Source organism: Thermobia domestica, chromosome 5 (genome assembly GCF_964235325.1).
Source record: "Thermobia domestica chromosome 5, izTheDome1.hap1.1, whole genome shotgun sequence".
Lineage (NCBI taxonomy): Eukaryota > Metazoa > Arthropoda > Insecta > Zygentoma > Lepismatidae > Thermobia > Thermobia domestica.
The window spans coordinates 52896838-53041016 of record NC_137458.1 but is presented as its reverse complement, the minus strand read 5'-3'; the positions used below and the strand labels follow the sequence as shown (position 1 = coordinate 53041016).

General features: G+C 34.7%; 1 protein-coding gene across 1 annotated transcript; it reads left to right on the top strand.

Moving 5' to 3' along the window:
- The first annotated feature begins 63785 nt into the window (after nucleotides 1–63785).
- Nucleotides 63786–137059, top strand: LOC145685079 (pickpocket protein 28-like). Its single transcript, XM_081757424.1, has 7 exons — nucleotides 63786–63842; nucleotides 72107–72398; nucleotides 73863–73916; nucleotides 75665–75770; nucleotides 80348–80454; nucleotides 93255–93313; nucleotides 136838–137059. Exons 1-7 carry the CDS (start codon nucleotides 63786–63788, stop codon nucleotides 137057–137059), a joined length of 897 nt encoding a protein of 298 aa, XP_081613550.1.
- The last annotated feature ends 7120 nt before the right edge of the window (nucleotides 137060–144179 follow it).

Here is a 144179-nt window from a genome sequence, read left to right as displayed (position 1 = left end):
CATTTCGTTTCTGACTTTAAATTCCATATTCCATATTTTCCTATTAATTTCACAGAGGAAACTTCAGCTATTCAGGACTCCATTAACCCTTGAGAAGTCGCTGCCAAAGTAACGCAAGTAGTCGCGCGCGGCCAGAAGGATTTCATGAACATAATGTGCTGGAAATATCGTTTTAAACATTTTTCTTATATTAGACACGTAATTATGCTTGTTTTTTGAACAAGAGGCAATAAAATATTTATTATTAAAACATGTTTTATAGTAATTACTAGTAGAGATATCTACAATCAAACATGTGTTTTTTTTAAAAAAATGGAATTAAATGTTTTTCTTTGTTACATATCTCTTTAGATAGAAAACTACGCACTGGTTTTATTGGAAATTAGAATTTTGATTGTTTTTTTGTTTTCGTAACGAAATACAATATTTCATTATAATAATACATTTCGAATCAACTCTTTGTTTCATCTAAAATTAGAAATGCACTATTAAATTAGTAAAATATAAACTATATAAACTTAACAATAAAACTACGGTTCATAGCGCATTTTACATTCAATTAGAGCTCACTCGTAGCTAACTGGTTAGCATACGCGACTTTGGGACTTCGTGATTCGATTCCCGGTGGGTGTTGATGTGGTTCGGATCCCACGTTAAGCAGTAGGTCCACGTCTTACATAGCCTTTATGCTAAAAGGGGTGCTAAATTGAAATCAAACCAAATTAAATTTACATCGAATTATTTTACGGTAATATTATTTTGAAACTTTACTTATACAAAACTACATTAAATTATTTTATGTTATGTTCAAATTTAAACTGTTTTACACTTCGACGTCGTTTATTTCAGCTTCCCCTGCGCTGACTACATTCGTGGAATTGCTGGCCCTTTCTGGGTTAAAATTTTCAGAATCTCTCGCAGAGTCCTCACTTCCACTTTCGTGTTCACTCACTTCTACATTGTCTTTTTGTTATTATTTTTCTCAGACAAAGCTTCCACGAGATCATCTTGGCAGACTTATCCGAATTGTCCTTTCCTTACATTTCCCTCCGTTCTTCTAAGCTGTTCATTTCTTATTTACTATTTTTTCACAGTTGGTATCATTTTATTAAATCTGCGACCTCTCTCCCGTTCATTAAAATAATATTTATGTTTATAAAGCTTAAAACATCTAAAAAGCAAAGGTCACGTGCGGAGGGAAACACTGGAAAAACATTACACGTTTAGTCGCGCGGCAGAGAGCACCACAGAGTCACTAAACATTCACTAGTAGTTAAACAAAACAACGGATAACGAAGTAATTGAGCAGGAATATTCGGAAAGGTGAGGGTGAAGATTGGCTGGAAGGTGGAGTCTATCTGGCAAACAGAGGAGATACGTTAAAAACTAATTCCCCTGTGGTGCTTTTGATCGCGGCGCGACTACTCGAAGGTTAACCTTCCAAACTCTTTATGTAACGGTTTGAAATTATTATTACCTAAATATTCAGCCCTTTTCTTGTAGAATAATCAAATATATGGGAGAGACGAATAGGTACAGCTCACACTTTGGTATCCAGACGAAAAACAACGGGATAAAACAACACTACAACACTATGGTATAATAATGTTCCCAATCACAACGAAGGAAAGCTCGCGGTAATAAATATAAATCGAATGGAAAATAGTGAAAAACTGGATCAAACCGGATATGGATTTAGCATATTTCATCGGGGCGAAGGGGTCTAAATGTCTTACAAAATATTGGATTGGTGGAAACATTCAGAAATTTCTACCTTATTGCTAACTTATGAATTGCATCAAAATAAGAATGTATTTTTTTTTATAATCAATCAGATGAAATGTCGAAACTGAAAAGTTTACGAAGGAAAAATAATATATAAATAAAAGAAATTATTTGCTGAAAATATCATTTTCTTAATTATTGTAAAACTTCTGGATAAATTTTACTTTGACAAAGCAGAACGGAGTCAGTACGTAAATTGATAATTATACAGTGAAACCTAGTAATATACAATACATTTAAAAATGTTTTCCCACCAAAAAAATATACTACCTGAACTGTAACTGAATATTACGTTGGCATTAACCTTTGAACAACTACAGAAGGTACAAGCGTACTCCATGAATATGTTTTACTGTATATTTTATGTCAGAGGCACCCGACCATGAGTAGCGTTCTTTACATCTTGGTCCGGACTGTAATTAAATTTATTTCCCCCATAATAATTTTGTTGTAAAGTGATCTGCTAATGTATGTGGCTAAAACTACACTGTGGGGCGCATTTGTACCATCTTCTTAATATATTTGCTTCAAATATTTTATTGATGTATTTTGCTGTTGTAAAGAGCAAAATATAGAACAGGTAGCCTATTCCATTATATATTCTACTGTATAAATTAGAGCCTATTGTAATATACCATTGCAATATTGAATTCACAAAGCAATATTAAAATCTTTCCTGCATATAGCAATATGAAAAAAAGAAGAACCTTACGAAATTGATACCGTTCTATAGCGGATAAACAAATTTCTTTTTTGCTAACTTAATCTACTTAAACTTGATCTAAACTAACCGATAGTAACAAAACCAACACAATCTAATAAAGCACAACCCAAAGTAAACTAACACACTAATATTGTCTATGCCACAAACAAATGTTTTTAATTGCAAAACTTTGTATTGGAAAACACCTGTACGCCTGTTGGGAATCCGAAGTTAAAAACTATTTTGTTAGTTAACTCTTTAGCGCACCATTTTTTTCGATCAAACTGATTTCTTTTAAATTTGGAATGTTTTTTTTTTGTAGGAAACACGGAAATTATTTTAAAAACTATTAATGCAAATAATATGGGTTCTATGGGATATTTTATTCTTTTCGTATATAGGGTCTGTGCAAAGTTGGGCGTCGACATTTGCAAAATACACTAAAACCAAACAGAACAAATAAAACCTATCTACCTACCTACCTACCTATCTATCTATCTATCTATAAAGTAAACATGTGAAGATAAGCAATCTCAATGCAGATAATAACGAAGGCCATCCTCGATTCACAGCAGAGCCTTCCATAACCAAACGACGGAACAGTAGGTGGTAGAAGGATGGGACCAACGTTGGACGCTGGCGCCGCTTACTTATTTCCACGTGGTAAAATAAAATTATATAGTGTAAATATACACACGTTTCAGCTAGCAATATTCATTATTATTATTATTATTATTATTATTATTATTATTATTATTATTATTATTATTTTTATTATTATAATCAACATGAACAGCGCCTTTCACTAACTGCACATGTTTAACATGTGACCAAAGAGAAGATACATCATTCGTAGAAAGATTTAAGAATAAATAGTTATTTCGACTGCAAAGAACGACGAAAGATATGGAAAAAGTGACCATCTGTAGCGAAAAGAAACAATATCTTCTCTCAAATGGATAAACTAATAAGCCGAGAGAGATTCAAACGAGGATGGTCGGCGCAGGAAGCCAGTGTTTCGTCCCCTCACCCACTGCATCATTAAGCATTATTGTGATATATATTGTGATCACAATATATCACAATATTACCGTGGGTTATATATTGTGATCAAATGTTTCTTCTTTGCAGAAAGTCGACAATGGTCTTACATATAGTAGTTAAATACACATATATGAGGTATTTATGACCTACATGGTCTCCACATAATGTAATAACAAGATTATGCTGTAATACATTATTGCATTGACAAAAACGAAACGATTGGTATCAGAAAAAAAAAATATTATCCAGAAAGCATACACAATAACATAATTCACAATATTTAATGTCATGTTCATTAAATGAGGACAGGAGTATAGAAAGAAAACATACTGTGTCAATGAAGTCGACCAGAATTGGCAGAGGCGGAAAGAGATGTGTAGTAATACTGCAATTTTGGTTAAATTGATATTTCGTTCTGTATTCTGGTATAGATCGTAATTATTCATCACAATTTGACAGGAGAGCAGAGAAAGAAAAGATGTCTTACGTATGATCATGATATATTAACTTTGTCTGTGCTCCTTTAAAAACCCTATAATGTAGAAACAAATTGATGTAACTGTGAATACCACACCTTGGATTTACCAAAGCGGTTTAGATATTCAATAGTTTGAAGGGTTGTATATTCATCACTAAAAGATAAGACACAATGCAATTCTTCATACTTCAACTTCCACTGGCCAGATAAATGCAATTTCTTGTTAGATAATAAAACAAGTGCTACCGGACATTAATGCGCAACGTATTGCAGGATACAAAATGATTTCCATTATTTGTTAATTTGTAGACAGCTATTAATTTAGTGTTTTTTTTAAATTGTGTGTAAACACTATTGTCGATTTAGATTAAGTTAAATTTCTATTACATTTATTATGTATTTCTAAATTGCTTGCTCACAATTTGGTTTAACGACCTTTTTTAAATTTGAGAAATATAAGAGTAATCACTTTGGATTTGTGGTACTTGATTAAAATTTCGAATGTTGATCTCTCTCTCAATGGTCAGCTTCTCGATAGCTAAACAGTCGGCTAATTTGCCTTCTAGTGAGAAAGCGGAGTCCAAATCCAACAAATGTTAAGGAAAAGGAACTAAGTCCTCTATTGAGAGATTTTGCGAGAATTCTAATTCTTTTCCCCTCAAATATCCAGGAAGAACAAAAAGGAATCAAATATCCCTAATTTGCATTTGTGATGTTGATACACAGTGACTGGATCTCTCAAATCACAACAGTTTTCGGGTTTTAGGGTTTTATGATTCCTAAAATGGATTCGGAGGTTGCTTCGAAATTTTAGGTCTTACTGAGCCAAAGTAAACTGCTTTTTGATCCTGTTTGCTTTGCATAAATCATTCCCAGTCTGCATTATAATCCTATTGGTCTAAGACAACCTCTTTCATAGCAACAGGTAGTCGAAAAGCTGCACGCAAATTGAAACGGACTTAACTTTATCTGAGATGTTAGGAGGAGACAGGGATAATGTGGTCACTTAAGGATTGGATGTCTATATTTCATATACATTTTGATTTTCTTGGTTATAATATTGGCCAGCCTGAAGTGTGCATACTAACGTTTTTGAGACGAGATATTGGAGGAGACGAAATTGAAGTTCTTGTCAATAGCTACGAAATGACCACTTCACTCAGGGCATCTATGCGAAGCTGTCCCATAACAAAAAGCCTCGGCATATCTGCAGTAATTTCAGTGATGCTGTAAAAGTAACGAGTACATGATGAGACGGATGATTTGGAATACACAATACGTGTCAATGTGTTGCTGTTGTATGTTTTCATACTTGAAATATGTTTGTTGTTAAAAGTTTACATGTTCAGTCATTCAATTAAGGTACCGGTATTTCATTTCAATCATGAAGAAATAAAAGCATATATAATGGCACAATCAAGCCCTTTTAAACACTTGAAAGGTCCTACTCTGAATGTTGGAAATGTCTACGGCTGTGCTGGTTTTTAGTGGACAAGAAATCCATGCAAAAGATAAGGATATTCTGCTGCTATCGACGGGCAATAGCAATTGCTTTGAAGCTTAGTTAACTATTTCATTGGCACTTCAGCTTTTTTATTCTTGCCACGGAAATATATCGTATTGATTTTCGAAGTATTCCAACTGGAAATTAAAGCTATGGAAGCCTTTGTTGTAGAAAGGCAGTTCGAATTTACATCATCTCAGACCTAAAACGGGACATTTTCACAAAACGAGTCGAGACTGGCAATCATATTCTGTCTAGCGCATCATAATAATTTATTTCATAAAGGTTTGTTTTCATCGTATTATTATGTTATCGATCGAAGTCCGGTGTTGGATTGCCTTCTTTCATAGACCGTCAAGGTCTCATTCACTAGTTTGTGTTCATAATTGTAATTTAGTAAACAATGTTCATTCTGTTAGCTGTAGTTACTGATTGTCAGTCAATAGTATTCACTCTACCAGATATGTAGTGGAATTAACATATGATGGGTTATAATGGTGTTTTGTCAACGTTTCTTATGTGTATAATTGTCTGAAAGTAGTGTATATTTAAACTATCGTTAAATGTGGGTTAATTACATTAATCTATTATTATTTAACTGCCGATGTATGGCATAACTATGAGTGTAGTGTTAAAATAGTATACATTTCTCTTCATAGAACAAAGGTGATTGAAGACTGGATTAAGTGTAATGCTGGATTGCGTAATAGTTTATGCGCGCAACTTTGATGGGATAATTGAAGTTAGAATTACAGCATGAAGTGTGAAAGAGTTTTTTTTTCTTTTTGTTTCGAAATATCTGTAATGTGTTACTTTGTTCCTTCTCCACTAGACGTTATCACTATATGTCCTCGCTGCTTCCCTCAGGCACCACTCAGCGTATCTCAGTGGCTAGTCTGTCTATAGCACATGAGTTATATATGGATGATTCACGTGTAACGCAGTGTTGCAATAATTGCGTTTTGTCGCTAACGAATATAATTATTTGCTGCTGTCTTGAATACGAATCCAACTGATTGTGTGAAGAAATAACTGAATACGAATCTGCCAGAGTGTGTTTATATGGCTCAATATTGTGGTCTCAACATGGTCCCTCTTCCCAAGACTTATGGCTGTTTTCAGAGGACATTTTAGGAGAGAGAAGGCGTTGTGCAAAACACAATATTTTAGCAAGCAGGATATTAGTGGTATGTGTTTCGGATCTTAGAACCATAGATGAAGTGATAGTTTAATATAATGCTTGCAATAAATGGTTTGATGTTCTATAGCTGTTTATATTAGGCATCATTATCATGTAAGCACATATTTGTCATCTCGTTGGTTTGTAGGGACGCATCCCACTCTGAATTCCGGGAGCATCTCTCTCCCTCCTTTTCTTTCTCTCTCTCCGTATATATATATATTCATTCGTACAGAGAAAGTGGGAGAGGGAGAAACTCTCGAACTGAGGGTTGTTTTCGTCTCAGAGGGAGATAATCGGTAAAAGTACACATAAACGCTGCGGAATTTCTGATATGATGATCTCTACAATAGTCACATTTCTGAAAAAATAAATCTATTGTAGAGACTCATACTAAGAAATTCAGGAAAAATTCTAGCTTTTCGATCACCGCCCTCTCATACATACCACTGATTAAACATACTTGCTTCCTCGTTTTCATTGTTTCACTTCTCTAATAAATGTCACTGGAACTTTTACTTCGTTTTCACTTAACATTTTAAGTGGGTAACACTATTTTTTTTTTACAACTTCTCATGTGCTGTATGAATTATTAACTAATATGTTCTCCTTGGAATGGATTCGAACTGACGTCGTTTGAGTTTGTAATTTAGCGCCATCACTACACTAAGATCATTACTTAGTAAGCGTTTAGTTGACATATTTGTTCGCATTTGTATCTTATCTTCCTACTTTGATAATTTCAATTTTTATTCCGTTTACCAGCAGTTTTTGGATTTCTCTTTCCGTGTCGCCCTTTATTTGCACAATGCACTATTTGTATTCACAGCTTGTGCCCCTCTTCAAAATCTTATTCAGATTAGGATTTTTTCCTTGCCCCTTCACTACTCATTTGACGGATTTAATTTTCATACTATCCATGGTTGGAGTGCAATAATGTCAGACTCAAAAAAATACCACGCTTACTTCCTTGACACACTGCAAAGCGTGCTAAAATACAAACATTCTAATCACATTTCTAAAGGTAAGCATTTTATATTAAAACCGACAGCAAAAGTGATTTCCTTTCTGACAAATGTATTAATGCTTTACTGATAATAATAGCTACCTCATCTAATTTTAATGCTGGTCGTTATTACTAGACGACTGACGAATATTGTTGTAAATTAAAATATCTTAGTTAATCATAACTTTTATGTTAAAGTTACTTATTTAAATTCCAGTGTCCCTTGGTGGCGTTGCAGGCCTTTTCTTTGGATGCAGCTTAATCTCCTTGATTGAATTGCTTTATTTTTTTATACTTCATCCTATTTACATTGTTTGCCTTTTGAAACCTAAGAAGAGGTCAATGAACAAAAAGTTCATACTAGAACGCAGAAGACAGTTAGTGCAGATGACGTCTAGAATATACCCACAGAACACTGAAGTAGAACAGGACCATGAGTCTATACATATAACAAGACCAAATGAACGGACACACCGAAAAGTTAGACCAAAGGTCTGGACCAGGTAAATTTTCTAATTCTCGAATCTGAAGATGTCTCTACATAGTATGACATAAAATCGTGTTAGAAACTAAGACACAGTGCTCTTACAACATTAAAGGAATGAATGGCAGTGATATTAATAATGATATTAAGTGAGGAAGAATTTTCACATTACATTAATTATCAGTAAATGTATTAAGAAAAATGCCAGGATACAAACTTATAAGTAAAAAAATATATAAAATAGTAACTCAATATAATTGTGGTGTTAATGTCCTTATGGTAACAGATTATTATGATTAGATGGTCAGAAAACACAATAATAAAACAAAAAAGCTTCCGTTCTTTTATTCTGTAAGTTAATTATTTGTCATGCAACATTCAGTACCCAAATATATAGACAGCCAATTTTGTCGAGAAGTGGAAACTTCTGAAACAGTACATAATATAAAAGCTATAAACAGGTTCTTGTTATATCTCTATTTTTTTCACATTACAAGTTTTACACCTAAATAAGTTGATTTACATTCAACAAACTTAACTTTCGTAGAATTTACCTAATCAAACAAACAAACAAACAAACACACACACACACACACACACACATATATATATATATATATATATATGTGTGTGTGTGTGTTTGTGTGTGTGTGTATTTCGTGATAAAATATATTTGATTGGTTGTCACTTCATCACATAGCAAGTAATATTTCTAATCGATAAATAATACCAGCAACTATATTCTCTACAAACTTTATATGTCGTAATTCGACGCAATAAACAATGGTTTTATGTAAAAATCAGAATGAAAGACACTACTTACTGTAAGGACTAGCTAGCTTATCGAGTACCAAAGCCTGATTTCTAACTCCCTTGATAAATATTTTCCATTTTTTTGTAATGTTCCTACTGAATCGTCCTAATCGATACTGAACAATTTCAGATAAATATGTACACTATTGGAAGTTTATGGATATCAGACAGAACAAATTATGTTCGTTCAATTTCTCTTGAGAGGATTGTCATTAAATTATCTAAGTTGTTGGTGGAAATATAAATGAAAAAAGAGAAGCATCCAGAAACGAATGACATATTGTATTCAGTCGGTTTTGATTAATCAAATTCCAAAATCGAAAATTTAAGGTTTGAAACAAATTTAGCATTATATTTACTTAAATAACTAATAATATCAATATTAATAGATATTGACTTTTGTTATGAAATGTGTTTCACGAATTTTCCCTCAACGCTTCCAAGATAACTTCTTAGTATCTCCATTGTTTCCTCTATGATTTAACAAATCGTTACTGTCAGCAAATTCGAACAATTTGTACTCTCCTCGGAGATAAGTGTGACGTTCATCTTTTCTTGTTAAATGAAAACAAATTTTATGCTTCCAGCTTCCTTACAGAATATCATGACACTTTAATTGCAATATATTCCAGCGTCTAACGTGTCTCGCAGGACAAGACTTTAGTTTCAATGACCCATAGCTATATATATATCAGTTAATATATCCTCGTGGGGATATCTTATGGCACCTTTGTTTGCTGTGATTTCTAAATATTACGTTACAGAAAGGTCACAAATCCTAGTTCCCCTGACTAGATCATAGTTCATAGTGTCAAGAAGGGAAAGCTATTCTAATACAGCAGACTGCGGCAACATATACGAATCCCAATTTTTTTGAATATGTTTTTTAATCTTCTTCTTACTTCCTATGTTCCATAATTTGCAAAGCACTTACCGATTTACCTGCAGTGTCTTATTCTGAACATCACGCGAAATTATAGAAACTTCTTGTTGAAATTAAGTGTATGTATAATTACTAAACTTCAAGCTATTTGAAAAATTGGGTTTCCATTCTAAATTTATGATCCCACGATTATGCTGTAAGAATTAGGCAGACAGAATGAATGAAAGGGTAGTATGGGGAAAGTGAAAAGAAACGGGCAAACCCGCAAGAGCACTCACACAAATGATGTCGAACGCAACTCCCACTTGACAATAGTTTGCAGAAACCAGGACTTTAGGTACCATACGTAACATATCTCCCACTGGGGCAGAACTATTAAGATTTGTTACATCAAAAATACACTTACACGTGCCTCAAAGTAGCCAATTTGATTGTTTTGGGTAAATAAACGTTTACATAACACTATATATGCAAACAATACTTCGGTAATAAAATATCCATTAAGTATGTGTGATTCAAAGTATTACAAATATGTTATGTAAATGATAGTTTGGCCTCCTTGTGTATATTATTGTGTCCAATACGTAACTGAAAGCTCAAAAAATGAAATATATACTGTATATATACAAGTGAACATATGCAAAATTTGGTTCTTTTGAGGATTAACTGAGGCTTTATTGTTTAACTTAGCTCTCTCTCTCCCTCTCTCCCTCTCTCTCTCTCTCTCTCTGTATATATATATATAAGTTATTGAGATGCGGCATGTGGCATATGTATTTAGATTAATTAAGCTTTCATTATTGTAGAGTATTTACTGCAGTCGCACATTTTGTGAAGAAATTCTACAGAATCATCTGCTCCTCAACAAGAGAGTATGTATCCGTCTCTTCTTTGCATGGTGTGTTATTTATTGGCAACAATGCTCTCCATTCGTCCCTCAGGTAAATATGGTTATAACTTTTGAAAATTCTTCTTGTAATAGATTTATAATGTTACCCTATGAGATGTCCGTCAACAAGGCGTAGATATTCTTTCATTGTCAGAGCTTTTTATAAACACAAATATAGGTTCATGGTCTATATGTAATAAGCATTCACTGAAATATAACTGGAAATACTCTATTTATAGGCATCGACGAAAGAAAATAATATTTGAGTTATCATAACTATGTGAGCGATAAGTTATTTTTCTTTTGTCTGAGGTTCGTACGTGTACAGCTCGTAATTATCTTCCTTTTTATAAGTAAAATATATCGTATAATACTCAAAATTGATTTGTTTCCGTGTCCTTTATAAACTTCCACGCCATTCCATCGGCATACGTCTAAATAGATATGTGAAGACTATTTAAAATTTTTCCAGGTATTTTGTGCGGATTAAAAATACGTGTGATAGTGGACAATTGTTACATATATCTTGCCTTTTCGATAAAAATTGACTCTTGATACTTTCAAACATTGAATGTTGTGAAGAAAATGTCATTACTCAGCGCATGTTTATTTTAGGAGTTAAGGGTATTGTTCCGTTTTTTTTTTTTTTTTTGGCGATCAGGGCCTAATACCTGACGGAAATACGGAAAAAGTGCAGTAACACAAAATCATTAATTACATGCTGTGTTTACGACCAAATAAACTATTAGTATTCTGTGTATAAGTAACGTTTCAGCTTTACTTCTGGAAAGCATACTTATATAGTTATACATAGAGAGTATCCTGGGCAAATTTTGAGAAACCGTATGTTATTTACAGTTCTCTTGAGAAAAGTTTGATGCTTTTACTGCTAGCTAAATTATATTATATGAAATATTTAACTGAAATACAAAGTAGTTAGAATAAATGAATTAATGGGCTTCGCTTTATAGCATTTCTTCTGAATGATGAAAATACAATATTCTATGTACATATTCTACACTTTTTATCTACAAAAGTCAGAGAAATTTAAATATGTTCTTATTTGCAAATAAGGTTTGATTTTTCTGGGGGCAATTATTCATATTTTGCTTGGAGAAGTATTAGCTTGAATTTGAGTTTGCTTGAATAGCAACAGCTCAATTCCAGTACATGAATTTTAATATCGTATATTCATTAATTAACAACTAGGTGATCAATCGATTACAAATTTTATTCATCTTTGAATATTTTGTAACATTTTGTGATGCTAGAAATAATCACACATATTCCACGGTTGATTGATTAAAGCATTACTTACATGTTAAGAGAAATGTTAGCAACGAAACTGTTTGCCTCTGTGACGAGAAACAAATATCAGACAAACTGTTTATTAAAACTCGCTACATATTTTCTTAAAAATGTAAGTCATACGGAAGGTCTACAAAGTAAGATAATTTAATTGTGAAAAGAGATAATAGAAATTATTTTTGCTGTTGCGAAAAGGATAACGGGATAAGTAACAAAATATAAAGTACATAACATAAACATCACCAAAATAACAATAACAAGATATGTTTAAATTCAAAGCACCTAAAGGCATGTTAGTGGTTCAAAATACGCTTATAAAGGAGAGAAGGCTGCCATTATCTAACAAAAAAGCGTTCAGGTTTTCACATAAGTATAAAAAAGATGAAATGAAATCTTTGAGTTTTACGTCCAACGGTTATGCCGGTTAGGCTAAAAGAGACAGAGATTATGAGAAATGAATGAAGTGGTTGAATGAAGAAAGTGGGAGGAAACGGGAGTACCCCGAGAAAACCCACGCACGCGGTGTTTGTCCACCACAAAATTCACTTAGCGGGGGCTGGGATCGAACCCGTAACCCCAATCACCAAAGGTGAACGCTCTACCACTGAGCCACCGCGTCCCCATAAGTATAAACATTCTCTGAACGTACAGTATTCTTGGCATTTTAAAGGAATGTTCCGAGTAGTTAGAGGCACTATATATTCCTCGCAATTAATAGGTCAAAGTAATACATTTTCTGGAATGTGTAAGAAGTGTGTCGGAACGCGAATGGCTCAGGATGGTACTGTCTCTGCGGGCATTCTGCGGTGTCGTCTGGCAATTGCCTATAGTATATTTGCTAAAGTATGTGTAGTTTTATTTTCGTGATCTCAATTTGCTTGCCAATGAATGTGCATACATTGAATGAAATAACTTAGAAGTCAGTACAATATCTTCCAATAATATGTTCGTTGTTGTGACGCAAGATTATTTTCTTCTGATTTGTCTTAAAGCTACCTTCTTCAAGTTTTCAACGCATAGCCTAACTTTGCACATTTCTGTAATCGGTTGATAATTTCTGCCGTCCCGGATATGCATAATTGTTTATGTTCCCATTATCGCTTGAAAAACAAGAAGCCCATCATGACTCTATACTGTCTTGCACTGAAAAAACATCACGAACTGCACGTGAATCAATGTTTCATTTCTTTTGAATTTGGCACGTTTAGTTTCAAGCCCATTGTGCACATCTACGCGTCAACAAGCACAGTATCCGAAGTATTACTAACCTCCATTCCCAACATGTCATAGCCAAAATGTGTGCAGTATAGCGTTCCCAAATACATGTCCTGCTAAATGAAGATTTTTCCTGGCGGTATTTAAAATTAACCATAGAAGGAGGAGATCTCTGTCATAATAAAAATATTTCCCAGTCAAAATAATTGATCGTATTTTTTAAAGGCTATGTTAAGGAAAATCTAACTGTATATACAGAAGCATATGTTGGTCTATTGAAAAGCAAAATAAATGTCATACTCTGCTTGTTAGCAGAATATGCATGATGAAGCACCTCAAATTATCGTAAGCAAGTTATTATTAATACCTGACGATGAAAAGTATTTAGACTTTAAATTTGTTAACACAAATTATCGGATATTTAACTTTGTTTCAGGTTATTTTGGTTATTCATCTGCTTGTCTGCAATTGGTTCTGCAGTTTTCGTGTCTCTAGAATTAGGAAAGGATTACTATTATGGCTCAGTAGCGTATCAGGTAGAATCAAATGCCCTGGGAGAAGTAGACGCTAGTTCTGGAGCAGCTTCTGTATGTTCGTGGGATACAGAAGCATGGAAGGCAACGTAAGTACACAATAAAAAAACAGTTTATCATTTCTTCAGTAAAATTTCCCATGGGATAGAATGAAAACAACAATATACTCTCTGCTTCGCTTAAGAAATTATTTCTTGAATAAACTATATATCACTTTACTATTACCTAACTTCATATTCCTCTTATCATTCACTCATAATTGAAGTGCTAAAAGGCATAGTGATTTCGATTCATTGCGAACGTCAACAACAACGTTATTTATCACATACACCTAAAGGCAATGATAGAAATATGCTGTACTTTAGAAAGTCAGAATAAATCTCCTAAAAAGTGTAGCTCAAACACGGATTTGAAGAAAAGAAGTCACTAATGTATACACATACAATTGAAACATATCGTTAAAAGTTCAAAGAATATTCAAGGGAATAAAAATATATATGAAGAACATAACGCAAACTTAGAAATAAATTGATACTAACAGGAAAATTTTAAGAATGATCTTAAGAGAGCATTTACTAAACTAATTACAGTTGCAACAGTTTAAACTGCAGGATAAAGAGTTGCAACAGTTTACGCATTGCGAAGGGGTTGACCAAGATATCGTAAGGTATTTGATCACTTTCTGGCGCAATATTTCACGATCCATGCTAGGTATATGGGTATTCAGAGTAATGATATCAACGACATAATCTTGCATAATTCCGCTGCTAAAACTTAGAGGATTTCTCGGCATACATATGGAAGAGTTTAATCTTGTCAGAATAATATACATAAATTGAATTGACATTATTGTAATCTATCTATGTGATTTTAGTACCTACACCAAAGTTATTGATAAAAAGCGTCAAATCTTATCTTATATATTTTCTAATATATTTATAGATTTCTGCTACCGAGATAGGCTACATTAGATAATTTTCCATTTTAGAACTTCTTATAATAAATTAGGTACCTGGCACGAATATGAATAATTGAAATTGGTTCAATATATTCTATGGAGTTCTACACCACTTAGAAACTCCAACACAGTGATGATGAACAAGAATAGCTTTACTTATTTACGCAGATTAGCATGGCCCACGTCGGCGTAAAGTATTTTCACGCAGACCTACTTCAAACGTCGTTAACGGTCTGCTCGAAGAAACATACATCACCACACAGAGGCTTTCCAATACAAAGGTGATTAAAGTAATATACATACCGAATAATTAGGCTCAGTAATTACAATAATATTTCACTAACACGGAGGTGTAGTTCGACTCTGTATGTCAAAGAAGCCTCAAAGGTATATATGCTGATGCTAGTACATGAATTCATATCGACTGTGGTAGAACAGTCGCTAGGATACCATCATTATCAAGAGGATTCTTTTCCCGTCAATAAATTGTGTTGCCTAGTGACCACGGTAGTACGTTACAGAGTTATAATGCTACGCATTCAGCTCTAAGATACTCATGAGCGGTGACTCAAGTTAATTGTACACTCAATCATATCGGGTCCAAAAACGCTTTAGTACTAGGAATTCACAGCGTATTCTTTGTGAATTCCTAATACTACCGTAACTGTTCAAAACTAGAAATTCAGTTTAAAGCTTTAAGAAATAGAGATACAAGATCTTTAAAAAACGCCTCTTCTGCAAAGAGAAAAATAGAGAAATGTTTATCTTAATGTCTATTTTCTTCAAAATTTGTTTCTTTGTTTTTTAGAAGATTTTACTTTAATGAAAAATTAATAGTATGCCCCACATTTCTTTTCCCATTATAATAAAGACTGAATTACTGTATTCTTAAAAAATAACCAGAAAATCAAGGATAATAAAGGATAATCGATCATTCGGTTGATAGAAAAAAGTCAAATCTGCGGATGCAATGGGTTTTCTAGTTAGAACATTTCTTAATAGATAGTATAGTAACGTTCAGAAACAAAACTGTATTATTGAAAATTATTTAATATTAGCAATATTAATAATAGAAAAATCTACCCATATGTGTTCAGCAAATGTAGTAGTTAGTGTCAGTGAAACTAAATTATTATTTAATGTGTAGGTATGCATGAACTAAAACTTCTATCAGTAATTTTGGAACTAAAATGAATATCATTTATGAGGATAATAGAAAGAGTATATCAATATAACATTTGTTGAGGTCGTGCTGAAGATTTCTAATAAGTTGCAACTATATAACTTTTTATTAAAATAACCACTCCACCGGACTGGTGATGCTTTCGACTATTACCTATCCTGAGTTACACTTTTCATTTTCATGTCATTTTACTTTATTCCATCTTTACTGTTTGGCCCAAAGAATTTTTACTATCTTTACTATCTTTAAAATGGCATCATACGCAAAATAGATACTCATGATTTTCAATTTGTAATGTGTACTTTTACTAGGTTCCAATATAATATATGAAGTCCGTAATAAAATATTTTGTTAAAGGCAAACAATATGTAAGTGAAATTCTGTATCTAACAAGGACGAATTTGAATCTGTTTATCGCTTATGAAACATTTCTACCAGCTTCAATGAAAGTTCCTTAATAAGAAGCCTCAAACTAAAGACAGAATTCATAAACAGTGAACATTGTAAAGCATTATTTTTAAAATTTAGAATGAATTACAGAAAAATGAACGCTAGGCTTGAATAAGAAGATCTAGAAAAATCACGAAAGGGAACATTACCAATTTTATAGGAAAAAAGACACATTATCGAGAATCTTCTCAAATCGGGAATGAGAGACCACGGTCGGAATAGTTATCAGACACGTAAAGTGAGGTATGAAATAAGTACAGGGCTGTGTTGATTACAAATAAAAGGCTGAAAGCGTATAATAGCTGGTAAATACTCAGCAATAGCTAATGTTACTTATGATTTTGAAAGAACTAGTGGACTATCAAATGGTTTTATCAGTCTTAGAAAAATCCGGAATCGTCGGTACGCTGAAAGTAAGAATCAGGACTGAAATGGAAGTCGATTAACTGATTACTTTCTTTCAATTGAAACTACTTTGTCGTGTTGGTCTGGTAAATGCATTCCTCAATAGAGGTTAAAAGGTCCCAATAGACATAACTCCCGAATTGAGGTTCAAAACGCAACTATATTTTTACTCAAAAGCGGTAAAATATTATCCAATTTAAGCAGCTTCTCCGTTTGTTTCTGATCTAATGTTTTCCTCAATAATCAAACTTTCCGCATTTTCTTTAGATCTTTAATATGCCTGGTATCGTAATTGAATAAACTAAAATACCCTTAATCCCATTGAGGTTGTAGCGTCTGAATTACCAGTACTTTCGTTATGTTTTAAAAGCAATGGATCAGACCACAGGGATGGAAATAGTTGTCTTCTACGACGTTTATTTACTTCAGCTTCGGACGCATTGACGATTGATTTATTCACTTTGTTAGGATAACGACATTCAGAGGTAGTGTTTTCATATAAATAAGTTTATCTAACATGTGTTTAAGTTTAAAATGTCACAACACATCACAAAGTTCATGAGTCGTTCTAACGATTATAAATATAAATATTATAAAATTAATAGAAAATATACGTAAAATGTCATAATATTGTACATCAATCATAAAATTAAATTTAAAAAAAAACTAACATGTATCTCTTCTGTAATTTAAAACATAACATTGATTTTTAATACAAGTTTTTAAATATAAGATTATCAGTACTTAGCCTAATCAAAGAAAATTACGGTTGATGAGTCTCTTTCGTAGAATATTGCGAGTAACAAAGTAATTCACGCTGAAAGCTTGTGATAATCTGATCTAGAATATCACATACTCATTATTTTTCCATATTCAAAGGACACATAATTATAAAAGACTTTTCTCTTCTTTTCAGAACTTGCGAAACATTGGTGGTAAATTGTTCATTGAATGGCATACGTTTTGACTGTTGTAGTATGTTTTATGAAACAACATTCGGCTCTTTCAGTTGCATGACATTTAATTCTCATCAATTTCGGTAAGTGAATGTATACTACAAATTATTGACATGATGACCTATCGATATAACAATAATCGGAAGAGGTGACTTCCATATCATCACAAGTCCAGTTGAAGAGATAATGAGAAATTCAATGAAAATTGAATATTTGTTAGAAATGTTAACTTGGAAATCACACCTTTCTCATACGTACATTTTGCTGAATAACAAATGTTACTAAACACAGTGAACATTGTGGTTGACAAACACCGTATGCGTGGGTTTCCTCGGGGTTCTCCCGTTTCCTTCCACTTTCTTCATTCCATCATTCCATTCATTATTAATCACCACCTTTAGCCTAACCGGCATAAGCGTAGGACGTAAAACTCAAAGATTTCATTTCATTTTTCAAATATTACTAAGTGTGAGGAAAGTCTCATTTTCAAGTTCACATTTATACCAAATATTCAGTTTTTATTAAGATTCTCAATATATTTTCAACTGGATTTGTGAGCTTATGGAAGTCCTGGCTTCAATTTTGTTTCCTGTAATTAAAGATATAGTTTGTAAGTAAGTGACTGTTTACCGAATCAACTAATATACATTGTTCTAATAACATGAATATCTAATACATTATAAATTGTACTAACAGAAACTATTACCCATCCATAGGAGAGAAGTGTAATTTACAAAAACAGTATGCAGTATGAACACTTTTTGTTTTATCAGAAATCGATAAATGCAGAAAGATTAAAGATATCTCGTGTTTAAAAGAAAAACCAGTGACATGCATTGGCGGAATTCCAACACTTTGTAAGTGCACGAACAATTCTTGAGAATAGCGCCTTTTTGTCGCAAATCTAGCCAGTCGTGCAGTACGATCTTTCTTCAGATATTCTTTCATTCCATTTCGTTTCTGACTAGTCCAAAAATGAGAAATATACTGTTGAATAAACTTTAAAATAAGGTTGGTATATAGCACAATCAAGTTTTATATTCTGATTTGTACACACCGCAAAGGCATACAGTATGTGATCGGACGACCCTGAAGCAACAGACCATTTGATGTTAAATCTGTTCTTCGTTTACTTGTAGTTATATACAAAAAAATGCAGAGAAGTTAATGCAGAGAAAACTAAATACATCAAAGTGCGTCGGGAGTGTAAAATTATAAAAGCGTTAAAATATTATATAATACTTTTGATAAAATGGATAGTTTCAAATAGCTAGGATCAACACTAACAGAGGAAAATCATATTCACGAATAAATTAAATTTCGACTAAAATCAGGGAATTCGTGTTACTATTCAGTTCAAAATCTCTTGTCGCCGCGAATTCTTTCGAGGAATTTGAAGCTTAAAATATACAAAAGGATTACCATGCCTGTTGTTCTGTATGGTTGCGAAACATATTCACATACTCTGAGCGAAGAACATAGACTGAAAGTATTTGAGAAGAAGATCCAAAGACGAATATTCGGACCCAAGAGGAACGAGAATGGTTAATGGCGGAAACTTCATAACGAGGAACGACATAATTTATATGGTTTACCAAACATTGTTAGGGTCGCCAAGTCTAGGAGACGTAGGTGGGCCCGTTATGTAGCTAGAATAGAAGAACGTACAAACGCTTCCAAAGTCTTGACTGGAAGACCTATCGGAAAACGACTATTATTAAGACCTAGGCGCAGATGGGAGGACAATATTAAAATGGATCTCGCAGAGATTGGAGTACAAAGTATAAACTGGATGTAGTTACCTAAGGGTAGAAGTCCGTGGAGCGCTTTTGTGAACGCGGCATTAAACCCCCGGATTCCATTGGCCATAGAGTTAGTTAGTTAATTAGTTATATACAAAACATTGGTCACTATTGCTTCCTTGTAAATGCCCTGTTCGAATATTGTCTCACTATATCACAGAAGAGATTTAGTATATTGATGCTTATCGGGTGATGTGATGTTTATAACCAGAGTGACTTGGCTTTAAACTACTCTTATTGTTCGCTGTTCTTGCTTTGGGATGAACTGGAATATCAAATTTTCTTTTATTGTCACACCTTCAATAACAATTACGACGTTCTTGTAATTCTTAAATATTTATTTAATAAAAAACCCTAGACTATTACATATAGGAAATAATCCAGAAATCATAAGAAATAAGTGGGTGTAATTTTTGATCAAATTAACACAAAGGATCGCATACAATTCTTATGAAAATTCGATTTTGGCGAAATTGCTTGAAACCGTAACATGTTGTTGATATTGTGTTCTTGAAAAAGTCTAAACGGGCATAACCGTCTATCACTGACCATTTGACAATACAGGGCCACTTTAAAAAAAAAATCAGCCCGAAACACCTATATTCTCGATTTCGGTGAAATGACTTAAACATTGCTGTGCGTATTGTGATCGTGAGAAAATGGCTTAATGGGAATAACCACCGTTTGGTCACTACAGAGCTACTTATTTGAAAACAACCGTGTTTAAAATTGTTCTAGATTTCGGTGAAAGTGAAACAGAGTGTGATATTTTGTAGACCTTCTCATCACGAGGAAAAGTCTTAATGGGCACAACTATCAATTACTGAAGGTTTGGCGATTATAGGTCCAGATTTATAGAAACAGTCTAGTATAACGTTATTTCCTAATACGGAGAAAATGGAGGAAACTATTGATGTGTCTGTAAATATCGTGATCTTGAGAATTTTTTTTTTTTTAATTTATGGCTACCCAGCAACGGTAAGTCAGTTGGTAGAGACTTTTGTTCGCAGTTAGGAAGTTCGACCTGGGCCGTTCATCCTACCTAGGATTTTCCAGGACTTTTGTTTTTCCCACAAAATGAACATTGAGTTGTAATACATCCCTTAATGGTGTTGGCCAATACTATTCCCAAACTTTACAGGATTGTAGGATAGGATAAGATCTAAACCTTTTCAGAGTTTCGTATTTCACTAAAACGTCCAGAATATATTTTTCCTTTTTTTAAAAAAAATGTGCCACGTAGCGGTAAAATGGTCCGTCATTGATGGTTGTTCCCGTTGAGACTTTTTCTCAGAATCACAATATCTACAACATACCACGGTTTCAAGCAATTCCACTCAAACCTTGAATACGGTTAGCTTCTTCTTTTTTCAAAAAATTGGCCCTATAGTGCAAAATAGTCAGTGATGGGTGTTTGTACAACTAAGACTTTTTCTCAGAATCATAATTAGCAGCTACAACATATCACTGTTTCATACAATTAAACCGAAGTCCAGAATGCCATTGCTTTCTGCTGCTTTCAAAAAAGTGGCAATGTAGTAGCCAAACGTTCTCTGGGTGGCATCTGTTCCTGCTGAAGCTTCTTCTCATGATTAAATATCAACAACATATCACTGTTTCAAGCAAACGTACCGAGATCCAGAATACCGTTACCTTTTGCTGTTTTCAAAAAAAAATATTCCTCTGGTAGCAAAATGGTCAGTGATATGTGGTTCTCTCTGTTGAGATATTTTTCCTCATTATCACAATATTAAAACATATCACGGTATCATACAATTCCTTCGAAATGCAGAATACCGTTACCTTCTGTTGTTTTCAAAAGAAGTGACCCTGTAGTAGAAAAAAGGTTAGTGATTGCTGGTTGTGCTTGTTGAGGCCTCTTTTCTCAGGATCACAATATCTACAACATGTCATGGTTTCAAGCATTTCAACTAAAATATCGAATATAAGTATCTCCTCCTGACCCCGACGTATAAAACAAGCAAAAATTTGTCGCTTCTTTTGATTTTCTTATTGTTTGTGACCTACTGAATGGAAAATTAAAAGATTGGCTCTGATTAGTCAACACTCATGTGCATGATAGTATGTAGATTATTTTCTACTTTGGGCATTGATGATATAAAATGCATTAGTAATTTTGAAGACCTTAATAATATTTAGATATACATATTTTTCATATGAATTTGTCTACATTTGTGTTTGCCGTAACAATGTTGCTACAAATAATGTCATTAAACTTGTTTGCGTTAGTGAAATGAATATAACTACATTGGCTTCATCAAAGAAAAATTTACTAAATATTAACTGGCTATGATTAATAATACTCGCAGAAATTATATTCAGAGAAAAACATTCTTCTTTGCTTTCTACATCTTAAGGTGGGAACGATTTTGTGTGAAACATTAAGAAGCAATATCAATCAGTTTGCAAGCACTAAAACAGCATGCATTTTAAAAACCTGACTCTGAAAAAATGTCTACAACCTGGCTTTCTACATCGGGCATGTTCTTTATTTTGATTGTTCCTGGAAGTTGATCTGCATCCTCGAACCGTTCATCTGAACATGGAAGTGATTCTTTTTTTTTTGGGCTTTTTCGCTTGATTTCCAGTTTCTTGGAGATAATTGACATTCACTTCTTCTACATGTGTGCTCCTTCCACAATAAATCAGACTCTCTGCAATAGATAGTTTGAAATCCAAGAACTTTTGCACTTTCTTTTTAGAAATGCCAGCATTCTTACACTCTCTTACGACCAAGAAAACCATGCGCTCACGACTGTCAAGTCCAAGAAAATAAATATTTCTCCAATTGTCCACTTTTTCTTTCGCCATTAATCCTATAAAATGATATAATGTGATCGCAGACAGTGACTGCGCCCATCTTTCTATTGTACAATGCGACAATTGGTGGTCTAAAAAAATCAATATGTTTGTAATATCTTTTGCTCCGTCTAACACATTTCTCTTTCTGTTCTTTGCCTGTTTCAGTAGATACCATAATAGCATCTTCTTTCCATCCATTTTACTACAACAGTTTTGACATCTGATCTGACTATTGGGTCGCTGCTTCTTCTATCTCTCTTCATCATTTCCTTATCAGTCATAACATTAGATTTTACAGCTGCTAGCAGCTTAACATTCCTCCCTGTACCGAGAATTCTCATATCACAAAATGTTTCCAAAAGTGGCACCGTAGTGAACGATCACTCAAAATACACCTTTGTTCCTGGACATAGATGTGAACACAGAGACTCAACAGTTGCTCATCCTATACCTAGATCCTTTTCTGGTCCTGAAAAATATCATTTTCCTTGGTACGCTAAGCAATCTAGAACATCTCCTTCGGAATTCGCAAGTATAAAATTTAAGTCCCACAGGATCGGTTTCGCTTTCACATATCGGCTAAACGAAACATGACCACTAAATGGAAACATTTTTTTCATCAACACTTACTGATGCTGTACGAGGTCAGTAAACAACCCTCACGAACACGATCCAAGAGAGGTTTTAATTTCCAATACTTCACTTTCGACTTCTCTTCCTCTGAAACTTCATTGTCGTAAACTATCTTCAATTTTGTTCTTAGACTTAAATATTGATTATGAGAAAATATTAATGATGTAATTTGTACTCTTATTGCGCGTGCTCAATATATATGCATCTGTGGATAATTCAAACATGACATATCCATTGAGGTGCCAAAAAATATTCATTTCCTCCTTGCATGTACCCAGTTCTTTTCGTTCTTTTAGCATATGGGTACGTTCAGTACTTTCAGATATCTTTTGGAACACTTTATCGTCAACGAACTTCGTGAAATACAATATTGACTCACTTATATTAGGATCCTCTTCCCAAACGTGTAGCATATTAACATTATCAGGACGAAAATTGCAACAAAGGATAGATTCAACCCCACGAAAATAATTTGCTTAATTCTCCTGCAAACAGAATGATAAATTTCATTAATTCAAAATTAAATAACTGGCTGCATTCGACAGGCCTTACCGAATATCTTTGGCATCAGATATTGTTTTAAACTATTGCATTACTTGAGATTGGGACATTCTTACGTTAGCTAGAAAATTGAAAAATTGACTAATGGCATCCGTTATTACACAATTTCTATTATGTGCTCTACAACAAACATCATTGCAGTCTAAACTAGTTGGTTTCACACATATTAATAAGCATTATGGAACTGACTCTCCAAAATTCCAGTAGTGCTAGTCATTTGTACGATGAATGAGCCAAATGATATTACACAAAATAATCAAAACAAAATGAGATATACGACAAAAGTTTCCTTAACTGTCCTTTAGAGGCAGTTGCAGTGTTCTCACGAGTGAAATTGAGGTCATGTTACATTAGGTTAGTTATAATGTCATTAGTCACTTTTAATTCCATCGAACATCTCTAATCCTTTGAAATGATATTTGTACACAAAATATTTTTGTGGAGAGTCTCCATTTACTCTCTTTATTAATATTAGAATTACCGAAGGGCTATTCCAAGATACTAGATTACATTAAAAATAATTTTTAGTACTTTACAAAAAAATGTCCATGACATCTGCATTGCAATATGGAATATTAAAATAAAAATCAAATTGGACATTCTTTTACCTCTTTTCTCTCCAAAACAGTTGACGATCAGAAAACGGGTGGAGATATTGTCGTATGGTATAGTGTATTCCACTAGGATCATCGTTATCAACATTGTCGTCTTCAGTATTGTCGTATTCATCGAACGTATGGTCGGAGGGACCGAAGGAATCGTCACTAACATCGGATAGTTCCAAATCCGATTCTTCCAAAAAGATCCACAATCCTATCCTCCGTTAGCAGCTTTCGGCTTCGACCTAAAAGCAGAACCTAAAACAATTATTACATAGAAAGCTAGAAGTAGATCAATATATAAAAAGAACATTACATAATTTGCATGATAATATTCTAAACTGCGACTTAGAATAGAAAAATTCTTAGCATTCCCGAGTGACTCCACTTTTCAGAAGGTTTTAATGGAAATTTTTCTACTAAAATTAAAAAAAATAGTTAAATACACGTTAAAATTCAGCAAGAAATGTAGAAAGTTTAGAGACTGAAGCATAAGTAGGATGGGGACACTTGGCACTGCTTCTTTTCCTACTGCGCATGCGCAAACCCTGCACGCTGATTGGCTGGCGCAGGTCACGTGACCCCACCCCTTGCACACGCCACTTGACGCTGATTGGCTGGCCCCCCACCCGGCCACGCCCTTTGACGCTAATTGGCTGGCAACGGCCACGAACCTTCACGCTGACTGGCCGGCCACAATCCCGGTTACGCTGATTCGCTGGCCCCGCCTCCGGTTACGCTCAGGGTCTTTTACGACCTCCATTTTAGGAGTATCTACTGTGCCGATTGGTTCGCGCGGGACCCGTCCCCTTCACGCCGATTGGCTGGCGCAGGACCCGGCCACGCCCCGTCACGTTGATTGGCTGGTACCGGACCTCGCCCCGTTGACGCTGATTGGCTGACCACCCCCACGGCCCCGCCCACCGTCCAACCACGCTCTTTTAGGAGTGCCGCGCTGATTGGCTGGCGCCGGACCCGGTCAGGCCCCATACAATAGCAGATAATACATAAGATTCGTTCCCATTTATGAGCACTTTACGAACACATAGCAGATCGATAACACATTCTCCATTCACCTATACAACATTGCACAAATAACATAGCAGAGCTAATAAAAGAGTGTGGCTCATTTTTCAACCCCTGTTTGCGCATAGCAAAAATATAAGGGTATGTACTCGTAACATAGCATTCGTCAATTACTGCATGACCCAAAAGTACCGATCATCGTGGTAAAAGGTCAAACATGTAAACTAAGCAACATATTGAGGTGCTGGTGCCACATCCAGTAATCGGTCATAAACAGCTACACGACCCAAAGGTACAGACCATCGAGGTCAAAAAGCCACGTATTGAGGTACTGTTTCCACCCTCGGAGCAGACGACGTGCAACGAGTAAGTCGTAAAAGACTATTTCCTATTTTTCATCCCCTAAATAACATACTATACACAGTTGTTACGCCCACTTCCTGCTCTGATTAAACACACACACTTGGGTGCGTATGCCAAATCCGATTTAGTAGAAATAACAGGCATGTGCAGAAACATTAACATTTCCGATTTAATATGCCCTTTGAACCGATTTGGATGAAACTCGGTATATGGGGGTTTTCGACCATGCTGATTACGAATATCATATTTATTTTTACCTGGGTCTTATAGTTTATGTGGAATACGCCCTTGGTATGACACTTAAAACAAAAGCACTCCTAAACGAAGCAACATATCGAGATGGTGTTTCCACGTTTAGTAACTGGTCATCAACCTCTGCAAGTTTCAAAATAATGATCATCGAGATCAAAGGTCAAAATACTTAAAACCTAAGAACTCGAAAATGGATGAACATATTGAGGTGCTGTTTCCAAATTTAGTAATAGGTCATCAACTAGCACATGTTCCAAAATAATGACCATCGAGGTCAAACGTCAAAATATTTAAACTCGAATAATTCGGAAACGGATCCACATGACGTTTCCACATTTAGTAACTGGTCATCAACCACTGCAAGTTCCAAAATAACGACCATCCTGAGGTCAAAGGTCAAAATACCTAAAACCTAATAACTGGAAAACGAAGCCACATATTGAAATGATCTTTCCACATTTAGTAATTCGTCATCAACTACTACAAGTTCCAAAATAATGACCATCGAGGTCAAAGGTCAAAATACTTTAAAAACCTAATAACTCGAAAACGGAGCCACATATTGAAATGGTCTTTCCACATTTAGTATTTGGTCATCAACTGCTACAAGTTCCAAAATAATGACGATCGAGGTCAAAGGTCAAAATATTTAAAACCTAAGAACTCGAAATTGGATCCACATATTGAGGTGCTGTTTCCAAATCTAGTAATAGGTCATCAACTAGTACATGTTCCAAAATAATGACCATCGAGATCAAATGTCAAAATATTTAAACTCGAATAGCTCGGAAACGGATCAACATATAGAGATGGTGTTTCCTCATTTAGTAACTGGTCATCAACCGCTGCAATTTTCAAAATAATGACCAAAGAGTTCAAAGGACAAAATACTTAAAACCTAAAAACTCGAAAACGGAGCCACATATTGAAATGGTCTTTCCACATTTAGTATTTGGTCATCAACTGCTACAAGTTCCAAAATAATGACCATCGAGGTCAAAGGTCAAAATATTTAAAACCTAAGAACTCGAAATTGGATCCACATATTGAGGTGCTGTTTCCAAATCTAGTAATAGGTCATCAACTAGTACATGTTCCAAAATAATGACCATCGAGATCAAATGTCAAAATATTTAAACTCGAATAGCTCGGAAACGGATCAACATATAGAGATGGTGTTTCCACGTTTAGTAACTGGTCATCAACCTCTGCAAGTTTCAAAATAATGACCATCGAGGTCAAAGGTCAAAATATTTAAAACCTAAGAACTCGAAATTGGATCCACATATTGAGGTGCTGTTTCCAAATCTAGTAATAGGTCATCAACTAGTACATTTTCTAAAATAATGACCATCGAGGTCAAAGGTCAAAATATTTAAGCTCGAATAACTCGGAAACTGATCCACATATAGAGATGGTGTTTCCACATTTAGTAACTGGTCATCAACTACTACATGTTCTAAAATAATGAACATCGAGGTCAAAGGTCAAAATATTTAAACTCGAATAACTCGGAAACGGATCAACGTATAGTGATGGTGTTAACACATGTAGTAACTGGTCACCAACAACTACAAGTTCCAAAATAAAGACTATTGAGGTCAAAGGTCAAAATACTTAAAACCTATGAACTCGAAAACGGAGCCAAATATTTGGATGATGTTTCCACATTTAGTAATAGTTCATCAACTACTACAAGTTCCAAAAAAATGACTATGGAGGTCAGAGGTCAAAATACTTAGAACCTAGTAACTCGAAAATGGATCCACATATTTAGGTCCGGTTTCTAAATCTAGTAATAGGTCTTCAACTAGTACACGATAAAAAAGTACTGACTTTCGTGTCAAAGGTCAAATATTTAAGCCTTAATAACTTGTAAACAGCGCGTCTGATAAATTTGTGTGACCTTTTTCGTTTTGTACCGAGCAGAAAAAGTGAAGAATGAATAAATTTTAGTGACTTATTTGCTATTGTACTAAGAAGAAAAGATCAAATTAACGCCATTTTTAACTAGCTCAGAATATCTGTAAATTTTGGGTTATTCAAATTAAACGAAATAAAATTAATTTGGATGGACTAACGAAAAAGGAAGCCAAGATATGACTTTTTAACTAGCTGAGAATTTAAAGAAACAAAGGGAAACTATTCAATTTTCTATCAACGAGAAATGCCATTTCAACTAGCACAGAATTTATGTGCTTATTTAAACAAACGAAGGGGTGAATTTGAGTGACCTATTCAAATTTGCACCAACGAGAAATAGCGGCGTATTTTAAATCATTTTGTACTATATAAATAAACAAGCACTCGGATAAATTTAACCGGCTATGAAGTTCAATACTATTTTGTACTCTTGAGTGAGGTTTCCAATTTTGTAGCAGGAAGGACTTTTTTCTAACTAACTCAAAATTTCATTTCATTTTGTAATACTCAAATTTGGATGGAGTGTTTAGTTTTGTTCGAATCAGAAAAATTTGATTGGTTTATTTCCTTATGTACCAACTGGAAAAAGTGAAGAGCCATTAATCAAATAAATGAAGGAATAATTTTGGGTACAATTTTTAGTTTTGTACCTAGCAAAATAAGAAAAAGAAGTGAAGAACGAATAAAATTTGGATGAACTATTTTCTTATGTACCAACAAAAAATGGAACACCAACGACAAAAAAGAAACCGAAGGAGGAATGAATTTGGGTGACCTATTCAGTTTTGTACTTAGCAGAAAAAATGCACTAAAAAGCGAAGAAGCTAAAATTTAAATAGCTCAGTATTTATGTACATTTTTGTACTACTAAATTAACGAAGGAATAAATTTGGGTGTTCTACAGAAGAAAACGGAGAAGGGCTATTTTATTTAATGTTGTAGTACTCAAAATATACAAAGACATACATTTGTGTGACCCATTCAGTTTTGTACTAACCAGAAAATTTGTTGGCTTTTTTAGAAAGACCATTTTATCTTTTGTAATCAGATTTTCCGGCTACTTTTTGTGCTCTACAAGTAAACGGAGGAAAAGCAAAGAGAGACCATTTTTAACTAGCTTAGAATTTATGCGCCTTTTGTAACGAAGGAACAAATTTGAAGGACGTTCATTTTAACCATTCCTGCTGCGAGTAGATCAATTAGTACATAGATTAAAAAATAAAACAATATGGCATTATTGCGACTTTCATTTTCGAATACATACGGATTAAACCACTATGGAAAAAAATACTACTCTCTCCTTATGGTTATTTATAGCAGACTTAAGAGGACCAAGCATTAGAAACCCGTTATGCTTTAGAAAACAAAATCCATATTGGAGTATTCCTTTTATACAACAAACAAGCTGCTTAGCCCCACTCCAGAAATTAGAAAACAAATTCTTTCTTCTACGGTCTTCGGCATGCAATTTAGACCAAGAGCAGCAAGATCAATATTAAATAACACTTCTGCTGGATAGAAATTCGACTCTCTCGATCTTCTGTTTTACCGGCAACTTTACTTGGAAATTATCCACATCTTAGAATTTATCAGGTTACATCTAGTAAAAGAAAACGAATAGATAATTTTGAGACAGTTCCATATGGGTAAATACAGTATTAGTAGAAACGATAGTTTTTAATTAAGTAGAGATACAGAGTGTGAAAAAATGGAAAATTAAATTTATATCATTATTATTATTATTTTAGAGGTCAAAAGGAAGAATAAATGAATTTGAGTGGAATTTAGTTTTGTACCGGGCAAGAAAAGGAGTGAAGAATAAATAAAATTTGAATGGAATATTTTCTTTCGTACCAGCTGGGAATTTAGTGTTGTACCATTGTATCAAACTAAGTATTTTGTACTATTTAGTACCACCGAGAAGGTATAGAATATTTAGTTTTGTACCAAGCAGAAATTTGTTGGCTTCTTTATTTTGTATTAACGACTAAAAATTTTAACACATACTTGGTTGTGTGCATTACAATAGCCGAAGTTTTTCATTTCCCTATGGTACAACGTAATAGTCGCCCCGTTTATTCTAGGTCTACAGTTTGTAACGTTGCATGCTCACACATACAACCGTGGTCCCGTGATTAACTTGTCCACAGGTAGAAGTCAAACCTTGCCCAATTCCTTCCTCCACCTGCATATAAATCAATCACAAGCACACTAGTCGAGTTAGATTTCCCCGATTCTTGTTTTGGCAATTGCAGAGTAAAAAAAACACTGAAAAAATTTTTTTTTCTGGTAGCAATCAAGCTTATTTAGACTAGGAGATATAGGTAAACTCTCAAGTTTCAACTGGAACAATTTATTACAAACAATATATATATATAACAATAACAATAAATGCCCAAACCCCGAAGAAAATCCTTTAAATACTTCAACTTCTTCAAAAACTTTCCAACAAATAATAACACAAAAGATTAACATTAAATTTCCAAAGTTATACGAAAATATCCAATTTCCTTGTACATTAATCAACCCGAATGGTATACTTAATTCCATAAGATACAATAATTCCCGTATACACTTTTACTGTTCCCATTTACTGAAGTTAAATTTCTTTTCGGTACTCAGTGACAATCCGGATCCAAGTGTTAAATGTTTTGATTTCTTTCCCCAAAACTTACAATAATTCTCCGTTAGGTTAGGAATTAGCAGTAATACGTCCACTCCGGTCTTAACTCGTTTATTCATTTATAAATAATTCCACTTAAAAATTCTCCCAGTAATAGTTTTAGAGTTGGCATAATATATGATTATTGGGATCCGAACCCAGCGTGCGCGATCCGAACCAAATATAATGGGATCCAAACCCAAGAATTGGGAGTCCCATGCACTGCTCTGAAAAATAATGAGAGGACGAATAAATTTCGAATCTCCTTCCACAGCCAAAAGAGGTTAAATAATTCGTCCTCCCTTCATTCCCCAGGACAGTACTAAGTTCTAGCCCAATTCTTCAATTACGTAGAAAATAGCACTCTACTTACCAAAAACAATAAGAAATCTATATACATACGCTATTTTCAAGATATTCTTTCAACACACTATTCAAGCAATATTATTCATGAAGTATTAAGCCAACCATAACGTAATTCCAAACCTGGTTATCCGAAAGGGAATTTTAATGTTATGTCATCCCAAATTGAATTTAATTTAATTCCACTAAACTTTTAAACCTAACCCTCACCTTTCCAAACTTCAAGTGATCGAGTTGCTGTGCGTTCCCACACAGCAGCTGTAGCCTACCAGTGCTGCCATCTCTTGAGATTCGAGGGAACTCCTCGTAACTAGCACTTACAACTGAAGTGGAAGGGCATCTTGTGAGTAGAAGCCGTATTACTTAACTCCTACCTTTACATTCAATATACAATATTTTTATTCCATCAAAATTACTTTTTTTTTCTTTTTTCTTCGACGAAAACGCTAATATACGTTACATATAGATCCGTCTGCCCAAAATTTTAATTACATCCTCCAAAAGTATATGCGTTTAAGGAGAAGAATCATGATCTTAATTATATTTACAAATTCCATGCATTGCATGCTTATACAAAAATTTTACAACTTACAGTCTCCATCCCTCTATACCTTGAGGAAGTGCTTTATTACAATGGTGAGATAGATCCGCGTACATATGTGTATCCAAATTCGGGTAAATGTTGGAAGATCGTCTTCCCTCATTCATTCGGACATAACCACAAAATACATTAGGACCAAGACCACGGACAGCTCCTGCAGGATACAAAAATTAAGCGACACAAACAATTCACACAAACATGTCACATATTTATATAAACAAAATAATCTTCCTTACAAAATTTTATTTTATTTTATTTTTTTTTGTTACCTTACATCTTAACCTTTTAATCTCTAACCTGGTTCACGGTTTGCGCATTTCTTGGCAGAATATATCGTTTACAATGCTGAACATGTCTTTTTATTTTGACCTGGGGGTTGTCAACCTTCTCCAACCACAAGGTATTCATAGTCGGTTGACCAACTACAAAATAAGGACCCTCCCAAATTTCAGCAAGTTTAGGGTTAAAGTGTTTCTCCAATGACGCTTTCATGAATCTTTTGGTCAAAACTTGATCACCAACTTTAAAGTTAACTGGCAAATGCCTCTTAGAGTAGGTTTTTTCACATCTTTTCCAGGCGTTCTCTAAATTTCTTTTTATGATTTCATATTTCGTATTCTTGTCTGCTTCGTCGTCTAATATACCCAGATCTACTAGCCACTTGACATCAAGCGGGCTATACATGGTTCTTCCATAGTAGATATCACATGGAGAGAGACCCGTAGTTTCATTAAGACTCACATTGATAGAGAAAGCAATTTTAGATAATAATTGGGCCCAATTTCTTTGATTCTTATCAATGTACGCCTTCAGAATCCCTTTCAAACTACGTATAGTTCTCTCACAAATGTTCGGTGATGGCTTATACAGCGAGGTTTTTATGTCCTGTATCCCTAGGCTATACAGGAAATGTGTAAACTACCCTGATACGAAGTATGTTGCGCAATCATGAACCACCTTAGAGACAAACCCAGTTCTTAAAAATATATCCATCAATTTCTTACATATAGCTTGACTCGAGAGTTTCCATAAAGGTTCTAGAAATACAAATTTACTACAGGCATCGACTACAACTAATACATATTCATATCCCTGACTGCTAGGCCATTTCCCGGCAATATCAATAAAAAACGTGTTATTTGGAGCTTTTACTTGTCTTGTATAATAATTTCCCTGAGGCAAAGTGTTCCTATCGCGAATCCTTTGACATTTAGGACACGATCTCACAAATTCATTGATATCCTTAAACATATTCGGCCATGTCATACGTCTAGCTATGGCGGCAGTTGTCTTTCTTACCCCTCTATGAGCACCACTTATCAATTGAGAATGGAAATAGTCTAGTATAGTTGGTACTAAACTTTGTGGAACTACTACTCTATAACCATCCCCAATCTGGCTCTTCGTTTTCTTTAACAAGATACCATCTCTTAAAATATATGAGTCTACACTTTCTTTCTTTTTTAATTTACCTATGATTTCTTGAAGATCTTTATCTGATTGTTCATGTGTTTTTAAGGGTTCGTTTAACAACGACAATTTCCAAAAAATTACAAAACTTAAGTTAACATTTTTACCATTATCTTTTATAACCTCAGCTGTATTAGGTTCATTAGTATAAAATTCTACATGATTTCCTATTCGTGAAAGAAAATCTGCAGCTATGTTAGAACTCGTCCTAATATGGGGAATTTTGAATTTAAACTGGGAAATGTTTTCCATTAAAGTACCATACTTCCTTTGCCGTTTGTGATTATGTAGTAACCAAGATAAAGCCTTCGAATCAGTGTAAACTACAAAGAAATTATGCAAATAATATTCAAAACGTTCTAACGCCAAAGATAAAGCCTTCGCCTCCAACTCGTATACATTCTTGCTCCAATCTGATGGTGGTATGGCCTTTGAAAACATGTGTACCGGCATTAATTCGCCGTCTTTATTATACTGAGATAATATAGCACTGTAGTTTTTCAAAGAAGAATCACAATGAATAACAAAACTTGAATTCATATCCGGGACCTTAAGGATTACCTCGTCACAAAACGCATCTTTAAGTTTTTGAAAAGCATCATCGTGTTCTTTAGTCCATTTAAATGGAACCTTTGCGGAACGCATCTCCTGTAAAGGTGCAATGAGTTCAGCAAAGTTATGTACAAATTTAGAAAAAAATTGAAAAAATGCACACACCCTATTCAAGCCCTTCCTATTCTTAGGCTTTGGTAGATTTTTAATAGTTTCAAGTCGGTCCTCATCTATGGTCATCGTTCCACGTTCAAATTGAAACCCTAGATATTTTATTCTAGTTTGAAACAAAAGAGTTTTGGAAGGTGATACAGTTAATCCAGCTTCCCTGAACCTACTTAGAACTTCCTCAACCAGTTTTTTATGTGATTCCAAATCAGGTGTAAATATTAACACGTCTTTCCCCAATTAAGCCGTCTAATATTTTTGACATCAAATAACTCAAAACATGCGGTGAAGTTGATAACCTCATTGGCAGACGTCGAAATTGATACATCTTATTTTTAGTTACAAAAGCGGTTACCTGTTTACTATCGTCAGTGAGCAAGAACTGGTAAAAACTTTTCTTGAGGTCAATTTTTGAAAATATATGGTTATTTGATGTGCTAGAGATAACATTTTCAAGATTGGGTGACGGAAAATTTCGTGTAATTATTTTCTTATTCACAGAGCCATAAGCCACGACTAACCTCTTACTGTGGTCTCTATTCTCAACCAAAAAGCACGGACTGGAAAATGGAGAAGCATTAATCTCTTCTACCACCCCCTCTTTTAACAAATCTTGTATAAAATTATCTAATTCTTTTTGTTTATGGTTTGGTACAGTATATGGTTGTAACTTAACTGGAGTTTTATCAATTAATTCAATTTGATAATAGAAATCCTTCACACATCCTCAACGATTGGTAATAACATCTGAAAAAGAAGTTACTAGATTATTTACATAATTTTGTAATTCAGGATCTTTAACTAAAAGTTCCGAAGAAACCTTATAATTACCTTCTGAAGGTGCTGCATTCTGTCCAGAATCAGTAACCTGAAGCACCTCATGATCCACATAGGTTTCCAATTCAGCAGCCAATTGATGTTCTCCAAGCGCCTGCTGTTCTGATCTGCATGTCTGATTTTGTAAAGTTCTAGGGAATCGAGCAGCCTCCTCAGCCCCATTCGAGCATGCTGGAGTGGGATGTACTACGCTATCCCTAGAAGATAAAAAGTTTGTCCGAGGAGTAGACTGTTGCAGGTTAGATGGGGGATTAATAGGAATTATTAACTTCCTAGCTTGAATTTTATAAAGTCTATTTGACACATCTATCACTGCTTGATATTTTCGATGGAAACTATTTCCCAATAAGAGATCAAACTCTGAAGATGGAACTATATAAAAGTTTTCAGAAAACTGTTGAAAACCCATCCGAAAATATAAGCGAAATCGTGATTTAACTGTCACTTGTTGATCTCCAAGACCTACAACTTGTAAACTAACATCTACTTCTCTGATTTTACACTGTTTTTGCAGATTTCTAAAGAATGTTTCACTCACAAAACAGGACTCACTCCCCGTATCTAGGATAGTATTGACCAATTTCCCTTTTATATAAGCAGGCACGACCAGAAGATCTCTACTCTTTTTATTATATTGTGAAGAATTTATAGTTTGGAAACCAGATTCATCCACCAATGCCCTATGTTCAGAGTTTCTACTAACAGCACTGTTCCTTTTCCGAAAATGTTTGTTTGAACCCGAAGAACTAGTCACAATATTTTTCCTAATAGCACCTGTTTTACCTTGAAATTGTTCATTACTCGATGAGGTATGAGTTTTGTTACTAGAAACTATTACATTTTGATTTTGTTCAGGAATTTCGTCTAAACATCTACCATCTACCAAATTTACCGGTTTACTATTTATACCAGGTTGACTAATTACATTCCAAATAGCTGTTTTATTCGTTATTCCCTTATGGGGATTTTTATTTACACTACCCATTACCGGTCCGACAGCATTTCTCAGTTTGTAATAATCACTACTGTATCTATACATATTATCAAAATGTAAAGCTGCGTCCTCAAATTGTTCAAAAGTCATCGGTACCCCCCTACAGTTGAAAAATTTATGAACCATTCGACTAACCATATTACAAATTAAGTTACAAATAACTGGTTCTTCGAAATTCATATCCAAAACATGTATCAAATATAATTCCTCTTCCACAACTTCATACAAGGTTTGATTTTCCCTCATAACTCGGTAAAACTCTAAGCGCATAAACTGTGTTCTAGCCAAAGGTGAGATGAATTTAATGACAAGTTGTCTACAAATGTCTCCCCAAACTGAACCTGTACCAATCATTGACTGTAAAAGGTAATTAAATTCCCCTTTTGTACGTGCTAAACTAGCTATTAAAATTACATCACACGGTAAATCTTTACTACGCATAATTTTGTCAAGTTTCAAAATGAATTGGAATGGTAATTCTGTATTTGTACCATCTACCAAAGGTAATTGATTAGTCTCGGCTAATAACAATTTATACACCCCTTTGGTTGCTAATTTATTAAAACCAAAATTTAAATGCTCAGTACGCATATTATGTCTGTATACATTTCGTCTATCTAAGCCTGGAACATTGGAAGAACGTATCCGTGGCCTCCCACGATTGGGTTCAACAAAGTTACTATCAAAATTTGTCTCAACATTTCGAAAACAAGGATTTTCAAAAGCTACATAACCTACAAATCCTTCTTCAAACTTGAACTGCTACGTTCAAAATTATCAATATTTTCATAATTCTGCCTATTATCCATCTTTCCTGTAGCCAGAATTCAAATTTATCCGTAAATTCTTCTCCTTTTACAAACAATAAGCAAATGCGCAACAACTCGTGCCAACTTGTGCTAGGTGCACTCTCAAAATTTCTCCTCACACAAATTTCTTTTCTTCCCATATATCTCCTGTTTATTACTCTGCGCTTTTTAATTATCATTACATTCTAATTTAAACAAGTATATGGCGAAAACAAGTAGCACTTGAAGTTTGGAAAGTTGTAACGTTGCATGCTCACACATACAACCGTGGTCCCGTGATTAACTTGTCCACAGGTAGAAGTCAAACCTTGCCCAATAACCAGACACAATTCATTCCTCCACCTGCATACAAATCAATCACAAGCACACTAGTCGAGTTAGATTTGCTCGATTCTTGTTTTGGCAATTGCAGAGTGAAAAAAACACTGAAAAAATATTTTTTTTCTGGTAGCAATCAAGCTTATTTAGACTAGGAGATATAGGTAAACTCTCAAGTTTCAACTGGAACAATTTATTACAAACAAAATATATATATATAACAATAACAATAAATGCCCAAACCCCGAAGAAAATCCTTTAAATACTTCAACTTCTTCAAAAACTTTCCAACAAATAATAACACAAAAGATTAACATTAAATTTCCAAAGTTATACGAAAATATCCAATTTCCTTGTACATTAATCAACCCGAATGGTATACTTAATTCCATAAGATACAATAATTCCCGTATACACTTTTACTGTTCCCATTTACTGAAGTTAAATTTCTTTTCGGTACTCAGTGACAATCCGGATCCAAGTGTTAAATGTTTTGATTTCTTTCCCCAAAACTTACAATAATTCTCCGTTAGGTTAGGAATTGCCAGTAATACGTCCACTCCGGTCTTAACTCGTTTATTCATTTATAAATAATTCCACTTAAAAATTCTCCCAGTAATAGTTTTAGAGTTGGCATAATATATGATTATTGGGATCCGAACCCAGCGTGCGCGATCCGAACCAAATATAATGGGATCCAAACCCAAGAATTGGGAGTCCCATGCACTGCTCTGAAAAATAATGAGAGGACGAATAAATTTCGAATCTCCTTCTACAGCCAAAAGAGGTTAAATAATTCGTCCTCCCTTCATTCCCCAGGACAGTACTAAGTTCTAGCCCAATTCTTCAATTACGTAGAAAATAGCACTCTACTTACCAAAAACAACAAGAAATCTCTATACATACGATATTTTCAAGATATTCTTTCAACACACTATTCAAGCAATATTATTCATGAAGTATTAAGCCAACCATAACGTAATTCCAAACCTGGTTATCCGAAAGGGAATTTTAATGTTATGTCATCCCAAATTGAATTTAATTTAATTCCACTAAACTTTTAAACCTAACCCTCACCTTTCCAAACTTCAAGTGATCGAGTTGCTGTGCGTTCCCACACAGCAGCTGCAGCCTACCAGTGCTGCCATCTCTTGAGATTCGAGGGAACTCCTCGTAACTAGCACTTACAACTGAAGTGGAAGGGCATCTTGTGAGTAGAAGCCGTATTACTTAACTCCTACCTTTACATTCAATATACAATATTTTTATTCCATCAAAATTACTTTTTTTTCTTTTTTCTTCGACGGAAACGCAAATATACGTTACAAGTTAGATATTTTCGGTTGGATAATGGTATATAGCCATGTTTTGTTCAGCACAATGCCCACGATAAAGATGTGGCACACAATTATTTGATGGATAGATATTTGTTTAATAGTCACTATAACAAATGGTATATGGTAGAATTTGTTAAGCATTTATCTCAGGTAGATATTAAGATATACTTTTCGTCGTTGGTTACTCGTTTAACAGCACACAGTTCTCTTTTCCAATCAGCTACCTTTTTTGCCATGAAAACTGAGGTTAATAGTTATACTGTGATAGCTTTCTTTCGCTATGGGGGAACACAGGACACTTTGGATGAGTTATTGCAGTTTTGGAATCATGGGTGCGAGTTCAGGCCAAGTATCCAGATAGCGGATTTACTTGGTTGCTTTACACGATGTGGTAAAACTGGCCTTCTTGCGGTATCTCCTGATACTTAACTGTTGCATCTCGCGGTATTTGGAAACTTGTTGAAAAAGAATAACAAATGTTTTTTCTCACAATAAAGCTATACATACAGAATAATCCATTATGCTTAGTTGGAGTAGACTTCGATAACAAGAAGGATAAATTGTGTAAGAATTTCCAGTTTAGAGCGGTATTGCACTCTACTTATAATAGTCTGTAATAGTGCAGTTTATTTTTCGAATGAGAGTAGGTTTTAAAGGTTTATTGCTGTCGACCAGCAATAATGATCTCTGAGAGAGTTATTAGGTAAAGATAACAATTTGCTAGTGGCGAACAAATTACACCGCCATTCTGCTAACACATATATACGATCCATTTTCTCAGATTTAAGGCTATATTAAATGGGCAAGAGGTGTACAGTATTTGGCAGATATAACTAAGAAGTACTATTATGTGCCAATAGAAATATTTCAAAACTTCTATTTTAACTTTTGGATGGAAGGACAAACCTATTAACACTATTTGTAACAACGATCATTCCGTGGGTGTAGATTGTCTAAGATAGAATACAGGTAATTCATCCATTAAAATTTACAACTATCTAATTTATTTTGTTCATTGTTTATACAAGCATATACAGGGTATTACGAAATGGGAAGCAATTATCTTTAAGTACTATCCTGATGAGTGGATCCAACACAAGACTGTTTAGAACTAATTTTACACATCAAAGAATCTTTTACAGATGCTTTTGGGGTTGCCAGATAAAACAGAAGATCGAGAGAATCGAATTTCTGTCCAGCAGAAGTGCTATTTAATATTAATCTTGCTGCTCTTGGTCTAAAATGCATGCCGAAGACCGTAGGAGAAAGAATTTGTTTTCTAATTTCTGGAGTGGGGCTAAGAAGCTTGTTTGTTGTATAAAAGGAATACTCCAATATGGATTTTGTTTTCTAAAGCATAACGGGTTTTTAATGCTTGGTCCTCTTAAGTCTGCTCCAAATAAGCATAAGGAGAGAGTACTATTTTTTGCCATAGTGGTTTAAAAGGTATGTATTCGAAAATGAAGTCGCAATAATGCCATATTGTTTTATTTTTTAATCTTTGTACTAATTGATCTACTCGCAGCAGGATTAGTTAAAATGAACGTCCTTCAAATTTGTTCCTTCGTTACAAAAGGCGCATAAATTCTAAGCTAGTTAAAAATGGTCTCTCTTTGCTTTTCTTCCGTTTACTTGTAGAGCACAAAAAGTAGCCGGAAAATCTGATTACAAAAGATAAAATGGTCTTTCTAAAAAAGCCAACAAATTTTCTGGTTAGTACAAAACTGAATGGGTCACACAAATTTATATTTTTGTATATTTTGAGTACTACAACATTAAATAAAATAGCCCTTCTCCGTTTAGTTCTGTAGAACACCCAAATTTATTTCTTCGTTTATTTTAGTAGTACAAAAATGTACATAAATACTGAGCTATTTAAATTTTATCTTCTTCGCTTTTTAGTGAATTTTTTTCTGCTAAGTACAAAACTGAATAGGTCACACAAATTTATTCCTCCTTCGGTTTCTTTTTTGTCGCTGGTGCTTCATTTTCTGTTGGTACATAAGAAAATAGCCCATCCAAATTTTATTCGTTCTTCACTTCTCTTTCTTATTTGGTAGGTACAAAACTAAATATTCTACCCAAATTTATTCGTTCATTTATTTGGTTAATGGCCCTTCACTTTTTCCAGTTGGTACATAAGGAAATAATCCAATCATTTTTTTCTGATTCGAACAAAACTAAACACTCCATCCAAATTTGATTATTACAAAATGAAATGAAATTCTGAGTCAGCTAGAAAATAGTCCTTCTTGCTAGAAAATTGGAAACCTCACTCAAGAGTACAAAATAGTATTGAATTTCTGAGCCGATTATATTTATCCGAGTGTCTGTTTATTTAAATAGTAAAAATGATTTAAAATACGCCTCTATTTCTCGTTGGTGCAAATTTGAATAGGTCACTCAAATTCACCCCTTCGTTTGTTTAAATATTTGAACATGGTCTAGAAGAAATGGCATTTCTCATTGCTACAATATTTCTTCGTTCATTTAATTAGTACAAGAAGAGTTAAAACAGACATTAGCACAAAAAGGCACATAAATTCTGTGCTAGTTGAAATGGCATTTCCCGTTGATAGAAAATTGAATAGGTTCCCTTTGTTTCTTTAAATTCCCAGCTAGTTAAAATGGCATATCTTTGATTTCTTATTCGTTAACCCATTCAAATTAATTTTTCGTTTATTTTGAATAACCCAAAATTTACAGAAATTCTGAGCTAGTTAAAAATGACGTTGTTTTGATTTTATGTCGTTAGTACAATAGCAAATAAGTCACTAAAATTTATTCATTCTCCACTTTCTCTCCTTGGTACGAAACTGAATAGGTAACACAAATTTATCAGACGCGCTGTTTACAAGTTATTAAGGCTTAAATATTTAACCTTTGATATCGAAAGTCAGTACTTTTTTATCGTGTACTAGTTGATGACCTATTACTAGAATTGGAAACCGCACTTAAATATGTGAATCCATTTTCGAGTCATTAGGTTTTAGGTATTTTAACCTTTGACCTCGATGGTCATTATTTTGGAACTTGTAGTAGTTGATGACCAATTACTAAATATGTAATCACCATCTCTATATGTGGATCCGTTTTCGAGTTCATAGGTTTTAAGTATTTTTACCTTTGACCTCGATGGTCATTATTTTGGAAAATGTACTAGTTAATGACCTATTACTAGATTTAAAAACAGTACCTCAATATGTGGATCCATTTTCGAGTTATTAGGTTTTAAGTAGTATACCTTTGACCTGGATGGTCATTTTTTTGAATTTGTAGCAGTTGATGAACTCTTACTAAATGTGGAAATACCGTCTAAATATATGGCTCCGTTTACGAGTTCTTATGTTTTAAGTATTTTGACCTTTGACCTCGATGGTCATTATTTTGGAACTTGTGGTAGTTGATTACCTATTACTAAATGTGGAAACACCATCTCAATATGTGGCTCCGTTTTGAGTCATTAGGTTTTAAGTATTTTGACCTTTGACCTCGATGTCATTATTTTGGAACTTGTAGTAGTTGATGACCAGTTACTAAATGTGGAAACACCATCTCTATATGTGGATCAGTTTCCGAGTTATTCGAGTTTAAATATTTTGACCTTTGACCTCGATGGTCATTATTTTAGAAAATGTACTAGTTGATGACCTATTACGAGATTTGGAAACAGCACTTCAATATGTGGCTCCGTTTTCGAGTTATTATGTTTTAAATATTTTGACCTTTGACTCGATGGTCATTATTTTAGAACTTGTAGTAGTTGATAACCTATTAGTAGATTTGGAAAAACCATCCAAATATTTTTTTCTGTTTTCGAGTCATTACGCTTTAAGTATTTTGACTTTTGACGTCGATCGTCATTATTTTGGAACTTGTAGTAGTTGATGACCAGTTACTAAATGTGGATACACCATCTCTATATGTGGATCCGTTTCCGAGTTATTCGAGTTTAAATATTTTGATCTTGGACTTCGATGGTCGTTATTTTAGAACATATACTAGTTGATGACCTATTACTAGATTTGGAAACAGCACCTCAATTTGTGGATCCATTTTCGAGTTATTAAGTTTTAAGTATTTTGACCTTTGACCTCGATGGTCATTATATTTGAACTTGTAGTAGTTGATGACCAATTAATAAATGTGGAAAGACCATCTCAATATGTGGCTCCGTTTTCGAGTTATTAGGTTTTAAGTATTTTGACCTTTGACCCCGATGGTGATTATTTTGGAACTTGCTGTGGATGATGACCAATTACTAAATGTGGAAACACCATCTCGATATGTTGCTTCGTTTACGAGTTCTTGGGTTTTAAGTGTCATACCAAGGGCGTATTCCACATAAAATATAAGACCCAGGTAAAAATAAATACGATATTCGTAATCAGCATGGTCGAAAACCCCCATATACCGAGTTTTATCCAAATCGGTTCAAAGGGGATATCGAATCGGAAATGTAAATGTTTTTGCGCATGCGTGTTATTTCTTCTAAATCGGATTTGGCGTACACAACCAAGTGTGTGTGTTTAATGAGAACCGGAAGTGGGCGTAACAACTGTGTATACTATGCTATTTAGGGTTGAAAAATAGGTAATAGTCTTTTACGACCTACTCGTTGCACGTCGTCTGCTCTGAGGGTGGAAACAGTACCTCAATACGTGGTTTTTTGACCTCGATGGTCTGTACCTTTGGGTCGTGTAGCTGTTTATGACCGATTACTGGATGTGGCACCGGCACCTTAATATGTTGCTTAGTTTACATGTTTGACCTTTTACCACGATGATCGGTACTTTTGGGTCATGCAGTAATTCACGAATGCTATGTTACAAGTACAGGCTGTTATATTTTGCTACGCACAAACAGGGGTTTAAAAATAAGCCATAGTCTTTTATTAGCTCTGCTATGTTATTTGTGCTATGTGTTATCGATCTGCTATGTGTTCGTAAAGTGCTCATAAAGGGAACGAATCTTATGTATTATCTGCTATGGTACGTGTTCGTAGTCTCCACTTGATAATAAGCTATGCTCTTTTATTAGCTCTGCTATGTGCTATGTTATATAGGTGAATGTAGAACGTGCTATCGATCTGCTATGTGTTCGTAAAGAACTCATAAAAGATAACAAATACACCCCTGCTATGTTATATGTGCTATGTTACATAGGTGGATGGAAAATGTATTTTCGATCTGCTATGTTCAAAGTGCTCATAAAAGGGAACGAATCTTATGTATTATCATCTATCGTATGTGTACGTAGTCTCCACGGCAAAGTTGATAATAAGCCATGCTCTTTTATTAGCTCTGCTATGTGCTATGTTATATAGGTGATTAGAGAATGTGTTATCGATCTCCTATGTGTTCGTAAAGTGCTCATAAAAGGGAACGGATCTTATGTATTATCTGTTATGGTATGGGGCGTGACCGGGTGCGGCGCCAGCCAATCAGCGCGGCACTCCTAAAAGAGCGTGGTTGGACGGTGGCGGGGCCGTGGGGGTGGTCAGCCAATCAGCGTCAAGGGGGCGAGGTCCGATGCCAGCCAATCAGCGTGAAGGGGCGTGGCCTGGTCCTGCGCCAACCAATCGGCGTGAAGGGGACGGGTCCCGCGTCAGCCAATCGGCACAGTAGATACTCCTAAAATGGAGGTCGTAAAAGACCGTGAGCGTAACCGTTGGCGGGGCAGCCAATCAGGTAACCGGGATATGGCCGATCAATCACCGTGAAGGGGCGTGGCCGGTGCCAGCCGATCAGCGTCAAGGGGCATGGCCAAGTTACGGGGTCATGTGACCTGCGCCAGCCAATCGGCGTGCAGTGTTTCCGCACGCGCAGTAGGAAAAAAACAGCGGCAAGTGTCCCCATCATACTAGGATAATTACCTGCAACAGCTGAAGCATGACCGCCTCCGCTTTCAGACGTCATCTTGTTACGCTAGCAACAAAACATAACTAAGTGCAGAAACTTCCCAATAGGGTTGAATAGGAAATTAATAGTGTAACGTATGTACTACAGAGGGCATTTGAACATTCGCAATCTGGAACTCCATTAAAATCAATCGAAAGTTGTGTAAAGCGCTCACTAATGGAGCGTCAGGCAGATCTTCGTCTGCTTTGAAAACAAAACGGCCCTGTGGTGACCAAATAGTCACTGATTGATCATTGTGCCCATTGACACTTATTTTCAGGATTGCAATATCTATTACATGTCAGGGTCTCAAGTAATTCTACTAAAATTTAATTTTTATAAAGATTTTTGCGGGCTCATTTTTCCAGTGATATAATTTACATATATTGTACGGATAAGTATTCCATGAACATTCGAAATAATTATAATATGTTTCAGTATATATGAGAAAACATGATACACGGATGTAGGTGTCTTTGTTCTTGCAATATTCTACAAAGTGCAAAATAAATTTAAATAAATCCTATGTTTATAATCTTCCCATAACATACTTTTCATTTTTGTGTGGGTGTTCACGTGTCTCTGTACATATGTATATGTGCATGTTGTACAATTTATCTATGTGTATCCTTTTAACGCTTATAGTAAGTGTAATGTACTGTAATTACCTACGATGTAAATTTAGGGAGGGAAAATTTCCTGCCCTTTTTCACGCTATCATCAAGTTAATCGTGTTGTCAACATAACGGAAAAGGTTATTTTATGTAATCACATACAAGAACTTATTATTACTTCAAATCTGCTTCTAAATATTTCGTCCGAGGTGTATAACAATGATAAGGCAAATGAGGCGACAGTGTATCAGAAATATCTTAACTTCTAACATTATGACCATAACATGAGCATTTGAAATCAATAGATAATATAACTTTCATTTCGCCAAGAATAACAAACAGTATTAAACTCACTGGCAGGGAACACCGAGTTTCCCCACTCACTCCATTCAAACACATATCCTAGCTATCACAAGCAATCGAAGCGGAGATCGCGGCAACGAAACAAACCACCTACCAAAAAAACTAGTCAGCGCAACCTGGCTGGTAAGAATCGAAGAGCTAGGCCCCGCACCCACAACTTCGAGGGGCATAGCGCTTTTTCTCCAGTTGTCAATAGTTACAGTATTTACAGTCAATTTCTCGACACGTTTTTCTTTCAATCTTTCTTTTTCTCATTTTTATAACAAGAATATTTAACAAGAATAAACTTTTAGTTACTAAAAAAAATTATACACATTAATACTCATTATATATGTATATATATATATATATATATATATATATATATATATATATATATATATATATATATATTTCTTACGCATATATTCTTCGTTATTCGTAGTACCTCGAACTGATGGTATGCTACATAACCAAAGTACACAAATATTCTAAAAATTGCGAAATTATGATCAGAAATACATGGTTCACACAAAAACAAACTAAATATGTTAAAGGTAAATGAATCATTTATTCCATTAAAGGGTTAAAGAAAAACAGTATATTCTAAAAATGGAAGAAAATATGCCAGCTGGGAGTTTGCTATACTGTAAAAAAATATGTATTTTTATACATTATGAGATGTTTTATTTCCAACTTTGGGACATTTCATTTTAAAATTTGACTCAGTGAAGAGCTTCATCATCTGTTTAATGTTGAGTCATATTTCAATTCTTTTTCTCTAAGTTCATTTACTTTAATAACAAGGAAGCCTTCTTCCTGTTTGTCATTTCTTTCTTAGAAGTGTAATGTATAGTAGGGAAGGGAAACGTTGGTTTTTTTTCCTACAGCGCATGCGCAAACAAGCCAAGTCCCCTTCACGCTGATTACCTGGCGCCGGTCACGTGACCACGCTCCTGGTCCCGCCCACGTTTGGCCACGCCCAATGGCCACGCCCAATGGACTCACGTACCCGTTCCCTTTTATGACCCACAGCGCAACGAAAATCTACATCTAGGCCCTTCCTATGTCAAACTCGGGATATGGGGGGATACGCCCTTTGTATGACACTTAAGGCGATGGATCACAGATAGGATTTCAGCACACTCTCTTGTGAGACATCTATCGACAAAAAGAAAAGTTAAACTGCACATGGGACGCACCGCTACTGATGAAATTGCAAAAATGCGCAAGAAAAAAATAGTTCCTCCTACCGCGGTTTCTCCCATGTCAGTGGCCTTCAGTTCATTATTGAAAGCACATCGGGAAGCAAAGAAAGGAAAGGGGAGGAGAAGGAAAAGGGAAGGAGAACACATAAGGCACAGCGGTGGAAAGGGACTTATTGCCTCGCCTTTGGGGGTTGTTTTTCTTTTTTTTTTCTTCTTTTTACGTTTTTAGAAAGACACATCAGAAATCCTCTCTTCTGTTTCCCGTGGATATCGATTGAATTTGAAGTGTATTGTCTTGTAGCTATGTTTCTTTTTGTGTGTGCGTATATGTGTATTTTGCGTAATTATTTGGATGTAGATTAGTGCTTTGGGTTCAGGGCAGTCCTGGACTGGCCACGTTTACTACTTAGCGATTACCAAGGGCCCAAGGAGCCCCACAGGGATCACGAGGGGCTTGCCCTGTAGGTCTTGGAAGAATTTTCGCGTTCGCAAATGCTTTCTTTGAGTCAAAACTGTCAAAGTAACTGAAGTAACTTCACGATTACGTTTGATTGTTTCAGTATTATTGTAACATATTTTGCGATCTGTTTTGTACTATATATTTATTCAATACAGAAAATATGATTTTCGTCACTTACCATGCTTTGCGACTGACCTGTTAAGTTTACACACACACATAATATATATATATATATATATATATATATATATATATATATATATATATATATATATATATATATATATGGGACTTTTAAGGACCCGCGCCAAGGGCTCTTAACTTGGAAGTCCGATACTGGTTCAGGGTTCAAGCTTGCAGTCGGATAAGAATATAATATACTGCTAATAAATTTTAATAGCTAATTTCTTTCTGTACATCAATAATTCTCTCTCTACTTTATTCAATAACTCGCAGATACAGGAAAAGGAATACATGGATCAGAAAAATTACAGGAGTGATAGATATAATACAATCGTGTCAATACACCTCGTCAGATCGCGTCAATAAGCATAGGGATACATAGATCTTATCTTCGGAACAGACCACTTCTTTTGTGTGTCTGTATTACGGTACTATTATTCGCTCAAAAACAACCGAGATGTAAGAAAGTCAATCAAGTTCATCAACTCTAATAAGTGATAAGATTGAGAATGAATGATCAAAGTTCCTTGGCGACAGTATGTGAGAACATTAGAAGCTGGCGAGGTGTTTAACGCCATTATTAACTTTGTGAGATTCCATATGCAATATATAAAAATCCCATTTTCTCAAGGAGACTGAAATTCTAATTAGATGAGGTATGCTTGAATATTGAATTTGGTGCGATAACTCGAATTAGATTCCCAGTGTTAGTAAATGTCAGCCTTACTCAAAAACACCCCTGGCTTTTAAAAGACGGGATTTCGCGAAATTCAACCTCTAAGGGAAAAATAAAACTTTTTTGTTCTCCCATATTATGTCAGGCATGGAACTTAAAATTTTGTACATGTTGTGAGTGACCTCCCTAGGTTTAGAAGAAGACAAAGTTATAGAAATGCTCTGTGGGGGGAAAACGCCATAGCACTTCTTTCGGCGTCAGATCTCCGAAACAGTTCGGTTTAGTACAGATAATTGATACAAATGTTGTCCTCAGATTCTAGACTATTCTTTGGGTAACACCGAATTTTCTGAATTTCAATACTTTAGAACAGACCAGTAACCAGCCACTAAAGTTTGGGGGGACATAAATATGCTAGGGGGGCAATGGTAACAATTCTAGATCTCTTTGCATCAACATCAGACGGATGCATTGTAGTTTGGGGGAGCCAAAAAAAATTAGGGGGCTGGGCCCCTAATTGCAGGGCTGCCTTAGAAAGATTAAATTTTGTACAATGTTCTCTATGCAGACTAAGATGGAGTTTTGAGTAATCCCACTTCAAGGGATACGTAGGTTGATTCAATGTTTTTCCATTGTTATTACCAACGTATTTATAATCATTCAGGATACAGCCACGAAATTTGTATAATACACACTTAAGCGCACACAAATGGATATACAAAAGATTGTTCGCCTTACATCCGACATTTTTGATTCGGTGATGTCACCTGGCATATCATGCTAGAACTGTGGGTTTGCTGGCGGGAGCAGTGTTGTCTGACCTGGTAGATGCAAAGAAAGGCGTTCTCCTAGCATATTTATAATTCTAAGAAAAGGACATATTTTTGAAAGGAGTTACACGAAGACATTTCCAGTTTCTACAGATGTTTTGTTATTTACATATAGAATATCCTTTTTATATAAAGTTTGTTTGGGGAAGGAGAACGTGAGGGACATAACAAAGTATAGTAAATGGTAACTATTAGGTCCCTGATTCCGCTCTCACCCAAAAAGCGTACACATAAAATTGAATAAAACAAATATCTAACATTTGTTTGTTAGCGGTAAAAATTGTGTACAAAGTTGAAAAAATATTTAGTCTTTAATAAGAAAACAAAAGAGTATTATAGAATATATTTGCCTTTTTTGCTTCTGTTCTTTATGCCAGTTTATTAAATTTTCTCTTCTTCGTTTTTTTCTTTTTCTTTTGGCAGACAAAAACAATCTCGCTTTCTTCCTTTCTGGTGGCATGGTTTACGCTTTACTCTTCCCAATTCCCGCTCTCAGCTCTCCACTCTTAAGTCGAGTTTGGCGCCGACCGCCACTTTACACCACCCGCATAAAGCCAAAGCAGAAAACCTGCGCGAGATGATATATCCTTCCGCGAGAAATATGTCTTTCCCGATTTCGCCAACAGATGGCAGTATCGTATGCCGTTACATAAAAAGCCTGCAATTAGCTTCGAATTACTCTAATTACAGGCACAAATTCACAGTAACAATATAAATGGACTCATGTGTGTTATTGTTAAAGTGTATTCTTGACTTCTATCTTGGCACTTTATCATATTTACCTTCTGAACATTACGAAATCTCCTAAGAATATTAATATTTAATTTTAATAACTTTTTGTTTATTACAAAGTAAATACAAATACTATTTTAAAAGTAGTAAACAAGAAAGCAAGACTGCATGATAAGTTATCAATTACCGTTGAGTTCATTTTCCTACTCGCTGTCTTAACCTAGATTTTTGGGTAATTCATATTCTGGCTACACTGTAATTTCTATGGATAGCAACACTGAAAATTCTTCTAATTCGTATTTTCGGGTGTAGAATAACATTATCTATTATTGTGGTAAGTTGCATTTCATTATCTCTTTTTACTTACGAAAAACGAGCAAAAGAAAAATGGTTAGCTTTTGTATCATTTTTAGTAGTCTAGCCCCTTAAAACCCAATCACTCGTCAACGAAGCGGCACATTGAAGTGGTATTTCCACTCACCAGCAACTTCATGTTACAAAGGCCAAAGGTCAAAATACTTAAAACCCAATAACTCGAAAAGGGAGCCACGAATTGAGGCGGTGTTTCCACGGTGCTGTATCCACATTTAGTAAAGAGTATGGGCTATTTAACATAGCACAGCTTACATAAGGGTCGTTCTCTTTTAAAACTCCTATTTTAACATAGCATAGAATACACACACACACACACACACATACACACACACACAATAGAGATTATTTTCTTTTACAGTAGTAGCTACACCAACACTCTTGGGTTCGGAAATGGCGGAGTTAAATATTAGCCTTTTTAGCAGAGTTTAAAAAAATAACAATACCATTTAGAAAGTCTGGTTATTCATACCCACCGAGATAGATGTTTTACGGATATCTTAATCTCGCTCCAGTGACCATCATCATCATCATACTCTCATAAATGAATAATACATAATAACATTAGCATCTATAGTGGTGAGTGAGAATTTGTTTAGGAAATAGCGTATTGAATAACCAGACGCAGGACAAGCTAGATATAAGAAACAATCACCTTGAAAAGGCCTATTATTCCATGTTTCGTTTTAAAAACCTTATAATATAGGGAGGTATACCATAGCTATCAAAATATTCCCTACACGCATATTAGATATAAAACAGCAACAGAATGTTCACCAGACTTATCACTAGAATGTGTTTTTACAATTATGGCTGCTAAAAATGTATGAATAAACGGAGGTAACTCATCTGCCCCCATATACACCAATAAAATGATTTTTAGGCAGATTTTGTTGTAGTGCCTCATAAAGTTCAATTGTATTTAATATTTAAAAAAAATAATATATACTTTTCTCTGGAAATCAATTTCTAATTCTGAGGAGTATTCACCATAAATAATTGTTGCTACAGGAGATAGCATTGCTTCTTTAAAATGAACCTCTAAACGTACAGTTCTTGCCGTTGTGGACTAGTATAAAATGCAGCACTAGCACTAGAATTGGTGGTTAAATCAAACGCCAGTAGAGTATAACCATTAGGATATTCTGCAAGTAAAATATCATTAACTTGATTAAAATAATAAATACCTGAACCTGTAAATAACGTGGAAAATGCCAGAATATATAGCTTATTATCAAAATCAGGTTATAGTGCTTTGGAAGGTACAGGAGTTCCATCAACATACAATGAATATAACCCAATAATTCAAATGACTGACTTAAAGTAGTGAGAAGAAAAGGATGTTTAAATACTACATTACCATTGGTCACACTGTCCATATGCCCTACAGTATTTTTAAACCACATTAATGTTTGAAGATGCGTTGATTTAGTATTAGCATTATAATTTACTAGTATTTCAATATACGATCGATATGGATATGTATGTGAAGAGTAGGAAATAAGTTGACTATTAGAATATAATTGCAGTTCACTGAACATTGCATTGAGAAAATCATTTGCAGTACCAATTATCATATCGGCAGAAGTTAAATTAGAACCATCTGAATTAGTAACTTTAACTTTAATATAAAACATTGTGTACGGTAAGTCCATATAGTCATCCTCATGACCGGAGACAACAATCTCTATTGGTGCATTATCAGATATTGAAGCCACAGGCTTATATGGAACTATTTGTTACCTATAATACTAGTTTGAGTGGGTAAACCAGCAAATAAATCTAATTCTGATTTCATACACTCTTACTGCATTTTTATTTTTTCTCTTTTTCTTACTATTAATATCCATACAAATTAAAATTTACAATACCGTATTACGTTTGCGAAAATGTAATTTTACACATACAGTGACATATTGGAAAGGAAGTCGATTACCTGTACTATCTCATAAATCAATAAAAAATTGATCAAATTGTTTAGTTTGCACGGGGACATAATGAGGATTGTCAAAAATATGTACATTAATAATACCATACTCTGTAATATTTGTATTTATAACACGTAACAATGAAGCTATAGTATCGCCTACCATTTGTGGTTCTACAATATCACTGTATATATGCATAAGTGTAGGTAGCGATTTTTGTGTATCAGGTAAATAACGAGCTTGATGCACAACTGCAATATCTTGTTGTATATTATCAAACCCTAGTATTCTTTCTAGTTGAGGAGATAGACGTACTTCTATAAGCTTCTTCTGATCTTTTCTTACTCTACTGACTTCAAGTTGTTCTACTGATACTTTAGCTTTTAATTGTAAATTTAATATATCACTTTTATGATTAATTTGAGATAGAATATCACCAAAATTATAATAGTGACCTGGTAAGATTTTAGTTATGAATTATGTTCTAGCATTTTGTATTCATGAGACAGTAATAAATATTACTGGTATATTTGGAAATATTCTGAAATGAATTTGTATAATGTACTTCAACAACCTCTGTCTCCCATTTACATTTCTCCAGCAGAAGTGAATGATATAGTTTGGTAGTATAACATGACAAAGTATTTTGTAGAAAATACTCCATAGAACTGTTACTTGGTAATATAAGATAAAAGCTAGTACTCTGTACCATATTAATCAAAATTATCACTCTCCTTCTTCCTTGTCTTCCTCTTATTATTGTTAACACCAGTGTGTTCAAAATTACCTTTTCTTTGTTTCTTCTCCTGCCTGATCCTTCCAATACTTGATTTATTTTATTTTGAGCTTTAGTTTTAAAATTGTTTTCTTCTTCTTACCAAAGTGATTTTAAAGCTTCGTCAATAGGTCTATTATCACCTAATACATCTCCAGCTACATTAAATTCTGGACGTAACAATTCTTTACCAACAGTTTTTGCATCTTGTTTAAATAATGGCAATACACTTTGAAATACACCACATAACTTCCAATACCATAGTCTTTTCGATATGGTGCACCTCTATACACGTTATAACCACCTCCTGCTTGATGTGTATAGTATTTAGAGTATGGATCATTCATGGTTTTTCCTATATACACAAATATATCATTAATTTATAATATTGTATTATGGCTAAATGTATTTAAATTTGACACAGAAATCCATGAATTAAAGAAGGGGCGATCCCCGCCAAAGCACATGTACACCTTTACCTTTAACTTCTAAATTTTTGTCTATTTCATAAACTTCAGGTAGAGGCACTAATTGTAATTCCTCTTCGTAAAATGTACCATCAATTACTTCACTATTTAAATCCTCCAACACATAAATTACTTTCTTTTCCTTATATATCTCCGGTTTCGTTTTAAATATTTCTACAGTCCACTTTTCTTTGTAGCCTTTTTCAAAATCCTTTTTGCTTTAGTAATGCGTACAGTTACACCTTTTTATATTTTGCAATGTTAGTATGAGGCATCGGTTTTATTAATTTATTCCAAACTTGTTGAAAATTGTCTTGGTTCACAGTTTCAGGCTGTAATTGATGAGGTCTATGTGGTCTAGAATTATATGCCTGAACAAGGTTCGATAGCACATTTATGTATCGGTAAGCCTCTAAAATATTTCCACATTCTTTCTTTAAGAGTTCGATTAAAACGTTCCACTACACTTGCCGTAATATCGGAGTTTTGTGTTGTGAAGAATTTAATATTTTGCTTTTTTCAGTATAACTGAAATGGTTTATTAACAAACTCTATACCTTTATATGTTTGTAGACGTAAGGGTCTACGACGGATAGATGCAAATATTTGCGTAAATGCTTTTATAATGTTTTCACCAGTTTTTGTACGTACAGGCACAGCCCATGCATAAGGACTAAACAAATCAATCACTGTTAAAATTATATACACTCATTCACCTTGTGAACCACAGTTAAAAATAGGAGTGTATTTATGTGAATGGAAGAATGAGTTAGCATAATATGGTACGGATGCATATATCGAAGAAGTTTGTGCTAGTGGTCCCAAATGTTACGGCTATACCGTTGTTAACACTCTTAATGGTAAAACAAGAACAATATGTAAAATCAAGAGAATCACACTGGATAATAAAACATTAAAATAGCCTATGTTAACTTTGAACAAATGAAATATATGATTTAAAAATAATTCACCTTCTATTAGCGTTCTTCTCGGTCGACAAATTGTACGTACTAAAGATTATAAATTGATTGCTAAGCAGAAGGCGCATAAAATCTATCAGGTTACTGCTACAAAGAAAATGAATAGAAATTTTAACACACTTCCATACGGATATAACTGAAGACGAGTAGGGTAAATACAGTATTAGTAGAAACGAAAGATTTTAATTAAGTATAGAGAGATAGAGTCGTGAGTTAAAAAATGGATAATCAAATTTTAAATCATTATTATTATTTTAATGAAATCGAGGTATGTGTTGGTCTAGCATACGATGATGGGGGATAATTTTCTGTTATTATCACTTTACATAATTACTATGATCGTATTCGTCTTTCACCTGATGAGTGGTATACTTTTCTATCATATTATTTATATATTGAAAACTACTTTAATGCTGTTACCAATTCTTCATTGCCCACACAATTTTCCGTCACTGAAAATTACGAAATATCGTTGTCAGAAACTCTTATAGGTATTCGTCAATGTTTTATTCTTTCGTCAGATGACCATAGCAATGGTCAGGTAAATTTTTGTGTTTATACATGGTTAAAACTCCAGCTTTATTTGCCTGCATTCAGCAGGCCATAATTACTTGTTCTCAATTATGTAAAGATGTAACAAAGTATGCTCAAGCATGTCTGAAAGAGGGTACTAGTACTACTAGTACTACTACTACTATCATTCCAGAATTTACTACTATTACTACTGCTACTACCAATCTACCGTCTGAACGTATTGCACAGAAGTATTCATATTTTTGAATCTTAATAATAATAATATGTTATAATATTCCCAATTATTTTGTGGTGTATTAGAATATGGAGTTTCAACATCCATTTACTTGTAGCCGGTATCACTGGGTGTGGTAAATCATATTTTGTAAAAGAGTTTTTAAAACATTATGCCGAAAAATGGAAAAATATAGTATGGTGTTATGATGAGTGGCAACCTCTGTATGAAACTTTATCCTCAGGTTGTACATTTAAAGAAGGGGTCCCCAAAATAGATGATTTTTCAGCACAAGCTGGCCCACATCTTGTAATTATTGATGATTTAATGCGAGAATGTGATACACGAATTGTTGACTTTTTTACTAAAAGTAGCCACCACCGAGATTTAAGTATTATTTTTTTATAACGCTAGATATTTTTCAGCAAGCTAAAGTTATGCGAGACATATCATTAAATTGCCATTATATAATATGTTTTAAAAATATTATATTCTTACAATATTCCTCCCTCATATTCTTACAATTATGTTTATGTACCAGTGAAAAATAATCTCAATAACTTTTATATTTTAATATACAATTTTAGTATAATAGGTACAAATATATAAAAAATGATTAGCAAAGAAAGTGCGCATTTACTAAATCTTTTAGCAAAGGCAAAATCTAAAGTAACCAAAGCAATTTTACAAAATGCTGATCCCGAAATAATACGCTCTATTTGTGAATGTTCCTATAACGTATTACAAGGAAATGATCCGTTAAATAAAAAAAGAGAAAAATAAATTAAAATGATATAAAAAGGAATTGAGGTATTTACTGAAAAAATGTCCGTCATTAAAACAAAAGAAAAAAGGAATAATTGTACAAAAAGATGGGTTTCTTACTGCATTGCTTGCACCTATTATTGGAAGTAAACTATCTAGTTTAATTAAATAATTACACAGAAACGTATTTTTAATTTCGCCGGAAAAATGCACCAATATCAAACTATATCTAATATAGATGATGAGATAAAAATATTTTAAATAATAAAAATACGAGTGTTGAAGAAAAATGAATACGATATAAAGAGGTGTTACAAAAATATTTACACATTGTGCAAAAACCTAATGCAACAACATCAACTAGTGTTAGTACTAAGGAGGAGGACGACGAGGAGGAACAGGACGATGAAATACTATCTACTATACCGGAAATCTGTCTTCGTAAAGAAAGACCTTTATTACGTAAATTAAAACGAAATTCTAACATTCATTGGGATGAGAATGGTAATGTTAATATTTATAATAAATTAATTCCTCGTGCTAATATAGTAGATCTAATATCAGATTTTGTTATGTGTCGCAAGAAAAAAAATTCCCCCTAAAGGTTCGGAACTCTTTGCTGTACTGTTAGCAAAATCCAATATACCTTTAGAGTATATAAGTAACCCACAGCGTGTAGAATATATTCGTAAGCTGACATCATCTGCTGCTGCTGCTGTTGCTGATCTAAAACAGGAAGAAGAAGAAGAATAGAAGGAGCCACCACGTAAACATAAAGTTGTCAACAGATGACGTGATTATAAAATATGAAGAAGCTGGCCGATATTTATTATAACCCTTCACACACTGCCTCGTTTTCAACTGATACGACATTATAGAGAGCTGTGAAAAAATCAATCCTTTTACACAAGATGCAACAGTGGGTAAAAGAACAGCCGACTTATAAGCCAGTACGTAACAAGTTTCCACGTAATCCCTTTTTAGTTTTCAATATTGACGATCAGTGGCAAGCTGATTTAAACGACATGCAAAGTCTGCAGAAGATAATAATGGTTACAGGTATATTTTAACAGAGATTGATTTGTTTAGTCGTTATGTATGGGCTGTGCCTATACGCACAAAAACTGGTGAAAACATTATAAAAGCATTTACGCAAATATTTGCATCGACCCGTCGTAGACCCTTACGTCTACAAACACACAAAGGTACAGAGTTTGTTAATAAACCATTTCAGTTATACTTAAAAAGAAAATATTAAATACTTCACAACATAAAACTCCGATATTAAGGCAAGTGTAGTGGAACGTTTAAATCGAACTCTTAAAGAACGAACGTGGAAGTATTTTACAGACTCACCGATAGATAGATGTGGTATTGGAAGTTTTTTAGGTGGTTTATTTCGAAGTGCATTCCCATTAATTAAACAAGGTGCAAAAACTGTTGGTAAAGAATTGTTAGAGAACGGAAATTAATGTAGCTGGAAATGTATTAGGTGATAATAGACCTATTGACGAAGTTTTAAAATCACGTTGGCTAAAAGCTAAAAATAATTTTAAAACTAAAGCTCAAAATAAAATAAATCAAGTATTGGAAGGGTCAGACAGGAGAAGAAAACGAAGGAGAGTTAATTTTGAGCAGACTGGTGGTAAAAAGAATAAGAGGAAGACAAGGAAGAAGGAGAGTGATATTTTTTTATTATTATGGTACAGAGTACTAGCTTCTATCTTACATGACCAAGTAACAGCTCTATGGAGTACTTTCTACAAAATCCTTTGTCATGTTATACTAACAAACTATATCTTCCACTTGTGCTAGAGAAAGGTGAGTGCGAAACAGCGGTTGTTGAAGTACATTACACAAATTCATTTCAGAATATTTCCAAATATACTAATAATATATATTACCGTTTCATGAATACAAAGAGCTGGAAGATAACTAAAATCTTACCAGGACAGTATTATAATGTTGATGATATTCTATCTCTTCACCTCTATACTATAGCTCCCATTTTACGTATTCTAAATAAAAATATTACAGAGCATGGTATTAATAATATACATATTTTTGACAATCCTTATTGTGTCCCCGTGCAACGTAAACAATTTGATCAAATTATTATTGATTTAAGAGATAGTACAGGTAATCGACTTCCTTTCCAATATGTCACTGTATATGTAAAATTACATTTTCGCAAACGTAATACGGTATTGTAAATTTTAATTTGTATGAATATTAATAGTAAGAAAAAGAGAAAAATATGAACAATGCAGTGAGTTTATGAAATCAGAATTAGATTTATTTGCTGGCTTACCCACTCAAACTAGTAATATAGGTAATAAAATAGTTCCATATAAGCCTGTGGCTTCAATATCTGATAATGCACCAATAGAATTTGTTGTCCCCGGTAATGGGGATGACTATATGGACTTAGCGCACACAATGTTATAAATTAAAGGTAAAATTACTAATTCACATGGTTTTATTTAACTTCTGCCTATATGAAAATTGGTCCTGTAAATGATTTTCTCAAGGCAATGTTCAGTGAACTGCAATTATATTCGAATAATCAACTTATTTCCAACTCTTCACATACATATCCATATCGATCATATGCTGAGAAACTACTAAATTATAATGCTAATGCTAAATCAACGCATCTTCAAACATCAATGTGATTTAAAAATACTACAGGGCATATGGACAGTGTGTCCGATGGTAATGTAGGATTTAAAAAACGTTTTCTTCTCACTACTTTAAGTCAGTCATTTAAATTATTGGGTTATATTCGTGCTGATATATTTAATCAGGAGAAATTTTTACTGAATATTGTACAACTGCGTATTAAATTAATTCCAGCTAAACGTGCATTTTGTCTAATGAGTGACACAGATGCTGATGGAAAAGTTGTAATTATAGATGCAACATTGCTTGTGAAAAAGGTTGATGCATCACCTGCAGTTAAAATAGCACAAAATAAAGTATTACAAAAGCCTAAATTTAGAATAAAATATCCTATAACATAAGACATAACCAGACTTTAAATGGTGTTGTTATTTTTTCAAACTCTGCTATAAAGGCTAATATTTAACTCCGCCATTGCCGAACCCAAGAGTGTTGGGGTAGTTACTACCGTAAAAGTAAATAATCTCTATTGTGTGTGTGTGTTTATTCTATGCTATGTTAAAATAGGAATTTTAAAAGAGAACGACTCTTATGTAATCTGTTCTATGTAAAATAGTCCTACTCTTTACTAAATGTGGAAACAGCACCGTGGAAACCACATCTCAATACGTGGCTCCGTTTTCGAGTTTTTAGGTTTTAAGTTTTTAGACCTTTGACCTTTGGAACATGTAGTTGTTGGTGAGTGGAAACACAACCTCAATATGCGGCTTCGTTGACGAGTGATTGGGTTTTAAGTGTCATACAAAGGGCGTATCCCCACTTAAACTATAAGACCCGTGGATGTTCGAAACCCCCCCATATCCCGAGTTTGAGTTAGGAAGGGCTTAGATGTAGATTTTCTTTGCGCAGTAGGTTATAAAAGGGAACGAGTACGTGAGTCCAGTGGGCGTGGTCAGTTGGTGTGGCCAAAGGTGGGCGGAGCCAAGGGGGTGATATCATGGGGCACGGCCAAACTTGGGCGGGGCCAAGTAGGCGTGGCCAGGGGCAGGGGTCATGAGACCGGCCCCAGCCAATCAGCGTGAAGGGGACGTGGGTTGTTTGCGCATGCGCAATAGAAAAAAAACACCCCAAGGTGTCCCCTTACTACTTGTATCAATTAATAAAGCAACAGATTTTTTCCGCGTCCGCATTCCTATCACCACGTCACCTTTGGTTAATCTATATAGTATGAACTTTTCAACGAGAGAGAAGAAAGAGCCAATTTTCTAGGATATTAATCCGGAAGGAGCGTTTATCAAAACTGTTGGGAGGGATTTGGAAGAGGTAGTTAGTATTGGATTATAGACAAAGCAACATGTAAGAGTGCGGACTATAATTTCAAACTTACCAAAAAGTATTACCTTGCTCTAGCTTTTAACGGATTGATCATCTTCGTAACGTTGGTTTTCCTATTTGGTCCTCGCTGCCCCTTAACTCCCGGCTACTTGAACGCTAAACAGACCAAAGAGATTAATGGACGAACATTGAGCCATTGAAGGATTCATCGAGGAAAAAACACCGACGTCAATAAGTGCTAGTAGATTAATCGATCCCGATCGCTATTCCTTTCCCATCTACTTCAACCCCATTTGACATCACAATCTCTCTCTTTTGCATACCATGGTTTCATTTATATGCAACGCAGGTCAGATCCCGTATTTTATGCTCTACCGAATTCAGTTGCGCGCAACTTGTCAGTTCTGATATCCCCAAATATACAGATTGTTAACACGTTATCTGAGCTATTGAACTGACAAGGGACGAAGGCGTAGATACAGATTGTCTGAGGTATTGAAGTGACAAGGGGCAATTGCATAATACTGTGATTATATCAGTCCCGACTTAAGATTAATATTGTGAAGTTGTAGACTGGTACTAGAAGAGTGCTTAAATGTTATTACTTGTAAAATGACTTAAGAGGTGTCCGTTCCGTTGGCGACCATTCTACTGTACAAATGCAGAAATTGTAGCAATGTCTATTCCACTGTGCATGATAGTGTTCTTCTTTTGTAAAGGAACTCTATAAATATTTCTTGAATGATTTATTTCAGGTGTGGAGATCATCTGCAAGCTAAATAATATGCTAGAAATGTATTGTAAACTATGTGTTACAAACCGAGAATGTTGAAAAGAGTTAAAAGGCAGTAATTCTATTTACTATACCCACGATATGATGTAACTCATAGGATTATTGCATTGACTTCTCATAATGTCCTAGCAAAAGTCAAGGAGATATCTCAAATATCCAGAACATTTCCATTGCCTAGTTTTGCACTCTTATCTGTTACAAAACTTCTAAAAACATGTTAATACCAATAACATATAACAGTAGCAATAATCCAAAATACATCCCTTCATATATGAGAGCCTGCAAAGAGTTAATCCCAATATTTTGAACATTTTAGGTGGTGTGATTAGGGACATTCAGCTTCGTATATTAGAATAAAAATTCATTGCCGTCTACTTATAAAGTTTGAATACCTTTTAGAAAACAAACCATCTTTTAGAGATGCTTCAATATTTTGAAGAATGTAATTTATTTTACAGATATAGGTACCAAACTTCACAATATTAAATCCCCACGTTAAGCGGGTTTGCATATCCAGCCTCGTAGCTATGAAAACATTTACGCTCACTCCAACCTCAATCATTTCACGAATTCAACCTGTTTTACGTATGTTATTAGGACATAATATCGATTGTGATTTATCTTAAAAACACTTTTATACATTGCAAGAGCTGTAACGTCCAAATATTTACTGAGAACTCATAGTCGTATCGGAATAAACAAAAGCGAGTATGGCACAGTAAACTGCTTTCACAAAAGGCAAAAGAAGATGTGCAAAGACATCCAAAACTGAGGAGTGGTTTGGGTCGATACATTATCAATCACACTTTTGTGTGTTCAAACCCGGTAGCAAGTCGTTTCTTTTTAAAGTGTCTTCTTATTTTCATCCGGAGGCTGAAAATATTTCTTTGAGTAACTCATTGAAAACTTCTTTTGTTTTAAATTCGATTAGAACGGAACATTATATGAATTGCAAATCTAAAATTCATAGCTGAAAAAAGATGAAGTATACTCACTACTCCATTATTGTCCTCTGATTTGTAAAGGAAAACTATTTATAAATAGTGGTGATTTCAGAAAATCATCCTCTGGGGAAATTTCAATATGCGAGTGGAGGGCAAACATTGGTAGTCTACATTGAGCACGATCAAATATGTGGTCCTGAAGGCTGAAATTTCTTAGCTCGAGAAGGGTCTCAAATTCTCCCTCAGATCACGTCCTGAAAGCATCATTGCTTAAAAGCTTTTCGTAACAAATATAATATTACACCTGTTTCTCGTTCTACATTCAGAATTGGTAAAATCATAACTTATAGAGGATTATAATAAAAGCATAAAAATTGTAATACCAATCATGTATTAATTATGCTGTAAGTTACCAACTTGGGGTCAAATTAAAACTGAAATATTTGTTTTCGGGTTGCACTTAGAGGTAAGTCCTCTCTATATAATCCTGATTGGAAAGCCATGTTTAACACTAATTAATTAATCAATATTTATACGGAATTTTTTTTATTTTACTATTTTTAATACTTTTACGATTCAATATTGTATACACTTCATTTGCAAAATCAAAATCTGAATAGAACCAGGGACCCCAAGCATCTGAGGTGAACGCTCTACCACTGAGCCACCGCGCCCTGTTGTTTTCTGTAATGTCATATACGAATGTGAATGCTCATATTCACAATATATAAGATAATATGATTTACTAGTTTCCTTACTTAGAAAATTTATCTCTATTGAAATCTAATAACATTTCTACTTAACGTCGTAGAACTCACCATTTATTTCCATGATTTTACATTATGAATTTTTAACTACATTTTATGTATGGTTCGTGTAGTCTGTTAACAGTATTATTATAACAATGCCAATGATTAATTTGATTATTGCCTACTTAATGATTGATTTGATAAATTTAAATTCATTCAAAACAAAGGGATCTTTCAACGTATCTAGCAATATATAATTAAAAATAAGATACTAAAAGCCTTATTTTCACGTCGTTCTTTAGTTTTTAATTGATTTCTCAGCTTAGGTGTATTTCATGAATACAAAATCCAAGAAGTTCTATTAAGTTACTAGTTTGTTTCAGGAACTTATCACATATTGAGAATCATATAGGTAGCGATATAAAAGATACCTTCAATGTGGATCAGACTGTATTGTTTGAGTGTAAAATCATGTGGATTCAAATACCAACGCTGGTAAGTAAATTGAATTACTCAGTTTTTATTTCAGTCATTAAATATTATATAAGAACAATTTTAAACAGGTAAGTTTTGAACGTATACAAATACACCAATAAATTGGATTAATATGATTAAATAGTATTATTTTAATAAATTTATTTTGGGTTAATAGAAAAAAATATATTTTTATTTATTTAATATTTGCAGGCGTTCAAGAATATTTTCTGACTATATCTGTACAAAGTACTAGTAGAAATGTCAATTCTTCGCGCTAGAACAATATGGTATAATAAATATAGAGAGCAATAAAGAGTAATAATGAATCAGTGTCCTCATTTCTCCCTTAGCAACCTGCCATACTAAAAATAACACAAAATTTATCATTTATCTTTTGCATGTTTCTCGTAAGTAGAAATAGATAACGAAATGAAATTTGCTCCACTATGCATAATGTTATTCTACAACATAAAGTATTAACCCTGAAGAATTTTCATTTTTGCCATCCAGAGAAACTACAGTATTGCCAGAATGACATTTCTTCTAAAAATCAAGTTAAGGCAACAACTAGAGGAACGAACTAAATTGCACTTAATTTCGCATCATGTTGTCTTGGAATCCTGTGAACTACGATTTAAATAACAGTTGTATTTAGTTCGTAATAACCAAAATCGTTTTAACATACACTTATAAAAATTAAATAATATTTTTTATTGATTTTCACACCTCCAACATAAACGTTTCTCCCATTCTGCACATTTTCAATAAACGAAAGGAACTGTGAATATTATATTTCTCAAAAATGTCCCTCCTTAAGAACAGTTTTCTCAGATGAAGTCGAAACATGTATTTCTTTACTCATAATAAGGTATTTCCAAGCTTCATATTTTCATTTTAAGCAAATCTTGCACTCGTCACTTTCTAGATAAAGAAAGAGACATTTCAGTATCCCCTCTTTGCTATAAGGCTTCTTGGCTTTTCTCTAGGTTGATTCTCACTTTTTCTACTTTTAAGGAATAGTTTAGAGCTAAAGAAAAATATAAAAAATATAGAAATTAAGTTAGATTGTATCTACAAAATAATACCATATGAACTAATGATTATTAGACCCTTCGTATAATATACAAATTGTGAAGCTTAACAATTACAATGTTTTGTGGAGAACAGGAATGTATGAGTGGGTTTGTCGGGCTTCTCCCACTTCCTCCCACATTATTCATTGTATCATTTCCTTCATTTTTCAATATCAAAGTCTCCTTTAGCCTAGCCGGGATAAAAGGTGGACGTAAAACTTAATTCCGCTTCAATTACAATGGTCTCGAACAAAAAACTGCACATTGTGTAATTTCTTCTCTATCAGATAACGTTTAGGTTTATGCAATAAATTGATCATTTTCTAAATGTTTGATATTTTTCAATGTGTTTAATTTACTTGCTGAATTGCAAAATACCTACCCAAAAATTAACAAACACCTTTAAATAGCAGTATTATCGAATGTGCTTAAACACGTATTCCGTTACTTTCAATTAAGAGCAGATAGATTGATTTCCACATCTCCAACTTAACCAAGTTTTAATTTCGATAATTTGCAAATACAGAAAACGTACTTGTAATTTTATACACATTGAATAAACTGTTATCTTATTTTCAATTAAGAGAAACTACATACCACGTTTCACACTTTCAACTTAAGTTAATCTTTAATTTCTTCATTTCAGATCTAAAGAAACGGGTAGCTTAGCGTTAGATAATTGCCTAACCCCCTTTCTCACATTAAGCACAAATTTTTGAAAAAAATGAAATAGGCACCCCTTTATTTTTAATAAAAGTTTGTAATCTTAGTTTCATTTTTCAGGAATTGTGTAGAAAATTTTAAGACACGGCTTACTATTACTACCTTAATATATACGTTAAAAATAACAATATCTTATTTGTTGCCTCTATGGTAAAACAAGTCATATATTCAAATTTAATTTCTACCAAAAGTAATGCGGGCCGGTATCACGGTGAAAACATGCATCGTGAAAAATATATCGGGGGGAAGGAAATCACCGGAGATATCTTACCCCAGGTAAGAAATCACCGGGAAATTTCTACCCCCTGCTGCTTTAAAATATGTAAATAGAAAGTGCACTTTAATGGTATCAATCGACTGGACATTGACAAAGGACTCGAATAAGATAGTTCCGACACTATTGTTATAACATCTTTTTGATCTAGCCGAGGGGTGTAAGATTTCTTCGGGGAATTTCTACCCTCCTTGCTGTTTTAAAATATATAAATGGAAAGTGAAATTCAATGGTATCAATCGCCTGGACCTTGCCAAAGGATAGGGTTAAGATAGTCCCGACACTATTGTTATAACATCGCTTTGATCTAGTCGAGGGGGTTAAGATTTCATCGGAGAATTTGTACCCCCTGCTGTTTTAAAATCTATAAGTGGAAGTGAACTTCGATGGTGTCAATGAACTGGATATTGCCAAAGGACTCAATTAAGATAGCCCCGACACTACTGTTATAACTTTCCTTTGATCTTGCCAAGTGGGATAAGTTTTCACCGGTGAATTTGTAACCTTCTGCTGTTTTAAAATCTATAAGCGGAAAGTGAGATTAAAATGCATCAATTGACTGGACATTTCTAAAGGACTTGATTAAGATAGTTACGACACTATTGTTATAACATCGCTTTGATCTAGGCGAGGGTATAAGACTTACCCGGAGAATTTGTACCCACCGGCTGTTTTAAAATCTGTAAGTGGAAAGTGAGTTTCAATGGTATTAATCGACTGAACATTGCCAAAGTACTCGATTCAGATAGTTCTGACACTATTGTTATAACATACCTTTCATCTAAGCGAGGGGGATTAGATTTCACCATGAAATGTGTAAACCCCTCTGCTGTTTTAAATTCTATAAGAGGAAAGTGAGTTTCAAAGGTATCAATCGACAGGTTATTGCCAAAGAACTCAATTAACATAGTTCCGACACTATTGTTATAACATACCTTTCATCTAGGTGAGGAGGGTTAGATTTCACCGGAGAATGTGTACCCCCTGCTGTTTCAAAATCTATAAATAAAAAGTGAACTTCAATAGTACCAATCGATTGGAAATTACCAAAGTTCTCGACTAAGTTAGTTCCGACACTATTATAACATCCCTTTTATCTATCTGAGTTGAGATAAGATTTCACCGGGGACTTTCTATTTCCCCTGCTGTTTTAAAATCTATAAGTGGAAAGTGATCTTCAATGGTATGAATCGACAAGACATTGCCGATGGACTCCATTAAGATAGTTCTGAAGCTATTGTTATAACTTCCATTTGATCCATTTGAATACAGGAGTAGATCAGAAAGAATACGTAAGCCGCCGGATGGATGGGGATATGAACAATAGTTGAAGGGGGAGGATTTTGAGGGCGGAAATGGTTAGATTTCCGTGTACATGCCTTAAAAGAGAAAAACGGAGAATCCTAGATGGTTTATCATGATTATCAAGTTAAGTTTGTAAATTGTTTATTAATGGGAAATCTTCATGTCTTGAGGTAGAAATTAAATACATGTTGTAATAGAGCAAACGGCTTAATTAGTTTAATAATTAATACATAGAGTAATATAAAGTGAAAGAATAACACCTATCCTATGGTTCTTTTATTTCCATAATTGCTTGTTCTACTTTGAATATTACCTCTTTTAGTACTTCTGTCTTCTCTTCTTTCACTTTAAACTTGTACCCTAATTACAAACATTTCTTTTCTTGGACTGTTAATTTTATATTTCCTATTATTACTACCCTATTTGCATTTACTTTTTTGCTCAGTTCATCCAAGATTTTTCCGTTTTCAAAATATATATACTGGTTTGGTCATTTGGAGTTTTATTAGTAATCAGGGACAAACTGGTAGGATTCAGCCTCTTGATGTGTTCTTCTTTAGACCGTGGAAAATCTTCTTGATACGTTGTCCTGATTTTTCTGACTCGTTCTTCTCTACAACTATAATATAAATTTACATCTCCGTAATAATATACTGAGATCCGAACACTTATTCATAACCAGTTTTCTTCTCCCAGATTTCCAAATTTGTTACGTATGCGTGATACAAAAGCGGCGATTTGGAAGAAAAATCACGTGCGCTTGAAAATCTCGTAATATTTTGTTTCAAAGATTGTGCAGCATTTTGCAATTATGCACTGTTATTTCCGTAATAAGATTGCGTGCTGTAAACAAAGTTTATGCATTACACACTTTTTTTTACAGAATATCTGTAAAACATTACCTCAATAGATTCGTAAATAGAAGAAATGAAAATATATGAAGTTCTGACATAGTGAGAGGCGATAGGACTCACTATAAACAAGCACACTGAAATGGCTTGGGGAATCACTATGAATAAACACCCTGACAAGTTAGAAATGCAGATACTCACTTTGATCATGTATCCGTTAAAATAAATAGGGAAGGGGGTTTCAAATCGGCCTGCAATCTTCTCGCAGTAAACCCTGCCAACTATAATTGTTCTTGGTTAACTGAACAGCATTTCAAACCAGAAGACTTTTGGTAATTGTAATCACCAAATTGGATCCACCATTTTAAATTTTGTAATTTTGACACATTCTTATTTAGCTGTCCTTATCCACCCTTCTGGCAATATGTTTTCTTCTACATTAAATGGTTGTTTTCTGTCCATGCTTGGAAGGCACCCTACCGTTCAGAGTGATTTCTACCCATAAGCCCGCAGAATTGCCGAAATAAAAAAAACACATATTGATTATTTTTAAATCTTCTACAAGTACGCAAAATTTCATTGAAATCGGAGAGTGATACTTCCGTAAATTTTCTTGTGAGTGTCAATATCAGTGCAATAAAACAATATGTAAACTATTTAATTATATAAATTAATCTCATTTCCGTATGTAAATTATGTAAATCTAATAGGGAAGGATAGGAGCACAATAGAAAAAATACAGTGGTCTTACTAAACGCTTGCAGGAACATAAGTTGAGATGTAAATGCAGAGAACACTAACAAGGAACCTCTTAAGTGCGAGGCCGGAAGTGCAAACTCTATTAAGGCTCATTTGAACATGTAGTGTGAACAACGATGACAGAAAAATACTAGCTGCTAATTGCTCACCGTGTGCATCAGGAGGGCGACAGAAAATACGTGTCCGGGAGGTGCAACGATCAACCTTCTATGGGATATATGTATCACACTTCACAAAATGGACATCGTCGACATTCTCGGAATGTTTAAAACAAACCATTAACTTGCACCAGGAACAACGAATGAAAAATGATGCGGCAGAGTGATCACATATGTTTGCCCCATCAAGATCGAAGGCAAACCTTTGGGACTTACATACCATTAAGGACGTTCAGCTAGGTATCTACTTTTAAAGAGTGCATATAGAATCATATTGAACTAACGGGGAGATGAGAACTGATGGAATGTGATGGCACCCGTTACACCAATATGATTCCATATGCATTATTTAAGAGCTGATACCTAGTTGAAGACACTGAACGGTTTGTAACTCAAAAAGAGTTCGCCTTCTATATTGATGGTGCGAACATATGTTATCACTGTGGCCCGTCATTTTTCACTCATTGTTCCTGGTGCAAGTTAATGGTTTGTTTTGAACATTCCGTGAATGTCGATCATGTCCATTTTGTGAAGTGTGTTACATATATCCAGTGGCGGCACATGCTACTTATACTTAGGACGGCTGGATAAAATAAAACACCTTATGTAGAAATTAATTCCTACGATGGTCCTTCCTTGTAGTACATTTTTCGATAACTCTATCATTGAAGTTAGGGATCTTTTCAACCAGTTCCTTTTCTATTGATAACATTGCAAGTATCGTTAACCATTCTTCTCCCATTGTATTTCTTAGAAAAGGTTCCACTCTTTGAAGGGTAGAAGAGCATCATTCAGATTCACTTGTAGTTAGCGACAACGTTAGGAATATTTTCGAATGTTTTAACATTTCAGAAAAAGTGGAAGCAAGACTATTGATTATAACATCTGAAGGAATTTCACAGCAGCACTAAGTTTGCTGATCTCTTCTCTTGCACAAACTACACTAAGTTCAGTGTGAAGTTCATCTTTATCAAAAACAGCAGAGCTCTGTACATTTACTGAAGATTTATTCGGGAAAGGAAGCACTAAATTGATCAAAATTAGAGTTCTGCAGAAGTAAAGATATAGATAAGAGGTCTGTAAAGTGGAAGCGCAGGACTACTTGGTTTAAAATAACATCACAATTCTTTGTCTGCCTATGCTCTTGACTGTGTATTTGAAAGAATTGTCTTTTTGGTTTGATTTTACGTTTCGGTATCAACTAGTTCTATTAATTCCCTGATTTTAATGATTTCAATGGTAAAGGCAGGTAAATACGACTGAATTTTTGCTGCATTTATATGATGGTTATGCAAGTTTGTTATAAAGAATATTTAGATGTGGCGTAACTAAGTGAAAAAATAGACAGAAAAAGAATTTTCATTCAATAAGCATTAGGGTGTATGTATCTTTCTCACTACAAGGCAGACGCTTCATTCATTATTGTAGTACTTGAGGTCTCGGATTCTGAAAAAAAAATGGAAGCATTCTTTTATTTCTTCCTGCTTTCCATACACCACATCAAGTCTTAGATTTAAAATTTCATCTGGTTCGTCCACCACTGGGTATCCGCTTTGCAAAACAGGAATCTAAAACTGCTGTTCTGTTATTAGAGCGAGAGAAAAGCGGGATAGCAGAAAGATTAGAAAACAATATTCTGGCAGCTTTTTCCATTACAAAATTTAATTGATGAGCAAAACAGTGCACAAAATAAGCATTAGGATACATCTCTCTCACTTTGGCCTCGACTCCATTTATGGCCTCACTCACCACAGGTGCGCCATCATAGTTTTGGCCAATAAGAAGGCCAGTCATAAGAAAGAAACAGACCACGCTAAAAGAACTGCAAAAAACTAATTGTATACTTTCATATTTCATAGAGTTTCCGCTTGTCTTCTTTTGGAAACACTGAAACAGAAGATACAAATCACAAGTAACACCACATCACTTGCCAGACTTCACGAAAATACTGAAAGAATTAAATAATTAAATATAATCGCATTTTGATAGAATTAAATATAATCGAATATTATACAGAATAAATCAGTTGACTACGAGAAATACCCCTTCAGAAGACAAACAAACCTAAAACAACTTAAGTATATTCAACGTTGTTAACCAAAAAAAGGGGGATATGCCACTCGAAGCTAAAATCCGAAACTAAAGTTTTGTATTGGATTGGCCAGGGGATATTTTCTTAGAGTTGGCCAGTCTGAATATACGTACTCATCGCTGATCAAAGCAGACGAACACAAAATGGGAAGAGTGCTCTTGCGCAAACTGTCAACCATCCGACAGGACTGCATGTAAAGCAGTCCACATGTTACCAGTAAAGGCATGCTAAAAAGAGGAGGAAGCGGAATCACAATATCGTAAGAAAGGCTGTACTGGCAGTCCCAGGGGGTGAAGTTGAACAATACATTTCCATCAAGGAAGTGAAAAGTTGAAAAACAAAACGCGCGTAAAAAAGGCATAAATATAAAGATTGGTTATTAGGTCTCAGATTGGAAATATAGAATTACGTTGGGGAGGGGCTGCAGTCCTGCAGCCTTCCCCCACCGGCTGCCGCTGCATATATCCCATAGAAGGTTGATTTCTGCATTCCTCTATTTTCTGGCGCCCTACTGATGCACGTGGTGAGCCATTAGCAGCTAATATTTATCATGTCATCATTGTTCACACTACACTTTCAAATTAGCCTTACTACAGATTGCACTTCCGACCTCGCACTAAAGGGGTTCCTTTCATGTACATGGAAGTGCGTCGGTACCGTAATGCAAAAAATTATGGATGAGTTAAAATATTAAATTTTACTTTTGATAAAATCGATAGCTTCAAATATCTAGGATCAATATTAACAGACGAAAACCATATTCACGAAGAAATTAAATGTCGACTAAAAGTAGGGAATTTCTGTTATTATTCGGTTCAAAATCTCATGTCGTCACGAATTTTGTGGAGGAATTTGAACCTTAAAATATGTAAAACGATAATCATGCCTGTTGTTCTGTATGGTTGCGAAACATGGTCACTTACTCTACGGGAAGAACATACAATGAACGGATTTGAAAACAAAATCCAAAGATGAATATCCGAACGCAAGAGGAACGGGAATGGAGAACGGCGGAAACTTTATAACGAGGCACCACATACTTTATACGCTTTACCAAACATTGTAAGGGTCATCAAGTAGGAGGCTTATTTGTGCAAGTCATGTAGCTAGGATGAAAGAAAGTAGAAACGCTTTAAAAGTCTTGACTGGAAGACGACAATTAGGAAGATCTAGGCGCAGATGTAAGGACAATATTAAGATGGATCTTGCAGATATAAGAACACACAGTAGAAACTGGATCCAGTTGGCTAAGGATAGAAATCAATGGAGAGCTTTTGTGAACGCAGCATTGAACCTCTGGGATCCATAGGCCATAGAATTATTTAATTTTTTTAAAATTAATTTTTCAATTTAACACAGAGTTGTTCACTAGATTTGTTCAAGACCACAGGGTCATGTGAATTAGGAGAGGTTATCGGAAACCCTACAGTAAAATCTATTATTCTAATATGTATAATTAAACCAACTACCAATGTAGAGCCTCAACTGGAAATAGTGTAGTTGTAAATGACATCAAAGATGGAATGATGGATTCATTCTTGGCCACCTGAATTACATGCAAAAACGCCTGTATTTATCTGCGACCTGTTTTTTTCTCATGGATAATTTCGCACCATTACGAGTTTTGTGACAATATCAACAGCAAGCCAATATAAGATGTGGACCTACAGCTTATTGTGAAATGCACCTCACAGGAACTCCCAAATCACAGAAATCGTAATTATTATTTTTCTGGTCGAAGAATGTTCTACGAATTTCAGCTTTGGGCATTAATATATATTTCTCTCTTGATGTATTATATATATTCTATTAATTTACCATACATTTATTGGAATTATATTTCTTCCTCCAATGTTGCGCCACGGTGATTGACACATAAGATGCTCTTTGCTGGTATAAAAGATCACAAATCCGACCCCAGACAAGGTAAAATTGTGAAGGAAAACATCATTCCGTCATTTGTCTCATGGGCTTTCTCTCCTACATTCTCAATTCACGAATTATTTCTCAATAATTAACTTTCATCTCTCATGGGGCTTTATTAGGCTAAAGGATATAACTGTGAAAGAAGTTAAATGCTTCCTTTCATCTTAATTCTGAATCTGAAAGTTTATTATGTGCAGATACAAAGTGGATCAATCTAACATATGCATCTCTGACTCCTACGGAATCTAACAGTATTTTTATAAGTTGTAGGATGTATGATGACCTTTTGACCGTTCAAATATTGAATTTGATTGTTATTTGAATCGTTAAACAACTAACAACATACCAGCCAGATTATTTTTGTTTTGAGTCCGACCTTATTACAAGTAATCCAGCAACGTGTTGAATATTGAATTAATGGAATCTACGGTTAAAAATAGTGGACATTGACTTTTATCCGACTTCGATCGGACATTTTGTTTTGTGTTATGACTGTTTTTTGACAAATTTCTGGTTGGTCATAGGACGGAAAGGATGGAGATATACACCGAGATTGATTTATACTTTTCGTTTCTTTCAATATTAGGAATCGCTTCCTAATCATTTTCCGTGTTGTTTTGTAACACCCTATATATATGCTAATATTTTATATTATCAATAATGTACATAATATTTATAAGAATATTTTATTTTATTTTCTTGTGATACACAGAATATGAACAACAAAACACTATTAATTTGAAATCCCAACTGTTAGACAAGTCTTTATGTGGAACGTTCCATTTCTAACACTTGTAATGGAAACACTACAAGTTCAGAATTCTGTGTTGGTCTATAATTTCTCATAACCTCAATGTCATATAAACATTGGAGGAGAATTTCATTACATCGTAGGAATATACTATACTTAAATCACTTTCAAAACATAAATTTTAAGAACTTTACATGTGAAGGTTTGCAACTCAATTAAACTTAAGGATCACACTCGCAATTTAGCATCAACAACATAAACCAACATCTTAGTTTACTTTATTTTTTAAACAATGTGTTCAACTGTTGTAATTAAGTAATACTACCCAATAACGTATGATTTTCATTCAGCGTGCTGCTAGTAACATAATAGTAAGATATTAGTCTTATATTATCTACTAATTTCTAAATTATTTTCATTTTAGATTTTTTTCCATGGAATCTACGAAATTCCAATGGCAACTAAAGAACAAATTGGGATGGAAATGATCGAAATAGTTGACCACATGAAACTAGAGGTACTTGTAACAAATGAAACTGCAGATCCGGATGTTCGCCATATTCCAGTGGAATCCAGACAATGTAAATTTCCTGACGAGAATGATGGCTTATGGGCCTTCGATTACTATAGCCACTCCGCCTGTCTAATGCAGTGTAAGGTGGACAAGAGTATGGAACTCTGTAACTGTACTGGTTTTGTTCTTGGAACAAGAAAAGGTAAGAAACCAAATTAAGACTGCAAAACACATTGTTTAATAGTATTATTGAGTTACGGTATTAGTGTCTTTACAGTATTTTTTACAGTAATTTACACTATGGTCGTGTAACGCATATTATCGGATTGGTTAGTGTCTATACATTTATAATCCAATGAACACCGTGGTTTCTGATTGTCCATAGTTACAACTAAATATGTTGGAAATTTGCAGCAAGGAATTCGGCAGAACATAAAGCTTACAGTATCTAAACTCGCACGTCCGGTTCCAGAGATCACTCATACGCTGCTGTATTGTCTTAATTTGCAATTGTCATATAGCTACATTGACTACTTTCGACACTTGTATCTATGATGAATCTCACAAACATGCACTGTTCTGTTTAATCTTCTGCTGCGTTACCAATGGAATTCTAATCAATTCGTACAACGCGTTGTCAACGAGAATAAATCATTCACTGACGGCATTACGGTTCGTCCGGCAAAGCTAAGTTTTTTTTAAAAAAAGAATGTAATATATCTAAGTATTGTGTACAGTCTTTCCCTACGAACATGGTGTCTTGTCATTACTTCTTACTCTAAGAGAATGTCATCACTATAGAACGATATGATAATAATTTGGTGCAACTGTCTTGGACAATCCATAGTAATAGACTTGGAATGACAGGTAGGGATATAGCAATTGTTCGACAATGTATATTCCCAAAAATGAGAACCAGATGGCATGAATCAAAGATGTTGGAATGTCTTTGAACTTCCCCTATAGCCTGGACATAGCATCCAGCTTCACTAATGGTTTCTCTATCAGAAACGATTTCTGAACAGACAACGTTTTGATAGCTCATTTGTGCTTCAGAAGGTTATATCATTAAAATTCTAATCCATCGTAATGGAAGTCTTTCACACAAGTACATAAAATATGGCTTTGGTTTAAAACAAATGTCTCAACAACAAGTAACTTATATATCACTAACTCCACAGTAAAAGATGTTTTTTGTTCTTATGTTTGTCTTTCATTTCAGAGTCCATTGGAAATTATTTTCAACCGCACCTCCTACATTTGTAGGTTCTAAACTTTCAGTCGCATTCTGATAAGTGTATTGACAAAGCTAATTAAACAGTTTCCAATATGATTTCAAATCGTAATTAATTTATGATAAAGCCTTATAATATTCATTTTCCTTTCGAGTTAATAGCGGCAAGCAAACATAGTTTCTTCGTTATTATATTCATTATTACTTCATTCTGAAAAAGTAATAATATTTCTATTTGTTGGTAATTAACATATCAACAAAATATAAAACTCCGGGAAACTACGTATTAATTAGCTGTAACGTATGAAAAAATAATAAATATAAAAACATTAATTGTATTTTATCTTATTAAAATATTCATAGGATATATTAGAAAAGGCAAAATAAATGATTTAAAATATTTATGCATAACGTATTTTATTCATTTTACAGACAAACAGAAACTTTGTGATGAAAAAGGTCATGAATGTCTCAAGAAATTTGAAGGTAATTGGTTCTTATTTCCGTGAATTCTTTTGCAGTTTCTTGTCTTTTAGGAGACCACTGCATAGTTTTAATCAAATCACTAAGTCATCCTTTGTCTGTTAATTAAGATGCTAACACATACATTTCAATTAGTCGGAAGTAGTATGTAAATTACTCACAATGGTGACATACCAGAACATATACATCTGTGTACTTACAAAAGTTGCCCTTAGTGTTTAATCATTCTCCACTTCGTCAAAGATACGTATAAATCAATACATCAATTTTGTCAGGGACAAGAAATCGATTTTCTTAATTTGATGATAATTCTATTACAACTTTCATAATCATATTTTCGGCCGAGAATGAAGTACTTTGATTTAAGAATACTAAAAGCATATAGATGTAAATTTGATAGAAAACCGAAAAATCTTGAGATGTTTCATCAATTAAAATTTACAAATCAAATGACATTATGTGATTCCGTCATAACATTATCTTGGAAGATAACATAATACAATTTCAGTAATGAATGAATAATGCTTTCATTTCACAAATTACATTTTACTTCTATAAACACATAGTAAAACTTTATGTATATTATTGAATATAAGTTTGTAAATTTGTGTCAAACTAACCTCAATTGTAAAAATAATCAATCAGTATTTATGAAAATCGAGCGAAGCAATTGGTTTTATTGCATTGAAAGTGTTATTTAAAATATATTACTTTTTAATGAAAGGTTAAAATTTATATGTCTTAAACATTAATTTATACTAATTTTTATAATTCTACGGTATAAATATATGTACCATAGTACCAAATTTCCTATGGCAGCATGTTAGAACTAAGGTCACAGTACAACGTCCACTTACGTTTGTGTAACCAAGATAGTCCACACGCAACGTTTTTCAAATACAAATAAAGGCCTGACAGATAAATATAAGAAAACCAGTTGTATTCTATGATTAAATAATTAAAATATCTTTTCAAATTCGTATCATGAGTGTTTAAAAATAATCATAAAACATTATATTACAATTTCTATATTATTCACATGTTTATCATTATCTGTGACAAAATGGTTCTCAAATTGGACTTTATATACAGTTTCATCCCTTTGTGCCAGCGATTCCTATGCTGCTTATTATACATTCATAAAGAAATATTAATTGGACATTTTCGGTAAACAATGCAGTTTTTTACTAAATATTTGTAACTGGAATAGATACATCACATAAATTAATTTTCATTCATACTTTATTAATTTGTCTATGTAGAAAAGCAAGTTGCAAGAAATAACATATAACGTATTACCCATCATACAGGTTAATTCACCTTCAGGTTCTGCTGTTTTAATTATTTTACATTTTGTTTCATTTTTTTCAGGTTACCATCGTTTAATTCATTTTACTTCAGTTGAGTTCTATTTATGTAATTTCTAGAATGACAATTTTTTGGGGGGAGTTATTGCGCCAATATTATATATTTCCATGTCGTCAAATATGGTAATTGACATACATTTACAAACGGAAAATTCTCAGTCAAATTCACGTAGTCAAATTTGATCATGGAGTGATCCATAGGTAGAAAAATGTTAACCATTTATAAATTTACTTTCGGTGTAAATAAATGCATAAACTATTTCAGTTTGCTATTGTTATCAAAACTCTTATGGAAATATAGAGCTGCATATACCGGTGGTAAGAAGGTATATCACTTACATAATTACTACAGTCAAAAAAAATTCTATTTATTTATAATTTCAGATCATTTACATCCAATTAACTCAGTTGTCCACAAAGATAAGGGTCTGAGATGCGATTGTCCTCGTGCTTGTATCCAACAAACAATGGATATTACTTATTCTGTGTCGTAAGTTATAGGATGTTGTTTATATGTAAAATTCATTATATGAAAACCAGTATTAATTCTCATCTATAAAGATGAGAACTTCACACACTTTATATTAACATAGAAATCAGCATAATCAGCATTCTTTTCACCATTAATATAAATGCTTTGAACTTGTTTTCTTTAAATGTCCAATATCTGCCTACTCGGAAAATTGACGACATACATAGTTCTAAATGTTACAGATTATATGTACAAAGCAGCTAATACATAGATACAACTATATACAACGAGACAATTATGCTGGAAAAGATTTGCAAAGATAATATATGTTAGTTCAAAATTATATCGGAAATGATATATGGATATCATAGATAGATGAACAGATAAATATGACTGGCCCAGGAGGTAGAATGTAAATAATGAGATAAGAAGATATGATATCAGGAAAGATTGTATAGTAGTTGCTCAAGGTACATAGTTGTTGAAAGAAATTAGAGCAACCTTCATATAACATAAATTGCCAATAGTTGACTGCTATGGACATATAAACTAGTAAAAACGATAGTTGTAACATTTAATAGCCAACATTTAAAACATCTTCTAACTCTTTTATTATAATTCTTTAAAAAGAATGACTTAAGTTATAATTGGGTACTGTTAAGTCAGAATACTTCTGAGTCCAAATGCACTTATAGAACTTAAACAATATGTATCTTGAAATTTTTTATTCGAAACAAAACAAAATGAAAATAACACTTTGAATTCTAAGTTCGGGAAAGAACTTGTAGTACATACTTTACGCAACCGTACCTAGATTTCATGTAGTTCGGGTATTATGTATGATTGAGACAGATAAATTATACTTATAGTAATCATCTCATGGTTGTGTTGAAAAATTCGAAATATCATTAAACGTAAATATTTAGTTAACATGTATGCAACGTAATAAAGTAAATCTTAGAATATTAAATGAGAAAAGCTATTGATAGTTTCTTTTTGCTGTTGTTGTTGTTTTGCGGTACATTGCTGACTGATTTTCTCCTCGTAGTAAGAAGTAAATGAATAAAATCGGACGAAAAACAAATAGCGTACTTTGCAATAGACAGACTCTATGATTAAAATGATGAACATGTTTTGCATATTTTACCGCATAATGTTTCTGATGTATTTTTCCACTTAAGTGAAAGAATTTCAAGGAATATTATTGCTATTCCTCCGAACGATACATAATACTAGTGCATGCATTATTAGAAATCGAAGTACCGCAGATTTGATCGTTCGTAACGCTATCGGCCTCTTGTCGAGGAATTAGGTATTCACTGATATCCATGTTTATACTCTGTCTACTTTGAATCCATCTTCTATTCAGAGTATTTATGAAGATCATGTTAGGAGCCTGGATGGAAATCATGTCCTTTAAGCGCACAATGGTGAAAAATACATTTGGAGATAGCGTGTGTTTGACTTCATTTACGCTGATATGGACCATCGTCCACGGTTACTCGTGATCAACGGGTTCGATTCCGGATGGAGGCACTTGGTTGAAAAATTGTCAAACGCTTTTTCTGACAGCCAGCCTGAATGAGGTTTTCCTTATTCGTACCAGGCAAATGCCGGTGTAGTACCTAACTTATAGTTCCGAGGCCGCTCCTTCCTTCCCCAATTCTATCTTCTTTCCCTCTTCCCGGAGTGTGTGATCGTTGAGGGTCGTCATCTCGCAAAACGTAAAGGGCTAAATGGCCGTAGATGCCAAAAGTCAGAACTCTAACCCCCATGTTCGAAATATCGCGTTTTGTAATGTAGTCTCGCCACACTTTGATATCCCTAGTTACCAGCAGTGCCACACAAATATTTTACTTCATACTTTGTAGTCTGAAGTCACATGTCGCACTTTGCTGAAGTAATTCATTAACAGCCTTTATACAACAAATGTTTTACGCTGAGAGTAATCTGAAATTTGCATAAATGAGGAAACTCATAATGAAAGAAGAACAATGATTCACGCGTGCTATGGTACGCATTCCTATGATTCACCTACCTCCCCAAAGTTAGTATACGATAAGATTACTTTTCATTTCATGTACTATGGATGTTCCGCTTGCATACCACGTTAATGCACTGTCCTAGACCACAGATTTATGATCATTTAAAGCTGAGGTACTATACAATTTCTGATACTTTACAAAAATTCCGATCATATGCTTCACAAATCATGTAAATTAAAATGCTGAGCATAAACTAAAGACATAATTCAATACAAATATAAATCAAATAGTGTATTTAAGACCGGCTGATAGTGCAAAACTGTTGTTGTAGTTTCTAATAATACTGTGGAGACAAGTATTCTAAGCAAAATAATATACTAATGTTAACTTATGAGCGTAGTGAAGTTAGTATATGTCACACGTTGCACATCATGTAATAATTTAGTAAGATACAAGTTGTAGTACTCACCACTAACGTTTCAACAGAGAGTCAGATCACAGTTCAATGATAGCTACACTTGATTAAATCTAATAAAATCTTCATGATCTGTTTCAAATTCAACACTATCTGTTTCTAAACCTTTCTATGTTTTTACGTGTTATCAGAAGTTCATTTCTTTGAGCTTAATATAGAAATAGCTTAAATACACATTAAACACACGGAAATAATATATATATATATATATATATATATATATATATATATATATATATATATATATAATTTGAGTTGTGATTACCATTGCTTGAGTAAAAATCAAGTTTTAAAAGTATCGAAGTGGAAATGTTAATTTTCAAACGTTCATTTTAGTAAATTCATTCAAACGCTCATTTCCTCACTTTAACCAGTTCCCAAAAAAGAAAAAGCAGAATGGGAAAATTTACATTTTTTTTTAATTTTCCCTCCCTTCATTTACAAACATAATTTTCGGAAACGTGAAAATGTGCTTAAGGCTAGAGGCTTCGATTAAGTATTATTCTATTTTTTTGAGATAAAATATGAACCTCACTAAACATGCAAAATGCATTTTTATGTAAACGACAGGATATAAACCCAGCATGAGCCAAGTACTATATTCTGAAATTAGCTTCAAACAAACCAGCCATTTACCCATGATGCTGAAAGGACATATAGGCTATCATTTAAATATAAGAGAAAAGTACCGTAATTTGCTCTTCCCTCTTATAACGGATTTTTTTTAAAACTTTGAGATGCATCTGCAGTTATTGACAGTAAGCGTTTGTATACCGAGTTACAACTGGTTAACAGGAGACTCTTTAGTAATACTATTCTTTCGGTATATTGCTTCAATCACGTTCGCCACCCACCCAATAGGACATGCAATGCAACATAAATAACGGGATATAGAACCAGGTCGACCAGCGAAGTAAAGTAGACATATATTGTTTAATCGTTTTTTCTATGTTGCTTTGTATAACGCAAACCATGGAAATAAATAAACATTATGTTTAACATACAATATTTTTGAGACAGCGATTTCCGATTACTGTTTGGAATATATCCTAAATGCATTAATCCATTGAAAATAAATGTTTCTTCCAGTTTTTGGTTAGTGATTTCTAATGGCAATTTACCGGCAGCAACTGACGAAACCAATAATTTACTTTTAATGAAAAAGTTAATTTTGTACAATTATAATGGTATAATAGGTGCACTCTAATGAGTATACTTAGGAACTTCACATACAACATCTTAGTGAAAAAAGTGAAAATGCGTAAAAATATGTTAACAAAAGTTGCAATATAACCAACTTTTAAATACAAATATTCATATAAACATTACTAATCCCATCAACAGTAAACAAATCACATTACATTTGAAGAACCAAAATGCATTTACGTATTATAAAATCATCTGACTGAAAACAGGGAAATCATCAAATTTTGAATGCACTGTAGTTGCAGTCACGTGCATAAAAAACCTATAAAATCGGCAATATTCTACATTTAGATGTAATACACAATTATTGAAAACTGTTGAAGCAGGTATCATTTAGCATTTCAATGAAATTTATTAGAACGGAAAACTATTAAAACTTATACCATTTAACTTTTTTTCCAATGAGACTACCGGTGTTGAAACTAACTAAATATTAATATGTAGCATAAGACTAAATAAAATGGATTTTGATTGGTCAGCTTGATATTGCCAACTGCCATCCCTTCTCAATAACCGTTTATGGGGACGGGCTGAAGGGAAAGTACTATGATAAAAAGTTCCTGTGTCAAGTTTGTTTATGTATTATAAGCATAAATTACAATAACAGAAAATAAATGTCTTAAAAATCAAAAAATGAGATATAATTTGGAAGAAGTTTAAAAGGTTGGTAGCATTGAGAAAAATTACAAAATGACAGATCCAAAATATAATTAGGAGTGCACATTTAACGTATAATTTCGAAGATAAACTATTTTCGTCATCAATACTAATGATTACCAACAATGAAATTCTTAAGTCTGTTACTAAGTCTCTTCTTCCATGTAACAATATTATGTCTTACTTATTTTATTTATTCTTCTGTTTAATATGAACAACTATTGAGGACGCACTAATTCTTATTTTCCATATATTTTTCATTTTAATTTTAGTGTTGGTAAGAGCGAAGTTGGACAATACGGTAAACTGACTACAAATGTAAAATGTGCTAAGACTTTTCGTCGTCTGAAAGTTGTTCGTGGAATGCTTGATATTGCAGGTAATAGACAATATGTAATAGATGAAATTATTTAGTTAATGGAAATATAGTAACAACATATAGGATAGGGTAAATAAGAAATCTGTAACTTTTTAAGTGACCTCAGATCAGACCATTAGTGCAACACTGAAACAAGTTTTACCTCGATCTATTTGTAAGAGACAAAGCTTTCAGCTTCCGTAATGAACGGGACATTTCTGTCTACAAAGGAAAACTAATTGGGGGTTATTTAAGGAAATTCCATTTAAAACGTTCCATCTCCGCTTCTTTTAGTTATTACGTAGCAACACTGCAAACAAGGTGAACAATAAAATGAATTTATGTGTTCTATTTTAGGATCAATTTAAACTGAAACTTTGGTGTTGATCAACCAAATAGCAGCAGAGGAAATATGTATTTTTTTAGTCTTCAGAGGGTTCATAATAATTGACTTTCATGGAAGTACGAGTATGACTTTGTGTCAATACACAGTTATTACGTGACAACACTGCAAACTACGTGAAAAATAAAATGTATTTACGTGTCCTATTTTATATTCAACTTTACTTTAAACTTTCCTCTTAATCCATCAAATAGCAGCAGAGGATATGTGTATCTTATAATCTTAACAGTATTGATAATAATTGATCTTTATTTGCACGAATATTACTGGGTGTCAGTGTTCCTTTCTCTTTTTGTATAGAAAACATATGATAAAAAATATTTTAGTTCATTTTCTCATTCGTGATATTATGACATAATCCTAGTACCGAGAAATCCCCGAGAAAGGTTTTGTGGTTTGTTGCTCTATGGTATAATAGAAAATATTTCATAGTCATAATTTTACTGTTGTGCGGTTACCTTATGGCCTCCTGAAAATACCTGTTATTCTGGTATTTTGCCATGAATACAACTTCCAAACTTATGCTAGTATGTGAGGATATCCAAAAAATACTTTCGAAGTTGTTTCGTAGGGCATGTATTCTTATTGCATGTGTACGTAGATAATCGCACTTAATCTAGTATGTTCTACATAGTTTTCTAATATCTGTAACATTTTTAATAGCTGAACAATTTGATATATTCCTTGTGATCTTGTCTGTCTTTCAGTTGATAATAGCAGGACGTTCGCTCTGAAATCAGCGTGTTTTCAGTTTTTTTCTTAAGAATAATGGCAAATACAAAGATGCCAGTCAGACAGACGACAATTGCAATAAGAACAAGGATTCTGAAAATGCTGTGTAATACACTATGCATAAAACGAAACTGACATGAGGACGCCAAATGTCATCGAAAAAAAGCTTCTCTATAATATTTCAAATCAAAGAACCCCGGCACTTGAGTGACACTGCAATACTGCACTGATTAACATGAATTTGCATCTAAATTCCTACAAATTCCTACAAAATACGACAGAAACACGGTCTGTTGCTGGGACTACCAAAGTTTCACAGAAGTATCACGATTGTTAAGTAATTCTGTTGAATCTTGTGTGGGGGAAAATTGAAGACCTGAATTGGAGAACATAAGTCCACCGGAGTAATTTTGTCATTTTATAACAAAGATAATATTATACTTGGAATGCTATTCCCTTTAATGATTTTGTTGTATTTTTCTAAAAAAAAATGATTTTTATTTACGTATTATGCAAGTGAATAGCCCTTAAAACATAGGTACTAACATAAAAACAGAAAACGCAAAATGCGAAAAAACAGAGTGGACTTGGAATTTTATACAATTTAGGTCATCAATTTTACACTCATAGTGGGTATTTCAATATATTTGGAGCGTACTGCTATACGACAGAATATAGCAGTCATCTGTTTTAACGAGGAGCTGTGCGTATTTTGAAAGAAATAGAGCTAAAATGGGCATCTCACGATAAAAGGGAAGGGGCGTTTCATGGGAAACTCTAGTGACATGTGCCACTAGAACAGCTCAACGTGCCATTAAAGGAACACGTATACGATAAGAAAAGAATTGGATCTCATAGAATCAAAAATGTTTTACCACAACTTGTACCAAATCGTTAATCTGAAATTGTTCATGGAAGAAACATACCTAAAGATAAATTCGTTGAAAGCGCACTCTATGCAGGTATGTCAGTAAGTGTTTTGCTTACGAAAGCAGTTTTATTGGCACTGCTGGCTTTTATTAATCACCACCGACAACATCAGATCTTTCGTGGTTGCCAACGGTAAAATTGTTACATTCCAAGAGGTTTGACATAGCTCATCTCCATGTTTAGTTTATATATATTCTTCTAGCTGCAAGTAATAGAGGAACAAGTCTTCGGAAAATACGTGTCCCCAAATTTTTAACACAAGACGTTTGTTCAGCTGATTTAGGTGTACCGTGGTTAATTTCAAAACAGATGCTCCTAGGTACAGTCAGATAGCATATCACCGACCTAAAGCTAATTTTTTGGATGTAAAAAGAACATTGGAAAAATAGACTTATTTTGAATTTTATTAACCAAGCCTCGTATATCTCCAACATTCTAGAAGCTCTTCCCTCATTGCTTTGGTATGTCTTTTCGTTTGTATTGGTGAGCCACAGTCAGATTTTGTGGCTAAATATGGACATACGATGCAGAGACAACGACTCCCATTGTGAACGCTTTCTCGAGTCCGGAAAAACGGGAAACTTGCAATAACACCTCCGTCTTGTCATTGTCTATTGCTGGTTGGTTAATTCGAAGCATCCGCATCTCTTCAGCCAAGGAGCTTGAATTCAGTATTATACATCCTAACCGGAGGCCTCCAGCCCCGAAGAACTCATACACAATAGCACACTGGACAAAGCGGCAGTGCTTCTGCACCCTCGGGACGACTACCCTCGTGTCGTCTTTTGTTTGCGTATCGCGCTCCTTCTTGCTGTCTAAAAGTATAAAGTGCGTGTGTATCTGATTATTTTTCTCTAACGTACAATACGTCCCTAGGTGGGATTAACTTAAATGTTTTATTAGTTAATTTATGTTGACAGTTTGATTTTGGAATACTCTCAGTTTGAAGATTCGATTCAGACAGTTCGTCTTCACTATTACCAACGTCACAAAGTGTGGATTACTGGAGTGATATTTCGTCTGTTGCTATGTACGTCAAGGATTGTATTTTCGGAACCAACTCAGGACATTAATTCCAGGAGCAGGATCTGCGATTGAACCCAGGACATCGATGGAACTACTTTATGGGCTAGCCGATGAATGACGTGAGTTGTTTTATCTATATGCCAGGCCACCTTAACGTCAATAATTAGTAAAAGGTTGTTAAACACAGTTATATTTTTAAATCAACATGCATGTAATGTTTATGTTTGTCAAGTAACATTATACGTTTACTATCTAAGTTCGAGTTCGTTATTTGTTGAAAAGTTAATGTTTCATTTCATCATACTCATAGCTTAGTAAATATATCTACGTTGTCTGCATCTACGCCTGCTGTGCTCCCAGCCCCCGTATGGCGAAGCTGTAGGCATGGGCATTGACCATAGTCTTTGTGAGATAGCTGGGAAATAAAAAGAAGAAAAGGCAAGGTATGAGACTAAAAGATTGACCCGAACCACGACGTGCACAATGGTCACAAGCAGTACAAAATTAATAACTGCAAAACGGTACGGACCACTCATCTTCATATTCACAAATATTTTAATTTGAAACAGGAATGTATGATTGTGTTGTCGAAAGCGATTATGATCTCTAGTGATTAGTCTTAAAATATTTATCTGTGCATTCTTCTTTTGATATAATAATTAACGAGGATTTGTGTATCAGCTCATTTCCAGTTAAAAGGGTAAATATAAACTGCATGAAAAATGTACATCTAGCTCCTGGAATGTAACATTCCCGCCCCAAGAAGTCAAATCCGTTTGTGGCAATCACGGAGGAACTCGCACCCGCTGGTGGCGATTAAGAACAGATCGCAGTAACAGTAAATAGGTTTCAATAATGAAAAACACTTACTGACATACCTGCAAAGGTTGCGCCTTCAATGAGTTCATCTTTAAGTTTGTTTCTTCCATGATCAATTTCAGCTCAACGATGTGGTACAAATTATAGTACTTCATTTCGGCTGAAACGAAATCCACCTCTTGAGTCTGTAACAGTAGTGATTCATCTTCCTATCGAATAGGGAGTACCTTTAACCCCAGATTACAAAGCCGTCGCACAGTGGTCCGAATAGCGAAAAAGATGGACAAAAAAGGAAGGAGTTTTTGAAATGTCTTGAAATTGTGTGTATAGAGGTTTGTAACGTTGGCGATTACGAATTTTATATCAAAAATGAAAAATTCAAAATGGCGGATCGAATATGGCGGAACAAAAGTATGGTTCTCACATTGGGCAGAGAGGGTTTCACACTGTCACAGATTACGAAGTTTGATAATAACATTGTAAACTTCAAAATGGCGAATCCAATATGGTGGAAAATGTAAGAAAATGCATGTTACGGAGCTGAAATTGGTATTAGGCAAATACGAATTTCAGATTAGGAGTAAAATTAAATATAGAGTATCTAATGTAGCGAAGCAAAAGGAGAAGTAGTTGATTATGCTAGTGAGGACTCACCTGGTTACAAGCCTAACTCGTTTTCAGACGAAGTATTTGCAGATTCGTCATCTTGTGTGGTTATTTTCAGTAGCTCAATCACATCCTGAGGCAGTTTATGGCTTTTCTTCTTTGGAGTGCTACCAAGTTGGAAATTACTAGATTCGAACTCAACAACAGCCTTTGAAAGGGATCCAAATTACTGGCTACTCTTGATGTTTTTCGAATGTTGTGTTCCCTGTATTTCGTATGTTGTGTTGTTGCCGACTACGGAGTGGAAGGAACATCTGTGATTGTAATATGTACTTCTTGCTTCAACCAGCCCGAATATTTACATATAAAATAACTTTCGTTATTCCGACATTTATTCCAGCGCCAATAATACGGAATAAAGAAATTCAACCTCATTGCACGATACAGCGATTTTGTGGCTTCGCTATCTATATCTAATCTAAACTTGTTTTTCACATATTGCATAACACTTTCTTCTTGTTGCACACGAGTCTTCCTTCTGTTTCCTTGTACTTTATCATGCAACTCCAGACGCGATATATGTATATCCCTTGTTTGGTTTCCCACACAACACAATGCTGAAACACACACTGCAAACACTCGATAGCTTTGTGATAACTACCGTACACACGGCTCCGTCGTTTTCATCTAACTCCGCGTGCTTGCACTGTGCAACAAATCCTATAATTTACGTGCTTATCTTCTGTTCGTCTCGCCACCTCAAGCGGACACCTTCAATATCATAATTCCAAGGTCATATTTCCTGCAGTAGACGGAAGTAGACAATGAAAATTATACAGTTTATTGACAACTATCGACTGTTATCCATGTTTAAATTTCGTGGTATACATGTGTATGCATTTTTAAAAACTACAAGAAGTCTGTAGTACCCCCATACATACGAGTACTAATATAGGTACTTATTATAATTACTACGATGCAATACATATTGCTCACTCTAACTGTATCATATACATAATACTATACCAAGTACATAATAATTACAATATGGCCCCTCATTCTCATGACTGCTCGGAAAACAATTTCCCAAACTCAAGTCACAAATTTGCTAATTTCCGGCAACGAAGCTTCTGCCATTATGGGACGTCTATATTTACCGGTACTAAGAGATAATTCAGTCAATATCATGTTATTCTCATGAACTGACTCTCGATGATGACTGTTACGCCTCTTTTGCGTCTGTAACTTCAACTTCATAAAATGACTTTTGTCCACCTTTTTCGCTATTCCGACCACTGTGCGTCGTCTGGCAGACTACGCGACTAATTCCGAACTCACCTCGACCCTTTTCACTGATTCCTCGCTTCTCATGCTCCACATTGCATCATATGTGGTTAGACAGCGTAGAACACCGACTGTTGAGCTCGTGGGTGCTTCCGTTTTGCATAATTTTAATTCGCGTGTTGTGACAGGTGTTTACGTAGGTAAAACTTGTATTGCTGATTAACGTTACATTGGCTAACATTCTATGGAATGTAAGCATTATATATAAAAATCTTTGTATTTTAGTGTGTGAAGTTTTTTTCGCAACAGTTATCAAACAAAAGGGACTTGAGAAGGATGAAAGTCTGAAATATTTTGAAGATAGAACAAGTAAAACGTCCCCCGGGCAGAAGAAAAAAAACGGACATTCATAAAGACACTGACGATACTAATGCCGACCCTGATTTTAATCCTGATTGAGAAAATGCGACTACTCTCAAATTTTCTATTCTTGGAGTCAGTTTAGAGATTCGGAAGGGGAAGAAGATTCTTTAGAAAATCCAGTTCCAGGGCTACCCCAACGGCAAGAAAGGAAGATTTCTGATTTTAGCTCTCCAAAACTCAGGTGTATCAGAATACATTTCTGTGGTCTCTGCTTAAAGGTCATGTGTAAAGAATATCAAGCTAGTTTCTGCTTTGAATGTCAGGTCATTTGATTTATCTTGGAATATATTGTGCTAAATGCTGCAGCTATATCTACATAATGTTAATAAAATGACAGGATTGACTATGTTAATAATGTACTATATTAGAACACCTGCCATACCTATTACGCAAGTCATGTTCCCCTAGACCTTTCTAATTCTTTATTGAATGTACTTATTTCTACAAGTATAAGTTTTCACTGCAAATATGTCCTTTTTTCTTTTACACCCAAAGTATTCAGTCAGACTATGCCTTTGTAATAACTTTCGGTACAAACCACATTTGTAATCTAGGTTTAATGGCACGTTCAGCTATTCTAGTGACTCATGTTACTAGAGTTTCCCATTAAAAAATCCTTTACCTTTTTCCGTGATTCCCATTAGCTATATTTTAGGGGAATTGCGCACTGCTCCTCGTTAAACAGAATATCTGCTACATGCTGACATATTGCAGTAGGATTCAAATATGGTGAACTATAAATTAATAGTGTAAAATTTTAGGTTACACATTATTTAGCAGACTGACTTAACAATGGTGGTAATTTTGTAAAACTTTGGTAGTCCTAGAGATAAACAATCTTTGTTTGTTTCGTATTATGTACGAATTTCGATGTAGGTTGATGTAATCGGTGCAATTTAGCAGTATCTCTGTTTCTCCGCAGTTCTTTGACCTGAAAATTTTTATACGAGCCTTTTAGATGAAACTTGTCGTCCTCATGTCAGTTGCACTTTGTCCGTAGTCTCTTACATAGAATTTTTGATTTTTTACAACAGCAATCCCTTTTCTTGTAGCAATTGTCGTCTGTCTGATTGGCTTCTTTTTGTTTCCCATCCTTCATCAGAATACCTGAAAACACGTGGATTTCAGGGCGAATGTGCTACTATTATCAACTTAAAGACCGACAATATCACAAAGAATATATCAAATAGTTTAATATTGCCACAATTAAACAACTACATACATGAGGTGCGATAACTGAAATAACATTGAGAGTTTTTTCGATAACTTCACATACCAGCAGATATGTTTGAAAGGTGAATTCGTTGTAGAATACCAGAACAAGTATTTTCAAAAGAACATAAGGTAAGCACACAACAGTAAAATTATTACTGTGTAATATTTCCTATTATACCATAGACATAAAACCATAAAACCTTCCTGGGGGATTTCTAGGTACTGGGAATCTGTCATAGTATAACGAAAGAGAAAATCAACTAAAATAATTTGTATTACTTTTGTTCTATAGAAAAATAAAACGGAACACAGACACAAAGTCATAATCGTACAAATGAAAATCAATTATTATGAAAGTTGAACATAAAATAGGACACGTAAATGCATTTTATTATTTACGTAGTTTGCAGTGTTGCCTCCTAATAACTGTACATTGACACAAAATCAGTCTCGTACTTCCATGAAAATCAATTATTATGAACTCGGTGAAGACTAAAAATATACATTTCCTCTGCTGCTATTTGGTGGATCAAGACCAAAGTTTTAATTTGTCTTGATCCTAAAACAGAACACACAAATCAATTTTCTTATTCACCTACTTTACATTGTTGTCAGGTCAGGAACTAAAAGAATCGGAAGGATGGACTCTTTTTGTTTGCTTGTAATATTGTAATTGTGAATGAAGTTATGGAGGTCATCACCTTTCTCTAAACTTTTACTTAGAGTTCAGCTAGAATTAGCAATTTCCAATAAATTAAAATCAGCTATAAGGAGTATGCGTGACGCCACTAGACAAACTGTGCGGAAGGTATGAAATGAACCTTCACACTTTTCTAAGTTCAACGAATGGGGAAGTATGATATACAGTAAATAATAAAAATGATAAAAGTCCATTAACTTCAGTTTTAGTAGAATATATTGTATTGACAAGTCCAATAAGTAAACAGGAATTAAAGATCTTTTATTTTGCATTCCAATAAACAGGTCAAGGCCTGTGATGTGCCACGATCCTTTTATTCCTGTGGAACACATCAAATAATACTTCTTGGTCTTTAGCATCTGGGTTTAAGCAGCTTTCAATTACATCTATGACACTACAGATATTGGATAAAACTTTTTTTTATATAATAGCCTAAAAGTTTAGTACTCCGATATTTTACATTATAAAATGCAATTGCAAATATGTTTGTACTCATATGATTTGCATTGTAATGCCTGTCTGTAACGCGTTGACACTTCCTGGTTGTCCCTCTGTTGCCACAGGTAGTGCCTTTGAATGCTCTCTGTTTGTGGTGTATGGGATTTCGCTTAGATTTCTGGGTAAAAGGAAGGTACGTTGTTCGTTTTACTTCCCTTGGTTGATGAGCGCCCACTACAAAAGGGGCAGGGAGGGCAAGTTTTCGACCTTCAAGGAAAGATATTTCTATTATTTGAGAGGTTGTCGAATTTCCATTTCGAGGAGAGTGCTGATTCTGGGAATTCGAAGGAATTACAACCTCACTTACAACACCTGAATTACCATTTTCAAGGTCCCAAAAGATGCATTTCTTTCCATCAATGTTTAAATATTTATTTCCTGCGTCCTTGCTGTCTCACTATCATGAGATATTTTTGAAGTCGGTAGCGGTTAGCTACATGTGGGCACCTGATTTCCTACTGGATTGAATTTGTGGTATAATTTGTCAGTTTAAGGAAGACAAAAACAATGAAAATAAAACAAATGCGGAATATGTATCATTAAATTGGTGATAATGTTGAAAAATTAGGAAAAAAATGTATATAATGTGTATTAAGAATGAGTCGTAAAGTGCCTTTTTTTTTAAAAAAAAAAAGAAAGAACTTTAAAAGGAAGGAAGGTAAAATTGAAACATAGGCAATGAAACGGGATACGTATAGCTCTTGGCAAAATCGTTTCCGAGTCTTGATCTTGTGGCTTCTCCCGCGATATCACGATTTGGTGCTAAACAGGGGAGATGTTTGGAGCTCCTGCATTTCTTGGTTACTACAGCGCGTGTGTTAGCCTTCTCTCAGATGTCTGTTGTGTCTAATTGTGATGCAATTAGATGAAGGAAGAAAGTGAAAGAAGAAAAGTGAGTTTGTTGAAACATAACCAAAATAAAAAAAAACGTATATCGGCTTGCAATAGTGCTATTGTATTCTTTGTTTGCATTTCAGTGAATTTTTAAGATTTTTTGAAGTTCCGGAAAAAAGTAAAGTATGGTGGGCAATAGCGTGAATTTTGTGTGCACGTGAGGGGGTCGGTGATATTCTTGTTACTGTTTTTTTTTAGGGTTTTTAATTCTCGTACATTTCATCATTATTAAAATCATTTACCAATTCGAAATGTCATTTGGTGAAATAGAAACAACTCCCTTCACCTTGTAGTGGAGTGAATATTTAGTCAGTGAAGACTGAAAGTTAGAAGCAGCAGCGACAAGGGGGATGGATAACTAGTCGTATGCAAAGTAACAGGGTGGAAATTGATTTATGTTCGAATTTGGTAAGCGTCCCTGCTTGACTAGTAGTTGTTGTGTGTGCATTAAACCAATCGTTAAAGAAGTAGCCCTGTGTCACCAAAGAGTGGTTATGAACAGGATCGTAAAATATTTCGATTCAGTGATAATCTATTTCGTTGCTGTTGAAAAATTGAGAAAAATAAGAAATTAAAATTTTGCCTCCTCTCAACAAAAATTCCGATGTGACCGTTTGATGCAAATACATGAGTTGTTTAAATAATCCAAGCTTAAGAAACAATGTTTCTTTCAGGTGTTTATGTTAATTTAGTTGTTTGAGTACTCTATTTTTGGCAATTTTTTTTTATTTTCGAATATCATTGCCTTACCTTCGATGGAGCTAAAATATTTCTTGAAGGATTGCCAATTACTGATTTAGATAGTGTTATATTGCAATGTTCCGACAAGTAAAAGAGTTTTAAATAACTATGATAGCTGAATTTAGTATCAGTGTGAGAAAGGATGATTTATCCGATTAAGCTAAACATTGTGATCGTCCGTTGTTACATGATAATGTAGTTAGCAATAAAATTTGAAATTCTCATGTCAATATTAGAGATTGTATAAATAATTTGTCGGATTAATAATTATATTGAAGTAAATTGAGAATATTTCATCACTTGCATATTCAATGGTAAGTTTTAGCCCTATGTAAATTAAACTTGTCAATCTTTAGGTTTCTTGTCAGCATCTTGGATATTTAAATTTATCTAGAATATTCGAGTTTACAACTTCGATTGTCTACGATTTCATATTAGGGTTAGGATTTTGAATCCTTTTTCTAAAAAATTAATTCACTTTAAATTTGGATATTAGAACTTATATTAGTACTTGAATTTTTGATTATTCTGATAAATCGGGTTGATTTGTTACTATTCCGTACACTTGTTAAAAATCTGGTACATTTATACACTGACGTGTAAGTATATATGCAGGGTTTGCTTAATTATGTCATATGTTTTAATTTGTGATGTTTGATTGACTGATTTATCTAACGTATAAGTATATAATTATTCAGAGCAAGATTGTCTATAATAAAGATTGTTAATAGTTGAAACTTTTTTTGTTTATTCAATTTATTTATTTATTTATTTAATTATTGGATTTATATACTGTACCTTTCCTTAAGTCTTGATAATGGGATTATTCTCATTTCTGTTAAGCTTGCATCTAGTTGCTCTGGATGCCCGTAGTCCCGCCTGCCGTGAGTTTCCTATTAGGTTCAATACAAGTTGACCAGTGATTTTTTTTCTTTGACTGCTTGTTCTGTGATCTTTTCGACTCCTAGCAGAAGGAGACGCTACATAATTCAGCACCAAGTCCTATTGAATTTCTGGTCGTCACCATATTTAATTTCATATTTTTCTTTCTAAGTAAATAGTTGAGAATTTATTAGGTATTTCTTTAATATTTAAAAGGGTTTTTCCGGTAAGATTAAAATAATAAAAATTATAAATTTCCTATTCGAGATAAATTAACAATTTGTATCCTACTGCCTATTTAATAGTTGATGCCTAGTGTTAATTATTTGATTTATTTAATTGAATTGCTAATTAAATGCAGAAATTTGAATTTGATTGCTGGAATAATTTCCGAGAAAGAGTTGTAATATTGGTTGTGGTAGAATATTGGATCAGTATTTGCAGTTTGGTCTCTATAGTGGTTGTATTAGTAGTTAACTTGTATCGTTAATATTAATATTATAAGCAATTACTATTTATGATTTTAATTTCCCTTGATTCTTCATTTACGATGAATGCTGAGCGAGATTCTATTAGCATTAACAAGTCGGATAATGATCCTGGTTTTTTACATTGGATGCAACAGGTCGGGTTGATATTGATCAGCATTCTAATTTCGGGAACGCTAGGCATGTCTTTAACTCCTCCTGCGGATGAGAGCTTTTAAATTAGACATATGCTAAGTCTAATCCAAGTTTTGTTCAACACTGTCTATAATAAGAATACTTCCAAATGCAAAATAGCAAAATTGCCACCGGAGGGTGACGCAGAATCTACCTACCGTCAGTAGCCATTGTTCCAGTGAGTTACTCATCCCGTTCCGGTTTTCAGCACACCCAAGAGTATCACAAACACGTCTTAGCGCCTTAAGTGTGTCAGAATTTTGCATCAAGTCTCAAAATAATGAATGTTCCTGAGAGTATACTTCAATATGGGTAGTATCCTAATAGACAACGTGGTTGAAATCATTTTATAAGTTGACAAGGAAATTTTTCTGGATTGTTTCAAAAGTTCGGCTGTTATTTTAGGCTCCTCGTGTAATTTTGTTGAAATCAATGCGATCTATCAATTATGATATTGACCTTTTACGGCAACTTTTAATAATATAGTACAATTAATACAACAGAGCTGGTTACAAACTAGACATAACGTTGTAAATAAATCAATTTTAAGATATAAAATCAATCTAAATGGCTGAAATTTGGTTCATACAAGTATTTGTAATATTTGTTTTATATTTTTTTTCTTTTGATTATGTGCTTCTTCCAATTCTCAATGTTCATGGCTTTCGTTAATCTTTTAATTTCTCCGTGCTGATTCGACGTATTTCTTTCGGCTTCCTAACCTTATGCTAGAATGTTAGGATTACATACTATCTTGCTATTTATTTGCTGTTATATGAATAGATGTATCTCCAGCACTATGATATTCTGATATTGAATATATTATTACGCATTGAAAAACTGTCTCCTATCCTTAAGCCTTCTGATAGTAACTTGAACAGACTATGAACCTTGTTAATATCAGAAATAACTAATTTCCAAATATTTATGAGTTTTTATTGGGATATATTTTCTTTTGTTTTCCTTTCATCCAAATTTATTCATAATATTATTCTTATAATTTCAGTTTCCGTTGGAGGTGTTTTTGGGCTATTTATTGGAGCAAGCTTCATGAGCTTAGCTGAAGTGATTTATTTCTTAATTTTAAAGCCTATACTCCTGGTCTGCAAATAAACCTCAGATGAAAAGGAGATATTTATTGGAGCGGGTTTCATGAGCTTAATTGAAGTGATTTATTTCCTAATTTTAAAGCATATACTCCTGGTCTGCAAATAAACTTCATATGAAAAGGAAGATATCTGTATCTATTAGATGAAGTTTCATGAGTTTAGTTGAAGTTATTTATTTCTCATTTCTAAAGCCTATACTTCTGATCTGCAAATAAACCTCAGATGAGAAGATATTTTATTTGTGTTAATGTAAGATTATTCTAATTGAGTTTTATTACCTACGAATAGTAGCGAAGTAAATCATATTTCACAAATTAGGTAAATATTTCATAAGGTATAGAGACACGATATTTTGGTGACACGGGAAAACACGAAATGTATCAGTTTTGTATGAAAATGTCCTGTACCTAAAATATATATTTCCCCACTATTTGTTAGGACATAGTGCGCAAAATTCTATCGAATTAGCTAAATTTGCAACAACTCATGATGTTCTGCGAAATGTATTCAAAAGTGATAAGTTTTCAACCCTTTTACGATTTATTCATTACCAGAAGTTCAAGAAAGTTTCGTGGCATGCAGTGAGAAATCGCTGACATGCTTAAAAAGTATCCAGCTGGTGAGATATTTGACATTGACATCATTATGTCATATTCCCTAGTTCAAACTTGCAAAACCTGATGGTAAGTTTCCTAGCAATGTGATGAGACTTCCATTTTTTTTAGAAAATAGATCACCATGAATTTCTTAAATTTTATATGCAGTTACAAAATGAGCTCCAGACGATATCTACTGGTGAAGTGGATAGTGCGGGGTATGCTAGATAAGCATTCAAAAATCCCTGGAAAGATTCTCCGACTAAAGTACATATCGGTTTCGAATGTTGATGTGGAGAGGGATGTCTATTCTTACAATGATATCCCGAAGAAAGGAACAAATTTAACACGACAAAACTTTAAAACAGTGCTTACGTTTTATTTCTATAAGTAAACTGTGAATACTAAAGTTATTTTTCTCTATTAATTGTATTTTTATTTCATTCAGATGCTTAGTGTAACTCTTTTAAAAACTCAAATATTGTTTAATATTGTCATGCATGGGCTCCTGTCATGATGTTTGGAGAGTGGAAATAAAAGGTGAAATAAAAGTAAACTAATTGTAATTGCCAAAGAAAGTAGTGTTCATACATTCCATTTTTAATCGCCGATTTTATCCCGCTCTATGCATATCTTTATAACGAAATTAAGAATTGTTGTTTACCATAAAATCGTGTCTGTATTAATGAAATATGAAAGATAAGACCCTAAAATTATGACTCAATGACGTGACTGAATTTAAAGATTAACACTGTGCAGAAGTGAAATAAAGGAAAACTACGCATGCGAAGCAAACACGAAATATAAATTCTACAAACAAACGTTTATTCTTGTAATACACCGTGTGAATTCATTAGTGAAAAGAAGAAATCTACTTTTCTGATTGGGTATCATCTATGAGTGTTCATGAGTGTTGATTATTTCTTACACCATTGCACGTGCACTTTAAGCATCGTCCTGCACTTGAAGAATTGATTAATTTTAATAGCATTGTTTAATCATGCAACTGTTAGTAGGTAGCGAATATGCTTAAGTTACATATAGATGTACTCTGTGTTGGACAAGTATGCTGTTAAATATCTTTCAGCGAAATCGCAAATCACTAGCTAGTGTGCATAAAAGAGCTGAGTATATTTTTACTAGTGAAATAAACTAATATGCCTCTTTAAAAATACATTATACATGATTTAACTAACGAAAACTTTATAATAATATGTGGTAGTGTTTGACTCAATTATAGATAGCATCTGTAATGTAGCGCCTATCTGTCTGTCTTTGTATGTATGAGTAGGTGTCATCAGTATTTTCTCATATAAACAGAGTGAACTGCAGCTATGAAATTTAGTTTGATCTTTACCAAATCTTATTCTTTACAGATCTGCTCTTTTAATTTCTGCTCAAGCGGATCAGATTTGAGGGTTAAAATGAATGTACGATACTTTTGACTTTAAAGAAGATTTTATTTATGTGTATCCCAATTACAACATTATTGTGCGACCTTACATAATAATGTAGAATGAAACTTGAAGATTAAGTGGGACATTTCTAATCTCTATTTTAATCAATATCCCGAATTAAGGGTCGACAAGAACAGAAGTCTACTAATTTCATACACGTTGTGAAATCAGATCTGACAACAACGCGTATTTACAGCTAGTACTACCGTCAAAAACAACAAAGATTTTCTATATCTGTACAGGTTGTGAAGTTTTTCAAAGTTGATTTATTTTTTATCTAGGCCACAATCAAAAAGAACTTATGTGTTACCATCCCGAATGTATTTTGTGCACATCATATAGGGTATCATGTACTTCTAATATGTCACAATTCGTGTAATTGTCGATCGTGTAGCAGATATCTTGTCAAACTCGCCTCTTCATTGACGTTAAATTTCAAGGACACTTTCAAACATAAATTTCCACTCTATAAATAATTTCAAAATCAAGAGTCAATCAAATATTATCTACACCGTATGACTCACGAGAGTATCGATAACATATTACATTTTGTAATGATAATCCAATTCATGTGTACATTTATGATAATTAAAACTGTATACATCATATCTACTAATTTATGTAATCATTTCTGACGGATTCTGTGTCTCCAATGATCCGTCGAGTTCACCAGATCATAAGTGATTTTTTCTGAATTTTATCAACAATACTTATATTGACTTACTGTGTTATATATGTGGTATATATTTCGTATATTTGTTCACTTACTGCCGGCACTTACACGAAAAGGTTTCTATGCATTTGTTTAAAGATTAAAATCATTAAACCCATAACGTGTTGTTTAAGTGAATATATACACTGCTTAAAATATATTTTAGCAAATGATTACCATTAGTAGTTCTCTGTACGACTAAACTTCGAGTAGTGTTTAGATGATTTAATATACCTTACAAACGTTTAATGTATCAGATACGTAACTAGAAGTACATCTACCAGAATGTTATTTAAAGGTGATTATGCCTTAAGAACATTATCTACCAGCAAATCCTTAAATTAAAATCGAGCGATTGGTGAATATTACTCATTAGACTTTAATGTTTTTAAATGTATTCATTCTTTGACCGTAAATGGAAAACTAAATCCAAATTAACCAGCAAACCTGGGTATATAAAATCATTTCAAGTCATAAATAATTTTTGAACATCAATTAAAATTGTTGAGCGAAGTATTTATTAAATTCCAATATGATTATATAGAAACCCTGAGAAAAAAGGAAAGAAAATATATAAATACCAATAGCTTTTCTTGATTGCGCAGTTAGATTGCGTAGGTATTAGAACATGCCAAATTTAAAGAAAATTAAAAAATTCACAGATAAGTTCAGGTTTTTGATCATCTTGGCTCAATAATTCACTAAATACTCATAAAATTTAAATTACCTACTCCTTTATCGCATTTACTTATTTTTATATTGGGTTGTATCATTTAATGAGTTTCCTACTGACCGATTTAGAATTTACCTTTTCCTTTCAGAATTATTCTCTATTCTCACTATCGCTAATCCACACCCCAGATGTTATATAATCCTTTTCTGTCACTGTTATTTTTTTTACGTTTGCTGATCATACTATCAATAATGTGATAAAATCATCTACGTAGTACAGTATTCTTAACGTCAGGTTTCGTAATTTTACTGAACTACCTTATGGTAGATGTTATAATTTATCTTCATTATTTAACCCTTAATTTACAATTTAGCACTCACAATTTGGTATTCTTTATTCCATTCCGGTTTCTTGTATCTAGGGCTATATTTCATTATGTACTCTCGATGTAATCTTACTATAGTAATATGGCTCTTTGCCTTCAGTTTAACTGGCTTTTATTTTATGTAGAACAAATTATTATTATTTATATCTATTTTTCATTCTGCTACTATTCAATTGTTTAGAGTTTATTATATAATTTCTTGTATATCTTCCGTTCACACTAAATACTTTCTTGGTCTACTCTTTTAAAGCTCTGTACATTTAAAATTAATTGACATATATTGTCAATTTTTACAAAAAAGTATACTTTTGGTACGTACTTTTCCTATAAGATATGTAATATTATGCATGGTTGCTTATAATTGTTTGCTTGTAGTTATAAAGCATACACCATGCAACATTATCTGCTATCTCTTTCGCTACTTTTTTCATCTTATTCGAAGTAGACAAATATATTAACGCTTCCGAAAAAATCAAATGTTTAATCTTTACTGATAATGAAGTGTTTATTTATTTTTACACATTTGTTTGCATTTGCGTCATCTATGGTCTTAAGATCCTGATATATGAAGGATAAGAACACTAACGGAGTAAGTGTGAAGGAAGAAAGGAATGCAGACGAATGTAAGGAATAAGGAAGTAAGCAAGCACATTGGGACTTGTATTCTAGATATCATAAAGACAATTGCATTGCGTGAATTTTGAAACCACAACATAGATTTACTCAGCGTGAGAAAGTTGTAACTTATTCTGCAGCAAGTCTCCAAACCAGAAGTCGATTCTTGGACCGTTCACACCAAAGGTTGAGTGTTAGGGACTACGCTAGGCGGGACCACGAAAAGTAAATACAAACACATGATTTGTTTTTTTTCTTACAGCGATTTTTTTAAAAAAGAGAAAATAACCGAAACAAATACTAATCAAAATGACTATGCACATAACTTAAATGTCTGTAACCTTAAGATAATCAACTAATTCCAATTTAATTCTTCTTGCCACATATGGGTCATACTTTTTTAAATGCTGGAAACATTTTCTTAATTGATCAGTTGTTTGGAAAAATAATTTTGATTAAATTGCTAGATTCCATTTTAGCGTCCCTTTTATCACCGTGGCATAAAGCAGGTAGAACAGAAGATTCAAACAGGATCCGAATCACAAAAGCATCTCCAGCAATCTATCTTGGCTCTCCGAAGTTGAAGAAGTTTATGCTACCCATATAGACACAACGGAGATTGAAAGATATTGTAAATGAAACTCAAAATCCTATAGTAAGATTACTAATATATAAACATTTTGAAAGTTGACAACGGAAAATTCAAGAACAACTGAACCGAAGTGCATGCGAATGAATTGTGCACAGATATTGCAGACGTAAAATGAGGACACGGGTTTCGTATTTTCCTAAAAAAAGGTTGCACGGGGCACGAAACCCTCCAAACCTTTGATCACGAAATATGAAACGTGCTAATAACACTATGTCAAATGTGTGTAAAGGTCATGAAGAATTGCAACGAAACTTTGTGTATGAACAATACGCGAAAAATAAACGAATACTTTTTTTTATGTTCTGTGGAAAAACAATTCTAGGGGGCAAAAGTCCCCACGCAAATTTTTCAAAGTTGACGCCCGAAAGGCAAATAGAAGTTAACCGAAGTGAATGAAATTATGAACAGATATTTTACACACAAAATAAGGGAATACGAATTTCGTATTTTCCTGGAAAAGAATATGGTTGGGTGGGGCACGGAGCCCTCCAAATACGAAAACATTGTAAGCGTTAAAAGTGCCTCCCGAAATATTATAAAATACTATATACACTGTTTGTGCTTACTGTTGATCTTCCAAATTTGAAAAATCAGATGGATACACTTGTGAAACACGAATGGTCTTATTTTACATATCCAATCTCTACACACAATTTCTTTCGCTTCTGTCCACTCCTTCCGACATCTGACGCCTCGGTCCACCCAAAAGTTGTTTCTTTGCAGGAAAATACGAAACACGTATTCCTCCATCTTACCTCTACAATATTTGAGCACAGTTTCATTCACTTCGGTCCACTGGTTTTTGCCTTTTGGGCGTCAATTTTGTGTTGGGGCCTTTTCTCCTTTATCGTTTTTCCACAGAAAATTAAAAAAAACGAATTAGTTATATTGTCACTACACAAAATTTCGTTGCAATTCTTCATGTTCTGTAGGCATTTTGGCATACTGCTATTAGCACTTTTGATATTTCGTGATCAAAGATTTGGAGGGGTCTGTGGCCCACCTAACCGTTTTTTCCAGGAAAATACGAAACCCGTATTCCCTCATTTTATGCCTACAATATCTGTGCACAATTTCATTAACTTCTGTCCACTGGTTATTACCTTTCGCGCGTCAACTCTCAAAATTTTGGGTCTGGTTTATTGCCCCCTGAAACAACTTTACCGCAGAAAATAAAAATACACGTATTAGTTTATTTTATGTGTAGTATCTACCTACCAAAATTTATCAAAATCGGAGTGTTACACTTGGGAAGTGTTACTTGTCAGTCATTGTAGAACTATTTTCCTTGTTTTTCCATCAACAAGAAATTGCCTGACAAGTAAAGGGTACAAATGGATGAATCGAGTTGCGGGATGAGACTTAGTGTGACTCATAGAGGATATGGAAATAAGTATATGTGCAAAGTTGTAAGGGCTGAACGCCATAAGAAACGGAGGTGGGTCAAAATTGATGGGAGGAGGGCTATGCTATGTTATTGAAATACATCAAATAAACTATTGAATCATGAAAATAGTGAAAGATAGACAATGCAAACAGTGATAGTTTCTCATATTGACAGAAGAAGAATAGGCAGAGTAGATCGCGAACCTCTGGCGGCACCTTCAAATCCGCCATTTTGAAATCTGTGATAATTTTAGAAATGGAAAGTTAGTGATGTGATATATCAGTTAGGGCAGCATGTTCTCAAAAGTCAATTATGAACTTTAGTCATCGGTATCTGTACTTAGTTGTTAGATTTAGGATAATCTTGGATAATCTCCATAGTTATTTAGGAAAATCTAGGAGACTGATACTCGTATGTTGAAAGTTTGGACTATCACGAAAACACATGTAAGTTGAACATGTCCAAAGCAAAAAAAACAACCTCGAAATTTGATATCCAAGTTGTATATTATTATATTTCACTGTCGAATATCAAATTTCACTGTTAGTTTTCTTGGTTTATAGATATGAGCTATTTTTTGTCCATAATACGACTAATAATGCTAAAAGACTCACTAATCAAATTTAGTTCGTACCTTTAGCATTTCTTACAATCAACGTTCAATTGTAGTTTTTAGCCTTTCAAAATTATGAGCCTCATAGACTCCTTCTTTCTTACAAATATTAGTATCAATAATATAACCTATTGAAAAATTATCTTAACCTAACCCACCGACAAACTGTAAGCAACCCCTGTAAAATGAAATGAAGTCTTTCATTTTAAAGAACCACGATTCTGCTCTTTAGGTTAAGGGAGACAATGATTAAGGCAAGTGAATGTTGATGGAAGATATGATGGAATGAGGATGTGGAAGGAAATTGAAGTATCCCGAGAAAACCCACACACGATACGATGGTGTCCACCACAAAATTTCTTGGCTGAGGATCGAACCAGACGCACCACGTACCGGAAACAAGTGTTTACCACTGAGTCAGCGTGTCCTCCCCTTATCCCTAAGAGACGCGGGCATCCAGTTAAGAATAACTGACATAAAGAAACGTACTTACCATTTTCTCACAAAGGAAACTCCAGGAATCCCATATTCTGACCGTTTGTACTTCTTGTATGTTGGTTTTCACAAACATTATTTAGTATATCGATACATCTGTCAGAATAATAGTGTTTCCTCCAAAGTAGGGGCAGGTGACTTAGTGATAGAGCGCTTACTTCTGGTGCGGGATGACCCTCTTTCGATTCCAGATTTAAAGTCTGTAGCGGATACCATCGTACCCGTGAGATTTCTCGGAATTATCCTGTTTTCTCCTACATTCTCATTTCACGAATTATTTCCCAAAAAATTAGCTTCCATCTATTACCTCTCTTTATTATTAGATTGCATTTCACTTTAGCATCAATTGGTTAGCAAAATTCCATGAGATATGGAGCTACGGATTAACATGAGATCCGAAATGCTTGCGCTCCCGCCGCGAATCGGAGCCGGGTCTCCTATGCGAAAGTCGCAGACGCTACCCAATATCCATGCGTGATCTCTCTGTCTTCATTAGCGTAGAAGGCATAACATTTAAACTTTATGGACTTCATATAATTTCAGTTCTTCCTCGATAGCCAATTCTATACTGAGACAAAGTAGGTCAATCAAATGTGTCCATCTTAGCTTTTTTATAATCTTAATGATATTCTTGTATCTTTGACCGCGTTCTACGATTCCTGTTAGCTGAAATATTATATTTAATTGTAGTTAACTTGCCTCGGTCAACGTTTCATAAAATATCCCCATAATTCTTCATTTTCTTTGAGGTGACCTTTGTGCTGGCCATGTACCATAGCGAGTTGTGCATTAATGGAAGCCATGGCTAAAAATAATATACATTTCCTTTCCCCCCACTTCGATCCGACATTTTGTTCTCGAGTTATTGCTGTTTTGGGCATTTTCCGAATGGTTTTTGGCTGGTCATAGCGCTAAAAAGAAGCATTTTTGCACCCAGGTTGTCTGAACATAGTGTCAGGAATCAGCTCCCAAACGTTGTCAGTGTTGTTTTGAAACACGCTCTATATTTCTATCCTGTTTCTGATTAGCTTCTCTTTGCCAATCAATTTCCAGTATTCCCAAAATAAACCAAAAGTGAACTAAATTCACTAAAAAGCCTACCCCCTATGCTTCCATTTTGTATAGTACTTATTATATATTTATATTGTAGTTGACAGAGATTGCCAATATTGATTGAAATATCTGGTTAAAATTCTAGTAGAGGAATTCCCTCTTCAGTACAGAAATTCCCTCCTTGAATCCTACCGCAATTTTAGGCGAGATGGGATTAAGTAAGATGGGAATTCTCATCTCGCCTAAAATGATAGGCATTCTTATCTTGGAGATATAAGTGGCTGATAAATCGTTAGGTTAAGTGGGATTAGGCTAGATAGGATGGAATCATCAGAAAAGGTAGAGGGACGGTAGGTAGCGGCATGACGTCACGCCGTACCCCATGCCTAACTTTGTCCATTGTAAATGCTTAGGAAGTGGGGGCGCGGTACCCAGTTTTTTGGAGGTGGGGATAGGGTCCCCCGCGTTCCCACGCACTTCTACCAATGGTGCTAGGAATTAATTGCTGTGAGGACTAACGAAAAATATTATGTGATAATAATAATAATAATAATAATAATAATAATAATAAAGGATCTGAAAGATAAATATATTTTTTCAACTTTTATTACAATTGCTGTCTCTTCCCGTGAATCTGGTTATATTGGTTTTGTAAGGGATAAAGAGACTTCAAACAACAATATGATTTGTATAAAAGAAAAAAATCTTATCAGTTGTATTACAAACTGACAACTGACCTTCTGTCTGTTTTTTTTTAAAACACAATGTTACGAGGCACAGAAACTACCCTGCCTGCGGTGTGCTTACTTTTTTGCCTCAGGCAGCTTCAATACTAAAATTAAGACTTTCATTCTGTCAATTTATCTGTAGCTATCAGTCAGTCACACAGGTTCTTTGCAATGCTAAATTTTACAAGAACGGTTTTGTTCATCGGATAGGAAGCGAAGCTCATCGTACGTTGTAATCCCTTTCCCTCTTTTGCACAGTGTGTGAAATTGCACAGTGTGTATACTGTAGTAAGTTACAGAAAAGAGAATGCTATTTTTTTAAAAAAAATGACATTATCGAATAAGATTGACCGTTATTACAATATATTCAACATGAAAAATATTCATTTAACAGTCGTCGTACTTAGTTGTCTGCACTGAAATTCCCATAATGTGCTTTCTTCTTTTCTAATATGAGCTCCGAGCTTCTTCGTGGCTAAGTGGTTAGCGTACGCGCCTTTGGCGTGAGAGTCATGTAGAATTACGATGAGAGCTCATGTAGTTCGGTTTTCACGATTAATCAGTAGGTCCCATCTCATATAGCCTCGCTGCTGAAAGGGACGACAAAATCAACTCAACTCATATTCAGCACCATAGGAGACAGTGCTGGCGTGGGTCAAATCAAACTTGACCCACTACCCACTGACCCACCACCCACCATCCGCCGTGACCCACTTGACCCTCCATGACCCACCACCCACCGTAATATTCTGTGACCCACCATGACCCATCACCCACGATGACCCACTCTGACCCACCGTGACCAACCTCCCACAATGAACCACTCTCATCCACTTTGACCTACTTTGACTCACCAAATCAATCGTCATCAAGTCTGAACACGATCCGCGGCCTCTTCTGAACTGACTCTTCTGAAAGAGTTTACACTTGTAATAAGACAAGACTGTGAAATTGTCACTAATCGGAGTTTGAATTTCTAGTCAATCGCTCAAGCACCATTCTGTTACAATAAGGGTGGAACTGACCTTTACGATATAAAATGGTAAAGTGTTTGTCAGTGAGAAAATTGATACAGTTCGAGGTGGGGGAAATTAGCGTGTGCCTAAAATATACTTGTACTAAGAGAGTATTCTTGCAAGTGTTAATTTCTGAACGCATTCCACAAGAAACTTCTATTCGCAGTAAAATACCCCTGTACAATATTGGAAAAGGTTATGGTTTCTCAGTTCACAGTAGTTTTCTCACAAAAGACTTGAAAAATCAGTTGTTCATAGGGTATAAAGGTGCTCGGGTACCCTATGTGAGAGTATTTCCATAAAGTATGCTCATAATTCTAATTTGTGTAATCACTAAAACACCACGTTAAATTTAAGTTACAAACATGGATAATAGCAATTATTATGAATATTTATTCAAAGTAGTTTACCTAAAACAAAGAAGAGACTTACTAAAAATTAGGTACAAAGTTGAATAACACAAATAAGCCATTAATAATACAAGTACGCAATTTCCGTAACTCGTAATATTCCACCTTAAAACAAATCTGAAATCGGATTTATTTCCTGTTGGTAACTTTTTGGCGGTAAATCATCGACAGTGGAATGATGTCCATCCTTCAGCCAAGAAATATCTAGCTCGTCTACTTTGAGCATCTCTAGCGGTGGGCCATTAACAATGATGAACAACAAGTTAGACAATGTTTGAGCATTTGGCTATTTCCAATATCAGCCATCTGTAAATTCATAAGGGGAAATCCCCATTCCCACTCTGTCGTGGAAATTGATAATACTTCTACCCGATTTCTGCAACTTCTCATCGACAATCTACTTGTTAGACTTAAGTCTGATAACGATTTTTCTTGGTCAGGTTTGAAATACTCAGAAAGAAGTATCATCTCTCTATCACCATACAACATCTTTTCCATATCGACCATGTCAGTTGGCAATGTCGACCCACGTAGAACAGAAACTTCATCTACCATGCCTTTGATAGGGAATCTTGTGAATAAATTATCAATTAAAGCCTGATAAACTGATTATTTCTTATTTGTTTATAAATTTAATTTTTGTAATTACACATGAAGGTTTGATGCCATTACCAAGTTTCCTCCCCCGTCTAGAAAGCGAAAGGGAACGAGGTTCCTGGAAAGTGTTCAGAGGTGAATGAGAATTTCTTTCCCTCCTTCTTCAACTTCAATTACCACACTGCTGTTTGCCATGTGCCAAATTACGAGTAATTTCAATTAAATTATCATAGTATAAGTATCTCCTTGTTGAATTATCAATACTTTTCAGTGGAAAAAAGGATGTAATTTCAAAGTTCCAAATCAAAGTAAATAGACCAACGTTAAAAGAAAAAAATAAAATTTTCCATACAATTATGCGTACAATCCAAACTTATAATTTCCGTGTAATTAAGCTTAGAGTACAAATTGTATGCCTATTTTTCTAACAACTTTATGAGTTGATTGCCCTGTACTGTAAGCGCTCCATATAATAAACATAAGCTTCAGCAATTATTATAGCAGAAAGCAATGGATATATGAAGCCAAGCACTATATTTTTTGTTTCTGATTTTTTTCTTAAATAACATCGATCGTTTTCGATATTTTTACAAAACAACTCACTACCAATTTTCCATATATAGAAAGTGCCCTCCCCACACATAAACGAAAATTTAAAAAATGCTAGTACACATTCTGTTTATTTTCAATAAAGAGTTAATACACTGAATTTCATCTCCGTAAGTTGAACGGCTTGCGAGATACTCATTTTTTTCGCAACAATTCGGATACTCACTACCTCCGTAGGATATTATTATTGCATTATAATAAAAGCAATATAACATCCCAGTTTGGATTAAGGCCTAACTATATACCAAAAGTAATTTCATTTGACTTTGCAATTTGACCGTGATGATCAGGCACACATAGTTACATTCATTTTTTTATAAATAATTTATATATTACAGTGATTCAAAAATGAATTTTTTCCAGTAGTTAGCTCTAAAATCTCAAAGGTCTCGAACAGGGACGTACGCAAGGGGGTGGGTGCTGGGGGTCTCAAACGCTACTGGTCTCGAAATCCAAGTTGTAGTGTAAGTCTTTTTGCTATTATTACTATTAAAAATATCAATATCCAAAAGTGCCTGAAGTTCTTTTTCACTTGGTTAGATATACTCACCTCAGGTAAGTAGACAGAAACAAGTGGAAAAGGAAGGGAAATGAAGGTCTTGAAAGTAAAACGGAGACAAATTTACCAGTCTTCAGAAGATACTGTCTACAATGCAGTGAGCAGAGAGGGTCGGTACATCATACTGAGTCGGTAGGTCGCAGTGGGTCACGGTGCGTGGTGGGTCGCAGTGGGTCATGGTAGTGGTGGGTCACAGTGGATCACGGTGGGTGGTGGGTCACAGTAGGTCATGGTGGCTGGTGGGTCACAGTGGGTCACATGCTGTTGACCCACGACCCACTGACCCACTCTGAAAACTTGACCCACTTAACCAACTAACCAATTCCATCTCTGATAGGAGATATAACTCCGAGGGGAATTTTGTCCCTGGAAAACCTCCCAAAATCATCAACGGTACGAAATATGTCTCCAATACAAGATGTCAATCATTTCCAACTCTATGCTCTGTGACCTTGTTTGCATTTCATGTTTTCAGTAAACTAGACAGACAAAAGGACGAATAGTGGCTTTCTTCCAGAAAATCGTGTTCGAGTGTGGGGGGTCACACAGGCCCGTATCCATGGGGAGTCCAGGGGGAAGGGCTCACCCTAAACTTTTACATGATAATGATTTATTAGCATTAAAGTAGTCAGCCATTAGGAATTTTTTTTTTTTTTAGGATGATACTAGATTCAACTCCTGGTGTAAGTTCAACTTTCAGTCCTGTGTCATTTGCAGGTCTCGTTTCATACAGATTCGTTGAAAAACCTCTAAACATGTGCTATGACTAGTATGCGAACTAAAGTTTTTTTTTTAGCAAAAAAGATAAATTTCTTGCTTTGGACTCTGCCCTGTAATCCAGTTTCTCTGGAGGCGAGAGAGTATGGGTGGGAACGGCCAATCAGATTCAAGTTCCGAGCCCACATTAAAAATACCTTCTTTATAACCTTGGTGTTGTATAAGGACAAAAAACTAAAATATACTGATAGCTCCAGTAATAGATATTATGGGAAAGAGATTTAAAAAATAGGTGGTTTTGAAATAAAGAAAGGACAATACCTGAGCTTTATTACTATTACTAGCATATATTACCCGCTTTACCAAGTTGAAATGAAAATTTAAAAGCACAACTCCGTATTTCATGTGTTTAGTACCCGTGAAATATGCTGTTTTCGTTTTTAATGGCATCGATTTAAACAACATCGGAAAGATCATTGATCATCTCGGCGACCCCAAAAAACATGGATTCGACACCAATAATGGTCATTTCCGGTCATTTATATGTATATTTCCTCCTCCCCCATGTTGCGGGCCATGGCACACGTTGCCCCCATAGGAAAATATCTAGTTTCGACACTACTTATATATATATAATTGAGAAACAATATGTTTGTGACTCTAAATCTCCCGAACCGCCCCAAAGTTCTTAATCAAATTTGTAACATTGAACAGTTTTACGGCTGGGTTGGTTAAAGGCTATTCACTTTGATGGTAGAACTTAGGGGGAGGGGGTGTAAAAATAAATAAAACTTAATAACTTCTGAACCACTCGACCGATCTTGATCAAATGTTCAACATACATGAGGTTCAGGCTCAAGTTTCAATCGTTTTTGTAATTTTAATTTAACGGAGCAACGTGGGGACGGAGAACGAGGGGAGTTATATAAAAATCAATTTATATAAAACTGAAAGTGACTATTTTTGTAACTTAATAACTCTTGAATTATATCTTGAATATCCGACCGGTCGCAATCAAATTTTCAAGATATGTGAGGTTTGGATCTGGAAACATTTTTGTAATTTCACTTTAACGGTACATCCTAGGGGGTGGGGAGGGGGACATATAAATAGAAATTAATAAAACATAATAACTTGCAACTGATTTGGTGTCAACTTATTAATTTTATACTAGAGTAACAGACCGGTAAGGAAAATATGTTTAAAAATGATTATCTGTTAATGAAGTAATATACTTAAAGAGATATTTGTATATTTGTATGAAAACATAGCATTTCCACATGCGATATTTGATTACGTGCTCCGCGAAAGATTTGTCGCCACAAAAAATTTGGAGATCCATAATGTATAATTGACATAAAAATTAATGATAGGTCTACATCATATTAATATGTGAGAGGCCCTTATCCATGAGGTCTAGGGGGGGGTCTAAATTTTTACCGTACTGGTCCCCTAAAATTTTTACAGTACGCTTGCAAATGAACTATAACAGGGTGCAAAATTTCGAAGTCAGACGCACTCGCCAATCCAAAAATAATGGTCGCCAGTATCTCTCACGTACAAATAGAGATGTCCCCAACGAAACGCACTTTGCTTTGACAAAGAAAGACTTCACATTCCGTGTTTTCTCTCACTCGGTGACAATTATTTTCTTACGAAACAGAAAATGCGCTGCCCTGTGAGTTCAGGCAGAAACCATTCCTACTGAACACTGGTTGCCAGCTCTAAATTTCTAGTCGCCAATTTCTAGTCGAAAATTTGTACACTGAGCTATAATATGATGATTAACTATAATACGTTTGGATCGGGACTCCCTCCCAAACTTCTACCGGGCTTCCCCTAGATTTTTTGGCTGGTTACCAGCCAAGTATGTGATAAGTGACAGGGCCGTAACTTGAGGAGGAAGAGGGCAAATGCTTCCCCAAGGAAGCTCCCCGCCGTTCGAGGGACCCATTTTAAGACAACATTTTCTTACTCCGTATACGATACGAACATGAAATTATAAATGAAGCATCGAATATGTCCACTATATTACATAAAGAAAACAACACGTAAAAAGTAAATAAAACAAAAATGATTCGTGAGACCATTTCAATAAAATATGTTTCTATTAGGAGCCCTAGAAATAATTTTTATTCTTATGGTTTTGATATTTGTTAATATCGCCGCCTTAATTCATTTTTGTCATGTATGGAATGGAATCAAATGTGTAACTAACGACCCGGGCCCATAAAGAGTAAGAGAAAGATGGAAAGGGGGAGCCCAAGATTAGAAAAACAACTTTTTTCTAGGAGCACCAAATACGGGTATTAATGTTTACCCCCTCCCAAGAAAACAATCTAAGTTACGGCGCTGGATAAATGGATGCAGGTGTAGAATACATAAACATAAAAACAGTAATTTATGATTAAAATGAATGACTGCGTGTGAATTACTGTACTACTAATTTTTAAAAATTATATAACATTTACTGTATGTAGAAAACGATGGCGCTGTCCTATTTTATGAGTTTGAATTTGCAAAATTTACGAAAGAAGTATGTAATATATTTCTCGGGTCCTGTAGGATTACGGGGGCCCAAAACTACGTAAAAACATAATGTTTATAGGTGGAATGAGTTCATGTTGCGGAAAGATAATTGATATTGATATGTGAGTAATTTGTGAACTGAGTAGACTGGAAATGTCGTGTGCTGAATTGAAAATTTTGCAATTACTATTTGCTATTAATTAGAATGGACAAATATAACGTGCATTGCGGCGTTCTAACCCGACTTCGATTGCTAGCGCTCACTCGTCAATATTTATTTATTTATTTATTGATACAAGTCATGGCCATTACCGCCATCTATGGCCTTAAGCACGTCAGGTTGGAAGGATGACATTATCGGCGAGCACACAATCACGGTACGGGGAAGGGATATAAGGAACGGATAAGGAAAGAAGCGGCCTGAGGCCTGTAAATTAAATATCATCCCGGCATTCACCTGGTGTGAATAAGGAAATCCCAGGAAAAACCTCATTTAGGATAGCTAGCCTAAAAAAACTGTTACACCTTTTCGACCGACTGACCCTGCCGGATATCGAGCCCAGGACAAAAGGCGAGAGCATTAGCGACTACTCATGCTCAGCAATACTGTCTGAAACTCTTTAGTTAGTGGTATGTTTGGCTTTAGATAGATTAACCTCAAAAACATTTCAGAAAACAGCAATGATTTTCAACAAAAAAAAATGCTTTCTCTCAGTAATCCGACATATGACTAGTTTTCAAAGCACATACTGAGAAAAAAATGTAGGTAGCGTACTCAAAACGATAGGCTACATGCGTAATTCCTGTAGTTTTTGGACTTAACGTACAGCAAACGTATAACTGAAAACGCATGTTTTATAATATTTTCCGTATACGTACTTTCCGTATGAAACAATATAGGCGGTCAGGATCTCACATACAAATCGACGCAGAATGTCCATAGTAGAATAAAATATAGCTGCAGAATGTAACATAGGTGATATACGGAAAACTGTTAAATGTCAGACATCCTGCAATGGCATGATGTAACATCTAAGGGCAGTGCGTATGTAGCATATGCTCCATACTGATTTCTGTAGTAAGCAAGAGGATTTCGTATATTTCTACAAAATACTGCTGTCCGGAGAACGGATTTTTCTTAGTGTGCAGTTCATAAGCAAGGACGCCCATGTTGTGGTTTCCAAGGGGGCCAAGTAGAAGCGACGTTTCAAATATATTCCGCGCCTTCATAAATAAATTCCCTAAACATTTGTCTTTTGTTCTGAAATAACACCTTTTACCTGTAAATTTTAATATTAAAAATGTCCACGTATTCCTAATCCCGTTTCTGCCACTCCAAAACACTTTCTAAACCTACAAGAGTTCATTCGGTGCTAAAATGAATTGATATATCATGAATGTAAGTACACTTAAAAAATAGAACATAACTGAGGAAACCTGACATTTCAATCTTGATACACGTATCAGTGCGCAGCACGAAATGAGATTTTAAAAACAAATCCCGGCGTTCTTCCCGCCTTTGATGGGACAAGCCGCAATTATTTAGGCCTACGCATTATTCAGTGCATTGTTAGTGTATAATCTTGTTCGTTTGTTGAATGTAAAACGCAACTCACACAACCGCTGTAACAACATAATGTGTTTTTTATTGTCCACCAGTACACGAACAAATTCCTAGGCATCTCTTAAATTATAATCCACCTTGGCACAGTATCTCGGCAGTAATACTATCAACAGAGTTGCCTTGTTTATGGATACACTGCGCATTAAGTGCTGCAGGGTAGTGACGACATTAATTGACGTCATATCCTGTTGCTGTGATTATGTCAGCTTAAGAACTCCCTATAAACATTTAAAAATGATCGAAACTGAGTTATATTAGTGTCGAGTCAATAGTTTTAGGAGTAGCTGAGATTAACAGTGACAATTCTGATTCCGTGTGCCGCAGCACGGGGGAGGGGGAGCTATATATAATCATAATCAAAAATGACCAATATTAGTGCCTAATCCATAATTTTCGGGATCATTCTGATGAACTGTGACATTTTCGATCCGGTTTAATGCAAAATCAGCTCCTCCACTTGCGGGAAGGGGAGAAAGTGACATATAAAATGACCGATAATGGCCACCATCAGTGTCAAATTTATAGCTTTCTGGGTCGCTTAGATGAACAGTGGTACTTTCGACCCGTTTAAATTCAAATTCAACCCCACAACTTGGGGGAGAGGAGGAAGAGATATTTAATAATAATAGAAAATGACCAATAATTAGTGCTGAATCCACATTTGTGGGGGTCGCTGAGATGAACAGTGACATTTCGATGCCATGGCCAGCAACATGGGGGAGGAGGAATTTATACATATAAATGACCGAAAATGACCATTATTGGTGTCGAATCCATGATTTTTGGGGTCGCCGAGATGATCAATGATCTTTCCGATGCTGTTTAAATCGATGGCATTAAAAACGAAAGCAGCATATTTCACTGGTACTAAACACATGAAATACGTAGTTGTGCTTTTAAATTTTCATTTCAACTTAGCAAAGCGGGTAATATATGCTAGTAATACTAATAAAGCTCAGGTATTGTCCTTTCTCTATTTCAAAACCACCTATTTTTTAAATCTCTTTCCCATAATATCTATTACTGGAGCTATCAGTATATTTTAGTTTTTCGTTCTTATACAACATCAAAATTATAAAGGAAGGTCTTTTCAATGTGGGTTCGGAACTTGAATCTGATTGGCCGTTCCCAACCATACTCTCTCGCCTCCAGAAAAACTGGATTACAGGGCAGAGTCCAAAGCAAGAAATTTATCTTTTTTGCTAAAAAAAACTTTAGTTCGCAAACTGGTCATAGCACATGTTTAGAGGTTTTTCAACGAATCTGTATGAAACGAGACCTGGAAATGACACAGGACTGAAAGTTGAGCTTACACCAGGAGTAGAATCTAGTATCATCCTAAAACAAAAAAAACGTAATGGCTGACTACTTTAATGCTAATAAATCATTCTTATGTAAAAATTTAGGGTGAGCCCTTCCCCCTGGACTCCCTATGGATACGGGCCTGTGTGACCCCCCACCCTCGAACACGATTTTCTGGAAGAAAGCCTCTATTCTTCCTTTTGTCTGTCTAGTTTACTGTAAACATGAACACCAAACAAGGTCACAGAGCATAGACTTGGAAATGATTGACATCTTGTATTGGAGGCATATTTCGTACCGTTGATGATTTTGGGAGGTTTTCCACGGACAAATTCCCCTCGGAGTTAGATCTCCTATGGTGCTGAATATGAGTTGAGTTGATTTTGTCGTCCCTTTCAGCAGCGAGGCTATATGAGATGGGACCTACTGATTGATCGTGGAATCCGTACTACATGAGCTCTCACCGGAATCGAACCCGGGTCTCTCACGCCAAAGGCGCGAACGCTAACCACTTAGCCACGAAGAAGCTCGGAGCTCATATTAGAAAAGAAGAAAGAACATTATGGGAATTTAAGTGCAGACAACTAAGTACGACGACTGTTAAATGAATACTTTTCATCTTGAATATAATGTAATAATGGTCAATCTTATTCGATAATGTCATTTTTTTTAAAAAAAATAGCATTCTCTTTTCTGAAACTTACTACAGTATACAATTTCAATTTCACAAACTGTGCAAAGGAGAGGAAGGGATTACAACGTACGATGGGCTTCAATTCCTATCCGATGAACAAAACCTTTCTTGTAAAATTCAGCGTTGCAAAGATCCTGTGTTCTTGACTGATAGCTACACATAAATTGACAGAATCAGTGTTAATTTTTGTATTGAAGCTGCCTGAGGCAAAAAGTAAGCACAACGCAGGCGTGGTGGCTTCTGTGCCTCGTGACATTGTGTTTAAAAAAAAAGACAGAAGGTCAGTTGTGAATTTGTAATGCAACTGATAAGATTTTTTTCTTTTATACAAATCATATTGTTGTTTGAAGCCTCTTTATTCCTTACATAACCAATATAACCAGATTCACGGGAAGAGACAGCAATTGTAATAAAAGTTGAAAAAATATATATATCATTCAGATCCTTTATTATTATTATTATTATTATTATTATTATTATTATTATTATTATTATTATTATTATTATTATTATTATTATTATTAATAATATTATTATTATTATCACATAATATTTTTCGTTAGTCCTCACAGCAATTAATACCTAGCACCATTGGTAAAAGTGCGTGGGAACGCGGGGGACCCAATCCCCACCTCCAAAAAACTGGGTACCGCGCCCCCACTTCCTAAGCATTTACAATGGACAAAGTTAGGCATGGGGTACGGCGTGACGTCATGCCGCTACCTACCGTCCCCCTACCTTTTCTGATGATTCCATCCCATCTAGCGTAATCCCACTTAGCCTAACGATTTATCAGCCACTTATATCTCCAAGATTAGAATGCCTATCATTTTAGGCGAGATGGGAATTACCATCTTAATCCCATCTCGCCTAAAATTGCGGTAAGATGCAAGGAGGGAATTTCTTTACTGATGAGGGAATTCCTCTACTAGCATTTTTACCAGATATTTCAAAAATATTGGCAAACTCTGTCAACTACAATATAAATATATAATAAGTACTATCCAAGAAGAAAGCATAGGGGGTAGGCTTTTTAGTGAAGTTAGTTTACTTTTGGTTTATTTTGGGAATGCTGGAAATTGATTGGCAAAGAGAAGCTAATCAGAAACAGGATAGAAATATAGAGCGTGTTTCAAAACAACACTGACAACGTATGGGAGCTGATTCCTGACACCATGATAAGACTACCTGGGTGCACAAATGCTTCCTTTGGCGCTATGATGAGTCAAAAACCAGTCGGAAAATGTCCAAAACAGCAATAACTCGAGAACAGAATTTCGGATCGAAGTCGGGGGAAAGGAAATGTATATTATTTTTAGCCATGGCTTCCATTAATGCACAATTCGATATGGTACAGATGCAGCACAAAGGTCACCTCAAAGAAATTGAAGAATTTTGGGGATATTTTATGAAACATTGACCGAGGCAAGTTTACTACAATTAAATACAATATTTCAACTAACACTAATCTTAGAACACGGTCAAAGTTACAAGAATATCTTTAAGATTATAAAAAAGCTAAGATGGACACATTTGATTGACCTACTTTGTCTCAGTATAGAATTGGCTATCGAGGAAGAACTGAAATTATATGAAGTCCATAAAGTTTAAATGTTATGCCTTCTAGGCTAATGAAGACGGAGAGATCTAGCATGGATATTGTGTAGCGTCTGCGACTTTCGTATAGGAGACCCGGCTCCGATTCGCGGCGGGAGCGCAAGCATTTCGTATCTCACGTTAATCCGTAGCTCCATATCTCATGTAATTTTGCTGCCGAAGGGATGCTAAAATGAATTCCAATCCAATAATAAAGAGAGGTAATAGATGAAATCAAATTTTTGGGAAATAATTTGTGAAATGAGAATGTAGGAGAAAACAGGATAATTCCGTGAAATCTCACGGGTACGATGGTATCCGCTACAAATTTTCTAGTCTGTGATCGAACGAGGTCCGTCCCACACCAGAAGTAAGCGCTGTATCACTAAGTCACCTACCCCTACTTTGGAGGAAACACTATGATTCTGACAGATGTATCGATATACTAAATAATGTGTGTGATAAACCAACATACAAGAAGTACAAACGGTCAGAATGTGGGATTCGTGGAGTTTCCTTTGTGTGAAAATGGTAAGTACGTTTTTCTATGTCAGTTATTCTTAACTAGATGCCCGCGTCTCTTAGGGATTGTGGAAAGACAAGGTAACTCAGTGGTAAAGTCTTGCCTCTGGTACATGGAGCTTCTGGTTCGATCCTCAGCCAAGAAATTTTGTGGTGGACACCATCGTATCGTGTGTGGGTTTTCTTCGGATACTTCAATTTCCTTCCACATTCTCATTCCATCATATCTTCCATCAACATTCACTTGCCTTAATCATTGTCTCCCTTAACCTAAAGAGCAGAATCGTGGTTCGTTAAAATGAAAGACTTCATTTCATTTTACAGGGATTGCTTACAGTTTGTCGGTGGGTTACCGTTCAGATAATTTTTAATAGGTTGTATTATTGATACAAATATTTGTAAGAAAGAAGGAGTATATAAGGCTCATAATTTTCGAAAGGCTAAGAACTACAATTGTACCTTGATTGTAAGAAATGCTAAAGGTACGAACTAAATTTGATTTGTGAGTCTTTTAGCATTATTAGTCGTATTGTGGACAAGAAATAACTCACACATCTACAAACCAAGAAAACTAGCAGTGAAATTTGATATTCGACAGTGAAATATAATAATATACAACTTGGATATCAAATTTCGAGGGCAGTTTTCTTGGCTTTGGACATGTTCAACTTACATGTGTTTTCGTGATAGTCCAAACTTTCAACATACGAGTATCAGTCTCCTAGATTTTCGTAAATAACTATGAAGATTATCCTAAATCTAACAAATAAGTACAGATAACGATCACTAAAGTTCATAATTGACTTTTGAGAGCATGCTAGCCCTAATTGATATATCACGTCACTACCTTTCCATTTCCAAAATTATCACATATTTCAAAATGGCGGATTTCAAGGTGCCACCAGAGGTTCGTATCTACTCTGACCATTCTTCTTCTGTCAATATGTGAAACTATCACCGTTTGCATTGTCTACCTCTCACTATTTTCATGATTTAACAGCTTATTTGATGGATTTCAATAACATAGCATAGCTTTCCTACCGATCAATTTTGACCCCCCTCCGTTTCTTATGACGTTCAGCCCTTATAATTATGCAAATATACATATTTTCATATCCTATATCAGTCGCACTACGTCTCATCCCGCAACTCGATTCAACTATTTGGACCCTTTACTTGTCAGACAATTTTTATTGATGGAGAAACAAGGAAAATAGTTTTACGACTCACAAGTAACACTCCCCAAGTGTAACACTCCGATTTTCATCAAATTTGGTAGGTCGATACTACACATAAAATAAACGAATACGTGTACTTTTATTTTTTGCCGTAAAGCTGTTTTAGGGAGCGAAAACTCAGACCCAAAAGTTTGAAAGTTGACGCCCGAAAGGTAGTAACAAGTGGACCGAAGTGAAAATGTGCACAGATATTGTAGACATAAAATGACATCTTTGATCACGAAATATCAAAAGTGCTAATAACAGTATACCAGAAATGCCTAAAGAACATGAAGAATTGCAACGAAATTTTGTGTAGTGAAAATATGCAAAAAAAATCTAACGCGTTTTCTATTTTCTGTGAAAAAACGGTAAAGGGGAAAAGGCCCCCACCCAAAATTTTGAAAATTAACGCAAAAAACGCAAAAACAAGTTTACCGAAGTGAATGAATCTGTGCTCAAATATTGTAGAGGTAAGACGAACGAATACGTGTTTGGTATTTTCCTGCAAAGTAAAAACTTTTGGGTGGACCGAGGCGTCTGGTGACGGAAGAAGTGGACAGAAGCGAAAGAAATTGAGTGTAGATATTGGATATGTAAAATAAGACCTTCCGTGTTTCACAATTGTATCCATCCGACTTTTCAAATTTGGAAGATCAACATTAAGCACAAACAGTATATGTACTATTTTATAATATTTCAGGAGGCAGCCTTAAGGTTTACAATGTTTTCTTGATCAAATGTTTGGAGGGCTCCGTGCCCCACCCAACCGGATTTTCTCAGGAAAATACGAAATCCATATTCCCTTATTTTGTGTGTAAAATATCTGTGCACAATTTGATTCTCTTCGGTTCACTTTTTGTCTTTCGGGCGTAATCTTTCAAAATTTTGGATGATAGCTTTTGCCCTCTAAAACCGTTTTCCACAGAAAATAAAAACCCGCATTCATTTCTTTTTTGCGTATTGTCAGCACGTATAGTTTCGCAGCAATTCTCCATGTCCTTTACACACATTTGATCTAGTGTTACTAACACTTTTCATACGAAACCCGTACCCTCATTTTACGTCTGCGATATCTGTTCACAATTCCATTCAGTTCGGTTAACTTCTATTTCCCTTTCGGGCGTCAACTTTCAAAATTTTCGGTGCGAGATTTTGCCCCCTAAAACCGTTTTTCCGCAGAAAATTAAAAACTCGTATTCGTCTATTTTTCGCGTACTGTCCATACACAAACTTTCGCTGCAACTCGTCATGTCCTTTACACACATCTCACATACTGATACTAGCACTTTCGATATTTCTTGTTCAGATGTTTGGAAGGTTCTGTTCCGCACTCAACCGTTTCTTCCAGGAAAATACGAAACCCGTATTCTTTAATTAGATGTCAGCAATATCTTTTCGCAATTTCATTCACTTCAAGCTAATTCTTCTTGCCTTTCGGGCGTAAAATTTCAACATTTGGGGGGGGGGAGCTTTTGCCCCATAAAATCTTTTTTTTCACTGAATATAAAAACCCGTATTCATTTATTTTTGCGTGTTGCCCATACAAAAAGGTTCGTTGTAATTCTTCATGTCCTTTACACACACCTGACATACTGTTACTAGAACTTTTGATATTTCGTGATCAAATGTTTGGGGGTCCGTGCCCCACCTAATCGTCTTTTCCAGGTAAATACGAAGCCCGTATACGCATATTTTATGCCTACAATATCTGTGCAAAATTTCATTCATTTTGATTCACTTCTTCTTATCTTTCGGGCATCAACTTTCAAAAGCTTGGGGTGGGGTCTGTTGCCCCTGAAAGAATTTTTACGCAGAAAATAGAAAAAAAACATTCCTTTTTTTTCGTGTATTGTCCATACGTAAAGTTTCGTTGAAATTGTTCGTTCTTTACTCACATTTGACATAGTGTTACTAGCACTTCTCATATTTCGTGATCAAAAGTTTGGAAGGGTCCGTGCCCCACCCAACATTTTTTTTAAGAAAATACGAAACCCGTATCCTCATTTTACGTCTGCAATCTCTGTTCACAATTTAATTCACTTCGGTTCACATCTTCTTGATTTTCGTGCGTCACCTTTAAAAATTTTGCGTGGGGACTTTCGCCCCCTAAAATCGTTTTTCCACAGAACATAAAAACCCGTATTCGTTTTTTTTGCGTATTGTCCATACAGAAAGCTACGTTGCAATTCTTCATGTCGTTTCACACATCTGACATACTTTTACCAGAACTTTTGATATTTCGTGATCAAATGATTGGAGGGGTCCGTGCCCCACCTAACCGTCTTTTTCATGTAAATACGAAACCTATATACCAATATTTTATGTCTGCAATATGTGTGCATAATCTCTTTCAGTTCGGTTCACTTCTCTTTATCTTTCATGCGTCAACTTTCAAAAGTTTGGGGTGGGTTCTTCTGCCTTCTGAAACCGCTTTCTCGTAGAAAGTAAAAAAAACAATATCCCTTTGTTTTTGCGTATAATCCATACACGAAGTTATGTTCCAATTCTTGATGTCGTTACACACATCTGACATACTGTTAGTAGAACTTTTGATATTTCGTGATCAAAAGTTTGGAGGGGTCCGTACCACACATAACCTTTTTTTTCTTCAGGAAAATACGAAGCCAGTATCCTCATTTTACGTCTGCAATCTGTTCAGAATTTCATTCACTTAGGTTCACTTCTTCTTTCCTTTCGTGCGTCAGCTTTCAAAATGTTGCGTGGGGATGTTTGACCTCTAAAATCATTTTTACACAGAAAATAAAAAAAACAATATTCCTTTGTTTTTGTTGCGTATGGTCCATACACGAAGTTATGTTGCAATTCTTGATGTCATTACACACATGTGACATACTGTTACTAGAACTGTTGATATTTCGTGATCAAATGTTTGGAGGGTCCGTGGCCCACCTAACCATCTTTTCCAGGTAAATACGAAGCCCGTATACTCACATTTTATGCCCACAATATCTATGCACAATTTCATTAATTTTGATTCATTTCTTCTTATCTTTCGAGCCTAAGGTTTCAAAAGTTTGGGGTGGGTTCTTTTCCCCTGAAACCGTTTTTCCGCAGAAAATAAAAAACGTATTCTTTGCTTTTGCGTACTGAAGTTTCGTAACAATTCTTCATGTCTTTTACAAACATTTGACATAGGGTTACTAGCACTTTTCATATTCCGCGATCAACTGTTTGGAGGGGTCCATGCCCCACCCAACATTTTTTTTCAAGAAAATTCGAAACCCAATCCTTATTTTACGTCTGCAATCTCTGTTTACAATTTCTTTCACTTCGATTTACTTCTCCTTACCTTTCGGGCGTAAGCTTTAAACATTTTGCATGGGGACTTTTGACCCTAAAATCGTTTTTCCACACAACATAAAAACCTGTATTCGTTTATTTGTTGCGTATTGTACACACACAAAGTTTCGTTGGAATTCTTTATGCCCTTTACACACATTTGACATACAGTTACTAGAACTTTTGATATTTCATGATCAAATCATTGGAGGGGTCGTATCCCACCTAACCGTCTTTTCCAGGTAAATACGAAACCCGTATATCCACATTTTATGTCTACAATATGTGTTAAAAATTTCATTCACTTAGGTTCACTTCTTATCTTTCGGGCGTTAACTTTCAAAATTTGGGGTGGGTTCTTTTGCCTTCTGAAACCGCTTTCTCGTAGAAAGTAAAAAAAAAAACAATATCCCTTTGTTTTTGCTTATAATCCATACACGAAGTTATGTTGCAAATCTTGATGTCGTTACACACATCTGACATACTGTTACTAGAACTTTTGATATTTCGTGATCAAAAGTTTGGAGAGGTCCGTAACCCACACAACCTTTTTTTCTTCAGGAAAATACGAAGCCAGTATCCTCATTTTACGTCTGCAATCTGTTCAGAATTTCATTCACTTGTTCACTTCTTCTTTCCTTTCGTGCGTCAGCTTTCAAAATGTTGCGTGGGGATGTTTGACCCCTAAAATCATTTTTCCACAGAAAATAAAAAAACAATATTCCTTTGTTTTTTCGCGTATGGTCCATACACGAAGTTATGTTGCAATTCTTGATGTCGTTACACACATCTGACATACTGTCACTAGAACTTTTGACATTTCGTGATCAAATATTTGGGGGGTCCGTGCCCCACCTAACCGTCTTTTCCAGGTAAATACGCAGCCCGTATACTCACATTTTGTGCCTACAATATCTGTGCAAAATTTCATTAATTTTGATTCATTTCTTCTTATCTTTCGAGCCTAAGATTTCAAAAGTTTGGGGTGGGTTCTTTTGCCCCTGAAACCGTTTTTCCGCAGAAAATCAAAAACCGTATTCGTTTGTTTTTTGCGTATTGTCTATACCTAAAGTTTCGTTGCAATTCTTCATGTCCTTTACACACACATTTGGCATAGTATTACTAGCAGTTTTCATATTTCGTGATCAAAGTTTTGGAGGGGTACGTGCCCCACCCAACTTTTCTATTAGAAAAATACGAAACCCGTATCCTCATTTTATGTCTGCAATATCTGTGCACAATTCATTCACATCCACTTCGGTTCCGTTGCTGTTGCCTTTCCGTTGTTAACTTTAAAATATTTGGTGAGGCTTTTACATTAAACCTTCACATTATGTAACTATTTTCTTTTTTAAGAGATTATATGAGTGTTTCTAGTTTCTAGTTTAATTGATATGTCTTTCTAGTTTCGTGAAGTTGGCCCAACCACATCGTCGAAATACAAAAACTTTTATGTCAAGATTTAGTGCTTAAAGTGCTTATTAGTGCTCAAGACTTCAGAATTAGTGCTCAAGTCGAGAATTTGTTTTCGAGATATATTGAATACTAAGATGGTTGGGCCAACTTCACGCTTTCTAAAAGTTGTTTCAAAATTCAATTTAAACGGTATAGTTAATTAGAGCTTAATTACTGCTCTTCATCCCACATGATCCCAGAATTAGTGCTCAATAAATAAGGGCATACGGGACATATGTATTTTTGGGGTAAATGTGAGTTGGCCCAACCACTTCGAAAGAAATCAAAAATTTTCATGTCACGAATTAGTGCTTAATTAGTGCTTTCAATTCCGCATGGTCCCACAATTAGTGCTCAATCTATTCTCAAGATATATTGATTATTAAGATGGTTGGGCCAACTTCGTGCTTTCTGAAATTGATCCAAAATTCAATTTAAACGGTATAGGTAATTAGTACTTAATTAGTGCTCTTCATCCCACATGTTCCAAGAATTAGTGCTCAATAAATAAGGACATACGGGACATATGTTTTTTTGGGGGTAAATGTGAGTTGGCCCAACCACTTCGAAAGAAATCAAAAATTTTCATGTCACGAATTAGTGCTTAATTAATGCTTTCAATCCCGCATGGTCCCAGAATTAGTGCTCAATTTATTCTTGAGATATATTGATTATTAAGATGGTTGAGCCAACTTCAAGCTTTCTAAAAGTTGTTTCAAAATTCAATTTAAACGGTATAGGTAATTAGTGCTTAATTAGTGCTCTTTATCCCACATGTTCCCAGAATTAGTAATCAATAAATAAGGGCATCCGGGGCGTATGTATTTTTGGGGAAAATGTGAGTTGGCCCAACCACTTCAAAAGAAATCAAAAATCTTTATGTGACGAATTAGTGCTTGATTATTGCTTTCAATCCCGCATGGTCCCAGAATTAATGCTCAATTTATTCTCGAGATATATTGATTATTAAGATGGTTGGGCCAACTTCACGCTTTCTAAAAGTTGTTTCGAAATTCAATTTAAACGGTATAGGTAATTAGTTCTTAATTAGTGCTCTTCATCCCACATTCTCCCAGAATTAGTGCTCAATAAATAAGGGCATACTGGGCATATGTATTTTTGGGGTAAATGTGAGTTGGCTCAACCACTTCGAAAGAAATCAAAAAATTTTATGTCACGAATTAGTGCTTAATTAGTGCTTTCAATCCCGCATGGTCCCAGAATTAGTGCTCAATTTATTCTCGAGATATATTGATTATTAAGATGATTGGGCCAACTTCAGGCTTTCTATAGTTTGTTTCAAAATTCACGGAAAAGGTAATTGGCTTAATTTGTGCTTCTCATCACACACACACATGGTCCAGTATTAGTGCTCAATAAATAAAGGCTATGTTTAGAATTGGGTTATAATTGAAGTTTCTTCATTAAGCTTTACTTAAGCTATACTTAAGTTAAACGTATAGAAAATATTTTTTAACGTAAAGATTTTTTCACACATTTCATTTGTAGGATCTCTTTTCTTATAAAAAACATGTATCCATAGATGATGTACTACGACCTTTTTCCGTCCTCGCAGTGCAGTGGAGCCTTTCCCTCGTGAGGAAATTTATTCATTGCCCACACTCTCTTTGTGGTGGAAACTTGTCCTCGTGCATGCGTATACTCCTCGCAGTGGCCCTCATACTTTCTCATCCTCCCCCTCGCGAAGGTAGTTGTCTGGGGCCCTTCCTCGCCTATGTCCTGGTGTTGGGAATTTGTCTCCTCCCTCGTGCAATCTTGCCCTCGCTCTCGAAGTTTGTTCTCGCCCTCGTGCACCCCCGCACTCGAGTCATTGTGAGCAAAGAAATTTAAGGGTTTGGATGGTCTGAAGAAGGTCACACTTGCGAGAATGAACACCTCTGCATAAACTTCCATGTCTTTTTATATATGAATTTGGGTACCAACACTTAAAATTCCTTATTGTCTTTAGGATTTTATAATAACACCGACTCAATGCAAGATATAGTGTCATGTATTAGACCCGAAAACTTTGGATCCATCCCAACAAAATTTCTGGGAGTGTGCCTGGATTTAGAGCTATGGGTTTGAGGCCTTTACGAAAATGTGTCACTTCCAATAGAAGTGTCTACAATAAGAATCGGATAGTTCAGCTTAATACGTGAGGATAGTTAATAACAATGAGCAACGGCCTTTGGCGCGGGATGCTCGTGTTCCATTCCCAACGGGAACTTATGTGGTTCGGATTCAACGTTAAGCTACATAGCCTCATATAGCCTCATATAGCCTCATATAGTCCACGTCTCATATAGCCTTGCTGCTGAAGGTGACGCTAAACTCAAATCAAACTAGAATCAATTATCAGCATCGGCACCTTTGCTATCTTAGGTAGCGTTTTTCAGCTCAAGAATGTACTATTGAATCGAAAGCAGTTTAACGACATTTTATCTTCATTTAATTGTTCCTCCCCCTCCCCTGCAAAAACTATTATGTCTGCCAATAGTGCACTTACAATTGCATTAGAAACAGTATTTTATTCTGATTATAGTTGCAGTCCGTTGAACATTTGCAGCATAAGAGTCATCACCATTTGACATCTTCTAAACGCTAATTAGTTTTTAAGTATGAGGTAATTGGAAAGGAAAAGAAGGACTCCATGACTTACATTAACTAAAACGCCTTCCATTGCCCCAACAATTGGATTTGGTTTTGCTGCGTTTCTTTATTTGAAACGCTTGAAACGCTATCAGTATTCAAAAATGAATGCAACATTATCTAAAGTTTGCTTAATTTTCAGCTTACAGTAAAAAGGATTAAAAAAAATTACTATAATATGATGTCTGAAAGTGGAAGAAAATGTAAAGAAACATAGACACTAGAGAGTAGAAGAAGAAAATAGATTTTTCTAACATAATAGAATATATGAAGAACCATAACTTATACAGTAAGTGAAATATTAGCAGTGCAATAGCACTAGAAAAAAACTTCCTAATATTGGTTATATTTTATATTACCAGACATACTTCAAAATGCAAATGTTCCAATTCTTATAATACAATAAATTTTCATAAAGCGAAGTAGGTCATTTTCATTATTCTACATAAAAAGTATACCCAAATTCATGTAATAATTCAGTATCTAATAACGAAAATTAATCATAAAAGTAATAAAAAAAGATATTTTTTTTATTACACAGTGTTCTCTTCTTTCTTGCCTCGACCATAGATTGGTGGGCAACATGGAAATTTTGAAACTTTTCTCTCCCTTGCGAGAGCTGTTTTATATATTGATAAGGTCGTAACTGCATCTAGATTCTTTGGTCTTCCACTTAATCGTTTTCCTTTTTCCTTTCGCACTATCAACACGATGATGCAATCGGATTGCCGAATAAGATGGCCAAGCATATTGTTTCTTCTTTTTCCTATTATCTTCATGATCTGTCGTAATTCATTACTTTCTTTAGTACGTCTTCACACACACAGTAATACAGTACCACACGTAAAATAGTCTCAATCATACTTACATTTTGTTTGTTTACAGATGATTAAACAAAAAATTACATAAAAAATTTTGCCACAGAATTAACCCTCTGTTATAAAGGTAAAGTCGCGCAACGCCAATGAAAGGTGGGGTGTATTGCACCCCATCACCTCAAATAGCTTTGACTATATTGTTAGCACATTTTTAATGAGTTGGGATATAATATTGCTATTATATGATTTTACTATTATATTATTGATTGTTTTGCTTTTTGCTTTCTAACCCGTGGAGTAATCTAGTAGTTACAACTATAAGTCATACACCCTATCTTTACGACGGAGAGTTAGGAAAATGTCAAATTATCATATTGCATTCACCAAAGTCACCAATTTAAAACATGTAACTTTAGAAAGGCAGACAATACACTGCAGGAGCGCACTTACGGAGGGTCTACCGGATCCAGACCTCCCCCAAACTTCGTAACTCAATATACACAATATGAAGGAAAAGTATCGGGATTTTTTCTTTAGAGATAACCAGTAACTCCATCTATTGAAGCACCTTATCTGCTCAACAAAACGAGACTGCAATCATGAGAACCGAATAACAGTGTCAAGTTATAGCAAAGCAAGAAAATTGAGTGTATCTGGTGTCACCTTGTTACAAAAACACGATGGAGCAAAGAGGCAATATTAAATTTTATTTCAAGCAACGTAAAACATTTACACAAATATTGGAAATGATTAAACAAGTATATGGTGATGAGTGATTATCTCGTACACGTGTGTTCAAGTGGTATACGCGATTTCGGGACGGTCGTGTGTCCTTGGAAGACAACCCAAAGCCAGGCAGACCGAAAAACAAAAATCGCCAGGAACTGCTGGAACAAGTGAGAGAAATGATCGTGTACGATGTGAATTCGACTGTGAGATGGATGGCGGAGGAATTAAATACAACAAAAGACATGGTTCACGAAAGCTCACCAAAGGCACACCTTAATTGACGACAAAAAAACTTTCTCGCGTTGAACATTGCAAGGACCTGATTAAAACAGCCAGACGGAACAGATCATTCCTGAAATCGATTGTAACTGGTGATGAGACTTCATGCTTCAAGTACGACTCGCAAATAAAACTCCAAAGCGCTACTTGGAAGTCCCCAAGTTTTCCGAATGTGAAAAAATTGCGTTTTCAAAAGTCACGTGAGAAGACAATGTTGATTTATTTTTTGGGGCCGCGATGGCTCAGTGGTAGAACGTTCACCTCTGATGCATGGGGTCCCCGGTTCAAAGCCTGCTCTCGCCAAGTGAACTTTGTGGTGCACAAAAACCGTGTTCGTGGGTTTCCTTGGGGTTCTCTTATTTCCTCCCACTTTCTTCATTCCACCATTTCATACATTTCTCATCATCACCGTCTCCTTTCAACAAAAAAAATTGTAGCATTCAAGTTAACAAAGGAGGCTCTTTACAAAATTTGGGCTATTTCGATCACCTATAGTGTGGTCTCTTCAAATTTGAATTTTAACTAGCTCAGAAGTTCATCCAATCTTTGTACCTTTTCGTACAACTAAGAAGGAAATGTACCAATCAAATAAACGAAGGAGGACTATTTCAAAATATTGGCCACTTCGATCACCTTCGGTGCAACGTCTTCAAATTCGAAATTTTTCCTAGCCCAAAATTTTGCACTATTTTTGTACTTCGTTCCACGAAAAACAAAATGATACCATTCAAGTAAACGAGGAAGGGCCATTTCAAAATTTGTTTGTGAATTTAGTTGTAGTGCGACATTTTCAAATTCTAATGTTAACTAGCTTAGAATTTTGTACTATTCTTGTAGCTTCTTTTACCACCAAGAAAAAAACTGTTCCATTTACATAAACGAAGGAAGGCCAATCCAAAACTTTTTGAGTCAATTTAGTTGTAGTACGACATCTGAAACATGAATTTTGACTTACTCAGAACTTTTTACTATTATTTTTTCTACGGAGTTCCTACAGGAAATGTTAGAAAATTTGATTCTTATCAAGGAAAGTAGGATTAATTATTGAAAAGTACCTTAATATCAGGAAATAATTTATATGTTTTAATAGGAAAAAGTAGGCGTTCCCGAAAATTTAAGAAATTAATTCATCATTAAAAATTCAAAATTTAGGCCACTTCGATCATCTTTAGTGCAACGGCTTCAAAATCGAAATTTTGCTAGACCAGAATTTTGTACTATTTTTGTAACTTTTCGTTCCAAGAAGAAAGAAATTCGAGTTTGAAGATGTCGTACTAGAACTAAATGCAGTCCAAATTTTGAAATGGTTCTCCCACCTTTATTTGAATGGTACAATTGTTATGCTTGTTACAAAAAGGTACAAAATTAGTGCAAAGATATGAGCTAGTTAAAATTCAAATTTGAAGATGTCGCACTACAACTAAACCGGCTCTAAAAATTTTGAAATGGCTGTCCCTCGTTTATTTCCATGATATCATTTTGTTTCTTCGTGGAACGAAAAGGCACAAAAATAAAATAGTACAAAATTCTAACCAAGTAAAATTTCGAAGTTGAAGACGTTGCACTAAAAGTGATCGAAGTGACTAATATTTAGAAATATTCCTCCCTCGTTTATTTGAATGGTACAAAATCTTTTCTTTTTGGTACAAAAAGGTACAAAAACTGGACAAAATTCTGAACTACTTAAAATTCAAATTTGAAGATGTCGCACTACTACTAAATGGACACCGATATTTATGCCCCAGACGATGAGCTACTTGCCCTACTGGTATTCTGGTATAATGTGGGATTAAAAACACTAATTAAACAAAAACTCTTAAGGTAAAAATTTCCACTTTCTCACTATGCAGGATAGAAAGCACTAATTAAGCACTAATTCGTGACATAAACATTTTTGATTTCTTTCGAAGTGGTTGGGCCAACACACATTTACCCAAAAAACACATATGCCCCGTATGCCTTTAATTGTTGAGCACTAATTCTGCGAACATGTGGGATAAAGAGCACTAATTAAGCACTAATTACCTATACCGTATAAATTGAATTTTGAAACAACTTTTAGAAAGCGTGAAGTTGGCCCAATCATCTTAATAATCAATATATCTCGAGAATAAATTGAGCACTAATTCTGGGACCATGCGGGATTATAGCATTAATCAAGCACTAATTCGTGACATGAAATTTATTATTTCTTTCGAAGTGGTTGGATCATCTTCAGATTTACCTCAAACATATATATGCCCCGTGTGCCCTTATTTATTGAGCACTAATTCGGGGACCATGCGGGATTGAAAGCACTAATTCTTGACATGAAAATTTTTGATTTCTTTTGAAGTGTTGGGCCAACTCACATTTACCCCAAAAATACATATGCCCCGTATGCCCTTATTTATTGAGTACTAATTCTGGGAGAATGTGGGATGAAGAGCGCTAATTAAGCACTAATTAGCTATACCGTATAATTGAATTTTGAAACAACTTTTAGAAAGCGTCAAGTTGGTCCAACCATCTTAATAATCAATATATCTCGAGAATAAACTGAGCACTAATTCTGAGACCATGCGGGATGGAAAGCACTAATTAAGCACTAATTTGTGACGTGAATTTTTTTTATTTCTTTCGTAGTGGTTGGGACAACTCACCTTTATTCCAAAAACACATATGCCCCGTATGCCCTTATTTATTGAGCACTAATTCTGGGACCATGTGGGATGGAAAGCACTAATTAAGCACTAATTCGTGACGTGAAAATTTTTTATTTCTTCCGAAGTTGTTAGGCCAACTCATATTTACTAGAAAAATACGTATGCCCCGTATGCCCTTATTTATTGGCTACTAATTCGGGGACCATGCGGGATTCAAAGCACTAATTAAGCACTAATTCGTAACGTTAAAATTTTTTATTTCTTTCGTAGTGGTTGTGCCAACTCACCTTTACCCAAAAATACATATGCCTCCTATGCCCTTATTTATTGAGCACTAATTCTGGGAACATGTGAAATGAAGAGCACTAACTAAGCACTAATTACCTATACCGTTTAAATTGAATTTTGAAACAACTTTTGAAAGCCTCAAATTGGTCCAACCATCTTAATAATCGATATATCTCGAGAAAAAATTGAGCACTAATTCTGGTACCATGCGGGATAGAAAGCGCTAAATAAGCACTAATTCGTGACATGAAAATTTTTGACTTCTTTCGAAGTGGATGGGTCAACTCACATTTACCCCAAAAATACATATGCCCCGTATGCCCTTATTTATTGAGGACTAATTCTCGGAACATGTGGGATAAAGAGCACTAACTAAGCACTAATTACCTATACCGTTTAAATTGAATTTTGAAACAACTTTTAGAAAGCGTGAAGTTGGCCCAACCATCTTAATAATCAAAATATCTCGAGAATAAATTGAGCACTAATTCTGGGACCATGAGGGATTGAAAGCACTAATTAAGCACTAATTCGTGACATGAATGTTTTTGATTTCTTTCGAAGTGGTTGGGCCAACTCACATTTACCCCAAAACTGCATATGCCCCGTATGCCCTTATTTATTGAGCAATAATTCTAGCAACATGTGGGATGAGGAGCACTAATTAAGTACTAATTACCTATACCGTTTAAATTGAATTTTGAAACAACTCTTTGAAAGCGTGAAGTTGGCCCAACCATCTTAATAATCAATATATCTCGAGAATAAATTGAGCACTAATTCTGAGACCATGCGGGATTGAAAGCACTAATTAACCACTAATTCGTGACACGAAAATTTTTGATTTCTTTCAAAGTGGTTGGGCCAACTCACATTTACCCCAAAAATACATATGCCCTGTATGCCCTTATTAATTGAGCACTAATTCTGAGAACATGTGGGATGAAGAGCACTAATGAAGCACTAATTACCTATACTGTTTAATTTGAATTTTGAAACAACTTTTAGAAAGCGTGAAATTGGCCCAACCATTTAATATTGAATATAGCTCGAAAACTAATTGAGCACTAATTCTGCAGTTTTGAGCATTAATAAGCACTAATTAAGCACTAAATCTTGACATAAAGGTTTTTGTATTTCTACGATGTGGTTGGGCCAATTTCACGCGACTTGTGTTTCTTGCCATTCATCTTGTTAGAACTGCTTAAGTAAGATCATGTTGTAACTTTTGATGTCATCAAATTCCGCCACGATAATAAAATTGTCATTTTTAATAATTCGTTTTATTCTGTTATTTGCAGTTTGTCACATTGATATATTTGTTACAAAATTGAGGTTTGGTCCAACGCCTTTCGAATTCGCAACCTACTCAATCGCCGCGCTTTTTGGGTTGCCTGCTATTGCAGGAAAAGGAGAATCGCAGGTGGTAATGCACTTCTGGAGTCGTGGATACATTTCGACCAGTGGGGTTCGAACCAGTTGCACTGTCTCAGGAGTCAAATATAGGTCTCGATTTCTGTTCCTCATTTCTATATTAATTGAAACTAAAGTATTTTACTTTCGGTATAAACAAAGTCCCTTGCTTATTGCGAATTATGTCAACTGTACGCTAAATTGGCGTACTGTCTTCCGTAATTGGGTTAATTCACCTAACTAGCAATTCATCTAATTCGATAGCAATGCTCGGAACGGCAATCGACCAGCGAGACTGCTGCGTTTTTCTATTATCATCATTGTCATCATTATCATTAATGTCATTATTACCATTATCACCATTATTATTATTAATAATAATAATAACAACGACAATAAGAATATCAATACCAATATTGTTCACGGAACCTTTTAATGCAAGAATTAGGTAACATACACTCCAAGTTAGCCGCCTTACGGCACTCGGATCCAATCATAGGTTAGAAGAAATACAAACTAATTTTTACAGCTATTAATCCTCTTGATAATGTTATTCCTATATCGTTTGTTCTACACTCTTCTATGCGTGTTTTGCTGACAGGCTGATCGATAACAGCTTGTCTGCGGCTAGAAGTATTTCCGGTTTGGTGGGCTGTTTCCGCTCTCACGTAATCAATGTTGTGAACTTCAACTATGTTGTGTAATGCGTCACAAGGGAAAGGATTTTACCAAGCGGTATCCTTTAGTGGATGAAGCACAGTGAAAATCAGCTACAGTGGCGTCTCTCGAATTTTCCGTTCGGGTGAAACAATTGCTTGTGTTTCAAAACGGCAAAAAGAATGACTATGAAGTGTATTTAGCTTCGCTCGGTTAGAAAAACACAAAAGGTCACGTGTCCTTGGGTACCGGACATCAAAGTATATATATATATATATATATATATATATATATATATATATATATATATATATATATATATTTCTTTGAATATACGAACGTTATTATGTAGACAATGATTAAATTGGTAGAAGAGGAGTCTATCACCTGTAAATCAAATTATTGTTGTTTGTATCGAAGCTGTGTTTTATGCTTCTATCCGGTTAACACATACAAAAAAGTGGTCCTAAGGTACTTAACTTACCCAAGTGTTCTTTTCTATTTATAATAGAAGGGAACACTAGGAAAGTGTGTCAGCACAATTTATTGAATTTGGATCCTCTCTTGAGTTTATCTCCTGCGTGTTTTACTATGACACTGGCTGATTTTACCACATTCACAAGGGTGGTTATTCACCTGGGCTATACACTAATGAACGAGTTGAATTTGGATTCCCTGTTGAGTTTCTCACCTGTATGTATCACTAAGGCACTTGTTGATTTATCACCTTCACAAGGGTGGTTGTTCACCTGGGCTACACATTAATAAACGAAATGTTGCACTCGGAATCGCTGGCACATATTTACTAATTTGAACTATGGTGCTCGTTTGGCGTTGAAGGGCATCTTCCCATGGAGGGGCACATGGTTCCGCAAGCAATATGATGTTGTCCTGAGGCGGTTATTCCTTCTATTGGATCCCATACCAAGGTTAATAGTTTTGGGTAAAGTGCAGTAGAGATGTAAATTCATGCTAATTTCTTCCCCACTATCGGGTAAATTCGGACGTCGGTCTGGTTTCATGAGAGTTCAGATTTCACTGGAGTCGTCTCTTCTTACACCATCCGGTAATAGTATCTCTGGACTGAGCTCTATCAGGTGAAGTCGGGGGTGTGCGTGGCTTACCTCTAAACCTTGTCTAGTGAGTGACTAGGTAGAAGTACTCAATTGTCCTAAAATATAGAAAATATTTGAAATTTTGTGTTTAATACATTCGGACTTACATGGGAGAGATCACGTTGATAATTTCTTGAGCTATAAAAAAATACTATGAGGGATTCTATCCATCCAACTTTCATCTAATTTCGCATGAGTGGGTTTGGTTTTCTCCTTTATAAAGTAATGTATGCTGACCACACATCGGAGGATTGATTGTAAAGTAGAAGATGTAGGAATATGTAGAAGAATTTCGCCTATGCTGTTTTACTCTCAATATCTGATTGAACACAACAACAACTTGTGGGACTCTATTATTTGGCGAATGTTGTAGAATGAACATGTGGAAGGAGACCTCGGGATTAAAGTTTAAATTGCCTGCGTTCAACCAACCGTAGTTTTCCTCCATAATTGTAGAGAATTCTATTTTCTGGATCTGACTTCATTCGGAATGAAGAGGAAAAAACTAAAAGAGAGTATGTTATTCACTACCCCCTTACTGTGTATGATGGACTTAACTTCCGTTAGATTTTCATTAACCCTATGTTTGGTGGGAACAGTGAGCCTAAACGAAGACATTTGAAGGCCCGTCTTACAGATACTGGGATATGCGTGCCGATCGTTTTATTCACACGTAATTTTGAACTGACCATTTCGATAATCCTTTCCAAACTACTTTTTTCGGAAGTTGTTACGGGAGATTCAATCCTTTGTGTTTTTCTTTCTTTACTTATTTATTTGTAAGTTAGTACATAATTTCGTTCGATGCTTCTGGTCTTGGGTGCCGACTGTAATTAGTTATGACGTCGTCTTATTTTTCACGCGCGAGAGGGGAGGAGAGATTACGCTCCAACAAGGAATGAAGTTATGAGTTGTACAAGAGTGAGAGACATGGTTCCGGGAGCATAACACACAACAAGATAAGTACATTTTACTTTACCTAGTATGTATTGTTTGTTGTTTGTTTGATTTGTTAACTACTTGATATATAAACCAAAGTGAGGACTACATGGATCCGAAACGTCGATGGGGGAACTTACCGTTCTAGATTAATTTTTGCAACTTTGGAAATTAGGCAATAAATGTTTCCTCCTATTGTTTCCAGCAAGTATACTCAATCACAGAGGCAGTGAACCAACAATTAAGAAAGTTTATATGCTATAGTGACATAGTATTATTTAACATAGTTTAAAAGAACATGAAACAACAAAGCATGAATAATATCAGAAAGTAAGTTATCTGAGAGAATAAGATAGGAGGATGCTGAATCAATCAAGGAGAGGTTATAAATCAAGAAAATCAATAAAAATAATAATTAAATCAATAAATAAAAATAAATCAATTAATCAAGAAAAGGTTATAGATTATAGTGAACTGATACTGTTAACATATTATAGGGGTAAACGTGGAACAATGAATAAATCAAAAAGAAATCATACTATACTTGGAGTGATACTTGTAACATGGTACTACTTCCTGCTGGACCTTTTTTTGAATTCCACCTCGTTCGGTATTCCCTGGCCACTTGTGATGCTCGCTCTCTCAACTCCTGGAATCACACTTAATCTAGCATAATTCAGGTAATTTTCATGTCCTAGCGACTTACCTACATATGTACACCATCATCAATTTAAAAGTTTAGCAAGATTTGAGTGTATTATGTACTGACTATTGGCCTGATGGGGTAAGATTTTTGGATAATAATTCAGGTCTTTCATTTATTCTTTTGCAAAACGAAATCTAAAGGTTCCATTCTGATCCTTATCTTGTATCATTATTATTAATGGTTGGTTGCTGCTTAGCACCCTTTACTTTTTGAGATATGCAGGAGAACACTGATAATTTCCGAAGTAACTTGTATTATATATATATATATCATTTGTAAGTGATAAAACCTTAAATCCTGGGTGTATTATTTGCCTTCCAGGTGGGAAGAATCAGAGGTCGAACGAGTTCTATCCTAGTATGCTTCTTATTATGGTCTTGCATCCTAGCACCAGGCGAAATGGAGGAAAGAGAAGAACGAAACCATTTTTTCGATGTAAGCACTCCAATTTCTTAATCAGGGCCCCTGAAGCGAGAGTGAAATAATGACTCACTAGACATCTTCAGAGTAAAGTCAAGACAAAAAAATGCGTAGGAATCCATGTTTCATTCGGGCATAAATTACTAGTCCCAGTCGATACGACTACGCTATTAGCTACTGGATAGTGTGGATTTCGTTTTTCTCTACCGTTAGTGCGTATGTCCTGTGATTCGCGAACGTTACTCTCCCGTGTGTAACTCTGCCACCTAAGCTAGCCGTAAGATATTTGGCATAGTATATAAGTGACATATTATCAGTACTAGAACAACCGTAAGTGGGAGTGAGGGTGTTGATTCCGTTCGCTCGATAAGGAATAAAACCTAGGACCTGTCACACCGAAGGATATATATACATTTTATTTTCGAAGCATACGTGACGAGAGAGAAGATCTCATAGCGGATGCTTACGGCTTGCGATATCTCTAGGTGTTTATGCAATTAGTCACTAAGATTTTTTTCTTCTTTTACTCTTTGTTAAATTCTTCGTGTAATTTCCATCGTCTGGGCTTATCCTGTCTGCGCTAGCTGGGATAACTGGTCTAATTGTTGTTCCTATATTGTTAATTGAATGGGTTAGAGTGTGACGAGGATATAATTTCTTTTGTATCAACTCTGGAAAAAAACAATACGGGGCTCCATATTTTAACGGAATCGTAGATTCTATCCTGTAGTAACACGGAGAGGACTAACACACTTCTAATTTATTATTATTATTATTATTATTATTATTATTATTATTATTATTATTATTATTATTATTATTATTATTATTATTATTATCTTGACGGGAAGACAGAATGTATGAAAATTTGACGGTCCTGCTGAGTACTAATGTGTGTGTTTTTTGTTTTGTCTTACTCTATTATAAGAAATTATAATCCTATCCTAGCTTTACTAACAGCTACCTATTACTAATTACTAATGCTTAGATTAAAGTACGATACTAGAACTAATGATAATATCCTTATTTGTATATTTATGGTGTCCAACAAAAATGGAACATAGTCATATATTATCTTTTTCAAATTAGAAGCTTGGGTTATGTCTATGTTTTCCTCTCAAGTATTTAATATATAGTATATGTGTATAAAGCTCGACAATAATATATAATTTATGACAGCATATTTTTTTCATAATTTGTTCAAAAATACTCACTACTATAGCAATATAATTGAATAACATGAAAAACATGAATAGAGTACAAAACGCTAAAAATTTAGTCCCTATATAAGATAAGACATAAAACATATATAAGACAAGACATATCTTAAAAAATATAAGACATATCATTTATGTCTTACAAAAAGACAAAACAAAACTTGAGAAAAAGAAAAAATCAAAATAATGCGATATAATTGTTATGTTTTAATCTTTAATGAGTACATTTAAAACTAGAATAGTATATGTAATCTAATTTCGAGCTAGGGAAATATAATCTATCAAGGTTAATATAATCTTACTATGCCGCTGCGGGTTTCCTCCCCTTAGTATCTCTTAAATACGTATCGTATATTAGTTCCCCCCATTTTTACGATTGTAATATGGTTGCTAGGAGCCGTCCGCCAGAACGTTTGGGAAAAAAATGGAGTTCACCTTCTGAGGCTGGTATGTACAGGCTGAGACAAATAGCGAGGCACAATACCGATTTCTCTCAGCCACTGATGAGGCTAGCCACATATGATGAATACAATTTGGTGCTGGAAGAGAGACCATAGGGTGGTCCGGTAATTTGCATAATCCGTCAGGACGATTTAAACACAGTAGAACATCATGGTTTAACAGAGTAGTTACCACTTCAGTGGTTGTGGCTAAGATTGCTGGTGGGTGGGGTAAGGTGCAAGTCTCATTATTATAATAGAAAAAGAGCGGAATCAGTCAAAACAATCGAATATATATATTCTTATTCCGCCTTAAGCCGCGATGGATTAGAATCTTTACAATCAGGGACACCTTGCTTGACGTGAAGTGACAGCTAGTTGACCGTAAATTATAATACCGGAAAAGATCGGAACGAGGAATGGACAAATAAAATCCTCGTCGCAATAATCGGTTTTCCACAACACGTAAATCATGATTCAATTGAGTAGGATTGACTGCGCTTAGGGACATGCTCCCTTCTATGCAAGCTGTATGAATATCCTTATTTAGCCGCTCATAGTGCACCGAGGCGATCAGTTTACTAAGGGATAGCACTTGTGTTAGTAGGGCTGTGTTATGGGTTTTAAATTCTTCCTCTAGAACACGGTTGACTGTCTTTTGTAAAGATTTTATTGGTGACTGAATATTCGATAAAGCTTCTTCCACCTGGAGAGAAAAGATGCGTTGAATCTCTTAATAAAAACATCCGTATGATCGTGATGAACTTGTTCGATGAGTTGTTTAATGATTCCTCCCATTTTCTGCTGCGTTGTTACATAATTCTGGAATGTTCCTTTGGTGACTACATTACAACACCAAGATAGGAGTTGACCTATGCCCCATATACCTCGTTACGTTTTATTTGGGGTCAAGGAAGACAATTCCAGGTATTCATGTTGAAGTTGAGTTTCTGTAACCTTCTGAATATCCACAATTGACTTTAGGACCTGGCATGAATGCTGCAACGCATCACGTCTTTGGTCGAAATAGGCAGTAGTGAATGCCTGTTACAGAAGTTAGAAGTCCGGATTCATATTAGATAGACTTTGTAAAGAAAGCGTATAAGCCAAAACAGCCAGCTTATGGTAAGCTACTTGCGAATGGAGAGGTTCTCATGATACTCCTGCATTAGCCATAAATGGTATGGAGGTGTTAGCTCCCGAAGAGTGTGCTGCAAGGCCCCATATGGCAACATTCACAACCCAATAGAGGGTTAACATATTCTGAAAAAGAAATTAGCCTTGGTAGTAAATTTAAGGAATTCTGTAAGGGGTAAGAATAAGTTAAGATAATCAAATCGGTAACTGCTTCAGAGATTTCCCTTAATAATACGTATAATATGTCGGATTTTGTTTTTCTAACTCATTATGAGGCAGATATCAATCAGACAGAGGGAAGGAAAAAATGAGTACATTGAACACGATCAATGCGCTGCTAAGGATAGTTGTTAAGTAGGAAGGAAAACAGCTATTCGGTGTATGTTGTTGTTTCAACTAGAAAAAAAGTAAGTTTATAGCTATCACTATATGCTAGTATCATGTCAGACTTTAATTCTTTAGAGTATCAAGTGTCGGAGGTGAGTGTATCGTTTTTGTTATGATTTTAGCAATGGGTGAGGAAAGAAGAACTTCCCATTGTGTTCGAGGATGACCTGGCAGATTTGATCTACAAGTACTTGTGGCCTACCGTTTCGGAGAAGAAGGACGTGAAGAGGATAAAAGGAAGTCCAGGAGACTGGACCAAAGAAGTGGTGAACCGTCATATTTGGTGGTTTCTGGTGGAGCAATTTGACGTCACTCGGTGTGCTGCTTGCACCCCTTATAGGTAGGTGGGATGCTTCTTTGTAATTTTAATGTTCTTGGACCTAGGAATGCTCTCCTCTTCCAGTACTTCAATACATGTAACCAGTCGTGCAGTTGCCCTAAATTGAAGAGAAGTACCATTCATCCCTGTGATCAGTTGCAGATGAAAGCCATATCCGTATTGAGAGTAAATTTTTGACATACAATGGGTAATTTTCTTCCGAAAGAAGCGTAAGCACAATTTGTATGAAACGAAGTTACCGATTTTATAATATGTTAGGGCAAGGTAACGTCTCACGTGAAATTGGAAAAGAGATAGTATGATGTCGGAGATTTGGCGGGAGGGAATAAAGCAAAGAGTTCTTTTCATAATGGTTTTTCCCATAACACGATATATTCCCAAACATACGAGGGCAAGGCCTTAATTCGGTTGGATGGTATAAGGGACTGTAGTTTGCCAAAACTGGAATTTGTAATTCGGAGCGTCGATTTGGAGCGACACCAAGTGTAAGAGGTTTGTAGCCATTGACCTACCCTGGACATAACGTATGCTAAAAGAGTTGCTTGAGTTAGGTCGTTCAAACTCTGCGTGAGGGTATCCGCTTGAAGTTGCAAATCAATGAGCCCGGAACACAGCCATTCTAAGGCGTCAAGAAAGTCGTGATTTAAGTGAATATGCACTGTGTCCGGGTGAAAGCCTTATTTAAGAGAGGATGGATTTTCGCAACAAATGACTTAGTGAAACACACCTTGTAAGACAAGCCAGACGTAAGCGACATTTCCTTAGACTGAAGTAATTGCCACTTACATGGGTGCCTTCTCACACGTGACAATTTAGCATCCAGTACTGTAGGCCACCTAATTGAAAGTAGGAAGATAAATACGTTAGGAACGCTGACCTCTCTAGATGGAGTTGAATAACAACTCAAGAAATCAACTATTTGACTTACAACTGAAAAAAAATAAAAGATACGGATCTGGAAAATTTACTTCTAAGGCTGATCATTACGAGTATTACCAACACCTCTTATCTGTGAATATATTATTACTTCTACTATTTATTAGTTTAGCCTTGATATATATATATATTGACAACCCAGTCACTCTGTGCCTATTTTGGGGATGCAAATTCGAGTGAACCTGAGTGCCTTCCACTCACCATCTAGAATGAGTGGGAATGATACAGTATTCAAGTGCGAGAGGTTTACCAAATGGGGATTAACACAAATAAGAAAGTAACTTCATTAGATTAATAAAATTGTATTTCTCATAAGTAAGATTTGAGACTGCAAGCGTTTGTGATGCGTTAATCGTGGATAATCGGCATATTTGCCAGACGAGTATTGCTATGATCGAGTATTGAGCCTTTGAGCCCTGAGTAGGAGTAACACATACCTGATGGTTCTGATGTTCCTCTGATGACCTCGGTGTTGGACGTGGATTCTCCAAGCTGATACTCCGAACTACTGGATGGTGTGGACGAGCATTGAGTTATGGAACTCTCCCAAATGCTTATGTTGACTCGACGTTCTACGTTGACCGAATAATGTTTTCTAAGATAATGGTCCGGCGATCTTAGACGAATCTCTCTAAGACTTGATCATGTGAATTACTACTAATTACTTCTTGTTGATACTGTTCCTGAAAACTGATCATGGAGACTAATCTATCGAACTGATCTATCCAACTGCTCTCTCGAACTCCTCCTGAAGCTCTCTCGTCCTCCAGTTTTGTTCAATCCGGTCCAACTTCTGTCGTCTGCTGGACGGCACGTGCGACCCCCTTTAACTTGCAAAAACAAATTATTTCCATGTGTCAAGACTCAAAAACTGCAACTCTCGACACACTCTGATTTCTCGATTCTAAGCAATTTCCTCATATCCGTGATTTTGTGAAATGTGTTGAAGCTTACAGTTTCTCTTTTTACAATGAACAGAATTTGGCCAATGCAAGAATAGACGCATTTTCTACATTACCTACCTGCATTGCCAGACTCTCAACGAAGACATTTTATTAACATTCTATTTACAACATTGTGCTGACTCTTAAATAATAACATTCTGCAGCTTGCATTAAATCTACTCCGTAATACTTAATCACCTTAACCCTATTACTTTACAATATGCGATCCTTGCAATATAACCATTAATTAAAATAAACTTGAAATTATACCTAATTATTAACTTGAAAAACGAGTGTTTCCACATGCCCCCTTAAAATCTTGGTTGCTACGCAAACCAACCTAGACCTCGTAAGAGGGCGATATTATATTGATCTCCCTGTACAACATACAATATAAAATGAATAATAAAACATAAATATGAATTTGTAATTGAGTAGGACATGTGCAACTCTAAAATGGTACTGTAAACAATAATTGATTTTTCTTCACCTAAAATATTAATGTTATAAATATATATTTTTAATCTTTAATCATTTTCTTAATTAATAAGATTATATGATGCGAAACTTTGAAAACTGTTTTTACAAAAGTATATGCTCACGACATCTAGTGAGCTGTCAGAGAATTACTTGATGATCACATTAACACAAGTACTCTGTGCAAAAATTACATATATATACATTTACAGATACTCTGCCTTACTATATCTCTCCTCGCAACAACGCTTTTAGGTTTCATATTACAAAAATTTTCCATCACTTTTGCTGTCCATACGTGCCAACTGACGCATTTATTGGCCGTATTAGTAATGGTTGATAATCGTTCATTTCCATTGCCATTTGATTGAAAATGTAGAAAACAAAACTTTTAGCACATTATTAAAACATATCACACTGATATTATTATCGTAGCACTTTAAAACAATAAAAATATAATTGTTTTATTTTCGTCATAAAATTTGAATACTGAAATTTTCATGTAGAGGGAAATAAACTTTTGCTTTAGGGCGTTTGCTACGCTGCATTAGTTCCAGCTTGACAACTGCTGTTTCAGCATTATTCAATCAAGGTTAAGATTATTTCCGCTCCAACAAATCTGTTTGCGCGTCGTTTTGGTTCGGTGAACACTGGCTGTTAATCCGCACTACGAAATTTTGGTTATTTCTTCAAAATATTGTGTTTTTATAGCACAACAACATCACAAGGCGTGTCGGAGTTTGTACTTCCCTTGTCGAATGTCTATTGGATATACCAAAATTGTTCCAATCCGTGACATGTACTTGCGGGATTTCATGCACTACACTTGTGTTACACATATTCAAAGTTCATGCTACTACTTAATCATGCTATACTCAATCTGGCTTTTCCTTTTATTATCCAAATTTTAAAAAGTGGTGAAAATATTATTAAGTGATATATAACTTAGTGAATATAAATTACTTCAAGGACTTAAACAATGGATTATATAATGGACTACACAATGGATTAATATTCTATATGGGTGAGTACAAAATTTTACATATTTAAACACGCGAATATATATATAATTGAACACTATGTCTATTTACCTATCATTAACCTATACATATTATTATTATTATTCCTAACACTCGATAACTGTATACAAAAATTGATTGAGATTCAGGGAAAATGATGGAATCTCACATTTCCTTGAGATCCTTGAGGCTTTGGTTGTTAAAAACGGCTGCCTGACTAGCCGTCTCATCCCAATCAAAATTTGGCTACAGCTAACACATTTATTATTAACTATCTACATGTTTTTTTTTTAAATCTGACTGCTTAAAATTTTCAAAAATTTTGATTCTTCTCCATACTCAAATTAATTTAATAAAACTTTCGTGATGTTGTTTTTTTTCAAAATTGTAGACGTAACTATTTATTTATTTCACTAGATTTATAACCATAGACTTCGTATTTATTATATTATTATTTATTTAGTTATTTGCCTAATTACTTCGTCCTGGGTGGCCATTCCCACAACAATATCATTAGGTCAAAATTCATTTCATTATTAATTATTATATTATTATTCCTCTATTCGTTTATTAAATTACTATCTTCTATACTCATTATTATTCTTATTACTATATAAATTACTAACATATTATATTATTTAAATAATGCCGACAGGGCCTATAACTGTGAGAAGGAATCCCTCGAAGTGAGTATAATAACTGCTTCATTTGTCCAACTCGAAACGTACTATATCTTTTCAGGGCTACTCTGTGCAGGAAAACAACATCTGCTTGTCCCCGATAATATTTCTCTTACTTTTATACTCTTGCGCCTAATTCATTTATATCATTTTCATATACTTATTCTTTGAGTACTCTAGCGCTTAATATGCATATATATAACTTCTTCTATAACTACATATTCGACGATGCATGCTATATAACTTCTATCAATATTCACTATTTATTACTACTCTCTTATTCTTATTTAATCATAATTCTTTATTTACTATTTATTATTTACTATCACACTCATCTTCTCCATATTCACATTTATTATAATTTAAGTCTATGTTATGTATCTATGCTTGCTTATTTTCTTTACATCTATCGTCTTTAATTGTCTACTTCTCTAGAATATATTTTCTACTAAATTTCCTTCTTCTCACTACTCACATTCCTAGAAACCAACTCTTTCCTCTTTCCTTCAAACTAATACAAATGAAAATGATTGAACTAGACAACTTCTTACCATAAATGCCAGAATATCATTATATTCTGCTCTTTACTATTCGAGATGCTCTCGTAACATCTATATCTATTCTGACTATCCTAATCATACACTCTAGGATACCGAATTAACTACTCACTAATTTATCACTAGCTTAATTCAATTCACACTAAGGGACTTGGCTAAAAATGAAGGATCTCACCACAAAAAAAATTGCACTGCTTTGCGCGTGATGTACGAGTCAACAACTGTGTCTCTTTTCAACCATCACCGAAGACTTATGTGGCTTGATAAATAAAATATTCTCATCGAAGTTTGGTAATCGCCCAATTCAACTCGAAGAGAATGGGATTTCCTTCCTGATTAGAGTTTCCCCTAATGAAAGGTTCGCCTAATTTTCAGGGTTCTTAATTTTAACTTACTTCTCTAGCTTATATCTATTTCAATTGCATCATTCATTTTTTTCATTCTTGCCTTCTTACATCTAATTTCCTAAAACAATACTAATGACAAAATCATTCATATTTTCATTTTCTTTTTCTTTCTTTTCTCCATAGTCTTTCCTAATTTTAAACTATTTATTACGTCACTAGATTAACCACTATATGCCTTAAAAACATAAATCATTAAAATAAATTGATAGTCAGATTTCTATTCACATTAATCACTAAATGTTCTTATGACCTACATATTCTTATAGACATTCTAATAATATTCCTAATCACCACCTAATAATCCTAATAAAACCTAATAATACTCTAACATATATATATTTAATCCTCTAAATACTAATAATACTAATTCTATTTACAATATTCCACTTCTAATGATATTTATTTACCAACCACGGTGTCCTTTCTTTAAATAGACTTGCAAAAGCGGCTAAATCCAGCAAGGATTTATCGCTTGCAACAATAAACTTAGCTTGTTTGTGTAATTGACCTAAGGTAGATACAAAATCTGCTACCTTAACGGCCTGAGTACAATTGTACTTAAATCTAAACCTATCTAGCCATTTGTTTACAACATCCTGGCTCGCACCATTCTAAAACAACGCATATATCATATATTTAATTTTGTCCTCCTTAACTGCGAAAAACACAGCATTTCTTATGAGAGTATTTGTCTCGGATATTCCTGACAAAATTGATAAGTAGTGACGTAAAAACCCTAATTCTACTAATTCTTCCATATCGAAGTTTTTCTGCGTGAACTCAATCAAATAATAGTGCTTATAGGCGTATCCTAATACGTTCCCTCGAAATTCTTGCTCTTTTGTTTCGTCGTACGTTGGACTGTACTCTGAAAAATGTTTAAGTACCCCTAGATCTAAACAGTAGTATTTAGATTTAGTAAATATCGAGACCGGTTTCCCATCGTCTCTCATTACCGGGTAGTGTTCTCTATGATTCATGCTTAAAGAAAGCATATTGCTCTATCTTAATAATACTCTTAATTTTACACTAATACTCTTTATTGTTATGTCTGGAATAGCACATGCTCATTCCACTATTATACGCTCCAGCCATCACCGCTGTATTCGTGTCCTTGACGCAATCTATCTGATGCAAAAGACTTCGCTTAGCTTCGTAGCTACTCGGAACCATTCGGCTTTCAACGCTCTCAGCGGTCCGTGCGATTCTCTCACTCACATCGGCTACAGCGATGCTTGTTTTGCTCTGACAATTCTTACGTTTAATTTTCCTTTAATTAATATGCGTTTAATAATAATTCTATTATAACCTTTAAATCCTATAACCATGTATGATATTATTATTCCTAACCTAAACTAAAATATATATATGCAATAAAATAAACTATACTATAATGTAAATATTATCACTTTTAATCTAAAATTATTTTCATGAAGACTCGAACTGAGTACCGCAAAATCCCGTACTCACTTTTGTTCATGCTATCACTCATCCTAACCTTCAGAATGGTTTGTAAATATCACTTGGTATCACTTGTTTTCACTATTTCGTTACTGTGCGATAATTTATTATTACATTTTATCCTTGTTAACATGCGTAAACGAAAGGGTGGGATGGGAGGTATTTCAATTTTACTTGCTATTAAAATTGCTATTTTAAATTCACTTTTGTAACTTAATGTTACGTACTTCACCATTAATGGGCGGGGTCGGAGGGAATTAAATTTACTTTCTGAGATCGATTTACATTTAATTTACTGAGAGCGATACGCTTGCGTAAGCAAAACTGCATGTCCAACATGAACGGGAGGGCAGGGTGGGACTCTAATTATTTACTGAGACCTTGACAAGCCAGCAATCTCCAACCATGACAGGTTACTATTATTTACTGTGATCGAAACCCATAGCATACTCCACCATGCTATGAATTACTATTATTTACTACGATGGAAACACAGCATCTCCTACCATGACATGAATTACTAGGACCGCTACAATGGCCAAAAATAACCTCACAGCATCTCCACTATGACAACCCAGTCACTCTGTGCCTATTTTGGGGATGCAAATTCGAGTGAACCTGAGTGCCTTCCACTCACCATCTA

What these genes read in the sequence shown, in the direction of transcription:
- LOC145685079 (XM_081757424.1), top strand. Translation starts at nt 63,786, where the DNA reads ATGCATCGTGAAAAATATATCGGGGGGAAGGAAATCACCGGAGATATC. An exon ending in ATGTCTCAAGAAATTTGAAG is followed by an intron (nt 73,917 to 75,664) that starts GTAATTGGTTCT and finishes TTATAATTTCAG; the next exon opens with ATCATTTACATCCAATTAAC. An exon ending in GATATTACTTATTCTGTGTC is followed by an intron (nt 75,771 to 80,347) that starts GTAAGTTATAGG and finishes TTTTAATTTTAG; the next exon opens with TGTTGGTAAGAGCGAAGTTG.